The sequence below is a fragment of the Symphalangus syndactylus genome, chromosome X, assembly GCF_028878055.3.
Source record: "Symphalangus syndactylus isolate Jambi chromosome X, NHGRI_mSymSyn1-v2.1_pri, whole genome shotgun sequence".
NCBI classification, from domain to species: Eukaryota; Metazoa; Chordata; class Mammalia; order Primates; family Hylobatidae; genus Symphalangus; species Symphalangus syndactylus.
In genome coordinates, this window is record NC_072447.2 from 86,702,509 (window position 1) to 86,846,687 (window position 144,179).

At 37.2% G+C, this 144,179-nt stretch overlaps 1 pseudogene; it reads right to left on the bottom strand.

Annotated features, from left to right (window-relative positions):
• Nucleotides 1-23,014: 23,014 nt before the first annotated feature.
• LOC129475345 (charged multivesicular body protein 1B2-like) lies at nt 23,015-91,984 on the bottom strand (annotated as a pseudogene).
• Nucleotides 91,985-144,179: the final 52,195 nt, after the last annotated feature.

Genomic DNA, 144,179 nt, shown 5'->3' on the forward strand with positions numbered 1-144,179 from the left:
ATGCGAATTAAGTGCTTATAACAATGTTTGATACATAGGAATGCTGTAAAATTGTTAGCTGTTATTGTTATTAAAGGAACAACAGCACGAAACAGGCCCTTTGACATACATTGTCTCATCTAATCCTCAAAACAACTCCTTAAGATAATAATTACTTTTTGTTTTGCAAACAGGCCAAAGCTCAGGAGAGTTTAACACTCCTCTGAGGGTACACAGTTAGTAGAGTCAGAGCATAATTCTAATCCAGATGAATATGTTGTACCCTAGAAAGCTAAGAAAATACTAATGTTAATGTTCTGAAGAGCTAAGAACATGCATAAATGTAGACATAGGAGGCAACTGTCTATAAAGCGTGATTTGAAAAAGGCCCTGCCACGAAATCCTTCCACTTCCTTCAGTTTCATTCTCTTCCTTCCCTCTCTTTCCAAGGTCTTTAATACTACTGCTATTACTTCATTCTACAGGTTAAGCATTACTCTCTTTAGACTCTTGGAAGGAATAGCATCTCAGCATGAATGAGTTTATCACATTAATACTAATAGGCATTATTTGAAGAAAGGAATCCCCAAATGGGAACCACTTTCCTTAGGGCAGCTCTGGTATAGTGCACTCCATTCAGGAAACCTGATCTAACCTGGGTTCTCCATCTCAATTTGGAAGCAGCAAATTTAGGGTAACTGACATAGGCCTAAAATATCACAGCTTTGCCACTTCCTAGCCATATGACTTTGGGCAAATCACTGATTCTGTTTCCTTATCTATAAAATGAGGTTAACGATATGTCTAGTTTAGAGAGTTGTAATGATTAAATGATTTGATGCACACGAAGGGCTTACTGCAGTTCTTGACCCGACAAGTATTTAAGTAACATTAGCTGTTTTATTCTAACTTCTGTTGGCTTCTGTGCAGGACAAGACCTAGCTTCTCACCTGCTCAAAGGGAGCTTTATCAGTGTGGTAAAAAATAATCATAATCATAAGCATACCATTAACATTTATATGGCTTTAAATTTTTTTTTTTTTTTTTTTTTTGAGACAGAGTTTCGCTCTGTTGCCCAGGCCAGAGTGCAGTGGCGCGATCTCGGCTCACTGCAAGCTCCACCTCCCGGGTTCACACCATTCTCTTGCCTCAGCCTCCTGAGTAGCTGGGACTACAGGCGCCCGCCACCACGCCCGGCCAATTTTTTGTATTTTTAGTAGAGATGGGGTTTCACTGTGTTAGCCAAGATGGTCTTGATCTCCTGAACTCGTGATCCGCCTGCCTTGGCCTCCCAAAGTGCTGGGATTACAGGCGTGAGCCACCATGCCCGACCATGGCTTTAAGTTTTTAATAAGGACTTCGTAAATATTTTTGGTATTCCATAATTGAGGTAAACAAATAGCTTATATTCTCTACTTCGTGTATGATGAAACTGAGGCCCTTTACCAAAGGTTTAATGATTTATCCAAGATCACATCTTCAGTGAGCAAAAGCACAGACTAGGTCTAGGTATTCTGGCTTATGATTTTTCCATTCAACTAAATTAACTCTAAGGGACCTAGAATTGAACTCTCATAATTGTCTAGTTCTTTTGCTCGCAGCCTTTACCTCTTATGTACTTTTTCATCCGCTGCTAATGGCCTTCCCTTTTCTTTCCTCAATACAATCACCTTGTTTTTTCTATTTTAAGAAAAAACATAAGTGACTTAGACTTGCCAGTAACTTTTTTAGGTTCAGCATAATGTACAACCACAAATATGATTTAATTCATTGTTATCCGTTTCTTGATCAATTTCAAGTTCCTGATAAATAGCATGCACACCATGCATACAAAAGTATTTCACCAATGAGGAAATAGAAAGCCTGTCCAGGAAGGAAATGGCCCGTGATTTTCAATTGATAAAACTGAGTAGCAGAGAATGACTAAAAAGTAAAGGTTTTCCATTGTCTGCTAGCTTTTTTTTTCCCCCTGGTTTTCTTTTTCTCTTTCACCTTTTTTTCATTTTCTTTCATTTGTTCTTTTTACTCTCAAAACACCAGATTAGGAAAGAAAGTCAGGGCAAGCCTTGGGTTTCAGTTGTCCTGTTAATAGCATCTGGGCCTTGTTACATGGTTTTCCTTTATGGCATATAGAATCATATTGCAATGTAGTAGGGTCACAGTACTATTTTTTCCTTAATTTTTTATTTTCTTCGAGGTGAGGTCAGGAGTGGTGATAAGTAATTCACATAGGAAAGAGCCAAAGAAAGAAAACTTTCAGATCATCAATTATCAAGAAGGAGGGAAATAGAGAGAATATGATCATTTTCTTTCTCCCACTTTCCCCTACATCAGTGGAATTAAAGCAGGCAGATGTTGTCCTTCACTGGTCTCTGCTAGACAGATTTCATGACTGTACTACTTTGCTATGTCTCACTTTCATCAACTAACATTAATCAAACTTTTGGAAGCATCCTTATCAGTGCTGCATAATGCAGCTCGGTGACTTACTGATTCTTTCAGCTCCTGTTTGCCTCTTGTTTGGCTTTCATGTAGGGGAGCAGAGGTCGGTCACTCTAGGAGATACGAGTAGTCCCTTCAGCTCCCATGTATTGCTGTCACTCCACCCTGCTGCCTGTCCCCACATACCTGCAAGATGTGTTTCTATTAACCAACACTGAGATAGTAATTGATTTGCAGGAGCCCATTCTTCAGTTCCATTTAGGTCACCTAATCTGTTTGCTGCTCACTGTCCAAGGGAATTAATTTAACATATACAAGTGTGACAAACTCTCCAACATTCAATATAGTTACCAACTATCTTGAAGTTTCTGGGGCATTCAGTCTTTGGCTACCCAAGGAGACCCAAGAACGATGAGAGAACTCTTCCAAGTTGTTTTGTTTTCTCCTTCCCTCTCTCTCATTTTTTTAAAAAATAATCTGATGGGAAATTATTTAATGTGTGCATCTGAGAACTATGCGTTATTATGATCAAAGGGAGATAACACAGAGTTCCGATTTAAATCAAAAGCAAACTCTAAAAACAATTTAATGAATGCCACATTATTATGGAATTATGAACTAAACAGTGTGTGTCTTAACAGTGGCTGGCATATTTCATGCTTTGTGTTTGCTGCAAAAAACATTTTGTAAATCTGTAGCTTTTCCTGATTCCCAAGGTTCTCTACAAAGAATCACGGTGATATACATTTGTAATGTGTCCAATTAGGTTTTCAAATAATATTTTATTTGGAAGATATTCCCAAATTAAATATACACTCTGTCTATGTACGCCTGAGATTCTCAATGCTCCCTTACTGGACGTTGTTCAAACAACAATCTGTGCATTTTATATGAGGGTGAATGCAATAATGTTCCTTAAGAGAAAAAAATAAAGATGAAACAAATAAATTGTGATTCATTCAGTTCCCTAAAGCAGACACACCATGTTTTGACAGTCCCTGTTTGGCAACATCTGGCATCTCATGTATAGTAAAGAGTAGCAAGATGCATTGTGAATTAGCTTAATGAGGAAATTATATTTGTTTCATTTGCTTGAGACATTTAGCAAAGCCTTCATCTGCATGATTTCGTCAACAAAATTTGAGAAATATACCAGCAATATTTTCACCCCTATTTTTAGGATTCATTTTCCATAGGTCGCAAATGAAAAGAAATTTCTTAAACTTAGATGTCATCACACCCACTTTTAAACAACAGAGTAAGAGGCAGGAACCATAGGTTTCTGTTCCAGCCCTGTCAGTTTCCAGCTGTAAGGCCTGGGGCAAGAAAATGTGGCTTTTTTTGCTACAGCCAGTGGCTTCAGTCAAATGCAGAAAACTGATACCTTTTTACTTTCAAATTATACGAAAGCTTTCTTTTAAAAAGTAATTATTGCTCTTTCGTTTTTCCTACTGAATCATTTAAGAGTAAATTGCAAAAATCATGACTCTTCACTTCTAAATATTTCAGTGTGTATTTCCAAAGAACAAGCACAGAATTTTACATAATAATGGTACAATAATCAAATTCAGGACATTTAACATTGTCCCTTTGTCCTTGCCCTTCTTGCTACCTGGAATATCCTTCCTTTCCTCCAACACTCATCTTCCAAGGTCCATTTTCTTCACAAAGCCCTCTCAGATTCCTCAATGACACACAGAAGAATAATGAAGTTTTAAAATATTGAAGCAAGACAGAGAGTGCACACCTTTGCTTCTGCCATTTTCTAGCTGCATGATTTTAGGAAAATTACCTAATCTCTCCAAGGCTAGGTTTCTTTATCAATTACATAAAAATAAATATTTACTGACGTAGGCTTACCTGGGGATTAAATGAGATCATGTATATACAATATTTAGCATAGGTACACAATAAATCATACTTCTATATTTTATTACAATTTCTCTTTTCCCTGAAATCATGTAGGAGTGAATACTTTCTACTTTGTATTTCAAGCATTGGTGAAATTATTTATCTCCCTTACTTATCTCCCTTATCTCTGACAATAATCACTTACGTATGAGTCAGAATTTTCTATGTGCAATTGGTAGAAACCCAACTCAAATTGACTTTAGAAATAAAGGGAATTCATTCATAATTGAAAACTCTAGGAAAATCCAGGGTCTCAAAAATGTCAAAAGGAGTTGGTCTCTATTTTTCTTTTGCGTATGTATGACTGGGCATGGGGGTTGCCTTCAGTAACTCTATTCCTATATCTGACTAACTACAAATCCAGTGGAATGAAATGGATTTGTTCCAACAGATCCAGCAAAAATTATGGAGTTAAATCCTAGACAAATTTGCCCATCCCTCAACTAAATATCTATGATTTAGGTGGCAGTGATTCTGGTTGGTCAGATCTGGGTCACATGACAACCCTGCTTATTTCAGAGTGATGTCATCCCTGCCGGACCCACGTAGACAGAGAGTGAAAACGGGATGTTTACCAGAAAAAAATCAATATGTGGTGACTATAAAAAGAAGGAATAGATGTTGGTAAAAAAAATATATATATATTATGGCATTTTGTAAGCCATACCCTACCTTATAAATACGGAAGATATCATAGCCAATATCCTTAGTCTCCTGCAATCAGTCTCATCCTCAGTGGCCTTCAAGACCACATACATGCTGAAGTCAATATCCTGTATAACCATGGAGGGAAATACTGCAAAGCAGCTATCCTGAATATCAGATCACATTCAGTTTCCTCATCTTCCACATCTGGTCAAAATGGAGTAACAGAGACCGGATTCACTCTCCTGCCTGAAACAACTAATAGAGCCAAATAAAATATATGAAATGCAAGTTTTTAAGACACTGGATATCAGGCAAAAAATGACAGTGATCCCTGAAAGACGGAAAATAAATGAGGTGAGCCCTATGATTGTCCAGGTTACTGTCATCAGAGTTTCCAGGCCACAAAATAGGGACATGGAACTCTGGCAGAACATACTCCCTGTGTTGAGGAAAGAAAGCTGAGAGTCCAAGGAGAACAAATTGGTAAAGTCTGCAAAACAAAATACCAGAAAGGAGAGAGCTCCAGAGAAATAAGTTTGGGGAACTGCAGAAGATACCCTTTGAATATTCAGTAGAGTACTCATCAATGTATGCATATAAGGAAATTACTACAGAAAAAAAGACAGATTAAAAAAAATGGTGTTCATAGATGGCTAGAATTAGTTCCTGTTACTACTAGATTGGAAAACTTCACAATTCAGTCAATAAGGTACTTGTTGACTGAGCTTGACTTATTGACTTATTGAGCTTGCCTCAGCTGTAGGGAATAATGAGACTTGAATCTAGACTACAGACTAAAGGCCACTCTGGTTCCCTAACAAATTTTATAACAAATACATAGAATAATAAAAATCTTTCCAAGTAATTTAATTATGGCCCAGAATAAAGCTTAAGAATATTTATATAGAAATTCAAAAATATCCAGCATCCAAAAAGGTAAAATTCACATTTGACATCTAGCCAAAAATTAGCAGTCATGAAAAGAAGAAAATACATGCCCTAAGAAGAAGTCAACCAATCAAAAGTAATTCAGAATTGAAACAAGTGTTAGAATTAGCACACAGGGATGTTAAAACAGTTGCTATAACTGTATTCCATATATTTAGTAAGCTAAGTAGAGACATGAAAGATATAAAAAGGCCCAGGTCAAACTTCTGAAGATGAAATCTACAATGCTTGAGATTTAAAATTCATTGGCTGGGATTAGCAGCAAATTACAAAACTACACATCTCATAACAAAAAGTTAGTGAACTTGAAGACAGAGTAATACAAAAAATTCAAAATGAAACTCATAAAGGAATAAAGAATTTGAAAGAGTGAAAAGAAACATCAGCTACCTCTGGGACAACTTCAAGAGACCTAATATATGTGTGGTTACAGTATTCAAGAGAGGAGAGGCAGACCAATATTTGAAGACATAATGGCTAAAAATTTTCTAGAGCTGATGAAATTTACAAATTCACAGATTCATGCAAGAAGTTCAATGACACCCAAATATAAGAAACATGAAGAAAACTAACTACACTTAAATACACCCTAATCTAATTGCTAAAAAAAAAAAAGTGATACAGAGAAAATCTCAAGCTTGCCAAGAGAAAAAAAAACACACAATACATACAGAGGATCAAAGATGAGAATGACAGCATTTTTCTTCTCAGGAATGATGCAAGCAGAAGACATTGGAGTAACATCTTTAAAGTACAGAAAGAAAAAACAAAAAACAGCAATCAAGCTTGATGTTTGGATGTGTATCCCCACCGAAATCTCATATTGAATCGCAATCCCCAATTTTGGTAGAAGGGCCTGGTGAGAGGTGATTGAATCATTGGGGCAGACATCCTCCTTGCTGTTCTTGTGATAGTGAGTTCTCATGAGATCTGGTTGTTTAAAAGTGTACAGCACCTGCCCCTTCTCTCTCTTCCTCCTGCTCTAGCCATCTAAGATGTGCTGCTTCCCCTTCACTTTTCGCCATGATTATAAGTTTCCTCAGGCCTCCCCAGAATCAGAAGGCTGTACGGCCTGCAGAACCATCAGTCAACTAAACCTCTTTTAAAAATACAAATTACATAGTTTCAGGTGTTTCTTTATAGCAGTGTGAGAATAGATGAATACAGAAAATTGGTGCCTAGGAGTGGGATACTGCTATAAAGATACCTGAAAATGTGGAAGTAAATTTGGAACTGGGTCATGGGAAGAGGTTGGAACAGTCTGGAGGGCTCAGAAAGACAGAAAGATGAGGGAACATTTTGAAATTCCTAGAGACTTATTGAATGGTTTTGACCAAAATGCTGATAGTGATATGGACAGAGATGGGCAGGCTGATGAGGTCTTAGATGGAGATGAGGCACTTATTGGGAACTGAAGTAAAGGTCACTCTTGCCATGCTTTAGCAAAGCGACTGCTATCTTTGTGCCCCTGCTCTAGGGATCTATGTAACTTTAAACTTGAGAGTGATGATTTAGGGTATCTGGCAGAAGAAATTTCTAAACAGTGAAACATTCAAGATATAACCTGGCTGCTTCTAACAGTGTATGCACATATGCATGAGCAAAAAGATGATCTGAAATTGGAACTTCTATTTAAAAGGAAAGCAGAGCATACAATTTTGGAAAATCTGCTGCCTGACCATGTGGCAGAAAAGTAAAATCCATTTTCTTAGGAGGAATTCAAGAAAACTACAGAAATTTTCATAAGAGGAGCCAAATGTTAATAGCCAAGACAATGGGGGAAATGCCTCCAAGGCATTTCAGAGACCTTCCTGGCAGCCCCTCCCATCACATGCCCAGAGGCATAGGAGGGAAGACTGGTTTTATTGGCCGGGCCCAGGGTGCTGCTGTCCTGTGCAACTTTGGGACACTGCTCCCTGTGTCCCAGACACTCCAGCTTTAGCCATGGCTAAAAGGGCCCCAGATATGTCTCAGGCTGCTGCTCCAGAGGGTACAAGCCATAAGCCTTGGCAGCTTCTATGTGGTGCTAAGCCTGTGGGTATGCAGACAGCAAGAGTTGAGTCTTGGAAGCCTCCACCTAGATTCCAGAGGATGTATGCAAACATCTGGATGCCCAGGCAGAAGTCTGCTGTAAGGGCAAGGCCCTCAGGGATAACCTCTACTAGGGTAGTAAGGAGGGAAAATGTGGGGCTGGAGCCCCCATACAGAGTCCCCACTGGGACACTTCCTAGAATAGTAGATCCTTGAATAGTAGATCCACTGATGGCTTGCACTGCGTACCTGGAAAAGCCACAGGCATTCAACACCAGCTGTTGAGTGCAGCCATAGGAGCTAAGCCCTGCAGAGACATAGTGGCAGAGCTGCCCAAGGCCTTGGGAGCGCACCTCTTGTATCAGTGTGGCCTGGATGTAAGACATGGAGTCAAAGATTATTTTGGAGCTTTAAGATTTAATGACCATCCCACTGGGTTATGGACTTGCATGGAGCCTGTAGCCCCTTTGTTTTGGCCGATTTCTCCCCTTTAGATCAGGAGTATTTAGCCAATGCCTGTACCCACACTGTATCTTAGAAGTCACTAACTTGTTTTTGATTTTACAGGCTCATAGGCGGAAGGGACTTGCTTTGTCTCAGATGAGACTTTGGAGTGTGGCCTTTTGAGTTAATGCTGAAATAGATTAAGACTTTGGGGGACTGTTGAGAAGTGATTATTATGTTTTACAATGTGGGAAGGACATGAGATTTGGTAGGGGCAAAAGGTAGAATGATACGGTTTGTATTTGTGCCTCCCCACCCAAATCTCATGTTGAATTGTAATCCCTGGTGTTGGATGAGGGACCTGGTGGTAGGTGACTGGATCATGGGGAAGTTCATGGTTTGGACTTGTATCCCCCTCCCCAATCTCACGTTGAATTGTAATTCCCAATGTTGGATGAGGGGCCTGGTGGGAGGTGACTGGATGATGGGAGAGGACTTCCCCCTTGCTGTTCTTGTGAGAGTGAGTGAGTTATCATGACAGCTGGTTGTTTATAAGTGTGTGACACCTCCCCCTTCTCTCTGTTCCTCCTACTCCAGCCACATAAGACCCGTGCCTGCTTCCCCTTTGCCTTCCACCATGACTGTAAGTTTCGGGAGGCGTCCCCAGAAACAGAAGCCTGTACAGCCTGCAGAACCATGAGCAAATTAAAACTATTTCCTTCATAAATTACCCAATTTCAAGTATGTATTTGTAGTGTGCGAGAATGGACAAATACAAAGCTATAATACTATACTAAATAAAATATTTTTCAAAAATGAAATAAAGACTTCTTAACATATATAAAAGTTGAAAGAATTCATCACCATCAGACTTGAGCTACCAGAAACATCAAAGGAAATGATTTGGACAGAAGGAAAACAATACCAGATGGAAATATGTACCTATATAATGGAATATAGAGCAGTGATAATGGTAAGAACATGAAAATATCTATGTACATATATATATATATATACCTTATTTAAATGTCTTTAAAAGATAACTGTCTTTAGACAAATAATTAAAATGTAATGTGTTATTGAAAACATATGTAGAAGTAAAATATATGACAATAGCAATAAGGCTGGGAGAGGGAAAAATGAAAGTAAACAAAGGCAAAGTTCCTATACTATACATGAACTAATATATATTTTAAGGTAGACTGTAATAAATTATAGCTAATAAGGCAACAAAAGAGTAAAAATGACATCACAAAAATGCTCAATCCAAATGAAGACAGAAAAAAATGAAAAGGTACAATTAAGAGATGGGACAAATGAAATACAAACTAAAAGGTAGATTTAAGCCTAACTATATCATTAGAAACATTAAATGAGAATAGTTTTTTAATGCCCCAATTAGTCATAGTCTTTTAATGCCCCATTTAAAAGGCAGAGGTTGTCATGTTGGATAAAGAAAAACAATACTCGAGGATATACCTACAAGAAATTCACTGCAAATATAAAGACATAAATAAGTTAAAATGTAAAAGGATGGAAATCGGTATACAATGCTACCATTAATCAAGTGAAAACTGGAGTGATTAATAGCATACAATCGATGCTGGGAAAGGAAGTAAAAAACGCTATTTTCACAATGTTTGCTTGTATATATCAATAAACAAATGAACATTTTGAATCCATGCAGAAGCTAATAAAATTTTACAACTGAGTCTCTGAAAACAAATAAAATGAAAAAGCCCTGATGTGTTGTTGTGTGTGTGCTCCCACCATAGCCATTTTCAAGCTATTTGATGTCAACCAGCTCACATTTTCTGAAAATTTAAACATAGACTCTTATGAGCCAGTCCTATTTACCACTGATTCCAGGCTATCAAAATGTGAGCATATAGTCATCATATCCTGCCAGCTGGCTCTCTTTTGAAGCAACTATATTTAGAACTTAGAATACAGTTGCTTCAAAGGAGAGTTGTTTAGAATTTAAACGCTGAAACATTAAAGGGTACACAAATGATCCATGGGCTATGAATGTATATGGTCTAAATAAAATAGGATTTCTAACAGCATTCTCCACCCTTCCTCCTTATTAAATAATTTAGCCACTCTTTTGGCCTCAATAAAACTAGGTACCTGCTGCACAAATCAACAGAAATCAGGACATTAACACTGCGTCATGGAAACTATGTATGCCTGCAGAAGATGAGAGGACAGGCTTTTGGGGATGTTCAAAGTGATTCTATTTGTTAACTTCTTAAAGAAAAGTTAGTGTGAATAAATTTTAAAGTTAGTGTTAATAAATTTTATTAATTTGCAGGTCATATCAATTCGTTTTGGTCTTTTATAACAGACTGGAACTAATTTGTAACAGATGGAGGGCAAATTAAGGGTTCTCATGATTAATCGTAAAGGAAATCTTTACAGATGGTGACTTTTAAATCAGGATTTATTATTTTTAACTTTTTAGTGTATGGGACAGAGAGGGAGAAAGGGGATGCAGGTGGATTTAGTTTTTGCTCTTTAAAAATTATTGGTAGGTAGTTGCTGAGCACTTCCACACATGGAATCTCGTGTACAAAATGGGGTAGTGACAATAAATAAATAGTTGTGGGATTTCAGGCACCATACCTTAAATATCAATGAGATAGTTTCTCATAAGTGAGACTTTTAAGCTACCACACATAACATGGCATGGGAAATCAATTCCTCTGCCCTATCTGGCATAAGGCTGGCCTTAACTTTAAGACTAAACACACCATCCTCCCCTCAGCCCACCTCTAACCATCAAATAATAATTTTTTTAGACTATCATCAAATCTGACCAGAAACAATAACTACCATGTCTTATCTGGAAACTAGATAAGGAAGGGGAGATATATCCTGTTCAATATATGCAAGTTTTCTGTTTAGTGTGTTAGGGAGGCCAGAGCAGTGTGTACTAGTTGAGTGAGGTCCAAAAGTACAGACTGTTAGAAATACGCCACCTTCACTTCTCAGTTCAGAAGGATCCCTAAGTTCCTGACTCACACAGTCTGTGCTTTACACAGCCTGTGAGGGGAAATCTTAATCACATTAATTCCATGGACTCTAAAAAGAAGCAGTCCTGGTGTTTAATGGTGCATGGCAGGTCAGCCTGTGTTTTATAGCTCAGGATATGAAAAGGAGAGCTTGGGAGCTGGGGTGGTGGGGGAGGAAGGTAGACAGGGACAAAATGAAGTACAGAATGTGAAATGGTGGCAAAAGTTTAGGACCTAGCATCAGCAATACTGGAATCTCCCCTGAGATGTGCCACTAATTTCTGGCAACCTGGATAAGTCCCTCTTCCTCCCTGAATTCCACTTGTATCATCTGAACAATGAAGGTGTAGGACTAGTGGTTTCTAAAGGCTTTCTTTTTTTTTTTTGCCCCAAGAGTCAATGACTTTAGGGACTCCTTTAACCTGACTGGCAATGATTCTTTATGTCTGCCTTAAGGGAAACGGTAAGAACTCATAATCATAACCTCTTATAGGTATAAGGCCTAGTTCAGTTTACAAAGTGCTCTTCACATACATATGTTCTTTGATCCATCCTAGCAATAGCCTTCTGAGATAGGTAAAGTGGGTACGTTCATCTCCAGTTGACAGATGAAACTGAGGCTCAGAGACTAACACTTAGTGAACACTTACACTTTATGTGCTAAGCATGTTACACGAATCATCTCCCTTAGTCCACACAATGACCCTCTGAAGACTTTTACGGTAGTAATATATTATTTACATTTTACAGATGAAGACACTGAGGGACAAAGAGGATCCCTGATTTGCCCATGGTCACTTAGGTGGCAAATGCCTACGCTTCAGAGCCTTGCACTTTATACTGTATACTGCTTATTTTGTAACGGATCAAATGGAGTCTTGCCTTTGGGAATAGGGGGTATGGATAGGAGAAACACCCATAATTAGAGAAAGCATAAACCTGCTTTGGGCAGGCATGCCCTTGGCAACACTGTGAATACAGTTTGCCTTTGCTGCCTTCTGACATCTCTGTCCCCATCAGGTGTCCAGTACCAATCAAGATTTATTTCCATGGGCCACATTCTCTAAAGCCCATAGAGGTGGTAAAGCATTTTCTAGAGCAGGGGTTCCCAGTTCTCACTGGCCAGCTGGGAATCTTTAGCCTCATTTTAGAAAATTAAATTCAAATAGTTTAATTCAGCGTCAAGGTTTTTCAGGTGGTTCTAATGTGTAGTCAGGGTACAGAACAAATGTTCTCAGTCTTGGCTGCACATTAAAATCGTCTGGAAAGATTTCAAAAGTTAACAAAGTGCACAATCACCAGAAATGCTGATGTAATTGTTTTGGGGTATAAACTTGATCTGGAGATTTTTGTAAGCTCCCAAGTGATATTAATGTAGATACAAGGTTGAAAATCACATATCTATCCAGAAGGCCTATGATCTACTATATAGGCTTCACCACTCACTAGCTAAATAAACTTGGGTAAGTAACTTAATCTCAGACATAGTTTCTTCATCATAAACATAAAGAAAATAATAATATTCACACTTTGAGGTTATTCTGAGAAGTAAATAATGTTTGTAAAGGGCTAATATCTGGCATGTAGTAAGTGCTAAAAAAAACTAGCTATAATGATAAATTACTATGCAGGATAAAAATATCTGATAAACAAAATCTCACTGAGGCAATGGTTCTCAAACTTTAGCATCCATCAGAATCACCTGAAGGCTTACTAAAACACCGATTGCCTCTCTCTATCTATACTTTATGTCTGGGGTGAAACCAATAATATGCACTTGTAACAAGTTCCCAGATGATACTGATGCTACTAGTTTGAACATTACAGTTCAAACTAGAGAAGCTCCGTAATAAAATATTAGCTTCAGTTTCAGAATCCCCTCCAAACGAGGTTTTTGTTTGTTTCGTTTTTGCTTTTTGAAACAGAGTCTCACTCTGTTGCCCAGGCTGGCGTGCACTGGCGATCTCGGCTCACTGCAACCTCTCTGTCCCGGGTTCAAGTGATTCTCCTGCCTCAGCCTCACAAGTAGCTGGGATTACAGGCATGTGCCACCACACCCAGCTAATTTTTGTATTTTCAGTAGAGACAGTGTTTCACCATGTTGGCCATGCTGGTCTCGAACTCCTAATCTCAAATGATCTGCCCATCTCAGCCTCCTAAAGTGCTGGGATTACAGGTGTGAGCTACTGTGCCTGCCCTCAAATGAGTATTGATACATTCAAAAACCCCAAGGATGTTATTATGGTGGAACTTAAGATACTTTAGTTGACAAATAGTGGGGAGATATTTGGGGACAGGTGATTTCGTTGTAAAAAGCTGACTACTCCACTTAATTTTAAGGTGAGTCCATGTCAGCTTCCCTGGGCTATTTTCCAAAGCAGGAGACAGAACAGAGGCTGCTCTAAATGAGATTTTGTAACAGAGTAGAGGAAGCGTCATGTTTTTTTTTTTTTTTCTTTTCAGCACCATTTAATGAGAGCTGCCCTTTCCCCTCCTTCACTCTCTCCTCGAATTTAAAAAAGATGCCACTGAAGTGGCATGTCTTCACAGAAGGGTTAAATTCATGTTTAAACGTATTTCAAGGCTTATAAAACACATTAAGATTGATGGGAATGTGATTATTTCCTACCAAAAAGTGTCACAGAAATAAGGAGAGGTTCAAATAGACCAAGGCTGACAAATTTCTGCCCCAACCCTGACAGCTACTGAAGTCATCAATTCTGGAAGGGATAAGGCAGGCTGCGAACCCAATAAGGAGGCTGGCAAACGTGTTTGCAGCATACTTTCTACTTTTCTGGAATTAGCCGGGCATGGTGACGGGCACCTGTAACCCCAGCTACTTAGGAGGCTGAGGCAGGATAATCGCTTAAAACTGAAAGGCGGAGGTTGCAGTGAGCCGTGATCTTGCCACGGCACTCCAGCCTGGGCAACAAGAGCAAAACTCTGTCTCAAAAAAAAAAAAAAAAAAAAAATCGCATTGAATGTGTGAGTGGTAGGTACTGCTTAATGGGATATTTTTTTTTCAAGGAATTTGTAGCAAAAGCAGCAGCTCAAAGGAATGAGTCTCAAATAGTGGAAAGCCAGGCAATGCGACTGGTGGCATAGTTGGTAAAATAATTTGGTTGCTAGAGTGGCATTTAGGCAAAGCATGCCAATATTCTCTAGAGCAGTAAAGTGGTGGAGGCTCCTAGAAACTTAGTTCCACAGGTGGAGCAATCGCTCAATATCTTTATATCCTGACACTCATCTATAAAACGAGATTAATAATATCCTGTCCTGACTCCCTCTTTTGAGTTGTGAAATTGAATTTTCACAGCACATGTGAAGGCATGCTGTAAATTAGTAGGTGTTAGAGAAATTCAAGTTTTTGAATAATAGTAATGACAATGATGACGATGATGAAATAAGAGATAAATCCTTAGCCACATGAGAAAAACAGGTTGAAGGTTAGTAAAGTTTCACACACCAGAAAAGATGTACTGAATAAAAAGCACTCTTGGCTGGGCGTGGTGGCTCACGCCTGTAATCACAGCACTTTGGGAGGCTGAGATGGGCAGATCGCCTGAGGTCAGGAGTTGAAGACCAAGTTGGCCAACATGGCAAAACCCCGTCTCTACTAAAAATACAAAAATGAGCCAGGCATGGTGGCACATGCCTGTAATCCCAGCTACTCAGAGGCTGAGGCAGGAGAATCGCTTGAACCCCAGAGGCAGAGATTGAAGTGAGCTGAGATTGCGCCACTGCACTCCAGCCTTGGCGACAGAGCAAGACTGTGTCAAAAAAAAAAAAAAAAAAAAAGGAATGTTGATGTCGTCAAATTAAATATTACCATACCTCATATCTTGGAGCCACAAAAATCCATTGATTTGATGTGGATAGAGCATATTTATCAGGCATGCCCTTCTGTGGGTCTCAATGTCCCCATCTGTTCCATGAGGGGGTAGGAGGCCTGGATATTCACAGATAACACAATTTTCTGGGTATTCGCATGGAGGAAAGAAGCCACCAAGGAAGCTGGCTGCCACTGCTTCCTCCTCTCCTGTTCAGAGGGGATAGCTCAAGAGCCAGAGAAGAAACAGTAACACTTTGTAGGGATCTATACATTGGAGGCTTCTTGGAGGACCCTGAGTAGACCACTGCTGTTCCTTCCTAGTGAGCTGATTTCAGTAGAAGATTTACAAGTACTCGAGACCCTTAAGGACACTAAGACGCTGGTCTACACGAGCATAGCTCCAGGTCCTAAGTAGGAAACGACAGCTCAGTCAATAGCAAATACTCCAAGGACCTGAAATGATCTGAGACCACTTCGCTTTGAATCATTCTACTGTAGAGAAGCAGCTACCTTACAGGCTCTTGATGTATTTGCCCTAGTAAGGGCAACCCTCAGCCCCCACCTCTCAGTAGTAATTTACATGAGCAGAGCCTGCTCATGCAAAGAAGGCTTAAAACAATAAAACTGTGTGTTCAACCCCAAAGACCCTAACAGTCTGCCATCCTCAGAAGAGCAGTGACTCCTAGCTGGTCAGACCCAGCACCTATGGTTATCCAGCATGACTTGCTCCAGGAGAAAAAGCAGAGGGCTGCAAAGAGGAGATTATTATTCCTGCATAAGGTGAGTATCAAGTCATTCCATTGCTGCACTGGGGCTTAAAGATTGGGGTTGTAGTGGTGGGTAACAGACAGTGTTTCTGATATGTTTATCTCCACAAAATAGAGAACCTTAGACAGAGATCACCCTATAAATAGAAGCATTACAATCTCTCACTTAAAAAAAATCTTATAAACCTAGCCATTATGCCTCAAATTCTACTGGTAGTGTTTAAGTATTGCTGTTTTCTGAGTCCTTAAAATGGGAAACAGTACATCTAGTGATTAAGAGCCAAGGCTCCAATAAGGGCTAGGCTATTTACTAACTCTTCATCCTAGTCAAGTTGCTTAATTTTTCTAAAGTTTAGTTTCCTCATGTGTAAAAAAGGGTAAGCAATACCTTCACCAGGATTATGATTAGCAATAACATTTAGTAAGTGCTTAAAACAGTGCTCAGAACATAACAAATGCTGGGAAAAAAAAAAAGGTAGCTGCTATTACTACCTAAAATCCAAACTGTCCTGCAGAATACATCTCTGTTAGTGAGTTTGGCAGACGCCTCTCTTTCAGAGACAATTTGGCAGAGTGTAAACATTATGGGCTTTGGATCCAAACAGACTTGGTTTTAAATCCAGCCTCTTTCACTCTCTAGGTCTGAGATCACTGTATCGTTATGAACCTCAGGTCCAGACTATTACAAAGTGGGAATAATATCTTACCTTATGGGACTGTTGGGAGAATTACGACATAAAGTTTGTGACACACCTGGTACATAGTAAGCACCCAACAAACATTAGTTGTTTTCTCAGGAAAGCAATGGACTCTAACACGACATGAGGGAATGTTGATGAAAGTAGGGCAATGGGTGTTATAAGGAAAAGGTGGGACACTGGAGACAAACTTATGTCCTGTGGCCCTGATCTAGGAGGTGGATAATTTACTGAGTTAATGGAAATGATGTAAGAATCCAGTGCCATAGAAATGTTAGTACACCATAATAAAAATGGGCTCAGGAGGTCAAACAATGTACACGCCAGGACATTCAAGGTTTCTTCCATACTCACTGTACTCTTCTGAGGTGTTCTTAGCTGACCATCCCACATCTGCAGACACATAATGGGCTTTTGACTGGCTATGAGACAGTCTAGCATGAGAACTTTACCCAGTAGGTGGGCTGCTGGGGCCTTCATGGGATAATCCCATTGGATCCTCTCTCATAGAGTTTAAAAGAGAAATTGGTTATGTCAATAATGGGTGCTGACTTGAGAAGAAACAGAGCAAGTTGATGATGGTAATCATTACATCACCACAAAGCTGTAATTCTAGAGACAGAAGCAACAGACATCAGCTTCTGAGGAGAACATTTATTAGAATTATTAATAATCCAGATCTCTTGTCAGACTGCCAAAGCAGTCTGTTTTTGCAGTTAGCAAAATGGTGTACCACCCTCTGTGACACCTGTTTGCACGGTTATCAAAATGGTGTACCACCCTCTGTGCTTCTCCACATATCCTTATAATAAATCATTTTTAGCAGAGGTGGCCTGAGTATATCTAGGTTCCTAAGAACATAGAAGTATTTGGGTGCAAATTTCATCCCTGCCACTTACTAGTTTTCTCATATGTAAAATGGCAACTATAAGGATTGAGTTAGTACGTGCAAAACATTTAGACTAGTGTTTGGCACATAGTAAGTGTTCAAAAATTGTTACCTATTCAAGTAACAGCTTCTGAGTCTGTTTTCTTATCTGTAAAATGGGATTATATTTACCTCCTGAAGTATTTGGGAGGATTAGATGAAGCAACACAGGTAAAATAGTACATAGCTATATATCTGGTACTTCACATATGTTGACTATCATTTTCCTTCCCTTAAAAACAAAATATTTAAATATTTTGAATTATGAAACACTCTTCTAGGCAGAATAGTGAAATAACTTTGAGCTCTGTGCATCGCAGGTGCTGAATACATAGATACTGTGAAAAGTTTCCACTTCAATGAGTGTTGCCACTGTGAACTTCTCTCTCACCCTCTACCCTCATATACCCAGGCTCAGAAGAATTAGGATGGCTCAGGTATGGTTTTATTTGGAGATTTATATCAAAAATCTTTCTGTGGGTCCAGGCCTTCCTGGTGAGTTAAAAGGAAGCAAGATAATGTCTGGTCTCTTACCAGTGGGATGATGTCACTATCCTCACCCTAGCTAAGCAATGCTCATTCTTTATGAGGCTTACAATAAGTGTCACACATAGAAATAAAAGAAAAACTTAGCTTCAGATTCAAAACTACTTATTCTGTAAGTGGGCATTTCCACCTGGAGGGGCCCAAAAAAAGAATATTAAGCTAGTAAATCTCAATAGATTATGACAATTTGAAATTTTTCTTTTCCCCATCTTTACCTAGAAAAGCATCCTCCATCACTGCTCTCTCCTTTTCATTTAACCCCAGATTGGTTCTTAGATTTTATGTCTGATTGAATCTAAACAATAGTCAAAATTCCATAGAGAAAACCCTTGTTAATTATTACTTCAACACCCAAGTCCCTTTAAGTGGCAAAATCACTATGCTATGTTTTTTTCATGTTTTTATCTTTTCCTCACAATTATTTCATGTCATTTTGATAAATTAAAAGCTAAACATAGCAAGTTCCAGCACGATCAAGTTTGAGCAAGATTTCTAAGAAATATGTATATAGAGTTCATTTTATGAACCTTCATTTGGAATATGGAACCTAACTTTAATGACCAAGCAACATATTAAATGAAGATTTTTTTTCTTCCCTTACAAAATTTAAGAACATAAAACAGTCCAGGTAATACATTTTACACGAATAAATGTCCCTTTAACATTCAATTTGGACTTTTCTAACTGAAGTTGGAAGGCTTTCAGCTGTCTGGTAGACAAAATGGATTAGTGGTTAATGTATAAACTAGTTATTAAGTACCACAGGCACTTTAGTCATTTATTTGTAGCAAGGCACTTTCAACAACTTTGTACCTGCTACTACAGTAAGGAAGCAGTATATCTACAAGAATATAGGCAATAACAACAGACAGATTTCATTTTGGAAATTTCAGTTGGACTATTTTACCAATAAATCTTCCTGCTTGAGAGCATTTTCCAGTGTGGAAAATGAAAAGCTTGAGTATGAATACAACTTAGTTAACTTTGTAACAAATTGATTCCATTTGTTAACTTGTGGAAAAACCGCTGTTATTTCTAAGGAAGGAAAGTCTTATTTTTCTGACAGTTCACAAGGAGGAAAAAAGAACCAATCCTCACTTTGAAGCATTCTGCTAAATACCTGTTTGTCTCTGGATGAACTACCTTCAATCAATCATTTTATTAGTAGTTTTCATCGTCTGTCTCAGCAATAAAATTAGCATATGATACACTTCGAATAGCATTATGGATGGGGATTAAGACAAGGTGTGATATAGTGGGATGAGTACTAGATTTGAAATGAGACATAGTTGTGATCAAATCCCAGCTGTTCCCAGCTGTATGAATCCATACCATCTACTTAAATTGTCAGCCTATTTCCTGTTCTCTAAAAATCAACATAACAATCACCCCGCCTTGCACAAAGGATTCTTTTGATGATTAAATAAACTATAATATATCAAAGTCCAGATCAGTTCCTAACATAAATAGGTGCTCAATAAATGTGGTGGATCTGAATCTGTCTGTTGTTCACTCTCCTCTTCTGTAAAATGGGAGGTGGGGTTAAACTAAATGTTCTCTATGTCTTCGGAGAAAAAAAAAATGCAAAGATCCATAACACGATAATACTGCATTTAGAATTATTTTGGGGGTAATGGTAGTGAGTTTTGGGGTAATTGCAGTGTTTCACTAGTTCAGTGCATTCCCTTCATTCTTTTCTATTACCCTTTGGGGTAATGCAATCAATGTACTCTGAAAAGATCTGTAGAAAGGGGATCTAAGGCCCAGAAAAGCGTAAAGTATTATCCAAGTTAGAAGTTAGTATCAGAGCTAGGTCTACACCTTACATGAAATCACTGTAATTCAGAACCAGGGCTTTTTCCTCTACAATCTACACAAAAGCCAATTTAGACTTCATTTTGAAGCTGTTATCTACTAGCTTCATTTAATCTATAGCAAATTAAGCTCAGTTTTTGGTTGTTGTTTTCTTTGCATCCTAGCAATCTTAGGTTCTTACTTTATCCACAGATAGCTAGTACCCTTAAATTTCTGTTCAGATAGTCCAGATGGTCCTTTCCTGTAACTTTCTAAACTAGAAAGCAAACTCATCTCTGATCATAATCACTTGTTCTATCTCCTACTCCTGTTTCCTCTCTGCAGCAACAATTGGTAATAAATTAACCAGGCAAAATAATCCAGGCCATAAAGATTACCTAAAATGGTTCACAGGAAGGTGGAAGATTTCAGGTGTCTAAGCATATGAGTAGGGAAGTAATTTTTGTCAGCCACATTGTCTAAAGGATGAAGGTACAGCAACACTTTTCTGAGCATTTGACCTTATATATTGAAGTAAATGACACAATCAAATACATAAGAAAAAATCAGGAGAAAATAAGATTGATGGGGAACTAAAGCTGAAGGTAAATGAAAGGTGCTATGATGTCTGTTTTTCATGACAGTATAGTCTGACATGTACTACTTTTCAATTATTAAATCAATTATCAAATTAGAAATGTAATTATACTAAAAACTAAGAGTTCACAGGTAGTGGTGCTATTGGCTTAAGAACAAATTCTAAGAAAGGAATTCTTGTTACATTTGTAAGATAATAGATGAATCTAAAAGTAAAACTTGGTGTCTATCAATGTTTTTTAAAAGACAAGTATGATAGGACTATAAACTAAAAGCATGAGCAGTTATCTTTAGATCAAAATCATGTACATTTAAGTAAGTGGTATTGACAATTTAACAATGTTTATTAAAATCAAAAGAACAGAAACTACACAATTTCTAACAATGCAAAATAAGAAAACTCTATATTCCATAGATATTTTAGTCTGCCATAATCCCTTCTATGGCTAAAATAAAAACAAACTTACCCTTTTAAGTAGAAAGGACAAAGTATCAATTATAAACAAAATAGAAGATTCCAGCATGGAAGTCACAATCATTCAGTAATCATATTTAAGTAGTAATCATATTTAAATCAAACATATTTAAATAGGATTAACCCAAATTTATAAAAAGTATAATTTCTCATCTCATTAACCAGTGAATATATTCTTCACTCATACATGTTCTCATACATGGCGGGAAACATCATATATGAATAGTGAACACTTAGCAGAGAAGTCTCTCTGCAATTGCATTTTGAAGGCCTTCATGACTTACAGTGACAAGATTTTCTAAACAGATCTGCTCTTCGATAGAACTTCACAAAATATTGGAATTTGTTCATGGATCAATCTTGCAGTAAATAAGAAAAAAAGATCTAACTTACTTAACCTAGATTAGTAGTACACTTGCTAAAATAAAACTTCATCACTTCTCCACATTTGAGAATGTTATATCAGAAAATTGCATACTCATGCTAATTTGTTAATTTTATCTGGGTAAAATAAAGGTATTCCTGGGGAGATGACAAGTAGTACAACCGGTCATTTTGTTTTTAAACTCAAGGATCCTGGCCTTCCAGAATTTGTTCTTCTTTACAACCTTATAACTTTTGTGTCCCACCCCCATAACCCCATGTTATGCTCCCAAATTCCATTGAGCTGGATGTAATTTACATGTCTTAGCAAAACATTTTAAGGTATTTATTGTGCACTTCATTTTTTCCAGTTATTAAAGAGTTGTTTTAAAAGAATGAACACATTTAACCAGGAATTCTAGTACATGCAACTTGAGTTGGTTCAGTTTTGTTCTCATTGTTATTTTGTCAGTTGGTTTAAAAACACAGGTTAAGAGTCATGGAAATCAATCAACAATCATATGAAAAAATGTGTATGATAAGTAAATTATATTAATACCATGTGGATTAACCTCCTTTTAAAATACAGGCCAGGTGTGGTGGCTCACACTTGTAATCCCAGCAATTTGGGAGGGCGAGGCACAAGGATCACTTGAGGTCAGTAGTTCGAGACCAGCCTGGCCAACATAGTGAGACCCCATCTCTACTAAAAATAAAATACAAATACAGCATGATAAGGGTTGAGTAGAAATAGGAGAATCATTAAAATGTGTTTCACAATTTCATTGGAAGTATGAAAAGTTAAATTTTGGGGGGAGTCTTAACAATGATATTTAGCAAAGAGAAAATTGTAAAACTGAACAAACCTTAATTTCTCTGGTTTAATGTTGCAGATTTTTTCTAGTTAAGTAGGAATATTATCAATGGAACTGTTTTTAATTTAAGGAATTTAAATAGTCATTAAATTACTGGTTGAAAATTCTAAAACTAATTTAAATTTAAAAGCTGATAAATACAGATTAAAGTCAACTGCATTTCTGCTTGGATAACAAAAACATAAAACACAAAACAAAAATAGGTCATACCCATTGTATGACACTAAATGAGGTGATTTTGACTATGTAAACATTAAATAAACATGTTTCCCTGCTTTTATTTTTATGCATCTCATCTCACTGCAGACAGATTTAAAACTACTTTGAATTTTTAAAATCCCAAAACTTTTATTCTGTACTTCATTCTGTATAAAGTACTTTGTAGTACTTTGATGCTGAATTTTTGATCTAACTTTTGAGGAAGATGGTTAATATACAAGAAGCTAATGCTAGCTCTGTCAAAAATACATCCCTCACACTTTTACATATGATATATATAGAACTATATATAAAATCTGTCAAGATGGAAACTCCCTGGAATTTCTTAATGTATTGAAAAGTACAGCAAGGCAGAAGAAAGCATTATATATAGTGTATAGACAAAAAAGCATTCTGACATATATAGTATTTTTAGTGTAAGTGGAGTACAACTTATCTATAAACACAAAGAATGTTTCAGAAGCAAGTGAAGCAAACAGAAGCAGCAGCTCTTTAAATTACATTCAATCATGGAGAAGAGCAAGTCTCTGTGATAGTTTATCCTAGAGAAAGCAAATATTACAAGTCACCAAGGCAGTGAAAAATATATAACACTGTTGAAGGCCGAAAGAATGAGGGTCGTGATCAACTCAGTATACCAATGGAGGCCATATGAGTAAACAGCAAACTGTTTACTCATGAAAGCAGGATATTGAAAAACTGACAAACTGCATCTGCCACCCAGAAGGAATGCTGAGGGCAGTCACGACCCAGGCACAAGTGTTTCTTGTGAATAGGCATATCTGAAGCCTGTCAGCAATAATGTGAACCTGTGATCAATCAAGCAGCTGATCAACAATTACCTCCTCCTCCCTGCTCTTTCTACCCAATAAACACGAAGGGCGGCCAGCACGGTGGCTCACGCCTGTAGTCCCAGCACTTTGGGAGGCCAAGATGGGCGGATCACAAGGTCAGGAAATCGAGACCATCCTGGCTAACATGGTGAAACTCCATCTCTATTAAAAATACAAAAAATTAGCCAGGCGTGGTGGCGGGCACCTGTAGTCTCAGCTACTAGGGAGGCTGAGGCAGGAGAATGGCGTGAACCTGGGAGGCGGAGCTTGCAGTGAGCCAAGATTGTGCCACTGCACTCCAGCCTGGGCAACAAAGCGAGACTCCATCTCAATAAGTAAATAAATAAATAAGAAGGGCTGTAGAAGGTCACGGCTGCCTTTGCTAACTAGAAACAAGGAGCCCCCTGACCCCTTCTTTAAAACAAATCCTTTCATCTTTGTTTTCATTTCTGCATTCATCCCCCTTCGTTCAGTCCCATAGTAACCATCACATAACACTAATATTTTAAATAGTCCACATTTTAAATATGATTTAAAATCCTGACTCAAATATTCACACTAAAACCAACATTAAGAGTTTAATTCTTTTAAACTTTTCAGAAAAAAATGAAGATCTTAATAGAACAGATGCTATGAAGGGGAGCAAATTCAATAGCCAAACAAAATGTGCATGCAAATAGAAAATTCCCATCATTACAGAGCTAAAGGCTGATCACATTTTTCTGATTTATGATATATTACAAAGTACTTTATTACAGTAGAAAAATACTCTTCATAAAAGGTGAATATATATTTACTTATATTTAATTTATATAACATGTTTAAATTGCATACTATATATTTATACATATATATATATATATCCTAAATTACTTATATGCACATCAAACACACAACAGCAAAGATAAAATCCAACCTCTACCAGTTCCATGGAAGCAACGCTTGTGCCAAGAGAATCTATCTGACCCTGTGGTAGTTCCATATTGAGATCAAGGCTACAACTTAAAAATAATTAGCAGTTGGTGGCTGGCAAGCTGGCCGAATAGGAACAGCTCCAGTCTGCAGCTCCCAGCGAGATCAATGCAGAAGGTGGGTGATTTCTGCATTTCCAACTGAGGTACTCAGCTCATCTCAGTGGGACTGGATAGAGCGGGTGCAGCCCATAGAGAGCAAGCTGAAGCAGGGTGGGGCATCACCTCACCTGGGAAGCGCGCAAGGGGTCGGGAAACTCCCTTCCCTAGCCAAGGGAAGCCTTGAGGGACTGTACTGTGAGGGACGCTGCAATCCAGCCCTGGATGCTACGCTTTTCCCGTGGTCTTCGCAACCCGCAGACCTGGAGATTCCCTTGGGTGCCTATGCCAGCAGGGCCCTGGGATTCAAGCACAAAACTGGGTGGCCGTTTGGGCAGACACCGAGCTAGCTGAAGGAGTTTTTTTTTCCATACCTCAGTGGCGCCTGGAATGCTAGCGAGACAGAACCATTTACTCTGCTGGAAAGGGGGCTGAAGCCAGGGAGCCAAGTGGTCTAGCTCAATGGATCCCACCCCCATGGAGCCCAGCAAGCTAAGAGCCACTAGCTTGAAATTCTAACTGCCAGCACAGCAGTCTGAAGTGGACCTGACACACTGGAGCTTGGTGGGGGGAGGGGCGTCCACCACTGCTGAGGCTTGAGTAGGCAGTTTCCCGCTCACAGTGCAAACAAAGCTGCCTCGAAGTTCAAACTGGGCGGAGCCCACCTCAGCTCTGCAAAGCCGCTGTAGCCAGACTGCCTCTCTAGATACCTCCTCTCTGGGCAGGGCATCTCTAAAAGAAAGGCAGCAGCCCCAGTAAGGGGCTTATAGATAAAACTCCCATCTCCCTGGGCAGAGCACCTCAGGGAAGGGGCTGTGGGCACAACTGCAGCGGAGTTGAAAGTTCCTGCCTGCCAGCTCTGAAGAGAGCAGCAAGTATCCCAGCACAGTGGTCGAGCTCTGCTAAGGGAGAGACTGCCACCTCAAGTGGGTCCCTGACCCCCATGCCTCCTGATTGGGAGACACCTCCCAGCAGGGGTCAATAGACACCTCATACAGGAGAACTCCAGCTGATATCTGGTGGGTGCCCCTCTGGATTGAAGCTTCCAGAGGAAGAAACAGGCAGCAATCTTTGCTGTTCTGCAGCCTCTACTCCTGATAACCAGGCAAACAGGGTCTGGAGTGAACTTCCAGCAAACTCCAGCAGACTGGCAGGAGAAGAGCCTGACTGTTAGAAGGAAAATTAACAAACAGAAAGGAACAGCATCAACATCTACAAAAAGAATGTCCACACAGAAGCACCATCTGAAGGTCACCAGCATCAAAGACCAAAAAAAACAAAGGTAGATAAATCCATGAAGAAGAGATAAAACCAGTGCAAAAAGGCTGAAAATTCCAAAAACCAGAATGCCTCTTCTCCTCCAAAGGATCACAACTCTTCGCCAGCAAGGGAAAAAAACAGGACGGAGAATGAGTTTGATGAACTGACAGAAGTAGGCTTCGGAAGGTGTATAATAACAAACTCCTCCGAGCTAAAGGAGCATGTTCTAACCCAATGCAAGGAAGCTAAGAACCTTGAAAAAAGGTTACAGGAATTGCTAACTAGAATAACCAGTTTAGATAAAAACACAAATGTCCTGATGGAGCTGAAAAACACAGCAGAAAAACTTCGTGAAGCATACACAAGTATCAATAGCCGAATCAGTCAAGTAGAAGAAAGGATATCAGAGATTGAAGATCGACTTAATGAAGTAAAGCGTGAAGACAAGATTAGAGAAAAAAGAATGAAATGGAATGAGCAAAGCCTCCAAGAAATATGGGACTATATGAAAAGATGAGACCTACGTTTGATTGGCATACCTAAAAGTGGCATGGAGAAAGTAACCAAGTTGGAAAACACTCTTCAGGATATTATCCAGGAGAAGTTCCCCAACCTAGCAAGACAGGCCAACATTCAAATTCAGGAAATATAGAGAACACCATAAAGATACTCCTCGAGAAGAGAAACCCCAAGACACATAATTGTCAGATTCACCAAGGTTGAAATGAAGGAAAAAATGTTAAGGGCAGCCAGACAGAAAGGTTGGGTTACCCACAAAGGGAAGCCCATCAGACTAACAGCAGATCTCTCTGCAGAAAGCCAGAAGAGAGTGGGGGCCAATATTCAACATTATTAAAGAAAAGAATTTCCAACCCAGAATTTCATATCCAGCAAAATTAAGCTTCATAAACAAAGGAGAAATAAAATCCTTTACAGACAAGCAAGTGCTGAGAGATTTTGTCACTACCAGGCCTGCCTTACAAGAGCTCCTGAAGGAAGCACTAGACATAGAAAAAAAAAAAAAAAACAGTACAGCCACTGCAAAAACACACCAAATTGTAAAGGCCATTGACACTATGAAGAAACAGCATCAACTAACAAGCAAAATAGCCAGCTAGCATCATAATGACAGGATCAAATTCACACATAACAATATTAACCTTAAATGCAAATGGCCTAAATGCCCCAATTAAAAGACACAGACTGGCAAATTGGATAAGGAGTCAAGATTAATCGGTGTGCTGTATTCAGGAGACCATCTCACATACAAAGACATACATAGGCTCAAAATAAAGGGATGGAGGAATATGTACCAAGCAAACGGAAAGCAAAAGGAAAAAAAAAAGCAGGCATTGCAATCCTAGTCTCTGAAAACAGACTTTAACCCAACAAAGATAAAAAAAAAAAAAAAGAATGGCATTATATAATGGTAAAGGGATCAATGCAACAAGAAGAGCTAACTATCCTAAATACATATGCACCCAATATAGGAGCACCCAGATTCATAAAGCAAGTTCTTAGAGACCTATAAAGAGACTTAGACTCCCACACAAGAATAGTGGGAGACTTCAACACCCCACTGTCAATATTAGACAGATCAATGAGATGGAAAATTAAAAAGGATATTCAGGACTTGAACTCAGCTCTGGACCAAGCAGACCTAATAGACATCTACAGAACTCTCCATCACAAATGAACTGAATATACATTCTTCTCAGAACCACATCACACTTACTCTAAACTTGACCACATAATTGGTAGTAAAATATTCCTCAGCAAATGCAAAAGAACAGAAATCATAACAAACCATCTCTCATACCAAAGTGCAATCAAATTAGAACTCAGGATTAAGAAACTCATTCAAAACCGCACAACTACATGGATACTGAACAACCTGCTCCTGAATGACTACTGGGTGAATAATGAAATTAAAGCAGAAATAAATAAGTTATTTAAAACCAATGAGAACAAAGACACAACATACCAGAATCTTAGGGACACAGCTAAAGCAGTGTTCAGAGGGAAACTTATAGCACTAAAGGCCCACAGGAGAAAGCAGGAAAGATCTAAAATCAACACCCTAACATCACAATTAAAAGAACTACAGAAGCAAGAGCAAACAAATTCAAAAGCTAGCAGAAGACAAGAAATAACCAAGATCAGAGCAGAACTGATGGAGATAGAGACATGAAAAACCCTTCAAAAAAATCAATGAAGCCAGGAGCTGGTGTGTTGAAAAGATCAACAAAATAGATACACTGCTAGCCAGAATAATAAAGAAGGAAAGAGAGAAGAATCAAATGACACAATAAAAAATGATAAAGGGGATATCACCATTGATCCCACAGAAATACAAACTACCATCAGAGAATACTATAAACACCTCTATGCAAATAAACTAGAAAATCTAGAAGAAATGGATAAATTCTTGGACACATACACCCTACCAAGACTAAAGTAGGAAGAAGTCGAATCCCTGAATAGACCAATAACAAGTTCTGAAAATGAGGTAGAAAGTAATAGCCTACCAACCAAAGAAAGCCCAGAACCAGACAGATTAACAACCGAATTCTACCAGAGGTACAAAGAGGAGCTGGTACCATTCCTTCTGAAACTATTCCAAACAACAGAAAAACAAGGACTCCTCCCTAACTCATTTTACAAGGCCAGCATCATCCTGATTCCAAAACCTGGCAGAGACACAACAAAAAAAGAAAATTTCAGGCCAATATCCCTGAAGAATGTCAATGCAAAAATCCTCAATAAAATATTGGCAAACTGAATCCAGCAGCACATCAAAAAGCTTATCCACCATGATCAAGTCGGCTTCATCCCTGGGATGCAAGGGTGGTTCAACATATGCAAATCAATAAACGTAATCCATCACATAAACAGAACCAATGACAAAAACCACATCATTAACTCAATAGATGGAGAAAAGGCCTTTGATAAAATTTAACACACCTTCAGGCTAAAAACCCTCAATAAACTAGGTATTGATGGAACATATCTCAAAATAATAAGAGCTATTTATGACAAACACACAGCCAATATCACAATGAATGGGCAAAAGCTGGAAGCATTCCCTTTGGAAACCAGCACAAAACAAGGATGCCTTCTCTTACCACTTCTAATCAACATAGTATTGGAAATTCTGGCCAGGGCAATCAGACAAGAGAAAAAAATAACAGGTATTCAAACAGAAAGAGAGGAAGTCAAATTGTGTCTGTTTGCAGATGACATGATTGTATATTTAGAAAACCCCATCATCTCAGCCCAAAATCTCCTTAAGCTGATAGGCAACTTCAGCAAAGTCTCAGGATACAAAATCAATGTGCGAAAATCACAAGCATTCCTACACACCAATAATAGATAAAGAGAGCCAAATCATGAGTGAACTCCCATTCACAATTGCTATCAAGAGAACAAAATACCTAGGAATCCGACTTACAAGGGATATGAAGGATCTCTTCAAGGTGAACTACAAACCACTGCTCAAGGAAATAAGACAGGAAACAAATGGAAAGACATTCCATGGTCATGGCTAAGAAGAATCAATATCGTGAAAATGGCCATACTGCCCAAAGTAATTTATAGATTCAATGCTATCCCCATCAAGCTACCACTGACTTTCTTCACAGAATTGGAAAAAGCTACTTTAAATTTCATGTGGAACCAAAATGGAGCCCACGTAGCCAAGACAATCCTAAGCAAAAAGAACAAAGCTGGAAGCATCATGCTACCAGACTTCAGACTATACTACAAGGCTACAGTAACCAAAACAGCATGGTACTGGTACCAAAATAGATATATGGACAAATGGAACAGAACAGAGGCCTCAGAAATAACATCACACATCTACAACCATCTGATCTTTGACAAACCTGACAAAAACAAGCAATGGGGAAAGTATTTCCTATTTAATAAATGGTGTTGGGAAAACTGGCTAGCCCTAGGCAGAAAACTGAGACTGGACTCCTTCCATACACTTTATACAAAAATTAACTCAAGATGGATCAAAGACTTACACGTTAGACCTACAACCATAAAAACCCTGGAAGAAAACCTAGGCAATACCATTCAGGACATAGGCATGGGCAAAGACTTCATGACTAAAACACCAAAAGCAATGGCAACAAAAGCCAAAACAGACAAATGGGATCTAATTAAACTAAAGAGCTTCTGCTCAGCAAAAGAAACTATCATCCGAATCAACAGGCAACCTACAGAATGGGAGAAAATTTTTGCAATCTATCCATCACAACAAAGGGCTAATATCCAGAATCTACAAAAAGCTTAAATTAAAAAAAAAAAAACATCAAAAAGTAGGTAAAGGATATGAACAGACACTTCTCAAAAGAAGACATTTATGCAGCCAACAGACATATGACAAAAAGCTCGTCATCACTGGTCATTAGAGAAATACAAATCAAAACCATAATGAGATACCATCTCACACCAGTTAGAATGGCAATCATTAAAAAGTCAGGAAACAACAGATGCTGAAGAGGATGTGGAGAAATAGGAACGCTTTTACACCGTGGTGGGAGTGTAAATTAGTTCAACCATCATGGAAGACAGTGTGGCTATGCCTCAAGGATCTAGAACCAGAAATACCATTTGACCCAGCAATCCCATTACTGGATATATGCCCAAAGGTTTATAAATCATTCTACTATAAAGACACATGCACACGTATGTTTACTGCAGTACTGTTCACAATAGCAAAGACTTGGAACCAACCCAAATGTCCATCAGTGATATACTGGATAAAGAAAATGAGGCATATATACACCATGGAATACTGTGCAGCCATAAAAAAGGATGAGTTCATGTCCTTCGCAGGGACATGGATGAAGCTGGAAACCATCATTCTGAGCAAACTAACACAAGAACAGAAAACCAAACACCACATGTCCTCACTCGTAAGTGGGAGTTGAACAATGAGAACACATGGACACCGAGAGGTGAACATCACACACCAGGGCCTGTCGGGGTAGGAGGCTAGGGGAGGGATAGTGTTAGGAGAAATACCTAATGTAGATAATGGGTTGATGGGTGCAGCAAACCACCATGGCACATGTATACCTGTGTAACAAACCTGCATGTTCTGCACATGTATCCCAGAACATAAAGTATAATAAATAAATTTAAAGAAATAATAATAATTAGCATATGAATGTTAATATAGGCATTTTTCTTCTTTACCTAATATGTATTGTAAATTTGAATATTCCATCTTCCATTTTAACTTAGTTTACATAAAAATAAAACAAGTTCAATTTTATAAATATAAATTGAGCTTAAATATCTTCTGAATGTCAACCTTAAGATAATGAATTTACTAATTTTAAAGTATTTTTGTTGAGTCCTAAAAGTGACCCACGTGGAAGGTAATCTTATGATATAAAAGACAATAATACTGGGAAATGATCTGCTCTTCAGAACAAAAGGCCAAACTAATGGTTATCCAATATATTAGATGTACTGTAGATTACTACGTTTCCTACTGTGAAGGAAAACGAATATGCTAAAAAAGATAAAACAGGCTAGATAACTCTAGCCTCACCTAATATTTGAGTTAACTTCAATTTCAGTTTTTAGCTCCTGGGTTACCCTTAGCAGGAATCATTATTTGCATCCAGCCATATAACTGAGTTTCAGAAAAGTTAAGTACACTTGTCTGAGATCATTCTACTGATAGACACAGGATTTTAATCTAGGTTTGACTGTCTCCAAAGCCTATGATTTTAATCTCCACTGTACCACTCCTCTAGTACATAAATTATCCTTTCTGCGTGTCTCTAAACCACTGGAGTGTATGCCAACTCCAGTATGAAAATAATACGGGGAATATAATATAATGTCATTAACAGTCATTATGAGATTCATTATTATTATTATTATTTTATTTTTTTTTTTTTTGGAGACAGAGTCTCACTCTGTCACCCAGGCTGGAGTGCAGTGGCATGCTTTCAGCTCACTGCAACCACTGCCTCCTGGGTTCAAGCGATTCTCCTCTCTCAGCCTCTGGAATAGCTGGAATTACATGCGTGCACCACCACGCCCGGCTAATTTTTGTATTTTTTAGTAGAGATGGGGTTTTGCCATGTTGGCCAGGCTGGTCTCGAACTCCTGGCCTCAGGTGATCCACCCACCTCAGCCTCCCAAGTGCTGGGATTATAGGCGTGAGCCACCGCGCCCAGCCCATTGTGAAATTCTATAGACAGGTTTTTATTGAAAAAGTAAAGACAAAATTTAGCTGGGGGAAGCACTAACTCAATCAGCAATTAGATAGTTAAACATCTTTAAAGATGGGCATTGGTGTTTCTACATCAGTGGTTATATCTGTTTCTACTGCCAGTCACCACACATTGACATAGTCTCTTGATTTTTTAGTCACTACCCCAAGGAACATCTGGAAATATCTGGAGACATGCTTGGCTGTCACAACTGTAGGGAGGGGTGCCATTCGTATCTAGTGGGTAAAGGCCAGAGATGCTGCTAAACATTCTACAGTGCACATGACAGCCCCCAGGATTACCCATCCCAAAATGTCAATAGTATCGAGGTTGTGAAATCCTGCTCTAAACCTTATCAAAAAGTTGCCTACTGATTTCATTTACCACTGAGAGTCAGTAAGGCCATAATGTGGCAGCATTCATTATAAGACTTTCCTTGCTGCATTTTCAAGCCAAATCGTCTAATTTAGTCTTTAGCAGAAACAGAAACAAGTCCTTAGTCTATTATAAAGACTATGTTTAGAAGATGGAGTCTTCTGACACACAATGCCTTTGTTATAATACTTAACAAAAACCACCTTTCTTGTTCCCCTCCATATGGGCTACTTTAGGATACTAACAAAACAAAATAGCACACAACTTAACCCACAGCCCTGTTCTCGAACATTACAAACCTGATTTTTAATTTATTAATCTCAATTTTAATTCTTTAGTAATATATTAGTGATCTAAAGAGTTGATAAACTTAACTGTTTATTCTAATCAGGTGTTAGCTTAGATAGGATTTATCAACTCTATTTTCCAGATGTCCAAATCTTCTCTTCCCAGGAGAAAAGAACAAAATAAGACTAAGCCTCATTTCAAACTAGTTCTCTACCTTTGAAAATACATTATAAAATATTAGCATCAATTTTTATTTTTTACTACTACATTATCTTCAACTAAACATTACACCAGAGAATAATGATACAACATGATTTCTATAGCAAAGATATCATAGATAAGTCATTCTCCCATGACATGAAGGGCCTGAAATAAACAGCCCTTCATGTATTATATATCCTATTTCCAATAGCGATATCACAAAAGGGTATGAATTATTTACTTAAAAGAAACAACCAAATCATTATGTGTAATATTGCTGTCTTTTGAGCCCCTTGCACAGTTTGCACTATTACTCAGTTTGCAGTACTCAAACTAGACTTATGACTCAATGGCCTAATCATAGCAGAATTATTTTGGAAGGTCCTTTTTTTTAAAAAAAGAAAACTATATATTTCATATATGCAGCAAACAGTAGGTATTGAGCAAATGTTCAAACACTGCTGCTTCCTTTGATCACCTTGTCTATTTCTTTTCACACATTAAATGAGTCTATTTCCAGAGATTTTTAAGAAAATACTAAGATGACTGAAACACAGTCAAATTTTTATGAGCATGGCAAGGAATTGGATGACTGTTTAAAGTCCCTTGAAACACTAAATTCTAGGGTCACAAACCTAACTCTGGCAATTCGTGGTAAAGAGAAATATTTTCATCTATATCACAGAATTTTAGAACCTCTAGATATTAAATCAAGATTTTCAAAAATCACCTGGATAACTTCTTACCTAGCTTCATCTGCCATTTCCTGAAGTAGCATATCCATTTGGTTCTAGAATAAGAAAATGCGGATTTCTATTAAGCATTTGCTTTTTGCATGGTTTTTGGTTTTCTTTCAAAAGAGGGAAACTGGTCTCTAATTTTTTAAAAGAAAGCATTTAAAAAATATTTTGTACCACCAGAGGGAGCTGCATAATTTCAAAATATTTTTTTTTTCTGAATAATACTAAATTCTAAAGCTTAAAACTATAAGGTTATGGAGAAATATTAGCAATGAGGTTCACATATAATTTAAATCTTGGTAATATAGATCTCTCCAAGTTAACCAATTTATAAAAGCTCCATTCTAACCCACTTTGCTTTTATTATGTGTAATAGATTTAAATTTTAGATTACAATAATCAGAATTGTTCTTTCTGCCAGTTGATGTAAATCTGATATCAAGGCTTTTTCAAATGTCAGAGATGAATAAAATATAAGTATTGAGATATTTACTAAAGTACAGGCATTCTCAGGCAATAGAGTCTGATTAATAATTTAAAAAACTCTTCTAGTTTTTAACTAAGTTATTGAAAATATTTTTAATACACAGGTGGGAATTCTAAGATATGGTCCCAGCTCTACCATTAACAATGAGTATGATTTTAAGCAAATCACTAACCTTGCTGTTGGGCCTTAGTTCTTGCTTTCTTTCATTCACTTTAAAAATATTTCCAAAATACCAAAAAACTTCATGAAATAGTAGATTCCTATGTGCATTAACATTTTGGTTTTAATTCATATCTAAAATAGCATTATTCATGTTACGAGAATTTACTTAAATTGTATTATACAATGATTTTATTCCATAACTTCCTTTCCTCATTCAACCTTGTAAGATTATATTGAGATCTAGATATCTAGTTCATTCACTTTAAACTACTGTATGATGTTGCAACACAGAAATAGACTCAGTTTTATTTATCCATTCCATTTTCGGAATTTAGATTTTTCTTAATTTCTCCCTATTATAGAAAATGGTGCAATGAACATTTTCGCACGTGTGTGTGTGTGTGTCTGTGTGTGTGTGTGTAAAGAGAGAGAAAGAGATTGATCTATATATATACCTTTGTCTACACATGTAGGGGCTGCTTTGTGTATAAATTTAGAAGTGAAAGTACTAGGTTACATACAGTAACATACAGTACTAGGTACATACAGTACTAGGTTACATACATTTCATATACTGTGATTTATTCAACAATCTTCAGAAATTTTGAATATCTACTTTATGCCAGATATTTTACATGCTAGGGAGGCATCAATGATGCCCTCATTAAGCTTAAATTCTAGTGTGTACACGAGAAGGGAGGGCAAATAAATTTTTTAAGAAGTATATGGTACATTAGAAAGCGATATATACAGTAGAGAAAAATAAAGCAGGGAAGGTAGACAATAGGAGGCATGGTAGGTACACTGTTGATGCAATTTTAAGTAGGATGGTCAGGAAAAACCTCACTATAAAAATGACTTAAAGACCTAAAGGAGGTAAGATAGTAAACAACGAGTATGTCTAGAGAAGAGTATGTCTAGAGAAAGAACATTTAATGGAGAAGAAACTACAAGTGGAATGGCTTTCAGGCAGAAATATACTTGGTGTGTTTGACAAATAACAACAAATCCAGGTGCCTGAGTAGACTGATGAGCAATAACATGTCAGGACAGATCAAGGTAAGGCAGGCCATGAAGAACTTTATGGACCTTTGGAAACAATCTGGCTTTTACTGAGGAAAATGTTGAACCACTTGAAAGTTTTGAGAGGAATGACATGATCTGACTTGTACTAACAGGATTGCTCTCATTGCTATGCTGAGAACAGACTGTAGATATTACCAAATTGCTTTTCCAAAGTGGATGTGCCAATTTGAATTCTAATTACTACTCTATTAGCAGGGTGTGAGAATTTGGGCAACTAAGTGTGTTCAGCCAGATCTCTCTCCATTTCTGCTGTAAATTTTGGTTTTTATGACTAATGTTATATATACGTATATATATGAATGTCTCCAGCACCTGGCACAATACCTGAAACAGGAGAAGGTGCTCAGTGAATGTCAGGTGAATGAGCTGAGAGGCACTTCAGATATCATCAAATCCAACTCCTGCATTTTACAGTTATGAAAACTGAGGCCCGGGGTAGTCGGTATCTGAGTCAAGGTCCCAAAGTTAATTAGAAGCAGAGTGATGACTAGAAATCAAAGTAACCAAGATAGTGAAACAAAACCTTATAGCAATCACACCCCCTGCAGGAACATCAAATTGAACAACTATTCATGCCAAACAAAAACAACAAACAAACAACAACAACAACAAAAACACCTTCACAAGAGCTAAAGAAACCAGGCGAATGGTCACAGTACCTGGTTTTGGAATAATCACAAGAAAAGATGCAATAAAGAGGGTGGACAGTCTCGCATTGCCTACATTACCCTTTCTGCAACCGTAGGCAGCACAGCGTGGAGAGAGAATCTGCTTGGGGGAGGGAGGGGGAAGTGTGCATGGGACTTTGCCTTGGAATCAGTACCAGCCTGCCACAGTAAAACACAGCACCAAGCAGAACCCTAAGGCCCCTCATTCTAGGCTCGTGCCCAAGGATGGAGCTCCTACATCCGCCACAGGCCAGATGGGAATCTGTGTCCCAGCATGATGAACGCAAGTTGCAGCCTGCTTCACCAACAGCTGACAAAAGTAGCCTTAGGCTCTGAATAAATTTCAGTGGCAGGAAGGCTATCACAACTGAAGTCCTTGACTGAGCCCTGGCGATACACTGGTCTGGGGCTTTTGGTTTGACACACTGTGACATCAGCTGCAGAGGCCACAGACTATCCACTTCACCCCTCCCTCAACCTCAGGCAGTATAGCATGGATAAAGACTCTTTCCACTTGGAGAGAAAAGAAGTGAGTGAGGGACTTTGCCCAGGGAACTCTCCCTGAATTTTCCCAAGTCCATCAGGGCTGGAGGCCTCAAAGCCCTCAAGAGAGTGGCAGCAAACCTAAGCTTAGGGCACCCTCTAGTGCTGAAACTGTTGCAGTGCCCACAAGCTTAGTGAATTCAAAAGTCAGTCATGTTTATTTGAATTCCTGAAAAGCCTTCTGAAGAAGGATGAGGACATACAAGGCCAGACTGCAAAGACTGGAATAAATACATAATTTTTCAATGCCCAGACATTGATGCACATTCACAAGAATCAAGAACATTAAGGGCAATATGACCTCACCAAACAGACTAAAATAACAGTGAACAACCCTGGAGAGATGGAGATGTGTGCACTCTCAGACAGAAAACTCAAAACAGGTGTTTTGAGTAAGCTTAACAAACTTCACAAAAGCAAAGAGAAGTAATTCAGAAATATATCAGAGAAATTTTACAAAGGGATTAAAATAATCAAACAGTAATCCTGGAGCTGAAAAACAGTGAACGAGATTTAAGAAATGCAGTCTTGTCTTATTAGTAATGAGAATTAATCAAGCAAAACAAAGGACCAGTGAGCTTAACAACAGTCTATTTGAAAATAAAGGAAAAAAAGAAAAAGCGATGAAAAATGTTCATGAAATCTATGGGATGGCATCAAAAGGGCAGATGTATGAGTCACTGGCCTTCAAGAGGGAGTAAAGAAAGAGAAAGGGGTAGAAAGCTTATTCAAAGAAAAAATAACAGAAAACATTCTAAACCTAGAGAAAGACATAAATATCCAAATGCAGGTAGGTCAAAGATTACCAAGCAGATTTAATCCAAGTATGACCACCTCAGACAAAAATAATCAACTTCTCAAAGGTCAAGGACAAAGAGAGGATCCTGTAAGCAGTGAGACAAAAGAAGCAAATAGTATACAAAGGCACTGCAGTAGGTTTGCTGGCAGACTTAGCAAAAACCTTATAGGCCATGAGAAAATGGGATGAAATACTTGAAGTAGTGAAGAAAAAAATGCCTGCCAATTGAGACTACTGTCCAGCAAGCCTATCCTTCAAACATCAAGGTGAGAGAGACTTTCCCAGAAATAGAAAAAAAAGACAATCTTCAAATTCATACGGAAATGCAAAAGACCCTGGATAGTTAAAGCAATCATGAGCAAAATGTACCAAGCTGGGGGCATTAATACAACTTAACTTTAAAATACACCACAAAGCTATAGTAACCCAAACAACATGTTACTGGCCTAAAAACAAACACACAGACAAATAGAACAGAATAGAAAAACCAGAAATAAATCCACATGTTTACAGCCAACATGTATTTGACAAAGGCACCAAGAACATACACTGGGGAAAGAACAGTTTCTTCAATAAATGGTGCTGGGAAAACTAGACAACCATACGTAGAAGAATAAAACAGACCCCTGTCTCTTACCATATAGAAAACTCAACTCTAAATGGATTCAAGACATAAATGTAAAACCTTAAATTATGAAACTAATAAAATAAAACAAGGAAAATGCTTCATAAAATTGGATCAGGTAAGAAGTTTTTGAATAAGATACCAAAAGCACACATGTATTCGTATGATGGTTACACTGAAAGCTCAGACATTGCTGTGATGCAGCAGATTCGGGTAACAAAGCTGCATCTGTACCCCCAAATATAGTTTTTTAAGAAGCACCTTTTTGAGGCTGAGGTGGGAGAATTGCTTGAGGCCAGGAGTTCAAGACCAGTCTGGGCAACATAGTGAGACCCCCATCTCTACAAAAAAAAAAATGAAATTGGCTGGGTGTAGTGGCACATTTGTGTAGTCCGAGCTACTTAGGAGGCCAAAGCAGGAGGACTGCTTGAGCCCAGGAGTTCGAAGTTACAGTGAGCTATAATCACACCATGCACTCCAGCCTGGGTGACAGAGCAAGACCCTGTCTCAAAAACCAAACCAAAAAGCACAGGGAGCAAAAGTAAAAATAAATTATATCAAATTAAAAAGCTTCTGCACAGGAAAAAACACATAAATACAGTGGAGAAAGTACCTACAGAATGGGAGAAAGTCGTTGCAAAAGAGCTGAATAGACATTTTTCAAAAGACATACAAATGGCCAACAAGAATGTGAAAAAATGCTCAACATCAGTAATCATCAGGGAAATGTGAGTCAAAACCACAGGGAAATATCACCTCACTCCAGTGAAAATGGCTCTTACCAAAAAGACAAAAAATAACAATTGCTTGTGAGGATATGGAGAAAGGAGAATTCTTGTGCACTGTTTGTAAGGACATTAATTTAGTACAGATATTATGGAAAAGAATATGTAGTTTCCTCAAAAAATTAATAAATAGAACTTCCATATGATCCAGCAATCCCCTTCCTGGGTATATATTCAAATAAAATGAAATTAGTATGTCAAAGAGATATCTGCAATCCCATGTTTATTACAACACTATTCACAATAGCCAAAATATGGAATCAACTTGGTTCATCTAAAGATGAAGAAAATGTGGCATATCTACATAACAGAATACACTACTCAGCCATAACACAAAATAAAATCCTGTCATTTGCTCAACATGGATAAACCTGCAGGGTATAAGGTTAAGTGAAAGGAACCTGGTACAGAAAGACAAATATTTCATGATCTTACTCATCTGTGGAATTCAAAAAAAGTTGATTTCATGGAAGTAGAGAGTAGAATAGTGGTTACCAGGGGCTGGGGATGGAAAAGAGCTGGTAAAAGGAGGGACTAGCAGAAATTTGTCAATGGGTACAGAGTTAGTTTGGCAGAAAGGATAAGTTCTGGTGTTATACAGTAGGGTGGCTATAACTAATAACACCGTAGTGTATATTTTAAGATAGCTAGAAGATTTTGAATGTTATCACCACAAAGTGATAAACATAAAATTATGGATATGACAATGCTGATTTAATCACTATAAAATGTATGCACGCACTGACACTGTACTCCATATATATGTACAATTATGTGTCAGTTACAAATTTTAAAAAAAATAAAAAGCAAAAAAAAATAAATCCAAGTGTCCTGACTTCAAGTTCTTTCAAATGCAGTTGGGTTTTCTAAACTTGACTGATCATAAAAGCACCTCAGGATTCCTAAGGTAACCGAATAAAAATCCAGAAACTCTAAGACAGTGCTTCTCAAACTCTGTGCATACAAATCACATCAGAATCTGGTTAAAATGAAGATTCTGATTCAATATATCTGGGGGTGGGGTTCTGAAATTCTATATTCCTAATGAGCTTCCGGGTTGTAAGAGTGCTTCTGAATCTTGTCCTACACACTTTGGGGAACAAAGCTCTAGGGCAGGGTATAAAAGAATGGTTAAATATATCCTCACTTCAAGATATACACATATATTCTTTCTTCTTAACTCTAAACCCTGAGTATAAGCCTGTTCCTTCGTTATTTACCTTTTTATGAAAAGAGCTGTTTGTGGTAAAATGTTGATGGACAGCTGTCGATTTCTTCTTAATCGACTTTGTAAATCATATTTTTTTCCATATTAGCATCCAAAGTAGTAATAACAAGTTCTCTTTTCATTTGACTAACCACATGTTAGGTGCTGGCATCAGAGAGAAGGGTGATAATGAAATAAATTTTCTATCTGAATATTTAAATTTTACAAAACTTTGTTTCTGACATGTGTCACACACAAACTAATTTCAAATTTTAATTTTCTTCACAGGAGGTCTCTGTCCAGGTTCCAGGTTTAGAAAACATCCTAGTTTTCTGAAAATTAATTCATCTTGTATTTTCTATTTGGTTCACCTCTGACTCATGCATACATAAAACACCTAAAGAGTAGGGAGGCAACATAAGAATATTTGCAATGAGATGAACTAGCTGAGGCATGGGATAATATCTAATACCAACTGGCGTCAGTGAGCCTCTAGTGCAATGGCCTTCATCAGTAAGTACCACTGGCAGTCAGACAGAACCAGGATCAAGACTCTAGACATACAACTCAGTACAATTTCCAGAACTTCAAACCCAGCTAGGGAAGACGCCTCCTCAGGAATCTGGGGGATGAGCAGTAACTTCCTACCATCATTGTGAAGACACACCATGTTTATTTAGCATTCTAGAGATCATTTAGGCTCACAATACCATTATAATTTGAACTGGGATAATTTTAAAAAGTTATTCTAAGTAGAGAAGCTATACTTACTTGTGGTGTTGTTAGGGTTGTAGAGCTACTCATTTTATCTTCCATTTGTTGTGTTTGAATATCCAGTGTTTCAAACTGGTGTTCGAATTTGTTCATCAAGGCAGAAGTCTGTAAAAATAAATATGGTTATTAGAAAAACTTACACTGAAAAGATGCTATCTTAACATAATTCTTTTTTTTTTTTTTTTTTTACCTTTTCAAGGTTCTACTCCTCAATGAAGCACCCACAGACTTAACTATGCCTCACATGGACTCGTTACCTATTTGGAGGATAAAAACAAACAGTATCTTATCATATAAACAGTCTCAAAGTTTTTGTAGTCTCCTAAAATATTACTTACAAATCAACTTATGAAACTTGTCTACCTTTTCTTTAACAGTAAATATACAATGTTATGTATTTATAGTCTAGGCATTGACTATCTTATTTCTTTGACTTTTCACTTCATTAAAAGACAACTAATTCAACCATTGTGGAAGACAGAGTGGTGATTCCTCAAAGACATAGAGACAGAAATAGCATTCGACCCAGCAATCTCATTACTGGGTATATACCCAAAGTAATATAAATCATTCTACTACAAGGACACATGCGCACGTATGTTTATTGCAGTACTATTCACGATAGCAAAGACATGGAATCAACCTAAATGCTCATCAACGATAGACTGGATAAAGAAAATGTGGTATATATATACCATAGAATACTATGTAGCCATTAAAAAGAATGAGAATGAGACCCTGTCCTTGACAGGCACATAGATGGAGCTGGAAGCCATTATACTTAGCAAACTAATGCAGAAACAGAAAACCAAATACCGCATGTTCTCATTTATAAATGGAAGCAAAATGATGAGAACACAAGGACACATAGAGGGGAACAATGTGCACTGGGACCTACTGGAGAGTGAAGGGTGGGAGGAGGGAGAGGATCAGGAAAAATAACTAATGGATACTAGGCTTAATACCTGGGTGATGTAATAATCTGTAAAACAAACCCCCATGACACACATTTACCTATGTAACAAACCTATACATCCTGTACATGTACCCCTGAACTTAAAATACAAGTTTTTTAAAAAGACAACTAAATCTTGGTTCAAAATCCACTGCCAAAATCACTTTCCTCACCAAGTACTTTGAATATGTCGCACCTTTACCAGCACCCTGTAGCACCCTGCAACAAATTTTGAGTTCTGGTAACTCAATACTCTTATTAAACTTAAATCAAGAGTTCTTATTATTTATAGATCTCAAGTCTTACCCTGCCCATTGTTACTGCATTTTGAACTCTGACTGCCACAGCATCAACTCTAGCACTCATTCTTAAGAAATCAATTGCTTGCTTTTTCTGGTGGATTGCATTTTCAGCATGTATTCTTGCAGCTTCCTTATTGCCTTTCTGAATAGCCTGTTTTAAACAGAGCAAAAGTAAACAAAGGCAAAAACAAAGATCAAAAGTAAATATTGGCAAAGACAGACAGCAGAAGTACGCATATTTTAAAAAGAGGAAAATAACCCCAAATTAACCTATAATCTGTAAGAGCTTATAATTAGCTTTTCAGGAAATAATTATGCACTTAATTATTAGGAGAATGTATAGTCCCATAATTTTTAATCTTATGATTAGAAAATATATATTCATTGATAGTTTAAGAAATTAGAACACAGGCCGGGCACAGTGGCTCACGCCTGTAATCCCAGCACTTAGGCAGGCCAAGGCAGGCGGATCATGAGGTCAGGAGTTCGAGACCAGCCTGACCAATATGGTGAAACCCCGTCTCTACTAAAAACATAAAAATTAGCCGGGCGTGGTGGCACGCACCTGTAATCCCAGCTACTCAGAAGGCTGAGACAGGAGAATCGCTTGAACCCGGGAGGCAGAGGTTGCAGTGAACTGAGATCACGCCACTGCACTCCAGCCTGAGCGATAGAGACTCCGTCGAAAAGAAGGGACGGGGAGGGGAGGGAAAGGGAGGGGAGAACATAAAACTGTAAAAAATTGCCCATAATAACATCACTGAGCCATTATCACTGTTAATATTTTAGCATAGGGCATTCCAAGTACATAAATATATTTATTACTATATAAATATATTACGAAAGTACATACATAGAGCATACTGTTTTGGAACTTGTTTTTTCATGTAATATGTTTTTTAAAAAAATGTTTTAAAGTCAAAAATATATAACTACATCATTATTTCTAAAGGCTGAACTATAAGGATGTACCATTAACCAGGGTTTTCATGTGCTACAAACACTACTGATGGTATAGCAAATGATACTACATGTTATATAGATGTAAGTTTCTTTTCTATGCATTTATTTAAATGTTATATGAAAATAATGTAACTAACACAAATCCATGTTTTTTTTCTGGTATAAAAGCTTAGGACAGAGCTAAAGTTAAGTCAATTAAAAAAAAAAGTAAATAAATAGCTCACGTGGTCCTCCAATATGGCAAAACCAAGAAGGTAATTAGATTGTTTGTAACTCAAGGGATAAATGCTTGAGAGGATGGATACCCCATTCTCCTTGATGTGCTTATTTCACATTGCATGCCTGTATCAAAACATCTCATGCGCCTCATAAATACATACACCTACTATGTACCCACAAAAATAAAAATAAAAATTTAAAAGTGACTGAAATTTGACAACGAAGATTGGATCCCTGATTATTATATTTTTTTCAATTCTTCGATAATATAAAGAGCAATGTGATAACCACACTAGTACATGCAACCCTACACACTTTCCAAGAATCTTCATAAGGTAAGTTCCCAGATTCAGAATTACCGGATGCAGAGGTATGCACAATTTTAATTGTCCCACACCAAATTCTGGTAGCGACTTACATCTCTTCCAGCAGTATAAGAGTTTCTGCTTCTCTTGCATAGTCATCAATATGAGGTATTATGAGATATATCTGAGAGGTGAAAAGTGGTAGACAGTTGTATTTCTTTGCTTAAAAGTGAGGTTAAAATTTTTATGCTTACCCATTTGTACTTCTTCTTTCTTGAGCCATTTGTGTCTTTGTCCATCTTTCTCTGGCTTTTTCTTATTGATTTGCAAGAACATTTCATATGAAAATTACTTTTTGTTACATATGGCCTTTTCTAGATTGTTGGATGAACTACTATTTTGTGTATGTCTGATATAAAAATGTCTAATTCTTTTATAGTCAGGTATTTCCTTTATGGTTTTTTACTATGCTCAAAACATCCATCTGTATCTCAAGGTAATTTTGGCATTTTAATCTTTTAATTACTAAATTTAGCATTTATTTTGGTGAAAAGTATAATGCAGTGATCTATAGTTTTCTAATGTCATTTACTGAAGTATTCCCTCTTTTCCTCCTTAAATATATTTAAAATATTTTTGTCTGGTGCCTAATTTTTGTTATTTTAGCTAGTTTTAAAATTCACATTATAAAAGAAATGCATGCACACGGGTACACTATTCAAGTAGAAAGGAGCATATAGTTAATAATCAGGTGTTCCTCCTACCCCAGTTGCCCTGTCTCATATCCTAGAGGTAACTGTCTTAATATACATACATTCATTTATTCAAATATTTATTGAGCATCTAGCAAATGCTGGACAGTATTCTAGGCACGTGGAATTCAGTAGTGAACCCAAAACACAAAAACCCCTGTTGTTATGGAGCTTATATTCTAGTTAAAGAATCTGACTATAAACCAGATAATTAAAATAGACAGTATGTTAAGTAGTGGCAGGTATCAGGAAGTAAGAATAGAGCAGGGAATGAGGATAGGAAGAGTTAGGATTGGGGTTGTTGAAATTTTACAGAAGATAGCCCAGAAAGACTTACTGTGAAGGTGACATCTAAGTAAATACCTGAAAGAAAAATGGTTTTCTCTCTGCTGAAGGAAGATAAGAAGCTAGTTATATGGATATTCAGCACAGCAGGAAGAAAAAGAGCAAAAAAGGGGACCTTATGCAAGCATGTGTCATTTACACAGTAGTACAATGTGTCTGAAGCAGAGTGAATGAAGGGTAGAAGAGGAGATAGAGTCAGATAGATAATAGATCATATATGGCTTTATAGGCCATTTTAAGACTCTGGCTTTACTTGGAGTAGGATGAGACCGAGAAGAGACGAGTGACATGATCTGGCTTCTGTTTTTAAAATGCTCTCTCTGGCGGCTGTGTTAAGATAATACTTAGGGGACAAGAGTCAGGAACAGGGAGACAAATTAGAAGGTCACTGTACTAACTGAGGTAAGATATAATGATAGCTTGGGTCAAGGTAGGTGCATTAGAGATTGGATAAGAAATGATTAGATTTTGAATACATTTTAAAGGTAAAAATGATACGATTTGCTGATAGATCAGATGTAGTGTATGAAAAAACAGAGGGCTTAAAAATGACTGTACTCTATTAATGTTTGGTTTTGATTTTGTCTAACAGAATTACCTTTAACTGATTTTAGAAAAACCATATTGGAAAGGATGCCACATAAGGGCTTCACTTTTAAGTTTTGTTTGCTCCTTGGACATCCAAGTGGAAACATGAAATAAGCAGGTGGATAGAGGAGTCTGGAGTTCAAGGGAAAAGGCTAGGCTAGAGATGTACATTGGGAAGTCCTATTGTGACAAAAGCTAGTGGTAGATCAACTGACCATTAGACCAAAGCAAGAGCTTCAATTTTAGTGAATGGTGGTGGTATAACCATAAATGGATTGAGTACAGCAGAGAATGAAAGAAGAGGAATTAGAAAGAATTAATAAATATGGACAACTCTTTCATACAGTGTTGTTAGAAATACAAAGAGATCCAGTTTCAGCTTTCTACAAATGGCTAGCCAGTTTTCCCAGCACCATTTATTAAATAGGGAATCCTTTCCCCATTTCTTGTTTTTGTCAGGTTTGTCAAAGATCAGATAATTGCAGATATGTGGCATTATTTCTGAGGGCTCTGTTCTGTTCCATTGGTCTATATCTCTGTTTTGGTACCAGTACCATGCTGTTTTGGTTACTGTAGCCTTGTAGTATAGTTTGAAGTCAGGTAGCGTGATGCCCCCAGCTTTGTTCTTTTGGCTTAGGATTGACTTGGCAATGCGGGCTCTTTTTTGGTTCCATATGAACTTTAAAGTAGCTTTTTCCAATTCTGTGAAGAAAGTCGTTCGTACCTTGATGGGGATGGCATTGAATCTATAAATTACCTTGGGCAGTATGGCCATTTTCACAATATTGATTCTTCCTACCCATGAGCATGGAATGCTCTTCCATTTGTTTGTATCCTCTTTTATTTCATTGAGCAGTGGTTTGTAGTTCTCCTTGAAGAGGTCCTTCACATCCCTTGTAAGTTGGATTCCTAGGTATTTTATTCTCTTTGAAGCAATTGTGAATGGGAGTTCATTCATGATTTGGCTCTCTGTTTGTGTGTTATTGGTGTATAAGAATGCTACACCTTATACAAAATTAATTCAACACGGATTAAAGACTTACATGTTAGACTTAAAACCATAAAAACCCTAGAAGAAAACCTAGGCAATACCATTCAGGACATAGGCATGGGCAAGGACTTCATGTCTAAAACACCAAAAGCAATGGCAACAAAAGCCAAAATTGACAAATGGGATCTAATTAAACTAAAGAGCTTCTGTACAGCAAAAGAAACCACCATCAGAGTGAACAGGCAACCTACAGAATGGGAGAAAATTTTTGCAACCTACTCATCTGACAAAGGGCTAATATCCAGAATCTACAATGAACTCTAACAAATTTACAAGAAAAAAAACAAACAACTACATCAAAAAGTGGGCGAAGGACATGAACAGACACTTCTCAAAAGAAGACATTTATGCAGCCAAAAAACACATGAAAAAATGCTCATCATCACTGGCAATCAGAGAAATGCAAATCAAAACCACAGTGAGATACCATCTCACACCAGTTAGAATGGCCATCATTAAAAAGTCAGGAAACAACAGGTGCTGGAGAGGATGTGGAGAAATAGGAACACCTTTACACTGTTGGTGGTATTGTAAACTAGTTCAACCATTGTGGAAGTCGGTGTGGCGATTCCTCAGGGATCTAGAACTAGAAATACCATTTGGCAGAGCCATCCCATTACTGGGTATATACTCAAAGGATTATAAATCATGCTGCTATAAAGACACATGCACATGTATGTTTATTGAGGCACTATTCACAATAGCAAAGACTTGGAACCAACCCAAATGTCCAACAATGATAGACTGGATTAAGAAAATGTGGCACATATACACCATGGAATACTATGCAGCCATAAAAAAAGATGAGCTCATGTCCTTTGTAGGGACATGGATGAAGCTGGAAACCATCATTCTCAGCAAACTATTGCAAGGACAAAAAAACAAACACTGCATGTTCTCACTCATAGGTGGGAACTGAGCAATGAGAACACATGGACACAGGAAGGGGAACATCACACACAGGGGACTGTTATGGGGTGGGGGGAGGGGGGAGGAATAGCATTAGGAGATATACCTAATGTAAACGCCAAGTTAATGGGTGCAGCACACCAACATGGCACATGTATACATATGTAACAAACCTGCACATTGTGCATATGTACCCTACAACTTGAAGTATAGTAAGTAAATAAATAAATAAATAAATAAATAAATAAATAAATAAATAAATAAAAACAAATACAAAGAGAAGGAAGAATAGCAAGGGATTAAAATGGAGTCAGGAGACAGGTTTTTTTTCATTTTTTTTTTTTTTTTTTTTGAGATGAAGTTTCACTCTTGTTGCCCAGGCTGGAGTGCAATGGCACAATCTTGGCTCACTGCAACCTCCACCTCCTGGGTTCAAGCGATTCTCCTGCCTCAGCCTCCTGAGTAGCTGGGATTACAGGCATGTGCCACCACACCCGGCTAATTTTGTATTTTTAGTAGAGACGAGGTTTCTCCATGTTGGTCAGGCTGGTCTTGAACTCCCGATCTCAGGTGACCTGCCCGCCTCGGCCTCCCAAAGTGCTGGGATTACAGGCATGAGCCACCATGCCGGCTGTCAGGAGACAGCTTTTAAAGATTTAAGGATGTCCCCGTGCACACGTACCCTAGCACTTAAAGTATTAAAAAAAAAGATTTAAGGATGTTTGTATGCTGATAGGATTGATTCAGGAGAAAGAGTAAAACTGGTGATGCAGGAGAGAGAACTTCTAGGGCAGTAACATCTGGTAGGAGAGAGGGATGGAACCTAGTACACAAAGTGAGGAGTTGGTCTTTGCTAGGAATATGGACAGTTCATGTATTGTGGGAAGGGAAAGGAGAGTTTCTGGGCAGAGATGCAGGTGAGAGTTTCTGGGCAGAGATGCAGGTAAGTATAGTAGGCAGAGATTTCTCAATGAAATAGAAAGCACAGTCATTAGCTGAAAGTGAGAGTGGGAGAGGAGTTTTTTGAGCTTTTAAAAAGAGAAGAAAAATATAAGATTGCCATTTAAGAGAGTGGAAGAACAAATGGATTACAGAAATATCACCAAGTCACATGGATTCTCTTCTTTTTTAAATTGAACAACTTCAGAAGATGTAAATAACAATCAAAACATACTCTCTGACCCAGCGATTTTACTTCCAGGAACTCATACTAAGGACACAATCAGATTAACACAAAGATTTATAACTCCATCTCTACAAAAAAATACAAAAAAACTTAGTTGGGCATGGTGGTGTGTGCCTGTGGTCCTGCCTATGAGGGAGGCTGGGCTGGGAGGATCACTTGAGCCTGGGAAGTTGAGGATAGAGTGAGCTGTGATCACGCCACTGCACTACAGCCTGGGCTGGAGACCCTGTCTCCAAAAAAAAAAAAAAAAAAAAAAAAAAAGATGCTTATACTGAAAACTACAAAACATTAAGAAAAATTAAAGAATTCTCAATAAATGGAAGGACAGATCAGATCATGCTCGTATATTGGAAAGCTTGACATTATAGATACCAATTCTTCCCAAATTTGTCTATAGGTTCCATGTAACCCCAAACAAAATCTTAACACTACATAGAAGGGAGATTGAAGAAACTGCAATTATGCTTAACAATATGAATGAATCCCACATATATGCTTAGCAAAAGGAAGCCAGACACAAAAGGGTATATGCCATGTAAATCCACTTATGTAAAAGTTCAAAAAAAGACAAAACTAATCTGTGGTGTTTGAAAGTCAGGAGGGAGGTTACTCTCGATGGAGTCGTGCCTGTTAAGGGGGCATAAGGAGCTTTATATTCTGACAAGTTCTGTTTTCTCATCTAAATGCTTATATCATTTGTGAAAATTCATCAAGAAGCTGTACTTGTATAATTTCTGCATGTTACTTCAATTAAATTTCTACTTTTAAAAAATGCAAAAAAAAAGAATGTTCACTTATGGTGGTATTTAAAGTAACAAAAAATAGGTTAGCTATCACTTATATGTCCAATAATAAAAGGAAAATTAAGTAACACATTAATATGATAGAATAATGTTTTATTAATCTAAAAAATAAAGTTTCAAAAAATAGCTAATCACAATATAAATAATAGCAAACGGGGTAGGCAGGTCCCTTCATCCATTCGTATATCTACTAATACTCATTGAATGCCTATTATGTATCAGGCACTGGGGATACAAAACTGAGTAGGACAAGGTCCCTACTGGTAGAAAGAGACCAAAAAATAATGAAAAAAAACAACTATATTAGCAGCAAGTCCTTTACTGAAAATAAAACAGGACAATAGGGTAGGGTAATAGAGTAGATGGGCCACTTTAGGTGGGGGAGTTAGGAAAGGTAGCTTGAGGGAAATAACATTTAGGTTGAAAACTGAATGGCCAGAAGGAAACAGCCCTGCAAAAATCTGAAGGGAAAAAAAATACGTTCAGGCAGAGGAAATGCCTAATGCAAAGTCCTCAAGACAAGGTTAAGGGAGATGTGTTCCAGGAAAAATGTGAAGTCCACTGTGTGCTGGAGTAGTGTGACTGAAGGGAAGAGTAGTAAGATATGAGGTTGGAGTTGCATGCAGGGCCAGATCATTTAGAGCTTTGATGGTAAGGATTTTGGATTTTGTTCTAGGTGCATTGGGAAGACACTGAAGGGCTCTAAGCGGCACAACGACATGATCATGATCTACTGTTAAGTGACCACTCTGGCTACTGAGGAAATAATTGGCCATAGGGGGCAATGGTAGATGTAGAGAGACCAGCTGAGAGCTCAGGGCAGTAGGGCAGACCAAAAATGATGTGATTTGGCTTAGGACATTAGCAATGGAGGTGGCGAGACCTAGTCACATTCAGGATATATTCTGAAAGTAGACTTGCCATGAACTAGATGTGGGCTAAAAGAGTAACTAATGATGACTCCCTGGCTTCTGGCTTAAACAAATGGGTATAGAGTTGCTATCGACTAAAATGGAAAATACTGCAGCAGAACAGTAATGATTACGTTTTAGTGTAAACGGGGGTGGAAGTCAAGCATTCTAGTTTTTGAAAATATTAGCTTTGTGATGCATGTTAGATACCCAAGGAGAGATGACAAAATAATTGCCAGATATGAGAGTCTGTAGTACAAGGAAGAAATAAGGGCTATGAAGGTATCTATCTTCCCACTCTTACCTCTCATTCATACCTCAACATGCTGTAACCTGGATTTTGCCTCCTTCACTCCACTGAAATTGCTCTTCCTAAGGTCATCACCATCATTCTACTGGCTGTATTTTAACCTTCTTACTTGCTAGATTTTGTCCTGCCAATCATTCATTCTCTCCTTGAATCTCCCTTCTCCCCAGGCTTCCAATATACAGCTTTTACTCCTGGTTCTCCTTCCTACTTCTCTGGTTGTTCCTTTTTTTTTTCTTTTCTTAATTTTATTATTATTCTACTTAAAGTTTTAGCGTACATGTGCACAATGTGCAGGTTTGTTACATATGTATACATGTGCATGTTGGTGTGCTGTACCCATTAACTCGTCATTTAGCATTAAGTATATCTCCTCATGCTATCCCTCTCCCTTCCCCCCACCCCACAACAGTCCCCGGAGTGTGATGTTCCCCTTCCTGTGTCCACGTGTTCTCATTGTTCAATTCCAATCTATGAGTGAGAACATGCGGTGTTTGGTTATTTGTCCTTGTGATAGTTTACTGAGAATGATGATTTCCAGTTTCATCCATGTCCCTACAAAGGACATGAACTCATCATTTTTTATGGCTGCATAGTATTCCATGGTGTATATGTGCCACATTTTCTTAGTCCAGTCTATCATTGTTGGACATCTGGGTTGGTTCCAAGTGTTTGTTATTGTGAATAGTGCCGCAATAAACATACGTGTGCATGTGTCTTTATAGCAGCATGATTTCTAGTCCTTTGGGTATATACCCAGTAATGGGATGGCTGGGTCAAATGCTATATCTAGTTCTAGATCCCTGAGGAATCGCCACACTGAATTCCACAATGGTTGAACTAGTTTACAGTCCCACCAACAGTGTAAGTGTTCCTATTTCTCCACATCCTCTCCAGCACCTGTTGTTTCCTGACTTTTTAATGATTGCCATTCTAACAGGTGTGAGATGGTATCTCACTGTGGTTTTGATTTGCATATCTCTGATGGCCAGTGATGACGAGCATTTTTTCATGTGTTTTTTGGCTACATAAATGTTTTCTTTTGAGAAGTGTCTGTTCATGTCCTTCGCCCACTTTTTCATGGGGTTGTTTTTTTCTTGTAAATTTGTTTCAGTTCATTGTAGATTCTGGATATTAGCCCTTTGTCAGATGAGTAAGTTGCGAAAATGTTCTCCCATTTTGTAGGTTGCCTGTTCACTCTGATGGTAGTTTCTTCTGCTGTGCAGAAGCTCTTGAGTTTAATTAGATCCCATTTGTCAATTTTGGTTTTTGTTGCCATTGTTTTGATGTTTTAGACATGAACTCCTTGCCCATGCCTATGTCCTGAATGGTAATGCCTAGGTTTTCTTCTAGGGATTTTATGGTTTTAGGTCTAACATTTAAGTCTTTAATTCATCTTGAATTAATTTTTGTATAAGGTGTAAGGAAGGGATCCAGTTTCAGCTTTCTACATATGGCTAGCCAGTTTTCTCAGCACCATTTATTAAATATGGAATCCTTTCCCCATTTCTTCTTTTTGTCAGGCTTGTCAAAGATCAGATAGTTGTAGATATGCAGCATCATTTCTCAGGGCTCTGTTCTGTTCCATTGGTCTATATCTCTGTTTTGGTACCAGTACCATGCTATTTGGTTACTGTAGCCTTGTAGTATAGTTTGAAGTCAGGTAGCGTGATGCCTCCAGCTTTCTTCTTTTGGCTTAGGATTGACTTGGTGATGCAGGCTCTTTTTTGATTCCATATGAACTTTAAAGTAGTTTTTTCCAATTCTGTGAAGAAAGTCATTGGTAGCTTGATGAGGATGGCATTGAATCTATAAATTACCTTGGGCAGTATGGCCATTTTCATGATATTGATTCTTCCAATCCATGAGCATGTAATGTTCTTCCATCTGTTTGTATCCTCTTTTATATCATTGAGCAGTGGTTTGTAGTTCTCCTTGAAGAGGTCCTTCACATTCCTTGTAAGTTGGATTCCTAGGTATTTGATTCTCTTTGAAGCAATTGTGAATGGGAGTTCACTCATGATTTGGCTCTCTGTTTGTCTATTATTGGTGTATAAGAATGCTTGTGATTTTTGTACATTGATTTTGTATCCTGAGACTGCTGAAGTTGCTAATCAGCTTCAGGAGATTTTGGGCTGAGACAATGGGCTTTTCTAGATATACAATCATGTCATCTGCAAACAGGGACAATTTGACTTCCTCTTTTCCTAATTGAATACCCTTTATTTCCTTCTCCTGCCTGATTGCCCTGGCCAGAACTTCCAACACTATGTTGAATAGGAGTGGTAACAGAGGGCATCCCTGTCTTGTGCCAGTTTTCAAAGGGAATGCTTCCAGATTTTGCCCATTCAGTATGATATTGGCTGTGGGTCTGTCATAAATAGCTCTTATTATTTTGAGATATGTCCCATCAATACCTAATTTATTGAGAGGTTTTAGCATGAAGCGTTGTTAAATTTTGTCAAACGCCTTTTCTGCATCTATTGAGATAATCATATGGTTTTTGTCTTTGGTTCTGTTTATATGCTGGATTACATTTATTGATTTGCATATGTTGAACCAGCCTTGCATCCCAGGGATGAAGCCCACTTGATCGTGGTGGATAAGCTTTTTGATGTGCTGCTGGATTCGGTTTGCCAGTATTTTATTGAGGATTTTTGCATTGATGTTCCTCAAGGATATTGGTCTAAAATTCTCTTTTTTGGTTGTGTCTCTGCCCAGCTTTGGTATCAGGATGATGCTGGCCTCATAAAATGAGTTAGGGAGGATTCCCTCTTTTTCTATTGATTGGAATAGTTTCAGAAGGAATGGTACCAGTTCCTCCTTGTACCTCTGGTAGAATTTGCCTGTGAATCCATCTGGTCCTGGACTCTTTTTGGTTGGTAAGCTATTGATTATTGCCACAATTTCAGAGCCTGTTATTGGTCTACTCAGAGATTCAACTTCTTCCTGGTTTAGTCTTGGGAGGGTGTATGTGTCGAGGAATTTATCCATTTCTTCTAGATTTTCTAGTTTATTTGTGTAGAGGTGTTTGTAGTAATCTCTGATGGTAGTTTGTATTTCTGTGGAATCGGTAGTGATATCCCCTTTATCATTTTTTATTGCATCTATTTGATTCTTCTCTCTTTTCTTCTTTATTAGTCTTGCTAGCAGTCTATCAATTTTGTTGATCTTTTCAAAAAACCAGCTCCTGGATTCATTAATTTTTTGAAGGGTTTTTTGTGTCTCTATTTCCTTCAGTTCTGCTCTGATTTTAGTTATTTCTTGCCTTCTGCTAGCTTTTGAATGTGTTTGCTCTTGCTTTTCTAGTTCTTTTAATTGTGATGTTAGGGTGTCAATTTTGGATCTTTCCTGCTTTCTCTTGTAGGCATTTAGTGCTATAAATTTCCCTCCACACACTGCTTTGAATGTGTCACAGAGATTCTGGTATGTTGTGTCTTTGTTCTCGTTGGTTTCAAAGAACATTTTTATTTCTGCCTTCATTTCATTATGTACCCAGTAGTCATTCAGGGGCAGGTTGTTCAGTTTCCATGTAGTTGAGCGGTTTTGAGTGAGTTTCTTAATCCTGAGTTCTAGTTTGATTGCACTGTGGTTTGAGAGACAGTTTGTTATAACTTCTGTTCTTTTACATTTGCTGAGGAGTGCTTTACTTCCAACTCTGTGGTCAGTTTTGGAATAGGTGTGGTGCTGAAAAAAAATGTATATTCTGTTAATTTGGGGTGGAGAGTTCTGTAGATGTCTATTAGCTCTGCTGAGTTCAATTCCTGGGTATCCTTGTTAACTTTCTGTCTCGTTGATCTGTCTAATGTTGACAGTGGGGTGTTAAAAGTCTCCCATTATTATTGTGTGGGAGTTTAAGTCTCTTTGTAGGTCACTCAGGACTTGCTTTATGAATCTGGGTGCTCCTGTGTTGGGTGGATATTTATTTACGATAGTTAGCTCTTCTTGTTGAATTGATCCCTTTACCATTATCTAATGGCCTTCTTTGTCTCTTTTGATCTTTGTTGGTTTAAAGTCTATTTTATCAGAGACTAGGATTGCAACCCCTGCCTTTTTGTTTTCCATTTGCTTGGTAGATCTTCCTGCATCCTTTTATTTTGAGCCTATGTGTGTCTCTGCACATGAGATGGGTTTCCTGAATACAGCACACTGTTGGATCTTGACTCTTTATCCAATTTGCCAGTCTGTGTCTTTTAATTGGAGCATTTAGTCCATTTACATTTATAGTTAATATTGTTATGTGTGAATTTGATCCTGTCATTATGATGTTAGTTGGTTATTTTGCTCGTTAGTTGATGCAGTTTCTTCCTAGCCTTGATGGTTTTTACAATTTGGCATGATTTTGCAGTGGCTGGTACCGGCTGTTCCTTTCCATGTTTAGTGCTTCCTTCAGGAGCTCTTTTAGGGCAGGCCTGGTGGTGACAAAATCTCTCAGCATTTGCTTGTCTGTAAAGGATTTTATTTCTCCTTCACTTATAAAGCTTAGTTTGGCTGGACATGAAATTCTGGGTTGAAAATTCTTTTCTTTAAGAATGTTGAATATTGGCCCCCACTCTCTTCTAGCTTGTAGAGTTTCTGCTGAGAGATCAGCTGTTAGTCTGACGGGCTTCCCTTTGTGGGTAACCCGACCTTTCTCTCTGGCTGCTCTGAACAGTTTTTCCTTCATTTCAACTTTGGTGAATCTGACAATTATGTGTCTTGGAGTTGCCCTTCTCGAGGAGTATCTTTGTGGCGTTCTCTGTATTTCCTGAATCTGAATATTGGTTGTTCTTTTTTGAACCTTTTTGGTTCCCCTTTTTCCACCTTCCATCCCCAATCCCATTAAATATTGGTGTTTATCATACAGGCTTTTTCAACCTGGTGTGGTCCTCACTCCTTACCCTCATCTCCCTGATTGATCCCAGCCCTGTGGATTTATTTCTGGGCTCTTCATTCTGTTCCATTGATCTATGTGTCTGCTTTTAAAGGTATCACGTTTTTTCATGATCATAAAATTTATAACTCTCAAATTATTTTAAAAAGTTGAACAACAAAAAAAGAAGACACAAAGATTATGAACAAGTAAGTCACAAACAAATAAAAATGTCCAACCATAAAAAGATGCTCAAACTTATTCACAAGAAATACAAACTGAAACCATGAAATACCTTATTTCACCAATCATATTAGCATGAGACTAGTTTTTTGATATCTAATGTTGGCAAGAGTAGAGAAACTGGCATTGTTGAATAGATGGACAACTGTTCACCTTGCTTTTCTCATTAGCAGTATTCCGTTTCAATATACATGCTTATCTCAGTCTTTTCAATGTGTATGTATTACTCTATTATATGACGGTTTCACAATATAATGAGCAAGAGGGTTCTGTCTATTTTTATTTATTTTCTGTTTATGGCAAATGATGCTATAAAGATGAAACTTGGCATGTCCATAAACATATGCAAATATGTCTTCAGGAAAAAGTCCTAGAAATAGAATTACTATATCAAAAAGTATATGCATTTACAATTTGGAGAGATATTGCCAGACTGCCTTCCAAAATTATAGTAATTTTCATTCTCATCAAAGTATTATGTGCCTGTTACCCCATGTCTTTGATAACAAAGCATATTAGCAAACTTTCTGATATTTCTAAGCCTGAAAAATACTATTTTAATTATATTTTACTTAATTTTTATAATTTTTATTTTTAGTGGGTACATGGTAGGTGTATATATTTATGGGGTACATGAGAGGCTTTGATGAAGGCATGCAATATGAAATAAGTACATAATGAAGAAAGGGTTATCCATCCCCTCATTTATCCGCAGAGTTGCAAATAATCCAATTACACTCTTTATTTTAAAACATATGGTTATTACTGACTATAGCCACCCTATTGTGCTATCAAGTAGTAGGTTGTATTCATGATTTCTAACTATTTTTGTACCTATTAAGCATTCCCACATCTACCCCAGCCCCACATTACCATTCCCAGCCTCTGGTAACCATCGTACTACACTCTATGTCCATGAAATCAATTGTTTTTATTTTTAGATCTCACAAATAAGTGAGAACAGGTGATTTTTGTCTTTCTGTGCTTGGCTTATTTCACTTAACACAATGATCTCCAGTTCCATCCATGTTGTTGCAAATGACAGGATCTCATTCTTTTTATGGCTGAATAATAGTTCTCCATTGTGTATATGTAAATTTTCTTTATCCATTCATCCGATGATGAACACTTAAGCTGCTTCCAAATCTTAGCTGTTGTAAACAGTGCTGCAACAAACATAGGAATGCACATCTCTCTTCGATATACTGATTTCCTTTCTTTTTGGTATATACTTAGCAGTGGGACTGCTAGATAATATGGTAGTTCTATTTTTAGTTTTTTGAGGAACTTCCAAACTGTTCTTCGTAGTGGATGTACTAATTTATATTCCCACCTAAAGTATACAAGAGTTCCCATTTCTCCACATCCTCGCATTTGTTCTTGCCTGTCTTTTGGACATAAGCCATTTTAACTGAACTGAGATGATTTCTCTTTGTAGTTTTGACTTACATTTCTCTGGTGATCAATGATGTTTATAGCAGCTTTGTTTGCCATGTGTACTTCTTGTTTTGAGAAAGGTCTATTCAAATCTTTTGGTCATGCTGTGATCGGATTATTAGTTTTTTTTCTATAGAGTTGTTTGAGCTCCTTATATATTCTGGTTAGTAATCCCTTGTCAGATTAGTAATTTGCAAATATTTTCTCTCTTTCTGGAGGTTGTCTCTTTACTTTGTGGATTGTTTCCTTTGCTGTGCAGAAGCTTTTTAACTTGATGTGATCCCATTTGTCCATTTTTGCTTTGGTTGCCTGGACTTGTACAGTACTGTTCAAGGAATTTTTTGCCCAGATAAATGTCCAGATTTACCCAAATGTTTTATTGTTACATAGTTTGAGGTATTAGATTTAAGTCCTTAATCCACTTTGATTTGATTTTTTGTATATGGAAAAAGATAAAGCTCTAGTTTCATTCTTCTGGATATGAATATTCAGTTTTCCCAGCACCATTTAAGGTAGAGACTGTCTTTTCTCCAGTGTACATTCTTGGCACCATTGTGGAAAATAAGTTTGACAAAAATGTGTGGATTTGTTTCTGCTGATCCATTGGTCTGTGTGTCTGTTTTCATACTGGTACCATGCTGTTTTGGTTACTATATCTCTAGTATAATTTGAAGTCAGGTAATGTAATTCTTTCAGTTTTGTTCTTTTTGTTTAACATAGCTTTGGCTATTCTTGATCTTCTGTGGTTCCCCAAACATGTTAAGATTGTTTTTTCTATTTCTGTAAAGAATGTCATTGGTATTTTGATAGGGATTATGCTGAATCTGTATACTGTTTTGGGTAGTATGGACATTTTAACAATATTTATTCTTCCAATCCATGAACATGGAATATTTTCCCATTTTTTTGGTCCTCTTCATTTTTTTTTAATCAAGGTTTTAGTTTTCATCATAGAGATCTTTCACTTCTTTGGTTAATTCCTAGGTATTTAATTTTCTGTGTGGCTATTGTAAATGCAATTACTTTTTAAATTTCTTTTTCACGTTGTTCACTGTTGGCATAGAGAAATGCTACTGATTTTTGTATGTTGATTTTGTATCCTGCAACTCTACTGAGTTTCCTGATCAGTTCTAACAGTTTCCTTGTGGAATCTTTTGGATTTTTCCAAATATAAGATCATATCACCTGCAAACAAGGATAATTTGAATTCTTCCTTTCCAACTTGTATGCCCTTTGTATCTTTCTCTTGTCTGATTGCTCTAACTAGTACTTCCAGTACTATGTCGAATAACAATGGTAAAAATAGGAATCCTTGTCATGTTCCAGATCTTCAAGGAAAGGCTTTCGGTTTTTTCCTCATTAAGTATACTAGTTGTGGGTCTGTCCTATATGGCGTTTACAATGTTGAGGTATGTTCCTTCTATACCCAGTTTTTTGAGGGGTTTTTTTTTTTTTTTATCATGAACGGATGTTGAATTTTATCAAGTGTTTTTTTCAGCATCAATTTAAATGATCATGATTTTTATCCTACATTCTGTTGATATAATGTATCACGTGAGTTTATTTGTATCTGTTGAACCATCTTTGTATCCCAGGAATAAATCCCACTTGGTCATGATGCATGCCCTTTCTAATTTACTGTTGAATTTGGTTTGCTAGTATTTTGTTGAGGATTTTTGCATCAATATTCATGAGTGATGCTGGCCCATAGTTTCTTTTGTGTATGTTTTTTGTTTGTTTGTTTGTTTTTGATGTGTCTTTGTCTGGTTTTAGTACCAAGGTAATACTGGCCTCGAAGAATGAGTCTGAAAGTGTTCCCTCCACCTCTACCTTTCAAAATAATTTGAGTAGGATTGGTATTATTAGTTATTTAAATGTTCGGTATAATTCAACAGTGAAGCCATCATGTCCCAGGCTTTTCTTTACTGGGAGAATTTTTGTTATGATTTCTATCTTGTTATGTGTTATCTGTGTGTTCAGGTTTTGGATTTCTTCCTGGTTCAATTTTGGTAGGCTGTATACATCTAGGAATTTGTCCATTTCTTCTAGATTGTGCAATTTATTGGCATATTGTTGCTCATAGTAGCAACTAATGATCCTCTGCATTTCTGCAGTATCAGTTGTAATATCTCCTTTTTCATTTCTTATTTTATTTAGATATTCTCTATTTTTTTAGTCTGGCTAAACATTGACAATTTTGTTTAACTTTTCATAAAACCAATTTTTCATTGATCTTTTGTCCTTTTTTTCATTTCAATTGCATTTCTTTCTGCTCTGATCTTTATTATTTATTTTCTTCTACTGTTTTTGTTTGGTTTACTCTTGCTTTTCTGGTTCTTTAAGATGCACCGTTAAATTGCTTATGCAAAGTTTTCCCTGTTTTTTGTTGTAGGCACTTAGAGCTATACATTTCCCTCTTAGTACTGCTTTTGTTATATCCCACCAGTTTTGGTATGTTTCCATTATCATTTATTTCAGTAAATATTTCCATTTCCTTCTTAATCTCTTCATTGACCTACTGGTCATCTGGGAACATTTCCCTGTAGTTGTATAACTTCCAAAACTCCTCTTGCTATTAATTTCTAGTTTTATTCCATTGTGGTCAGAGAAGATGCTTCATATTATTTCAGGTTTTTTTTAATGTTTTAAGATTTGTTTTGTGGCCTAACATATGGTCTGTCCTTAAGAATGATCATGTTCTGAGAAAGAGAATGTGTATTCTGCAGCTCTTGTATGAAATGTCCAGTAAATATCTATTAGAATCTTTGGGTCAATAGTGAATATTTAAGTCTAATGTTTCTTTGCTGATTTTCCCCTGGGAAGATCGATCAAATTCTGAAAGTGGGCTGTTAAAGTCTCTAGCTTTTATTGTATTGGGGCCAGTCTATCTCTTTAGCTCTAATAATATTTCCTTTATATATCTGGGTGCTCCAGTGTTGGATGCATATATATTTTAAATTGTTATATCCTCTTGATGAATTGACCCCTTTTTACCATTATATAGTAACATTATTTGTCTCTTCTTATCTCTTCTTATAGTTTTTGTCTTGAGATCTATTTTGTTTTATATAACTATAGCTACTCCTGCTCTTTTCTGGTTTCCATTGGCATTGAATATCTTTTTTCATCCTTTTTTTTTTTTCAGTCTATGTGTGTCTTTATAGGTGAAGTATGTTTCTTGTAGGCAACAGATAAATAAATGGGTCTTATTTTCATCCATACAGCCAAACTATGTCTTTTGATTGGAGGGTTTAGTGTATTTACATTCAATGTTATCACTGATAAGTAAGGACTTACTCCTGCTATTTTGTTACTTGTTTTTTGGTTCTTTTGTAATCTTCTCTTCTTTCATTCCTGCCATACTCTAGTGAAGACGATTTTTCTCTGGTGATGATTTAGTTTTTTGCTTTTTATTTTTTGTGTATCCACTGCATGTTTTTGGTATGAGGTTACCATGAAGCTTGCAAATACTATCTTGTAACTGATTATTTTAACCTGATAACAACTTAACACCATTTGCATAAACAAACAAGTGAAAAGAATACTAATAAAAACTTTGCCTTAACTTCATTCCTCACTTTTTAACTTTTTATTGTTTCTATGTATATCTTATTGTACTATGTCTTGAAAAGTTGTTGTAGTTATTATTTTCAACTGGTTCATCTTTTAGTCTTTCAACTTAGGATAAGAGTAGTTTATACACCACAGTTACAGCGTTATATTATTTTGTGGTTTTCTGTGTACTTACTATTACCAGTTATTTTTGTACCTTCAGGTGATTATTTATTGCTCATTAATATCCTTTACTTTCTGATTGAGGTACTCTCTTTAGCATTTATTGTAGGACAGGTCTGGTAGAAATTCCTCAGCATTTGTTTGTCTGGGAAGGTCTTTATTTCTCCTTCATGTTTGAAGGATATTTTTGCCAGATACACTATTCTAGAATAAAAGTTTTTATCCTTCAGCACTTTAAATATGTCATTCCACTCTCTCTGGGTCTGTAAGGTTTCCAATGAAAGATTTGCTACCAGATGTATTGGAGCTCCACTGTATGTTATTTGTTTCTTTTCTCTTGATGCTGTTAGGATCCTTTCTTTATCCTTGAGCTTTGGGAGTTTGATTATTAAATGCCTTGAGGTAGTCTGCTTTTGGTGAAATCAGCTTGGTGTTCTATAACCTTCTTGGACTTGGATATTGATACCATTCTCTAGGTTTGTGAAGTTCTCTATTAGTATCCCTTTCAATGAACTTTCTACCTCTATCTCTTTCTTGACCTCCTCTTTAAGGCCAATAACTCTGACATTTGCCCTTTTAGGGTATTTTTCTAGATCCTGTAGTCATGCTTCATTTTTTTATTTTTTTTCTTCCTTTAGTCTACTCTGACTGTGTATTTTCAAACAGACTGTCTTCAAGCTCACTAATTCTTTCTTCTACTAGATCCATTCTGCTATTAAAGAACTCTGATACATTTTTCAGTATGCTAATTGTATTTTTAAGCTCCAGAATTTCTGCTTCTTTTTAATTATTTCAATCTCTCTTAAATTTATCTGATAGAATTCTAAATTTATTCTCTGTGTTATCTTGAATTTCTTTGAATTTCCTCAACACAACTATTTTGAATTCTCTGTCTGAAAAGTCACATATCTCTGTTTCTCCAGGATTGGTCCCTGGTACCTTATTTAGTTCATTTGTTGAGGTCATGTTTTCCTGGATGCTGTTGATGCTTGTAGATGTTCTTTGGTGTCTGGGCACTGAAGAATAAGTTATTTATTGTAGTTTTCACTGTATGGCCTCATCTGTAGCCATCCTTCTTGAGAAGGCTTTCTAGGTATTTGAAAAGACTTGAGTGTTGTGAACTAAGCTGTTTCTGCTTTAAGGGGCACCCCAAGTTCCATAACCCTGTGGTGCTTGCAGACTCGTAGAGGTACCATCTTGATGGCCTTAAACAAGATCCAGGAGAGTTCTCTGAATTACCAGATAGAGACTTTTGTTCTCTTCCCTTATATTCTCTCAGACATACAGTTTCTTTCTCTCTCTCTCTGTTCTGAGTCACCTACAGCTGGGGGTAGAGTGACACAAGCAACTCTGTGTCACACTACCAGTATGACTGCATGGGGCCAGACCTGATGCCAGCACAGCCCTGGTTGTCACCCAAGGCCTGCTATAACCACTCCCTGGCTACTGTTTATGTTTGCTCAAGGCCCTGGGGCTCTACAATCAGCAGTTGGAAAAGCCAGCCAGGGCTATATCCTTCCCTTCAGTGCAGCAAGGTCCCCCAGGCCCCATGTGATTCAAAAGTGCTGTCCAGGGGTCAGGAACTTCAGTCAAAAACCTTAGAAGTCTACCTGGTATTCTACTGTAATGTTGCTGAGCTGGCACTCAAACTACAAGACACAGTCCTTCCCAGTCTTCCTTCCCCTTTCCAAAGACAGAAGAGCCTCACCCCATAGTCAGAGCCACAGCTAGCCAGCAGGAGTACTGCCATGTTTGTTTAAGGCTTGAGGTCTCCTAAGTCGGCTTGTGATGAATACTGCCTGGCCTGGGACTCACCCTTCAGGGTAGTGACCTCCTCTATGGCCCAGGGCAGGTTCAGAAATGCTGTCCAAGAGTCAAGTCCTGACACAGGGGACCCCAAGAGCCCACTTGGCGCTCTAACCCCCATGGTAGTGTTGGTACCTGAAGCCAGCAAGTCTCAGAGGCTCAACAAGCCCTCAACGTAGTACCTGAGTATCGCTGCTGGCTATTCAAGGCTCAAGGACTCTTCAGTTGGCAGGTGATGAATGCTGGCAGGACTGGGTCCTTCCCTTCCAGACAGTGAGTTCCCTCCTGATGTAGAGTGTGTCTAGAAATGCTGTCTGGGAGCTAGGACCTGGAACAGGGGTTTCATGACTCTGACCAGTGCCCTATCCTGTGGTGGCTTAGCTGGCATCCAAGATGCAAGACAAAGTCTGTCCTACTCTTCCACTTCCTCTCCTCAAGCAAAAGGGGTTTCTTTTGGAGCCACCAGCTGTACAGCCTGCGATTAAGGGAAAGGTGATGCCAACACTCCCTTGACTGCCCCAGGTGGTGTTTCAGTGTGTCGTGTGTCCCTGCAGTCTACTGTCTCTGGGCCTACTTCCACCATAGGACTCACCTAAGAGTTGCAGTTCTTTGTTGTTGTTGTTGTTGTTTTTCTTTTTTGAGACGGAGTCTCACTCTGTTGCCCAGGCTGGAGTGTAGTGGCACGATCTCAGCTCACTGCAACCTCTGCCCTCCGAGTTCAAGTGATTCTCCTGCCTCAGCCTCCCGAGTAGCTGGGATTACAGGTGCCTGCCACACACCCGGCTAATTTTTTGTATTTTTAGTAGAGACAGGGTTTCACCTTCTTGGCCAGGCTGGTCTTGAACTCCTGACCTCGTGATCCGCCTGCCTCAGCCTCCCAAAGTGATGGGATTACAGGCGTGAGCCACCGCGTCTGGCTGAGTTGCAGTTCTTATGGCCAAGATTGCCTTTCAAGTTTACCTAGAAACCAGGGGCACTTTGACCCTAAGTGGTGAGATTTGCAGGCACTCAAGTTCAGACCCCTGGGATTGGTGATTTCCCTCTGGCTAGGGATGGTTTAAATGTTCCCTGTGTGGGTGGGCATCAGCTAAGTTTGGTCTGGAATTCCTTTCTGCTTTAACAGAACAGCACTGAGTTCAATGCCTTATAACTACTGTCCTCTCCCTCGCCCAGTGCCCAGAGATGATCTCTGCAACCAGGCTGCAGCTGCCAGGGGTGGGGAAGGGGTGGTGTCATAGATTCAGAACTGCTTTTTCTATCTCTTCGGTGTCTCTTTCAGCAATATGAAGTTAAAAACAGGTATTGTGAGTGTTCACCTCATTTTCAGTTCTATGAAGGTAATTTTTTCTGCGTAATGTTAGTTGTTAACTGGTGTCCTTGTTGGAGTTGGTGGGTAGGGACAACCGGTGGAGCTTTCTATTCCACTATCTTGCTTTGCCTCTGTATCTTAATTCATATTTTAAAAGTAATGCATTTAAAGACTGAGTAAGGGTAAGTTCTTTTGTGTTTAAAATACATTTTATTTTATATGCTTTGCCTAATTTTTAATAAATTGTTAGCCATTTTGTTATTAATTGGTTTAAGAGCTCTTTACATATTAAACAGATAAGCTTTAATAGCTCTACAAATATTCATTCCCAGGTATTTTTCTTTTAATTACATTTTTAGATACATAGAATTTTTTTTCAACAGAGTCAAATTTATCAGTCTTTCTTCTTCTGGGTTTTGTGTTTTGCAGCCCTTCCTCCAAGACTGTAAAAAAACTCACCCCTCATTTTCTCTTCTAGTATGTATATGGTTTTATTTTTATGAATTTCTATATTCGATCCACATCAAACATATGTTGTTATATGGATTTACACATTTTGAAATCAAACCCTTTGTGAGTACATTTCAATGAAAAGTGACTTTAAAATGTTTTAATAAAAAATGATTGTTGTAGGCCATGTGTTGGGAAGTTTGGAAAAATTAACAGTTGAAGGAGGATGAGGATTGAAAAACTAGAGGAAAAGGCAAAGTAAACTGCAAAGAAATGTTGCAAGAGTAGTACAGCAATGCACTAGATACATGCTAAGAAACCACTACTCCTTGTCAGTCAACCACAAAATAGAAAATTAATTAGGATTGCATATGGTGGAGTAAATTGCATGTTTTAATACTGCTGCGCTTGTCTGAGATTTGATACATTTCTTAATAATTTCTAAACTCCTCAGTATACAAAAATATTAGACCAGAAACCTTTTAGGGGTTTCTTTCTTTGCAATATTTGGCCCATGTTTTTAGAAAGGGATAATTCTTATACATCAACTTTAAGTTTACTTTTTCTGCAGACTCAGCCTAAAGACTTCCATATCCTTTTCTAGAAGTTTTCCTCTCATAAAGTGTTCTCAACTAAGAGTATAGACAAAATACCCTAAGTGACTCAATTGACTCATTTTAAGGATTAGATATACACTATTATATATCTGAATATCTAAGGTAATAACTAAACTAAAATAGATCTATAAATACACACTTACAGAAAAGAATTAGCATAGCATACCTTATACTACTATCCTTAGGTAGGCCTACTTGACGTTTGACACTTGGCTGGCATCTAGGAACTTGGATTTATGGAAGATTCCCAGAACTGATAAGAGTGGCTCACTGTACCTAAACTGTTTGTACAAACAATGGTGATTTATGCCAAACACCTGATTTCCTTCTGGGGATCTGGAATTTTGGTATGTGCCAGGCAGAATGTGCCCATGACTGACTACTGATAAAAACTGGGAACTCTTAAGTTCAGGGGAACTTCCCTGGTAGACATTTCACGTGTATCATGATAAGTAGCCGGAGGAAATAAGCTTGTTCCATGTGACTTCACTGGGAAAGGAATCTTGCCAGCTTGGACCTGGATCCTCCAGACTTCACCCTATATACACTTTCCCTTTGTTGATCCTGCTTTACATCCTTTTACTCTAATAAATCATAGACATAAGTACAACTATACACTGAGTTCTGTGAATCCTCCTAGCAAATACACAAATCACAGTAAACATTAATGCAATGTTTAGATATAAAACTTTAGAACCTGTAAAAATTTAAAAATTAGTAAAAAATGTTTGATACTATTCTTAGATACAGGCTTTATACTTCATAGTAAGCGGTTTTAGCTATAAATCAAAGGATAGTCTTTAGATGTACGTAACATAGCATAGTTGCAACTTAGCCTTGTGGGCCATAATTGCACATACCAATAGTATGTGCAATTAAACACAGTAATAAAAAATCCATGATTAACTATGTAGGATAATAAGGAATTTATTTAAATTGATTCTTGGCTTAGAATGCTAAAGATATTAATCTTTCTTCACATGAAATAAACTGTATATAATTAATCATTGTTCCATGATTAATTGTGCTCATTTCATGAGTTAAAAAAGTAAATATATTAAAAGTGACTTACCTTTTAATCTTGGCCTTTTCAGCCTTTTCTTCTTTATCACATTTCTTGGCATTCCTATTAAGTTCTTTTGCAGCAAACTTCAAGTAAAATAATGGCTCTGAAAAGAGCCATTAAGGTTAAGGCTATTCAAAAAGTTATTTCCCCAACATAACTACCTGCAAACAAGATGTTAAAATTATAAAACATATAAGATTAATATTAACCAACTAGTCACAATGCTTTTGAGGAACTGGAACAATTTCTTTATTCTACACTTGTTTTCTGTTAAAAATATCAAATTAATAGAAACCATTGATTATAAGGGGAGAAATTACTGTGGAGAAACCTGGTAGATACCACTCAACCAAGGTTAACATCACCAGTGATAAAACATTTCAGTATAATTTACCTTCTGAAATGATAAACTGAGAAGGGTATAGCATCATTTCTATGGCATGGTTGCCAAAAACATAACTTTAATCTACTCAAGAGAAAACATGGGACAATCCTGAACTAAGAGACATTTGATATAACAGACTAGCGTACTTTTCAAGTGTCAAATTCATGAAAAGCAAGGAAAGACTGAATAAGCAGTCACAGACTGGAGAAGACTAAGGAGATATGGTGACTAAATGCAGTGTAGGATCCTGGAACAGAAAGAGGATGTTAATGGAAATACTGGTAAATCCAAATAAGATCTGTGGTTTAGTTATTTATCTTGTAGTGATGTTGATTTCCTTACGTTGATAATTATACTATGGTTCTGTAAGACATTAACATGAGCAAAAGCTTGGTAGAAGGTATACAAGGACTTGCTGTACTATTTTTACAACTTTTCTTTAAATCTAAAATTATTTTAAAACTTTTTAATTAAAAAAGAAATCATTAAAAAACGAGGAATAAAAGCACTCCCATAAATAAAACCACACTGAATACCATAAATCTTTCATTTTTATGTCACAAACAAAAATAAATATGATGTATATGCACATATATATGACAAAGTGCTGTGAATTATTTAAAAACCAACCGGATTATGTAATGACTAAATCACTAAGGTATTGGTTTAAAGGGCTGGCTTTTGGATTGATTGTATCATTATTAGAAAACAAGAATGGCTTGCTTAATTTACCAAAACTAAATAATAAATTAAGCTATCTTCTTTATCTCTCAGTTGCTTCATGGCTCTAATTCAATGCCTAAAAACTCTATGTATTTTATGACCTCTGAAAAAAGGTAAATGACCTCTGAAAAAAGGTAAAATATACTTTTTAAAACCTTGTTTCTGTGTTTCTTTAGGACATTTACAAAAACGATGGAAGGTTCCTTTTTATCTATTTTTTTTTGAAAAGTACACACACAATACGATTTAAAGGGCTGACTTTTGGATTGATAATATCGCTATTAGAAAACAAAAATGGTTTCTTTAATTTACCAAAACTAAAGCTATCTTGTTCATTTCTCACTGGTTTCATGGCTTTAATTCAATGTCTTATTTATGGATAATGACAGGAATAAATTTGCTGCCTTGAGTAGTTTCCAGGCTATAAATTCTAGATATACCTAGAATTGTAAATAAGTGCAAATGTATAAATTTCTGGGTAATTTTAATATAAAATATACCTTAAATTTGTAAGATTTAACAATTTCAGCTTGGTGTCTAAGTTATGTGTCCTTATATATACACACACATATATGTATATGTACACACACACACAGACACACACACACACATGGTTTGCCAAGGTTTCTCAACTTGGGGCCAGATAATTCTTTGTGAGGCTGTCCTATAAATTCTAGGAAATTTGGCAGCATCCCTGGCCTTTATCCAGTAGATGTCAGAAGCACCCGCTCCTCTCAGTTGTAACAACCAATAACATCTCCAGACATTGCCAAAACTCACTTGGGGTGAGGGAGGGAAAATCCAACTCTGTTGAAAATCAAAATCACTAATATAGATGAAAAATATATTATTTTTCCTTTCTTTGTCTTCATTTTCTAAATTATTTCCCCAATATAATTGCTGTCACTGTAGAAAAAGTCACTAAAGTTAAAAGCTGAATTATGATACTGACAGAGCAGGAGCACCATCATCTCGGACAAACACTGCCACTTTAAGTTCCAGCTCCCTTTCTAGCCTCATGCATTTCAAGGAAATCACTTCTAACTACAAGCAGCCAGAAAGAGTAGACAGTAAAACACAGATAAGAGAGCTCAGGAACAGAGGGAGGTGGGGGGAAAGTCTCTTGGTAACTGCCAAACTTCACCCTCATACAATGGGCCCCAGTAAAACAGTGGGCCTTAATAAGCACATTTGTTTCCCTTCAGGTACACTAAGATAGGGAAGCTAAAAGCAGACTCAGTGGGGTATGCCTGCAGTTGCAGAAAGATGTGTAAGAACAGACACAAAACTCTCTCTCCCAGATAAGCACAACAAAGAGACAAGAAGGAGTCCAAGCCTCTGACAAACTCTCCCACCCTAAATCTTTAAAAAACTCTTAATCTATAAGAGTTTAAGTTTAAAATAACTCGGCCAGAAGCCCCTCTCAGGTTTGTTTTCTCTAAAATAAACCTGTCCTTGACTGTCAAGCCACCTTTCATGTTTCTTTCCTCTTTCTTTAAAATTCTTACGTTTGGTGCCGAAACCCGGGATGGGCGTTGGGGGCAGAGACTCTCTTGCAACCCAAGAAGCAGTGGGTAATGGCAGCTCATCCTGAGTTAACTCCTGGATCCTGAGGGTCTCTGGCCGCCCACCCCGCCTTTACTCTTACTTCACTTTTCAAGCGATTTGTGTAAGGAGGACAACTAACCTGAAGGGAACTGCAAGGCTCGGGCCGGGACTACTCCCCAGTGGGCTCTCAAAACCCTCAGGTCTCAGGAATCCACCTCCGACCTCACACAATGGGTATTTCACTCCCTAACCCTTGCTCCCTCTTTCTCCCTCTTCTTTCTCTCTCTCTCTCTCTCTTCCGCATGTGGCTCCAGTCTGGGAGGCCCTTTGCCGATTCCAACCAGAACCTCCAACATCAGACACTAATTCAGCCGACTGGTAAGATCTGCCTTCTCCTAGCTTTCTCTTGGTACTGGAGAAAGTCTGGCCTGCCATCCAGATCCTCGGAGGACTAACGGGACTAAGCTAGAGGAAATCTTGGGGATGCCCACTTCCTTCTCAGCTTAACCATCCTCTTTCGGAAACAGAATTCTGAGTCTCTGTCTTTTGTCTGGGGATACCTAGAACAAAACAGACACCCTTGGTTTCCTCTTACCAGTCCACATAGGTGCCAAACAATCCACATTCCTACGCCCTCCCCACGGGGCTGTTGTCTTCTCAACCTCACCAAACTTGGCTTACAGGGGACCCTAAATCCAAAACATTTAATTTTAACTGCAACATGGCTTGGCCCCAATAGAGACTAGATAATAACAGCTGATGGCTCAAAAACAGCACCTTTAACTTTCAAATTCTCAGGCACCTTAACAACTTTATCATCAGAAACAGCAAATGACAAAAGGTTTCCCGTATTTAGGCTTTCTTTTACCTTAAACCCTGCCCCTCCTCTTCTCCACCCCTTCAAAAACTACTCCAACCAGTCAAACCTCCTCTGCCATTCTCCCTCTATGGTAAGTGTCTATGGTTAAAGCTATTGCTCGGGTTCACGTCCCCTTCTCCATGTCTGATTTGTGGCAGATTGAATAGCTTCTGGGATCTTTCTCTAAAAATCCCTCTCATTATTGCAGGGAATTCCTGCACATAACCCAATCCTTTAGTATAAGTTGGCATAACATTTTTATAATTCCAACATCTGCCCTCACCCTTAATAAAAAAGAGCACTCAGCTTAATTAAAATGGATATCCAAGCTATAAGTGTATTAAAAAGGCCTTTATGTTTTGCTCTTCGTAAATCTTGTTTTCCTGAAAAAGTTTTTTTTCCCAGTTGAAATTATTTTTCTCCACTCTGTCTTGCCAGTCTTGGTGCATGCATAAAAGACCCTAGAATAACTTCTGGTGGCCTGGGACTCCTTGGGAAGACAGAAAAGGTACCACAAATTCCATTTTGGGAAAAATCTCTGTTTTCCTTATGGAACCCCTGGAATTAGAGGTGAATCTCAAAATCTGTCTTTGTCTTCCAGCTATGCTTGTTTATTAGGCCCTGAAAATTGTTTTCCTAGCCCTGTTCTTAAAGGGCCACACCCGGAGGCCAATAATCCAATTAGGAAATTAGCAAATGTAAATCTTCTAACTACTTGATCATCTTCTGGTTGCCTGTGTGGCTATATATGTGTTATGTGTACAATGTCTATTAAAAAGAGCTCTAATTAATTGATTGGGCTAAGAAAAATAAGTGGCTAAATCAAATATTTTTAAGCAAAAAGTAAAAGCTGTGGTATCTTTCAGTTCATGTAACTTTAATATTTAAAAATAAAAACAGTCTTAGGAATTATTGGTAAAATATCAATGTCCTTAAGGTGTAAAAATGTGGTCTACATTATGCAGGTCAAATATTAGGTTTGCTAAATGTTTTAAGGTTGTAAACTGCTTCTTTAGCCTTTACAAACTGTCAACTTGCCTGCTTCACAATTGGTAAGGCCAGAAACCTATGGAAGATGGAAGTAACCATGCCCCTAACTATGCTGGAAGAAGTCAAACTTCATCTGCATCTAGCACATAATTTAAAAAAAAAACAGGTTTTACATTAAAGTTGAAAATTGCTAAAAGTTACCATTATAAGATGTAATTAAAACTACTGAACATGGATTTGCACGCGAGGTATATAAAAACAGTAAAAAGTGTTTTTAGTTAAAAATTATAGGAAGGCATAAAAATGTACATTTTGCTTAAGAATAAAAACTTGTCTTAAAATTAAATAAAATGGATGGTTTAGTAGATTGTAAAAACATTGTTAAAATTAATCCTGCAAAGAAATCTCTGTGTGTAAACATATTAACTAAACTCAAAGGAGTATTATATGGTTTTTTTCTGTAAATTAAACACTAAAAGCACCACAAGGTTTTCTTAAAATGCTAATCTACTCTTTAGCAAAACTTGTCAAGGGTTATAATGGGTATGTAAAAATCTCACTTCATGGACAAACTGGTTAAAATTAAATAAAATTGTCTAGAAGGTTTCATTAAAATTAGGGTTAACGTTAATAGCAAACTAATGCAAGGGTAAAATTTAACTTTCTCTCTTAAACAGAATTTTCATGTAATACAAAAGGCTAATAAATGGTTTTTGCTTTTCCAAATTTTTAACTCATCATTTTGGTAAAACAAAACCAAACAAACAAACAGAAAATTCATGGTAATCTAAAATAATATTTTAATATCAATCATTTTAAATTTTAAACACATTTAACAGGCTTCTCAGCTTCTCAAAATCAAACTTTAGTCTCAAAATTGTCTTTCCTAACCCCTGCAGCATCTGGAAAAAAGGTAAACAGGATTATTTAACATGTTTAGGTACATAAAATTGCCAAAATAATGTCTAATAGGTTATATTTCAGGGAATAATATTAACATATGTTCCAAAACTGTATGGAATGTCTAAGGTTCTATTGTCTAAATATGTGCTATTAATCACAATTAAAGTTGTTATGTTGGGTTATTGTAAACCACAAAAATGACCAAATTTCTTTGTCAGTTGTGTTTCTAACTGTATCCAACTCGGACATTTTGTTATCTATAGACAATTGTTATTTTGTTTTAATTCTCTTCAAAGATGGTTTTTAATGAAGTGGTGGAAGAAGTGCTCTCAAATGTGGGCTTCTCACGACAAAAAAAATACAGAACTCATGAAAAGCTAAAATGATTATAAATCTCAAGCAAAACAAAAGTTAATAAAATGGACTAAACTAGTAAAAAACAAAAACAAGTTTTTACCTTTTGCTTAGAACACTGCTAATCTTTATTTTATTTTTCAGAGTCAAGAAAACTTGTCTTAAGCTAGCTACAGCCTTTTACAACTAAGTAAAGTATACTCCTGTAAACAGCATTTAAAGTGTGTTTGTTTCTCTCTGCTAGTTCCTCTAGAATTTGAAAACTAGTTACAAGTACTCTTAAACTACAACAATATAGTTGTTTGCACCAGTGCAATAAAAATCTATTTTCTTTTGTGGCTGGGCGCAGTGGCTCACACCTGTAATCCCAGCACTTTGGGAGGCCAAGGCTGGCAGATCACGAGGTCAGGAGATCGAGACCATCCTAGCCAACACAGTGAAACCCTGTCTCTACCAAAATACAAAAAATTAGCCAAGCGTGGTGGTGCACGGCTGTAGTCCCAGCTGCTCGGGAGGCTGAGGCAGGGGAGTCACTTGAGTTCGGGAGGCCAAGGTTGCCCTGAGCCAAGATCTCACCACTGCACTCCAGCCTGGCAACAGAGCAAGACTCTGTCTGGAAAAAAAAAAAAAAAGGCGGGAGTGGGAATCTATTTTCTTTTGTAACAGAACACAGTTGGAAAAACTGGTTATTTTACCAAGGCTTTGACTGGAATGGTGTGCTCTCCTTTAAGGAATTAAACGTGACTTATGGAGCCAATAAAACCCTTGGAAATCTGGCCCCATGCTTTGTGTACACAGTCCCCGTACAAAGTTTCTGACCTGTGGTAAGTAAAGAATATCAATTTCTGACAGGCCAGGAACCCCAAGTTATCTTAAAACCTCAAGAGGAGAGGAATTCACCCAACTCATAGGTATTTAATGGTAAAAATCCATCGCTGGGTTTGGCTTTTTAAAGTCTTATCTCAAATACCTTCTATATAACAAACTTCCATCAAAGACTATTTAAAAGGCCTATGTAGCAAGTAATTATTATTGCTGCACTGTATACAAATAATTAAGCCAAGTATAATAAAGATTTGTATTTTAATTAAAATGTGAAACTGAAGACAGAAAATTGTGTTTCAAAAACTATAGCACACCTGTTGTTAAATTCTAGTCTTGCCCAATGTTTTTGTTTTTATTATTTTCTACAGTTTAAATTATATCCGTTACAGAAATCAACTCCTGGATACATCACACTCAAGTCAAAGCCTGAAAAGCTGAGAAAGCAACCCCTAACAGCCCAGAAAAATACCCTAAATATCAATGTAAAAAAAATAAGAAATCTTCTGCTGAAAATCATAAAAGATAAGTAACTTAAGTAAAAATTACTCATCTTACTCAATCACAACCCTGCCTCACCAAATACTTTTGTCATTTCTACCTCTCCTTTTAATCCAAATATTGAAACCTCTTTAATGGAAATTTAGTATGCCACCCTTGTGGGAACTGCTTTACTCACTCTACTATTTGCAGTAGAACTATCTACTGTGGCACTATCAGAGTGGAATATCGGACAGAGAATCTCAACTACCATAGCATTTTGGTTAATTATTATCCTCATAGAAGGAGTAACAGTTACTAACAAAAAATAACACATGGGTCTTTCCAAACACATGCCTCTGCCTCTCATTGGGAAATAAATGTTGCTTCTAACTCAACCAATCGTGCCTAATAAGAAACACTGCTGAGGCTGGGCGCAGTGGCTCATGCTTGTAATCCCAGCACTTTGGGAGGCCGAGGCGAGCGGATCACGAGGTCAAGAGGTCGAGACCACGGTAAAACCCCATCTCTACTAAAAATATAAAAAATTAGCCGGGCGTGGTGGCGGGTGCCTGTAATCCCAGCTACTCGGAGAGGCTGAGGTAGGAGAATGGCATGAACCCAGGAGGCGGAGCTTGCAGTGAGCTGAGATCACGCCACTGCACTCCAGCACTCCAGCCTGGGTGACAGAGCAAGACTCCATCTCAAAAAAAAAAAAAAAGAAACACTGCTGAAAAGCCTACAACTAATGTTTTAACCCTGCCTAATTAACCTTTTTCATTTTTTTTTTTAACTGACAGAATCATGGCCATTTCGCAGACAACTACCTCAAAACATCTACACACAGTGTTGCTCCTGCAGTCAATCCAAGACCAAGAAACTCTCCGCACCCCCATCAGCAGGAAGTAACCAGAAAGAACACATCGCTCCTCATCCTTTTATAACTATAGGGCCTGGAATGACAGAGCAGGAGCACCATCATCTCAGACAAACACCTCCACTTTCAGTTCCAGCTCTCATTCTAGCCTCATGCATTTCAAGGAAATCACTTCTCTTCTAACTACAAGCAGCCAGAAAGAGCAGACAGTAAAACACAGATAAGACAGCTAAGGCACAGAGGGAGGTGGGGGGAAAGCCTCTTGGATAACTGCCAAGCTTCACCCCCTTTCGAAAGAAACTTTCATGTTTCCTCTTTCTTTAATTCTTACAATACCAATTATTTTTGATGAGTTAATATAGTTAACATATTATTTTATGCTTTTTAAAGAATGGTTTCAGCTATGATTAAACCCGAAATTTACTGTAAACTTCAAATACTGAGGACTGACTACTGAATACCTCTTATAACTCACTCTTACTTAATAATTAGAATTACAGTATAAAATACTGGCCAAAAAATAGATCTTTCACAACTGTGCATTCTGTTCCATAATGCTTTTTCCCCCAAAAGGCTTGAGCTACTTCTAGAAATATGCAGGCCTTAAGATTTAGAAAAACACTTCGAAATACTGAATAAACTAGAACAGAAGTCCAAAAGAAGGAAAATCCGCCGGGAAAGAACAAAACAGGAAGAAGGAACTATTAGTAAGCAAGCACTGAAGCTCCTGAAACTCCCACAGTGTTGGAACTGAACTTTTTGAATAATGACAGAACCCTTGAAGGTTACAACATTAGCACAAGGGTAGGTAGAAAAATATCTTATCAGCCAGCAAGGGATTATAAGATGATATGATTAACTTTCTACGGGCCTTAGGTGGAAGCTGCGGGTGAAACAAAGGCTCCCCTACAAATTTATAGCCACAGCCATGTCATCATGTGGAGTTGGGTTTCAAATGTGTAATCCTGGAAGGGTCTGGGAAACCCCATCTTGAAATATGAAAGTACTTCCAAGTTGGAGGAACATCCTCAACCCAGGAATTTTAGGATTCCCTTAGGCTTCAATGAATAGATGTATAAAACCAAAAATTAAATAAAGTTGAGGAGAAAAATAGCAGACTGTAATACAGATTGCATACAAAAAGATTGTAATACAAACTGTAATGCAAAATATGTAAAGGTTATATTCAAGGAGATGATGCATGAGACTCTTCACATAACTGATGAAAGTAACCTTTAATATTTTAATCCAGGAAGCATAAAAAATGCCAAGCAGAATAAAAATAAATCTACACTAGATATATTACAGTAAGCCTCTGACTACCGAAGATTATAACAACTTTAAAAGAGCCATAGTGAAAGTTCAGATAATTTACAAAATATCTAAAATTAGACTCCAAAGAATTTTCAAACAAAACACTAATTTCTAAAGGAAGTACAATTGATTCATTTTTGTCCAAGGTAGTCATGTTCTAATTAAGTTGCTGAGAATACCAAATTAGCAAATACTGAACCATTACTTCTAGGGGAAATACAGGATTAGGGTCCTATGATCCAGTGGTTACATTTTCATCAACTGATCAATATATAACCTTATTCCAAGATGGCCGAATAGTAACAGCTCCAGTCTGCAGCTCCCAGAGTGATTGATGCAGAAGACAGGTGATTTCTGCATTTCCAACTGAGGTACCTGGTTCATCCCACTGGGACTGGTTGGACAGTGGGTGCAGCCCACTGAGGGCAAGCCAAAGCAGGGCGGGGCATAGCCTCACCCAGGAAGTGCAAGGGGTTGGGGGATTTCCCTCTCCTAGCCAAGGGAAGCCACGACAGACTGTACCGGGAAAATTGGGACACTCCCACCTTAATACTGCACTTTTCCAATGGTCTTAGCAAACGGCACACCAGGAGATTATATGCCATGCCTGGCTCAGGGAATCCCATACCCACGGACCCTGCTCACTGCTAATCCAGCAGTCCGAGATTGAACTGTGAGGCAGCAGCCTGGCTGGGGGAGGGGTGTCCAAGATTACTGAGGCTTGAGTAGGGAAACAAAGTGGCCGGGAAGCTCAAACTGGGTGGAGCCCACCACAGCTCAATGAGGCCTGCCTGCCTCTGTAGACTCCACCTATGAGGGCAGGGCATAGCTGAACAAAAGGCGGTAGAAACTTCTGCAGACTCAAGCGTCCCTGTCTGACAGCTCTGAAGAGAGCAGTGTTCTCCCAGTATGGTGTATGAGCTCTGAGAACGGAAAGACTGGCTCCTCAAGTGGGTCCCTGACCCCTGTGTAGCCTAACCGGGAAACACCTCTCAGACACATCCCAGTAGGGGCCGACTGACACCTTATACAGCTGGGTGTCCCTCTGAGACGAAGCTTCCAGAGGAAGGATCAGGCAGCAATATTTGCTGTTCTACAATATTTGCTGTTCTGCATCCTCTGCTAGTGATACCCAGGCAAACAGGGTCTGGAGTGGACCTCCAGAAAACTCCAACAGACCTGCATCTGAGAGTCCTGACTGTTAGAAGGAAAACTAACAAACAGAAAGGAATAGCATCAACATCAACAAAAAGGGCATCCACACCAGAACCCCATCTGTAGGTCACTATCATCAAAGACCAAAGGTAGATAAAACCACGAAGATGGGGAGAAACCAGAGCAGAAAAGCTGAAAATTCTAAAAACCAGAGCGCCTCTTCTCCTCCAAAGGATCGCAGCTCCTCGCCAGTGACGGAACAAAGCTGGATGGAGAATGACTTTGATGAGTTGACAGAAGTAGGCTTCAGAAGGTCGGTAATACCAAACTTCTCCAAGCTAAAGGAGGATGTTCAAACCCATCGCAAGGAAGCTAAAAACCTTGAAAAAAGATTAGACGAATGGCTAACTAGAATAAACAGTATAGAGAAGACCTTAAATGACCTGATGGAGCTGAAAACCATGGCATGAAAACTACGTGACACATGCACAAGCTTCAATAGCCAATTCGATCAAGTGGAAGAAAGGATATCAGTGATTGAAGATAAAATTAATGAAATAAAGCAAGAAGACAAGGTTAGAGAAAAAAGAGTAATTTTTACTCTTTTGAACAAAGCCTCCAAGAAATATGGGGCTATGTGAAAAGACCAAATCTACATTTGTTTGGTGTACCTGGAAGTGATGGGGAGAATGGAACCAAGCTGGAAAACACTCATCAGGATACTACCCAGGAGAACTTCCCCAATCTAGCAAGGTAGGCCAACATTCAAATTAAGGAAATACAGAGAAGACCACAAAGATACTCCTCGAGAAGAGTAACTCCAAGACACATAATTGCAAGATTCTGCAAGGTTGAAATGAAGGGAAAAATGCTAAGGGCAGCCAGAGAGAAAGGTCAGGTTACCCACAAAGGGAAGCCCATCAGACTAACAGCGGACCTCTCGGCAGAAACTCTACAAGCCAGAAGAGAGTGGGGGCCAATATTCAACATTCTTACAGAAAAGAATTTTCAACCTAGAATTTCATATCCTGCCAAACTAAGCCTCATAAGTGAAGGAGAAATAAAATCCTTTACAGACAAGCAAATGCTGACAGATTTTGTCACCACCAGGCCAGCCTTACAAGAGCTCCTAATGCTATCCCTCCCCACTCCCCCCACCCCACAACAGGGAGTTAATGGGTGCAGCACACCAACATAGCACATGTATACATATGTAACAAACCTGCATGTTGTGCACATGTACCTTAGAACTTAAAGTATTAAAAAAAGAGCTCCTGAAGAAAACACTAAATATAGAAAATAACAACCGGTACCAGCCACTGCAAAAACATGCCAAATTGTAAAGTCCATCAATGCTAGGAAGAAACTGCATCAACTAACAGGCAAAATAACCAGCTAACAATCATAACGACAGGATCAAATTCACACATAACAATATGAACCTTAAATGTAAATGGGCTAAATGCCCCAATTAAAAGACACAGACTGGCAAATTGGATAAAGAGTCAAGACCCATCAGTATGCTGTATTCAGGAGACCCATCTCACGTGCAGAGACACATATAGGCTCAAAATAATGGGATAGACGAAGATATACCAAGAAAATGGAAAGCAAAAAAAAAAACCAGGGGTTGCAATCCTAGTCCCTGATAAAACAAACTTTAAACCAACAAAGATCAAAAGAGACAAAGAAAGCCATTACATAATGGTAAAGGGATCAATTCAACAAGAAGAGCTAACTATCCTAAATATATATGCACCCAATACAGTAGTACTCAGATTCCTAGAGCAAGTCCTTGGAGACCTACAAAGGGACTTAGACTCCCACACAATAATAATGGGAGATTTTAACACCCCACTGTCAATATTAGACAGATCAACAAGACAGAAGGTTAACAAGGATATCCAGGACTTGAACTCAGCTCTGGACCAAGTGGACCTAATAGACATCTACAGAACTCTCCACCACAAATCAACAGAATATACATTCTTCTCAGCACCATATCATACTTATTCCAAAATTGACCATATAGTTGGAGAGAAAAGCACTCCTCAGCAAATGTAAAAGAACAGAAATCACAACAAACTGTCTCTCACATCACAGTGTAATCAAATTAGGATAAAGAAACTCACTCAAAAACCCACAACTACATGGAAACTAACAACCTGCTCCTGAATGACTACTGAGTAAATAATGAAATGAAGGCAGAAAAAAAGATGTTCTTTGAAACCAATGAGAACAAAGACACAATGTACCAGAGTCTCTGGGACACATTTTAAGCAGTGTGTAGAGGGAGATTAATAGCACTAAATGTCCAAAAGAGAAAGCAGGAAAGATCTAAAATCAACACCCTAACATTGCAATTAAAACAACTAGAGACCCAAGAGCAAACAAATTCAAAAGCTGGCAGAAGACAAAAAATAACTAAGATCAGAGCAGAACTGAAAGAGATAGAGAAACAAAAAGCCCTTCAAAAAATCAATGAAGCCAGGAGCTGGTGTGTTGAAAAGATCAACAAAATTGATGGACCACTAGCAAGACCAATAAAGAAAAAAGAGAGAAGAATCAAATAGATGCAATAAAAAATGATAAAGAGGATATCACCACTGATCCCACAGAAATAGAAACTACCATCAGAGAATACTATAAACACCTCCATGCAGATAAACTAGAAAATCTAGAAGAAATTGATAAATTCCTGGACACATACACCCTACCAAGATTAAACCAGGAAGACATTGAATCCCCGAAAACACCAATAACAGGCTTTGAAATTGAGGCAATAATTAATAGCCTACCAACCAAAAACAGTCCAGGACCAGATGGATTCACAGCTGCATTCTACCAGAGGTACAAAGAGGAGCTGGTACCATTCCTTCTGAAACTATTCCAATCAAGACAAAGAGGGAATCCTCCCTAACTCATTTTATGAGGCCAGCATCATCCTGACACCAAAGCCTGGCAGAGACAAAACAAAAAAAGAGAATTTTAGACAAATATCCCTGATGAACATCAATGCAAAAATCCTCAATAAAATACTGGTAAACCGAATCCAGCAGCACATCAAAAAGCTTATTCACCACGATCAAGTGGGCTTCATCCCTGGGATGGAAGGCTTGTTCAACATAGGCAAATCAATAAACGTAATCCACCAAATAAACAGAACCAAAGAGAAAAACCACATGATTATCTCAATAGATGCAGAAAAGGCCTTCGACAAAATTCAACAGCCCTTCATGCTAAAAACTCTCAATAAACTAGGTATTGATGGAACGTATCTCAAAATAATAACAGCTATTTATGACAAACACATAGCCAATATCATGCTGAATGGGCAAAAACTGGACACATTCCCTTTGAAAACTGGCACAAGACAGGGATGCCCTCTCTCACCACTCCTATTCAACATAATGTTGGAAGTTATGGCCCGGGCAATCAGGCAAGAGAAAGAAATAAGGGGTATTAAATTAGGAAAAGAAGAAGTCAAATTGTCCCTGTTTGCAGATGACATGATTGTATATTTTGAAAACCCCATCGTCTCAGCCCAAAATCTTCTTAAGCTGATAAGCAACTTCAGCATAGTCTCAGGATACAAAATGAATGTGCAAAAATCACAAGCATTCCTACACACCAATAACAGAGAGCCAAATCATAAGTGAACTCCCATTCACAATTGCTACAAAGAGAATAAAATACCTAGGAATCCAACTTACAAGGGATGTGAAGGACCTCTTCAAGGAGAACTACAAACCACTGCTCAACTAAATAAAAGAGAGCACAAACAAATGGAAGAATATTCCATGCTCATGGATAGGAAGAATCAATATCGTGAAAATGGCCATACTACCCAAAGTAATTTACAGATTCAGGGGTATCTCCATCCAGCTACCAATGACTTTCTTCACAATGGACAAAACTACTTTAAAGTTAATATGGAACCAAAAAAGAGCCTGCATTGCCAAGTCAATCCTAAGTAAGAAAAACAAAGCTGGTGGCATCACACTACCTGACTTCAAACTATACTACAAGGCTACAGTAACCAAAACAGCATGGTACTGGTACCAAAACAGAGATATAGACCAATGGAACAGAACAGAGGTCTCAGAAATAACACCACACATCTACAACCATCTGATCTTTGACAAACCTGACAAAAACAAGAAATGGGGAAACGATTCCCTATTTAATAAATGGTGCTGGGAAAACTGGTTAGCCATATGTAGAAAGCTGAAACTGGATCCCTTCCTTACACCTTATACAAATTAATTCAAGATGGATTAAAGACTTAAATGTTAGATCTAAAACTATAAAAACCCTAGAAGAAAACTGAGGAAATACCATTCAGGACATAAGCATGGGCAAGGACCTTATGACTAAAACACCAAAAGCAATGCCAACAAAAGCCAAAATTGACAAATGGGATCTAATTAAACTAAAGAGCTTCTGCACAGCAAAAGAAACTACCATCAGAGTGAACAGGCAACCTACAGAATGGGAGAAAATTTTTGCAATCTACTCATCTGACAAAAGGCTAATATCCAGAATCTACAAAGAACTTAAACAAATTTAAAAGAAAAAATCAAACAACCCCATCAAAAATTGGGCAAAAGATATGAACAGACACTTTTCAAAAGAAGACATTTATGCAGCCAACAGACACATGAAAAAATGCTCATCATCACTGGTCATCAGAGAAATGAAAATCAAAACCACAATGAGATACCATCTCACACCAGTTAGAATGGCCATCATTAAAAAGTCAGGAAACAACAGGTGCTGGAGAGGATGTGGAGAAATAGGAATGCTTTTACACTGTTGGTGGGACTGTAAACTAGTTCAACCATTGTGGAAGTCAGTGTGGCAATTTCCTCAAGAATTTAGAGCTAGAAATACCATTTGACCCAGCAATCCCGTTACTGGGTATATACTCAAAGGGTTATAAATCATGCTGCTATAAAGACACATGCACACATATATTTATTGCAGCACTATTCACAATAGCGAAGACTTGGAACGAACCCAAATGTCCATCAATGATAGACTAGATTAAGAAAATGTGGCACATATACACCATGGAATACTATGCAGCCATAAAAAATGATGAGTTCATGTCCTTTTTAGGGACTTGAATGAAGCTGGAAATCATCATTCTTAGCAAACTATCGCAAGGACAGAAAACCAAACACCACATGTTCTCCCTCATAGGTAGGAACTGAACAATGAGAACACTTGGACACAGGGAGGGGAACATCACACACTGGGGCCTGTTTTAGGGTGAGGGGATGGGGGAGGGATAGCATTAGGAGAAATATCTAATGTAAATGACGAATTAATGGGTGCAGCAAACAAACATGGCACATGTATTCGTATGTAACAAACCTGCATGTATACATGTACCCTAGAACTTAAAGTATAATATATATAAATATATATTAATATACATATAAATATATATTAATATGTATATTAATATATATATTAATATGTATATTAATATATATATTAATATGTATGTTAATATATATATTAATATGTATGTTAATATATATTAATATGTATGTTAATATATATTAATATGTATGTTAATATATTAATATGTATGTTAATATATTAATATGTATATTAATATATAAATATATAAAAATATATAAAAATATATAAATATATAATTTATATTTTAATAATTTTATATATAATTATAAATATATAATTTATATATATTTATATATTTTTATATATTAATATATTAATATACATATTAATATTGATATACATATTAATATATTAATATATATTAATATACATATTAATATATATTTATATGTATATTAATATATATTTTTATATATTATACTTTAAGTTCTAGTTATATATATATATTAACATGCATATTAATATATATATTAACATGCATATTAATATATATATTAACATACCTATTAATATATATATTAATATACCTATTAATATATATTTATATATTAATATACCTATTAATATATATTTATATATTAATATACCTATTAATATATATTTATATATTAATATACCTATTAATATATATTTATATATTAATATACCTATTAATATATATTTATATATTAATATACCTATTAATATATATTTATATATTAATATACCTATTAATATATATTTATATATTAATATACCTATTAATATATATTTATATATTAATATACCTATTAATATATATTTATATATTAATATGTATGTTAATATATATATTAATATGTATGTTAATATATATATTAATATGTATGTTAATATATATTAATATGTATGTTAATATATATTAATATGTATGTTAATATATATATTAATATGTATGTTAATATATATATTAATATGTATGTTAATATATATATTAATATTAAATAAATATTTATAAATATTATAAATATATATATTTATATTAAATAAATATTTATAAATATTATAAATATATATTTATATATATATAAATATAAATATATATTTATAAATATATATAAATATAAATATGTATTTATAAATATATATATAAATATAAATATATATAAATATATATAAATATAAATATATATTTATATATAAATATATATATATAAATATATACATATCACCTTATATGGGTTTCTGTTATAACACATCTAATTTAATATATATTGTTGATTCATTAACATTGACTTCACAGGCAACAGCACTATGATTCATGCTTGAAAGAAGCTTCTCTAATGCATGGATTTTCCCCATAAGACACATCACAACCTTATTGCCCTTAGAAACACTAGGAAGCGCTTCAGCAGTATGCTTGAGGAACACTTTAAACAATAAAATTACCAACAAAAAGCACAAAAATACAAAAATATGTGGCACTAAGTAGGAAGCAAAAAAAGACACTTGTTTACAGTATGCAAACTGAAGAGCATTAATTGCCTTGTCCTGCTTCAGCTGGGAACACGCACATTGGGCAAAATCAATTTTTACTGCTCTGTTTATGTCCTGGAATAACCATGAAATTGCCCCAACTATTGATTTTTCAGGTTACCAATTTTAGAAGGCAGGAAAATTTGCAAATAGAGCATCTTAGGACAATGAATATCTACTGTATTTCATAAGAAACAAAATTATGTTTCACATAATGAAAAGCTTAGTGAGCATAGAGATTAGTAACCACATGGGTAAATCCAGAGAAATACTGATTATACAAGATAATCGTACTGTTTAATTTTGGAAATAAGAAGGCAGAACTAGCATACACAATGAAAATACAATACAGACAATGGAGTGACTGAAGTTCAATATTTTAAAATCTTTGTATTATTCGGAAAGAAAACATTTCTGATTAAACTGACATTAAATAAACTACCCATGTTAAAATGTCAAGGGTACTGCTGAAGAAGCAGTGTGTAATTTCCAAAACAATAAAGGAAAAAATGGAGTGAATCACTTAATAAATCCAAAAAGCAGCAAAAGAGAAGTGAATCACAAAGAAAACAGGCCACACAGAAATTACACAATAAAAGGACAGAAATATCCCCAAAATGTCAGGATGGACTAAGAAAATATTAGAACAAATTACAACGATGTGCTTTAAACGGGACTTTAAGACATGAAGGCATAGAAAGGCTAGAGGTAAAAAGACAGAAAAAGTTATGCCCAGACAAATACTGTCCTAAAATAAGCAGCTACATCTTTATTAGTATCAATCAAAACAGACTACGTAAAGCAGTATTATAATTTTTAAGAGGGGTCACTATAAAATGATAAAAAGTACATTCATGAATTGATGAAATAATTATAGATTTCCATGTACTCTTCTAGCATAGCTTCAAAGTGTCTTTGTGTATGCATATTTTAAACCGACAGAAGTTAACAAGTCTTTGGAGATACTAATAAAACTCTTTCAGTTATCTAACAAAACTACATAAGGAGATAGAAGTATGAAAGACCCTATTAAGAAGCAGACTTTAATAATTACACAGAGAATTATGGCTAGTTATGCCCCAATAATTTGAGAATACACATCTTCCTCAAGTATATGAAAACTCATCATGTATTGGGCCATAAAGCAAATCTGAAATAAGAGATACCAGACAAATCTACTATCTAACCATTATTCAATAATTTACTAATTGATATGTGAATTCTCTTCATGTTACAAAAAGAATGGATAAATTTTAGTATATTTCTACAATGAAAAACCATATAGAAGTGAAAATGAATATCATGAATGAATCCCAAATATCATTTTGTTTAAAAAAGAAAATAGCAATATAATTCCACACATAAAATTTGGAAATATCTAATATATAGCTTTATCTTAGGAATGTACATGTGGTAAAACATAAACACATGGAAATCATAAACATCAACGTTTAGATAATGGTACCTTTGGTGGGAGAAGGAAGGTGAGTTGGTAATATTTTATTTCTTAAGCCTAGTGGTAGGTAACTGTGTTTGTTTTATTTCTTGTGGTTTTTAGGGAGATAAAGATTAAAATTACATAATTTTTAAAAATTATTCAGATAAAAGGTTAGATTAAGAGCTTATGGTCCTTGTTCCATGAGATTGTATCTTCATTTTAAAAAGGAGGGTTGTTTGAAAATTAAAAGAAAAAAAAATCTCGTATTAAATATAAACAGATGTTCCTCAACTTACAATGAGGTTATGTTTGGATAAACCCACTGTAAGTTAAAAATATCCTAAGTTGAAAATCCATTTAGCACCTAACCTACTGAACATTGTAGCTTAGCTTAGCCTAGCCTTCAAATGTGCTCAGAATACTTACATTAGCCTGTAGTTGGGCAAAGATCATCTAACACAAAGCCAATTATGTAATAAAGTGCTGAATATCTCATGTTATTTCTTGAATACTGTAATTTAGTGAATGCTTGTTTAAATATACTGTACAGTATTCAATAAATTACACATTATATAAAGAATGATTGAAATAATGGTTGTATGGGTGCTCAAAATATGGTGTCTACTAAATTGCGTATCACCTTCACACTACGGTAAAGTCAAAAAATTGAAAGTAAATCTCTGCTAGAATATGGACAACACTGTCAAGAATGTCTAACAATATTATTACTGAACATGTTTGTGCTTGATATAAATTTAATATAAAGTAGCAGCTTTTCAGGGCTCTGTTTTCACATATTCTTTTCCTAAACTTTAAGTATACTGTTAGAAATACAAATTTGAAGTTTATACAATGTCAGTAGCTACTTACTCTGAAATTCCTGTTATTTTGCATATAACATTATATACTTTTATGTACTTTACTATAACTCTGTTTACATGTCTAATTCTTCAACTAGACTATGGGTATCCTGGTAATAAGGATGAGACCTAATCATCATTGTATCATCAGCCTAGTATAATGCTTAACAGAAGTGAAGTATTTGATATCTTTAAGTAAAGGAATAGTAGAAGTGTTCTTGCAGTGTTATATGAGTTGTGGAGAAAAAAGCACCACTGATGCCGGGGAAGAAGATTCAGTTATACATTTAAATTTACAAACAAATTTATACCAAAAGAATGCTGTTTATTTGTGCTACATATTAGGATTCCACATACAATTTCATTCAGAATAAAAGGGCTCTGCTGCTGAGAGTTAGAAAACTAATGTCATAGATGTTCTGCAACATTTTTACTTCATGAACTGATATAATTAAAAGTACAAATATATCAGCACCAAAAATGTAGGAAGGAGAGTCTCACAAGAAAGGGTAGCTCTTAAAACTGAGTACATTTAGCTTTGCAAAATAGATTACCCTTTTTAATTTTTCCCATTTTGACTTGATCAAGAAACCTCATCACAGACCAAAATATTGCACAGTGTTTCAAATCTGGTTCATAACTCAATTCAGTAGCTGAATTGATGCTATTATTTTCCACATCAGCAGTCTATTTTCTCCACTTCAACATAGAGAATCCTCACTTATTGTAGTATACATAGAGGATAGTTATTTGAACAGTAGACACTTGAATTTAAGGAAATCTCATATCCTGGTTTTAGAAACTACCCAATAGTTACAAGCAGGATTTAGACTAGGGATGTTTTCATTTCTGGCTTACCACAGAAGATTCATCATCAGAGAAATGCTGGTGTCATAAGCTAACTGGGCTACATATACACATATGAATGTGTTTGGCAGTGGTGCTTTGGGCATCCTTTGTTGCAAAATGAATTCCTCTATCTCAAAAGTAATTTTCCCCATGACTCAACGGATTATTATTCCTATTGCTGCCACTGCTGCCGGCGTTAATGCTTTAATACCTTACTTAACCAATATTCTCAAGTATTATGGTGTTTCACATAAAGACATTTTAAGGTGTGGTTCAGGTTCAATTTTAAATGCCTAAACTTCTTTTTTAAAAAACTGGGACTACCTTAAAAATGATTTATGCATCCTTTAAGTAATATACAAAATGGTACACATTTTCCTAATCACTCAGAATCCATCTGATAGTTGTTAATAACTGTTATTTGATGTAATTGATAGTTTTCTGTTTCCTCCTTTGATGTCAGGCTGTCAATTGTCACTTCTACTGTTTGTATACCTATGTCTTGTAGCCCTCTCTTTCTCTCTCTCTTTCTCTCTCTCTCTCTCTGTTGTTAATATGAAGGTCTAAGAAATAATTAAAGATGGTAGATTTTGGAAAAAAAAAAGTCAGTAAGTTCTGATTTATAATGACAGGTGGGCCAGAGAGCTCACATAGCTAGAGACAGAACTAGGGCAGTAACCCAGTCCTCTCGTTCACAGTCACTGTATTTTCAATACCTGATCTAGGTAGTAGGATTCTTAACTGGAGGTATCTCACTTCCTTGGGTTAGATTCATCCAGCCCCTGTGAGGTTTAGCACATACCGTTATGCTTGCTTTTCAGTTAATATAAACCATAACCCTGACTCTGAGAAACTGATTTCAACGGTCTCCACTAATGGCATCAGGTTTCTTTCCTCATCCCAAAATCCATGCAAAAGCAAAAAACCACCTCGCTTGGACCTTGAGATTGATAAATAAGGAAATCAATAAGTAGCTGAACATTTAGATTTCAAATTTTCAAAAAGTATTAATTCCCTTCCAATTTTACAAAATCAAAATTTAAAATATTACATCATACAAATGTACCTTTTAAATGGGAATATCTATGAAACAGATTTGTCTTCAAGAGAATCTAGGCTAGCCTTTCCCATAAAGTGATTGTGTAGATTCATATCTTTTTCAAACTCCTTTTAAAGCAAAACCCTAAGTAGACTATCAACATATAGAAAAAGTAGCTCTGCATAACCCATAGGACTCCATCAAACATAACTTAATTGTGCTGTAAGTTCTAGAGGCACTGCAGAAAATGAAGAGACTTCAGAGCCCAGCCTAGGTTGTTTACTCCATGCTTACAAGCCCTGTGGCTTTCATAGCTTTAATTTCCTCTTCTATAAAATGGAGATAATATCATTTGTCTCCCAGTGCTGCTTTGGGAATCATAGATAACGTATACAAAATCCTCAGCACAAAATTTGCCATATAGTAGTCCAATAAATGAGAGCTATTGTAATTACCTCCTTGTGACTTTGCTAAGTCACCTACATTAATTGGGTAATAATAAAAAGTCTGAATGTCTCTTTAAAACACTAATATAATTTCTTTTATTTGTAGTTACACTGTTGACAGAGAAAGTGCGGAAATCAGCTATGTCTTAGATCACTGCTTTGAAATCCAAATAAGAATCATTAGGGTTCAACATATTTACTGTACATATAGAAGGAAGCTTTGCTTTTAGAATTGAATGCAATTATTTTCCTGAATAAAAATTGTTATACTCAGTTTACCATAGAAATTCACAGTAGAAATATGTCCCCTCTGCCTCTCTGAAATGGATGGAAAAACATCAAGTGAAAATAAGTCATCCAAACACAGCATGGCAGAAGCTATTTTATTCCAAGTGTCAAAAGCAGGATTATGCAATCTCCTGGGTACACAGAAGTTGGATATAAAGCAGGTAAGAGAAAGGAAATAAAAATGTTCCACTAGCAGCTGCCCTAGAATAAGGCAGCAGTACCAATACTATAGATTGTTTATTCATGCATTTGACAACAAGTGGCATTTTGCATCCAACTTTCCTCCTTTTCAGCTCACAGCATCTTAAGCATTCTTTGTATATTTAGGGGAAGTAGAGTTTGGGATCAGAGAATCACAGGAGGATTATCAGAATTGAAAGGAACTTTACAGATAATTTGTCAACCTCCTCATTTCGCTGATGTGAAAACTGAAGTCCAGAGATGAATAACTGAGAAAAAATTGCTGAATACAAGAACAAGGAGGAATTCGAGTCCAGCTCAACTCTTATTTCCCTCTTTGCATTTTAACTTTCATAGGGAATTGCTCAGAATTGGCCCTCAAATGGAGTCAAATGATGAACCATAAATAATCGTTATATTTAACACTTACTATAAAACATTTTACTGACTAGTCAGGCCATAAATTATAGGGCTACTGTCAAGTAAATTTTAAAAGCAAATTTGAAATATTAATATCTTAGTCAAAATACCATTTTTCAGCACTATCAAAGCCTCAGAGACTAAGAGTAATTAGTTCTGCTTTAGGATTTAGAGAGATTCAGAAGATTCAAAATGGGTAACATATTTTTAAAGTAGCTGGCAATCTTTGCCTATAACACAGTCTCAGCTGTCTGGGTGACTACGGAAGGAGACAATACCAATCTAGAACATCCATCTCTCTACTTTCAGAATATGTACAGTACTTATTACCTACTTTGTTGGTTCTTAACCTTTTTCACGTTAGAATCTCTTAGAGAAAGATGACAGCTGTAGACAGTCTTCCCAAGAAAATGCATATGCTACCATACAAACTTTTGCACACAATTTCAAAGAGTTTAGCAAGTCCACAGTGGGATCAAGAATTGCTGTTCTACAATGAGAACATAGGGGAACAGGGAGAGGAACATCACACACCGGGGCCTGTCAGGGGGTGGGGGGCAAGAGGAGGGATAGCATTAGGAGAAATACCTAATGTAGATGAGGGGTTGATGGGTGCAGCAAACCACCATGGCACATGTATACCTATATAACAAACCTGCATGTTCTGCACATCTATCCCAGAATTTAAAGGATAATTTAAAAAAAAAAATGCTGTTCTAGCATTCATCTCAGTTAATATGTGCTTCCTTGTATTGTTATTTATTCCCACCCATGTGTGTCCTGGCTTCACCAGATCAAAAGCTGCTCAAAGTTGGGGATGGATCTTATAACCCTCTATGTATCCATAGCCTAGGTGCATTGTTTAGCCCATGGTAGAGATTCAAATATACGCTAATAATTAAATCTTAATAGAAGTTAACTTATTTTGTGCCCACTATGGGCCCAGTGCTGTTTAAGGAAATGAGGATTCAAAGATTATAAATATAAAAGCCATCCTTCAGCAACTCACAGTCTAATGCAAGAGATAAATAAGTAAACATATGATTACAATGGGAGGCTTGGGGAGGCTACAGGTGGTAAAACACGGGGAAAAGAGGACAGGATCGAAACTGGTGGGAACTGATACTCTCAAATTTCTAGTTTTGGAGGGGATGGTAGGTTAGAAGATTAGGAAGATGGAAAATCTCCTGTAAATGAAGCACGCTTGAGCTAAGTCCAACAACAACAAAATGAGTTATGGGTTACCCACAAGAGAGGTAAAACTGTAGAGAAGCAAAAAGAGAGAAAGCAAGCGAGAGAGAGAGCGACCGCGTCCGTGTCAGAGAGAGAAAGCTTGGACCAGAAAAGTATCCCTTATTTTTTTACTGTTGTTTCATCCCTATAGTTAATCTAACCCTAGTCCCTAAACACCTTGTGTAAATATTGCTCCAAAGACAGAAGTCAAAATGATAATGCTAATCGAATTGTGTCGGCACAGTCTTCTTATATACTATAACAAAGGGATTTTTGCATTTATAAGGGTGACAAGTGGTACTCAAGATAGAGCTCAACTTATTTATGGAAGAGGGCTCTGAGTCCATATGTCATTCTCCTGTTCTATACTCCAAGAAAAAGGTCTGGACTGAACATATTCCACATAAATGAACCAAGAGACTTAATCACAGTCAGATGGTATGAGTCAAGTTAAAGCTCCTTTTTTTTTTTTTTTTTTTGTAGACTGAAGGGAAGTTAATCGTTCACTTTTGTTGGGTATTAAACTATTGATAACAGTACCATTAACTTCGTTTACAGTCAGGCATTCCTTTCAGTTAAAGAAAATTGGTCAGTATAATAGTTACCTTTTTATCAGAAATTACATAAGGTAGATTTAGACCAAAAATAACTTGATTAGAGTAGGAAACAAAAACTCGTTTAGAGCTATTACCTCAAATACTTCTAAAGGTCCTGGGAAAAGGGATACGATTTGTAATTTATTTCCTCATACTTAAAAGCATGTTCAAAACTTTACAATTTAATAAGCACTTCCATTTCATCTTCACAACAGCTTTATGAAGTTGGCAGGTCAGTTATACGTTACAGACGAGTAAGCTTTGCAGGAGGCTATATGACCTGTCCTAACTCACAGGCTTAAGATAAACTGGGATTAGAAATTGATTTGACTCATATTCCAGTGCTCTTCCCTTTATTATGCTGATACAACTACACTTCCTTTATTATCCTTTAAACTGTAGTGATAAGTAGGCCTTTTAGTCATCTACTATGTTGATGAAATGACCTATCGGTGCCCATCAAGGGTTCATATTTTATTCTCGGCCAGTCCAGCACATGATATAATGTTAACAATATTCTCAGTATGGCTTACATAATTCTTTCACCAAATGTCTTTCTATATTGTAGGCTTACCAGCGAATGAAGCCAAAAGAGCTTTAACATAAGCTATCAAACAACTACTATTACTCACATTTTATTATTTTGCCAAGTTTCATTCAGTGGCAGTATACCAAGCTATTCTATTTTCCATAATACCAACTCCTTGAAGAAGAGGAATTACAACATTTCCGTTGTGAAAAACAATTTCATCCTTCAATTCAGGGCTTTAGACAGCTTGGTTCTAAACTCCGACCTCATTTCTTAAGTGGGAACACAGGTGCAATTGATGAATTTTATAGCTTTAGGGAACTATATGAGTTTCCTCATGTGTTAAATCCTATTATTAAGCAAGCAATCATATTAGTTTGGAGGCTTGGTGTTAAGCACTTTACCTCCTTACCGGTCACCTCTACCCAGGAAAAGAAGTGAAGTTCAACAAAAGCTATCTGTCCTAGTACTGCACTCAAAACCTACACCTACACCCTAAACCTCTGGCAAACTCCTGTTGCCTTGCCTCTGTTCTCGCACAGTTTCCCAACAATTTCAAAGCGGACGAATTCACTAAAGGACAGGTGACAGAAGCTCTCAGAGTGGGAGGGCTCGCGTTCTAAATCTCAAACCAGTACGGCGACTCCCCTGACCATTCCCTAAAGCAGTCCCACCTCCCCTGATTCTAGGATGGCAGCGAGTCCCAGGAAAAAAAAAAAAAAAAAAAAAAACAGAAAAACTAAAACCAAGCTGCTGGAGCCCACCAATCGGTGCCAGCGCTCTCATCCCTCCACAGCTAGACCAAAAAGGTCACTACCTGGCACCTCCCAGGGTCCCAACCTCTGCCCTCCACCCCTTTCCCTATGCCCTAAGAGCAGCTTTTCAAACAGGAAAGGATACTCCCCATATTCGACATGGTCCCACGACTTTTCTCGGGAGGCGAATGCCCGGGGCAGCAGCACGGGTGGGACGGGAGGGCGTCCGGAGTCCTGCGCTAGTCCTGAATAGCCCGCACGCGCAGCTACTAGGTTTGCAATCCCATTTCCTGTTTCTGCTCCTGGGCCGAGGGGGCGGGGCCGGGTGCCTCCAAGGGGCGGGGCTGGTGCAACTCCAAAATGGCTGCCGCAGGGAGCGGCGGTTAGGACGAGTTCCGGTCGCTTGGGGGCGTTGGGGGGCTCGAGGGCAAGAGGTTACGCGCCCCAGCTCCCACCTTGGGTCCTTCGCCTGCACCCAGTCTAACCTGGCACCTAAAGGTTTCGTCACCCAGCCAACCTTCTAGTTCTTTCTTTTGTCCTGCTCCAAAGTCTTCTTAACCTTCCGCTCCACCTCTTTCCTCAGATTTCACTCTATCCTTGGCCCCTCACCATTGTCTCAGAGTTTAAGCCTTAACGGATGAAGGAAAAAGGTATAGGGCTTTTAACGTATTTTTCAAAAAATTATAATCGTATAAAATAAGGGCCTAAGGGATAGCGCGGCTGGTAAATTTGAGTTGTGAAGTTCACTTACGGCGTTAAAAAGCTTCATGATCCTTGAAGTTGTAGGCTAGACTTAATAGGTAAAGTTTATGTGAAATATGTATTCGCACTAACTTTTTTTTCCAATAGATATATAAGATACGAAAATTACTATGAAGTCTATAATGTGCAAGGAGGTTAAGTGAAATACTAGATAGTAGTTGGCGTTTTATATGTGACATGAAAATGTTCCAAAGTTATTAGACACTGTGGATTTATGGAAAGGAAGGACATCCTGGGAATTGTCGATTCATTTCAATTCAAAACCCTTGGAAATTCCAAGGAAGAACTGAGATTTTGCTTTGGGGAAAACAATTAGTATATTCTCTTACTAAGAAATTTAACAAGTTTGACGAATTTTTTTCCCATCTTTAATGTTTCAATATATAGGGGAAATAAGCATCTAATTGGATAAGCTTCTTCTTATCTTTGTTTCTTTTTGAAACAAACGTGGATCTAAAAACTACTGTTCTACTCTTTGGTGTTAATGTAATTGGTGGTAGGCTTCAGACTGTTACCCTAATTACAAACCTTCGATGCTGGAAAAACAAACGTTTTAAAATACAAGGTTCTAGGAAAGTACAACCTGGAAACCACTTCGGTAGGTAAAACTGTATAAAGATTGCTTTATTTTTGATGTCCCTATATATTTGAGAATTAAGACTTACTTTACAGAAACAGATAAAACTTATCAGATTTCATCATTGTTTGATCAGTTTCTATACTAGATAAACAGTTGTATTTCACTGTTGGAGAATTTCTTTTGGTATAAAGATAAAAAACATTAAAAAAAAGGTTTTCCCTGGACTCTTAGTATTTTTTTAACACAGCTATTTCAAAAAAATCCATATATAGACCAGAACAATCCACTAAAGCTAAAGCATTTTCAAGTTTCATATAAAGATTAAGTTCCTAGACTTACATGTAGCTAAGCTATAAGAATAAACCTTTTTTAAAAAGTGTTTTGAAAATGTTTTGTGGAATTTCTTAAGGAAAAGGTTTTTAGGATAGGATCAGTTTTTTAGTAAAATTAAAATCTGAAGATATTTGTTGTTAGGGTATTTGTTGTTGATGTCCGCCTTAAGTAAAAAACGAATTGTAGCCTGTGCTGACCACTTAGAAAATTAAGAAGTGGTTTTTGTTTTTGTGAGTTCCAAACTAAATTTGACTCCAAAAATTTCCCTCTTGTTTTTCTTAGATATCTGATTTCTTAAAGCGAGGTTTATATTTGTCTTAAAACTTAGGCACAGGAATAGCATTATTTATTTAAAGTACATGTGTATTCATTTATAACTGGTGTTGTTAAAAGCAACAAACAAATCTGTTAAAGTAAAACTTTTTATCATAGAGAAAATATAAAAAGGAAAGAAAATATAACATTTTAGTTGTATATTAAATATTGAATACCTATAAAATATTTATAAAATGTGTGTACAAAATAAAAGCAATATAACAAATACATACTTGTGAACTATCACCCAATTTAAGCAAAAGGATATTATACCCTTTAAATTCCCTTGTGTACTCCTTTCTAATCACATTTATTTTCTTCATTTTTAGAGGCAGCTGCTGTCTTGAATTTATGTATAATTTTTCTGGGGTTTTTTTGTTTTTTTTTTTGAGACGGGATCTCGCTCTTTCGCCCAGCCCGGAGTGCAGTGGCGCCATCTCGGCTCACTGCAAGCTCCGCCTCCCGGGTTCCCGCCATTCTCCTGCCTCAGCCCCCCGAGTAGCTGGGACTACAGGTGCCCGCCACTGCGCCCGGCTAATTTTTTGTATTTTTAATAGAGACGGGGTTTAACCATGTTAACCAGGATGGTCTCGATCTCCTGACCTCGTGATCCGCCCGCCTCGGCCTCCCAAAGTGCTGGGATTATAGGTGTGAGCCACCGCGCCCGACCAATTTTTCTGTTTTATAGTTGTACTGTAGTATTTGCATCTCTAACCAACATATCCTTTAGTGCTGCCTATTTATTAATTTTGTGTACATGAAATGATACTGCTTTTCTTCTTCTGTGATTTCTGTAACTCATAATGTTCCTCAACCAGGTTATTGTGCATAGCTATGGCTGGCTTACTCATTTTCACTGTTCTACAGTTTTCCACCATACGAATATATTGTAATTTATCTGTTCTGGTGATGGACATTTGGGTCGTTTCCAGTAAATATGTTAGTATGAAATCTGGATTTGCTTATTTTATCATAGTAATGATTAAGGTTAACGTTTAAAAATCCAAATGTTATCTTTAAAAATATAACTTTCCTTTTTTTTTTTGGAGTTGGAGTCTCGCTCTGTCGCCCAGGCTGGAGTGCAGTGCGATCTTGGCTCGGTGCAACTTCTGCTTCCTGGGTTCAAGAGATTCTCCTGCCTCAGCCTCCCCAGTAACTGGGACTACAGGCGCACGCCGCCACACCTGGCTAATTTTTTGTATTTTAGTGGAGACGGAGTTTCACCGTGTTGCCCAGGCTAGTCTCAAACTCCTGAGCTCAGGCAATCCACCTGCCTCGGCCTCCCAAAGTGCTAGGATTACAGGCGTGATAATTTTCCTCTTTCACTGTAGGTACAATTATTCATTCTTTATTATATTTATTCAGATTTTTTGTTTTGGATTATGTCACATCTTGGCTTTGTTTCTTCCTGTCTACCAGATTTAGCAATACCTTCTACCCTGTTTCACCTAAATAGGCTGCTACCTTTTTCTCCTTTCACCGTTAGAACAGGGCTACAATAGTAGAGACAATAGATGTAGGATCTTCCAAATTGTTATTTGGGGACCTAATTAACTCTACTTATGAAAGCTTAGCTAACGTAACATCAGTCACATATTGATAAATCAGATATGGCGGATACTTAGAAGGTGTGAAATTTGACTGGGATAATTGAGATGTAAAGAACCAATACAGTATCTTAACTCAGCAGCTATTGAACATGTTAAAATTTGACATGAGCAAAACTAATGTGGAAAATTGTAATTCCTCAGTAAATTGAATAACTTTTTTATGATTAATTATGATCGCTTCTCGGCCTTTTGGCTAAGATCAAGTGTGATTAATTATGCTAAGTTCTCTAAATGTTTTGAACCCAGTGTGTTACAGAGAACAAACTTTGTTTAAGTTAAAAACATTTATGAAACAATTCCAGTTAAGATTCTAAGCCGCTTAATTTTTAATATTATGATTGTTTTGTCTTAACACATTTTTTGTTATCTTCTAACAAATGATTTTAAGATGATCAGAAAATTAAATGGTACTTGACAAACTCCCATTGAAGTAAAAAGAGTTCACTAGAAATGAAGAGAGCATAGTGTCATATTTCTCAAACTTTGATGTCCTTGTTAAAAATGCAGATGACTGGGCCTCACTTCTGCAGATTCTGATAGAGTAAATTTGCAGTGAGATCCAGGAGTCTGTGTTTTGCTTCTGTTTGCATAATGGAAATAAGTTTTATAGAATTATACAAATCATTTATTGCATAAAATAGCTTAACTGGGCTGAAACTTAATAGTTTACAGAATGTCTCATATACATCATTTCATTTGATACCTAAAGTAATCAGAGGTAATCTGGCCAGGCATTATCCTTTATTTTTAACCAATTAGAAAAACAACAAAAAATCCCAAAACAAACACAGCAACAACAACAAAAACAGAAGCTCAGAGAGATTATTTGGTTTGCCTAGGTATTCAACCTAGGTCTTCTTGATTCCCAATGCAGTACTTTTGAATGTGTGTAGCAGACAGGCAAAGCAGAATCACAAATAAGACCACTTCTGTTGCTTGCTTTCTATAGCTCAGGTGCCCATTTAGTATAAGAGTAAAATGAGGACTTATTCTAGCTGACTGGCAATCTTTCTAGTTTGTATATGAAGAAATAGACTCAGTTTCCTAAAAATTTGAGAGAGGTCGAAACTGAGGGTCTTTCCTACTTATAATAGAAAAACTGTTTTTTCCCCCTGGGCAGGCAGTGTACACTTTGCTGGTTTCATAGTTCTGGTGTTTTAGGTTTAATTTGAACATTAGCCTAGCCTAGAACTCTTCAAGTGACAAGTAAAAAGATTAGAGCTACAGAAGAGGTAAAGCAGTATTAACAGAAGCAAATAGATGATATTGTAGGGAACAGAAGCTTAAAGACAAGAGAAGTGGGTTTTAGTGGTGGTCACAGGTGACCTGAAAAAGTATCCAATTCATAATTTGGAAGTGACAGATAAACATAAGGAGACAAGATGAGAAGCTGAATGTAGGATTTAAATGAATAGAATAAAATGAAAAAAAAGTCTTGGAAAATTAGAAAAAATAAATCTACATGTTTACTATTTCTCAAAGTGCTAATATTTGATCTTTATTTTAATAATAAATGTCACGTTTGGTGATTATATAGTTATCAGAAATATATATATATATATGTAGAGAGAGAGAGTTATCAAAAAGATTGTTTCTCTAAAACTCTTTGATTTTAACAGAATATCCAAGACTTACAATTTCTCTTTGACAGGAAACCTTTTCAAAACTTGAATAATAAAAACGAAGTTTTATTATTACTTGAGTTGATTGATTATTAAAAGATGATATGGTAGGAAATAATAAAACATGTGCTATTATTACAGATACTTTAGGGATAATTCCAAATTAGGTTTGAGAATTGTAGGATTCAAAAATTCTTCAATGTAAGCATAGTGCTCAGAAAACTCATTTTTAATAAACATTTTCCTTATCTCTATGATTTTACTATCCAAGAGCTGTTTGAAAAAAAAAGCTCTTAAGGGAAGAAAAAGTAAAAATAAGAGACTTATCAGAAAGGCAGGTGAGGGCAAGGTTAAAAACAAAGCAAAACAAAAAGCTCTCTTAAAGGACTATACTACTCTGCACTCCCGTATCCCATTTTACTGACCATAGAACCTACACATTTAATTCTAGATATGGCTTTTATTTACTGTTACTTTCTTACTTCTCTTCATTCTAGATTGATTCTCAAGTCTCTAATCCAAAATCTGTGAAATTCATGATTCTTATTACTTTACCTGGTAATTGATCAGAACAGAGTGTAGCATGCTTTGTAAATTTCTCAATTTCTCTATGTTTTATTACCCACATTCTATGATTTTTGAATATTTTTTCTAAAATTTGCAATAATATGTACCAAAATTCTCACCTCTAGATCATAGTTTCTCAAGCAGAACTGTAGACATTTCGGTCTGGACAATGTTTTGAGGAGACTGTCCTGTGCAGTGTAATACTTAGCAGCATCTCTGACCTCTACTCCCCAAATGCCAATAGCACCTTCTTTCCCAAGTTTTGACAGCCAAAAATGTCTCCAGACATTGCCAAATATCCTTTGAAGGACAGAATCACCCCCAGATAACCATTTATCTAGCTATAGAATTATCTAATGCTGCCTTTACATTAAACCAACAGACAAATGATGACAATAGCAACAGAAACATTCAGCCCACTCTTTTTCAGGATTAGCCACAGCAAGAGCAAAACAACAACATCATTCCTAGCTTTTGAACCAGTTTTCTAAAGTTGGTAAGATATGAATCCAATACTTTGAAGTCATTGTAAAAATTTTCACTTTGGAGGCAGTGGAAAGAACAGGGCATTTGGAATCATTCATTTGTGACTATGCACATTTGCAAAAATTCTCTGAAGTATTTACCAGAAGTGGGATTACTGAGACACAGGGTAGAAATAGCTATTTTACTGTAAATAAAAGAAATACTATTTTATATGTTAAAAGATTTTATATATTGCAAATGATGATTCATAAAGGAGTTAAATTAGCATGCATCATACGGAAAAGCTGGCTTTTATTTGGGATTTGTGCCTTAAAAGTCAGACATGACTGCTTATTTCAAAAACAGTTCAGTGAAATACTGATTGCCTACTGTGTGCTCAGCATTGCTCATCTGACATATCAGAAACAGAATACTGAGCTGGATAGACTATGGGTCTGATCCAAAATGGCTTTTATTATGTTCTCGTTCACTCAAAAGGAAATATTATTTACAGGACAAGATCAGTGTATAAGGCAAAAGTCCATAAAGCATATCAGGTTAAATTCCTATCTGATTTGCATAGCTAGCTCTGATCTAGGTTGGTAATATGCTTTTATCCTCTCTGAACCTCAGAATTGTAAAAACCATTGTTTGTCAGTTGTAGCTGAGGTATACTGAAAATAATTCTTTTCTTAAAATGTGTATTGGGTAAGGCATGTGAAGATATATAGAGAAAAAATACGGATCATTTAACCTACCATGTAACTAGAATAAAAAAGACATTCAATTAAAAGATAAATTCAAAATAAGAATTTATTTTAAAAAAAAAGGAACTATAAGAACTATAAGCCAATCTCATGGGTACCCTTGGCCTTAGATGACAGCAACTTACTCAAATGATACTTACCAGACTTTTCATAGAACTTTACATTAAGATGTTCACTTTCACTACAACATGTCTCAAGTTCCATATTTGGCCCAAAAACCGTACAATTTTGTTTCATAAATGATTGTGTGTCTAAGCTGCTTGAAAACAAAACAGTGAGAGTCTATGGTAACTGAACTCAACTGACCCATTTCTAAGTCAGGTCCTAAACGGAGGCTTAATGAGAATGAGGCAATGATCCAGACTATACAGAAATTAATAACTTTCTATTTCTTTTTTATGCAGATTAATTATTTGTGAAAAGAAATTATCTAACACTTCTCATCTATCTAACTGGAGTTTCACTAGCTGGAGGTAAGATAAAAAGGTTAGAGAGAAATAAATTTTTAAATTGGAGGAATAATAAGGGATTATTTAACTTGTTAAAGACCATACATCAGATTAGTGTGAATTAACCCTTTCATTTTTTTATTTTAGCTTTTAGACAACCCATAATTCAAGATGTATTTATGAACAAGGTAGAAAAGAGTATCTTGAAAATTCTCTTTGACAATTACGTTAATAAATAATGTATGATTTCAATAAGCAGTTGTTCAAATTTGGAGAGAGAGAAAATATTATGTACATGTATTTGGCAAGCATATTCTCTATTATATGATTTCTGCTTTTGTCTGTCCTTTGTTTAAACCACTAGCATTTTTTTCTGTTAGTTTCTCCTTTCTTATTAGTCTATCTTTTTTTTTTTTTACAAATTACCATATTCATCCTCATTACAACTCTGGATACTTTTAAGTCAACTTTATAAAGGAAACTCTAGTTCAACCTATTTTCTATACTTTACACCCAGAATAGGATCTACAGGAATTCACAGACTGCAGTACAATTAAGATGAAGATTTAGTTAATAGTCTCATATTATACAAATGCAGCTCATACCAGGCACAGGAGTGCATTAATGCTCAGATATTACATGTTTCTTGATATTTTATAGAAGCCTATTAACTTCTGACAAGCTGCCATCTAGAAATTTGGTATTGAACATTCAGAGTGGTGCAGTCACTGTGGCATCCCCTAGTAAACAACTTTGGTTAAAACATAAATTGTTATTATATTTTAATATGTATGCCTTATTTCTTTAATTAGTTTATAACTTTCTTTAGAACCAGGTCATTTTCTTTCTTTCTTTTTTTTTTTTTTTTTTTTTGTCTGAGATAGAGTTTCACTCTTGTCTGCCTGGCTGGAGTGCAATGGCACAATCTCGGCTCACCGCAACCTCTGCCTCCTGGGTTTAACCTCCTGCCTCAGCGTCCCGAGTAGCTGGGATTACAGGCATGCACCATCACGCCCAGCTGATTTTTTTGTATTTTTAGTAGAGACGGGGTTTCTCCATGTTGGAGACGCTGGTCTTGAACTCCCGACCTCAGGTGATCTGCCCACCTCAGCCTCCCAAAGTGCTAGGATTACAGGCATGAGCCACCGCACCCGGCCCATTTTATTTCTTATATGAGTTTGGACACCTGGAACCAACAGAACTCCTTGCAAATAGTTTAAACTTTGTATACTTTTAATGGTTTTTTTTTTTAATTAGTCCCCTTTTATTTTAGGTTCAGGGGGTACATGTGCAGATTTGTTACATGGGCAAATAGCAAGTTGCTGGGGTTTGGTATACAAATTGTTTTGTTACCTGGTGGAGTGAACATAGTACCCAATAGGTACTTTTTTGAATCTCAGTCTCCTTCCACCCTCCACCCTCAAGTAGGCCCTGGTGTTTGTTTTTCCCCTCTGAATCAATGGGTACTCAAGGTTTAGTTCCCACTTATGAGTGAGAACATGTGGTATTTGGTTGTCTTTTCCTGAATTAATTCCCTTAGGATAATGGCCTCAAGATGCATCTATGTTGCTGCAAAGGACATGATTTTGTTCTTTCTTATGGCTGTGTAACATTCCATGGTGTATATGTACCACATTTTCTTTATCTAGTCTGCCGTTGATGGGTACCTGAGTTGATTCCATCTCTTTGCTATTGTGAATAGTGTTGTAGTTAACATATGAGTGCATGTGTCATTTTGGTAGAACAATTTATATTTATTTGGGTGTATACCCAGTGATGAGATTGCTGGGTCAAATGGTAGTTCTGTGTTAAAGTTTTTTGAGACATCTCTAAACTGCTTTCCACAGTGGCTGAACTAATTTTCATTCCCACCAGCAGTATATAAGCATTCCCTTTTCTCTGCAAACTCACCAACATCTGTTTTTTTTTTATTTTTTTAATAATAGCCATACTGACTGGCATGAGATGGTATATCTTATGGTTTTGATTTGCATTTCTCTGATGATTAATGAAGATGAGCATTTTTTCTTATGCTTATTGACCATATATGTGTCTTCTTTTTTTCCTGATAATACTTTAGTTGAATTGTCACAAGGTTATTGAACTTCAATAACTTTGATATTCATGGATCATAGCAGAACTGGTAGTGCTTAGTAATGTTCCATGAGTAGCACTCTTCTAGGTTAAGCACACATTTCAAAAAGAAGTTTTAATAAACAATTTCTTAAATAATATTAAGAATGGAAATGTTATATTCTCAATTAAATGTTATTACCTGTTTGCTTAAGAGACCTCTTCCCAAGCAAAAGATTAATTTAGATACTTTGAAGCCTGTGAACACTAATTTTAACCCAAGTTAGTTTCCAGTGGTTTCGTTCATGGCACAAACTCACTCAATGTCAGTAGCTCTTATATTTGTTCTTATACTTAGAAGATCTAGGTCTCTACCTATAAGCATAGAAAGAATAAAGAACACTCACTTTTAAAAACAGAATTACTCTCAATAAAATAATGTTTATTTATAATGAGTGCTAGTACTCAGAAGTAGTGACAGTTTAAGAAACTAGCTGCTTCTTCAAAGAATGGTCAGAAAAGTTGGAACATTTTTTATTCTTGTTACCTCCCGTTACACCTTTATATAGTTCTTTGTCATATGTCTAGTTTTTCTTGCTATATCCTATATCCCTATATCCCTATATATCCTATATCCCTGTATCATCAGAGATTCCTTCCAGTTTCGCTTGAGAGTCCCTTTGTAAAATGCCAGACCATTTCCCCTTTGTCCTCACCTCTTCATCTTGACTTCCTTAGAACTTAATTCCTAAGGGGATCTTGAAAGATCCACCAAACGTTCCAGTAGGTCTTCTAATTGGCAAATTCCTTTTGGAGTGGAGACTATTTGACCTAAGACATCTTTCTTCATCACCTGGGGTCACAATCCAGGTGCATATTGGAGATGAGGAGTACAACATAATGATGACGAGTCTACCTAGCATATCATCACTGTGATAAAGTGGGAAAGGTGCTCCCAGGGATTTCCCTATTAACATCCCTGCCTTACTTGTCCCACTTTAATTTTCCAAACATATGAGTGATTGTTGATAGAAGGATTCCTTTTTTCCTCCATATTCTCTGGAGCAGTAGAAACTAGGATATCCATTTATCATTTTGTCTTCAAGCCCTCTGTGTAGCAAATCTTGGCTCTCTCTTTAGCCAACTTAGCTTCTCCTCTTTTCTTTCTATTGCCAGAGTTGCCTGGTCAGAGTTACAATGGTAATCTGCAAGGTTTCCATAAGGGTCCCTTTTGTCCTTGCTCTAATTCTCTTGTCACTCTGGCTTTCACCATGACCAAACTCTGAAGACCATTTTGTCCTAATCCAGTGTCTTCCTTGCCTTTTTGTGTCCTCCCTCCCCAGTTATTGAGAAGTAACTCCTACATTTTTCATTCCTATTCTTGTCTATTTAATAACCCTGTGTATAGATCTGTTATAGTCATACTGTTCATTTGACTGACCCTGGCAATCACTGAACAGTTATAACCCTTCAAGTATTGTCATTTAAATGGAATCAAACAGCATGTAATGTTATGTGACTGGCTTCTTTAACTGAGCATAATGCCTTTGGGATTCATCTATAAGTGGTTCACTGTATAAAAAATGTTTTCTTTTTTATTACTGAGTAGTATCCCATTATATGAATGTACCAAGTTTGTTTGTCCATACACCTGCTGAAAGATATTTCGGTTATTCCCAAATATCTTTGGGATATTTACAAATATAACTGCTGTGTATATTGATACACCAACAGCCAAGTGTGGGATTGCTGGGGCATGTGATAAGTGTGCTTAACTTTATAAGAAACTTCAAAACTGTCTTCTGGAGTTGTAGTACCATCTTGCATTCTTACCAGCACTATACAAGAGTTCTAGTTGCCACATACCTTCACTGGCACTGAGTATTGTCATTATCTTTTATTTTAGCTATTCTTATAGGTATGTACTTGTATCTCATCACGTTTTTCATTTGCAGTTATCTAAAGGCTCATGATAGTACACAGCTTTAATGTGCTTGTCATATTTATATCATGTTTAGTCAAGTGTCTGTTGATTATTTTGTTTACTTTTTTGTTTTTTACTTTAAGTTCTGGGATACATGTGCTGAATGTACAGATTTGTTACATAGGTATACATGTGCCATGGTGGTTTGCTGCACCTATCAACTCATCATCTCGGTTTTCAGCCCTGCATGCATTAGGTATTTGTCCTAATGCTCTCCCTCCCCTTTCCCCCAGCCCTTGACAGGCCCTGGTGTGTGATGTTTCCCTCCCTGTGTCTATGTGTTCTCATTGTTCAGCTCCCACTTATGAGTGAGAACATGAGGTGTTTGGTTTTCTCTTCCTGTGTTAGTTTGCGAGGATGATGGTTTCCAGCTTCATCCATGGCCTTGCAAAGGAAATGAACTCATTCTTTTTTATGGCTGCATAGTATTCCATAGTGTATATGGGCCACATTTTCTTTATCCAGTATATCATTGATGGGCATTTGGGTTGGTTCCAAGTCTTTGCTATTGTAAATATTGCTGCAATAAACATATCTGTGCATATTTCTTTATAGTAGAATGATTTATAATCCTGTAGATATATACCCAGTAATGGTATTGCTGGGTCATATGGTATTCCTGGTTCTAGATCCTTGAGGAATTGCCACACTGTCTTCCACAATGGTTGAACTAATTTACACTCCCACCAACAGTGTAAAAGCATTCCTATTTCCCCGCATCCTTACCAGCATCTGTTGTTTCCAGACTTTTTAATGATAGCCATTCTAACTGGTGTGAGATGTTATCTCATTGTGGTTTTGATTTGCATTTCTCTAATAACCAGTAATGATGAGCTTTTTTTCATATGTTTGTTAGCCACATAAATGTCTTCTTTTGAGAAGTGTCTGTTCATATCCTTTGCCCACTTTTTGATGGGGTTGTTTGTTTTTTTTCTTGTAAATTTGTTTAAGTTCCTTGTAGACTCTAGTTATTAGGCCTTTATCAGATGGATAGATTGCAAAAACTTTCTCCCGTTTTGTAGGTTGCCTGTTCACGCTTATGATATTTTCTTTTGCTGAGCAGAAGCTCTTTAGTTTAATTAGATCCCATTTGTCAATTTTGGCTTTTGTTGCAATTGCTTTAGGTGTTTTAGTCATGAAGTCTTTGCCCATGCCTACGTCCTGAATGGTATCTCCTAGATTTTCTTCTATGGTTTTTACAGTTTCAGGTTTTACATTTAAGTCTTTAATACATCTTGAGTTAATATTTGTGTAATGTGTAAGGAAGGGGTCTGGTTTCTGTTTTCTGCATGTGGCTAGCCAGTTTTCCCAGCACCATTTATTAAATAGGGAATCCTTTCCCCATTGCTTGTTTTTCTCAGATTTGTTGAAGATAACATGGTTGTAGATGTGTGGTGTTATTTCTGAGGCCTCTGTTCTATTCCATTGGTCTATATATCTGTTTCGGCACCAGTATCATGCTGTTTTGGTTACTGTAGCCTTGTATAGTTTGAAGTCAGGTAGCGTGATGCCTGTAGCGTTGCTCTTTTTGCTTAAGATGGTCTTGGCTCTTTTTTGATTCCATATGAAATTTAAAGTAGTTTTTTCTAATTCTGTGAAGAAAGTCAATGGTAGCTTGATGGGGATACCCTTGAATCTATAAATTACTTTGGGCAGTATGGCCATTTTCACGATATTGATTCTTCCTATCCATGAGCATGGAATGTTTTTCCATTTGTTTGTGTCCTCTCTTACTTCCTTGAGCAGTGGTTTATAGTTCTCCTTGAAGAGGTCCTTCACATCCCTTGTAAGTTGGATTCCTAGGTATTTTATTCTCTTGGTAGCAATTGTGAATGGGAGTTCACTCATGATTTGGCTCTCTGTTTGTCTATTATTGGTGTATAGGAATGCTAGTGATTTTTGCACATTGATTTTGTATCCTGAGACTTTGCTGCAGTTGTTTATCAGCTTAAGGAGATTTTGGGCTGAGACGGTGGGGTTTTCTAAATATAAAATCATGTCATCTGCAAACCAAGAGAATTTGACTTCCCCTCTTCCTATTTGAATGCCTTTATTTCTCTCTCTTGCGTGATTGCTCTGGCCAGAACTTCCAATATTATGTTGAATGGGAGTGGTGAGAGAGGGCATCCCTGTCTTGTGCCGGTTTTCAAAGGGAATGCTTCCAGCTCTTGCCCATTCAGTATGATATTGGCTATGGGTTCGTTAGAAATAGCTCTAATTATTTTGAGATATGTTCCATCAACACCAAGTTTACTGAGAGTTTTTAACATGAAGAGGTTTTGAATTTTATTGAAGTCCTTTTCTGCATCGATTGAGATAATCATGTGGTTTTTGTCATTGGTTCTGTTTATGCGTTGGATTACTTTTATTGATTTATGTGTGTTGAATCAGCCTTGAATCCCAGGGATGAAGCCATCTTGACTGTGGTGGATAAGCTTTTTGATGTGTGGCTGGATTCAGTTTGCCAATATTTTATTGAGGATTTTCACATCTATGTTCATCAACGATACTGTCTTGAAATTTTTTTGTTGTTGTGTCTCTACCAGATTTTGGAATCAGGATGATGCTGTCCTCGTAAAATGAGTTAGCAGGGAGTCCCTCTTTTTCTATTGTTTGAAATAGTTTCAGAAGGAATGGTACCAGCTCCTCTTTGTACCTATGGTAGAATTTGGCTGTTATTCTGTCTGGTCCTGGGCTTTTTTTGTTGGTAGGCTATTAATTACTGCCTCAATTACAGAACTTGTTATTGGTCTATTCAGGGATTCGACTTTTTCCTGGTTTAGTCTGGGGATGGTGTATGTGTTCAAGAATTTATCCATTGCTTCTAGATTTTCTGGTTTATTTGCATAGAGGTGTGTATAGTATTATCTGATGGTAGTTTGTATTACTGTGGGGTCAGTGGTGTTTCCCCTTTATAATTTTTTATTGTGTCTGTTTGATTCTTCTCTCTTTTCTTCTTTATTAGTCTGGCTAGTGGTCTATTTTGTTAATCTTTTTTAAAAAAAACAAGCTCCTGGAATCATTGATTTTTTTGAAGGGTTTCTCGTGTCTCTATCTCCTTCAGTTCTGCTCTGATCTTAGCTATTTCTTGTCTTCTAGCTTTTAAATTTGTTTGCTCTTGCTTCTCTAATTCTTTTAATTGTGATGTTAGGGTGTCGATATTAGATCTTTCCTGCTTTCTGATGTGGGCATTTAGTACTTTAAATTTCCTTCTAAACACTGCTTTACCTGTGTCCCAGAGATTCAGGTACATTGTCTCTTTGTTCTCGTTGGTTTCAAATAACTTCATTATTTTTGCCTTAACTTCATTATTTACCCTGTAGTCATTCAGGAGTAGGTTGTTCAGTTTCCATGGAGTTGTGCAGTTTTGAGTGAGTTTCTTAATCCTGAGTTCTAATTTGATTGCACTGTGGTCTGGGAGGCTGTTATGATTTTCGTTCTTTTGCATTTACTGAGGAGTGTTTTACTTCCAATTATGTGGATGATTTTAGAATAAGTGCTATGTGGTTCTGAGAAGAATGTATATTCTGTTGATTGGGGTGGAGAGTTCTGTAGATGTCTACTAGGTCTGCTTGGTCCAGAGCTGAGTTCAAGTCCTGAATATCCTTGTTAATTTTCTGTCTTGTTGATCTGTCTAATATTGACAGGGGGGCGTTAAAGTCTCCCACTATTATTGTGTGGGAGTCTAAGTCTCTTTGTAGTTCTCTAAGAACTTGTTTTATGAATCCAGTTGCTCCTGTATTGGGTGCACATTTATTTAGGTTAGTTAGCTTTTCTTGTTGCATTGATCCCTTTACCATTACATAATGCCCTTCTTTGTCTTTTTTTTATCTTTGTTGGTTTAAAGTCTGTTTTATCACAGGCTAGTATTGCCACCCCTGCTTTTTTTTGCTTTCCATTTGCTTGATAAATATTCCCCCATCCCCTTATTTTGAACCTATCTATGTCTTTGCATGTGAGATGGGTCTCCTGAATGTAGCACACCGATGGGTCTTGTCTCTTTATCCAATTTGGAAGTTTGTGTCTTTTAATTGGGGCATTTAGTCAATTTACATTTAAGGTTAATATTGTTATTTGTGAATTTGATCCTGTCATCATGATGCTAGCTGATTATTTTGCACATTAGTTGATGCAGTTTCTTCATAGTGTCATTGGTCTTTATATTTTGGCTTGTTTTTGCAGTTGCTGGTACTGGTTTTTCCTTTCCGTATTTAGTGCTTCCTTCAGGAGCTCTTGTATGTCAAGTCTGGTGGTGACAAAATCCCTCAGCATTTGCTGTCTGCAAAGGATTTTATTTCTCCTTCACATATGAAACTTAGTTTGGCTGGATATTAAATTCTGGGTTGAAAATTCTTTAAGAATGTTGAATATTGGCCTCCATTCTCTTCTAGTTTGTAGGGTTTCTGCAGAGAGATCTGCTGTTAGTCTGATGGGCTTACCTTTGTAGATAACCTAATCTTTCTTTCTGGCTACCCTTAACATTTTTTCCTTCGTTTCAACCTTGGAGAATCTGACGATTATGTGTCTTGGGGTTGCTCTTCTCAAGGAGTATCTTAGTGGTGGTCTCTGTATTTCCTGAATTTGAATGTTGACCTGTCTTGCTAGGTTGGGGGAGTTCTCCTGGTTAATATCCTGAAGTGTGTTTTTCAACTTGGTTCCATTCTCCCCATCAGTTTCAGGTAACCCAATCAATCGTAGGTTTGGTCTTTTTACATAGTCCCATATTTCTTGGAGGCTTTGTTCATTCCGTTTCAATGTTTTTTTTTTTTCTCAAATCTTGTCTTCACTCCTCATTTCAGTAAGTTGATCTTCAGTCTCTGATATTCTTTCTTCTGCTTGATTGATTCGGCTGTTGATACTTGTGTATGCTTCACGAAGTTCTTGTGCTGTGTTTTTCAGCTCCATCAGGTCATTTATGTTCTCTAAACTGGTTATTCTAGTTAGCAGTTCCTGTCACCTTCGTCAAGGTTCTTAGCTTCCTTGCATTCAGTTAGAACATGCTCCTTTAGCTCAAAGGGGTTTGTTATTAGCCAACTTCTGAAGCCTACTTCTGTCAACTCATCAAACTCATTCTCTGTCCAGTTTTGTGCCCTTGCTGGAGAGGAGTTACGATCATTTGGAGGAGAGAAGGCATTCTGGTTTTTGGAATTTTCAGTCTTTTTGTGCTGGTTTTTCCTCATGTTCATGGATTTATCTACCTTTGATCTTTGAGGTTGATGACCTTGGATGAGGTTTCTGTGTGGGAGTTCTTTTTGTTGATGTTGATGTTATTGCTTTCTGTTTGTTAGTTTTTCTTCTGACAGGCTCCTCTTCTGCAGCTCTGCTGCAGTTTGCTGGAGGTCCACTCTAGACCCTATTTGCTTGGGTATCACTAGTGGAGGCTGCAGAACAGCAAAGACTGTGGCCTTTTCCTTTCTCTGGAAGCTTCGTCCCAGAGGGGCACCAGCCTGATACCAGCCAGAGCTCTCCTGTATGAGGTATCTATCAACCCTTGTTGGGAGGTATTCTCCCAGTCAGGAGGCACGGGGGTCAGGGACCCACTTGAAGAGGCAGTCTGCCCCTTAGCAGAGCTGGAGTGCTATGATGGTAGAATCCTCCTTGTCAGGATCTGCTGCTCTCTTCAGAGCTGGCAGGCAGGAATGTTTAAGTCCGCTGAAGTTACTCCCACAGCCCCCGCTTCCTCCAGGTTCTCTGTCCTAGTGAGATGGGAGTTATATCTATAAGCCACTGACAGGCTGTGGCCTTTCTTTCAGAGATGCCCTGCCCAGTGAAGAGGAATCTAGAGAGGCAATGTGGCCATAGCCGCTTTGCCACGCTTTGTTGAGTTCCTCCCAGTGCTAACTTCCAGGCCTTTTTAGCGTTGTCAGGGGAAACCACCTACTCAAGCCTCAGTAATGGTGGATGCCCCTCCCCCCACCAAGCTCCCTTGTTCCAGGTGGACTTCAGACTGCTGTGCTGACAGCAAGAATTTCAAGCCAGTGGTTCTTAGCTTGCTGGGCTCTTTAGGAGTGGGACCTGTTGAACGAGACCGCTTGGCTCCCTGGCTTCAGCCCCCTTTCCAGGGGAATGAGTGGTTCTGTCCCTCTGGGGTTCCAGGTGCTGCTGGAGTATGAAGAAAAAAAAAATAACTCCTGCAGGTAGCTTGGTGTCTGCCTGAACAGCTGCCCAGTTTTGTCCTTGAAACCCAGGGCTCTGATGGTAGAGGCACATGAAGGAATCTCCTGGTCTGTGGACTGGAAAAACTGTGGGAAAAGCGTAGTATCTGGGCCGGATAGCACAGTCTCTCATGGCTTCCCTTGGCTGGGGGAGGGAGGCCCCCAACTCATTGCACTTCCTGGGTGAGTGAACACCCCACCCTGCTTCTGCTTACTACCCTCCGTGGGCTGCACCCACTGCCTAACCAGTCCCAATGAGATGAACAGGCTACCTCAGTTGGAAATGCAGAAATCACCTGCCTTCTGCGTTGGTCTCCCTGGAAGCTGCAGACTGGAGCTGTTCCTATTCGGCCATCTTACCAGCAGCCCTTGTTTACTTTTTAATTGGTTTGTCTTATTCTTAAGTTTTGAGATTTCTTTGCATATTCTGGCTACAAGTTCTTTGTAGGATATGTGACTTGCAAATATCTCCCAATTTATGGCTTGTTCTTTCATTATCTTATTTTTTAACTTTTATTTTACTTTCAGGGATACATATGCAGGTTTGTTCAATAGATAAATAGTGTTTCATGGGAGTTTGGCTTACATATTATTTTGTCACCCAGGCAATAAGCATAGTACCCTATAGGTAGTTTTTTTTTTTAATTTTCGCCCTCTTCCTATCCTCCACCTTCATCTAGGCCCTGGTGTCTATTGTGCCCTTCTTTGTGTCTATGTGTACTCAATGTTTAGCTCCCACTTATAAGTGAGAGCATGTGGTGTTTGCTTTTATTTTCCTGTGTTAGCTTACTTAGGATACTTACCTCCAGCTCCATCCATGTTGCTGCAAAGGAGATGATCTCATTCTTTTTATGGCTGCATAGTATTCCATGGTGTGTGTGTACCCCATTTTTTAATCCAGTCTACCATTGATGGTCATTGAGTTTGATTCCATGTCTTTGCTATTGTGAATAGTGCTAAAATGAACATATGCATGCATGTGTCTTTATGGTAGAGCAATGTATATTCCTTTGGGTATACATCCAACATTGGAATTGCTGGGTTGAATGGTAGATCTGCTTTAAATTCTTAGAGACATTGCCAAACTGCTTTTCACAGTGGCTGAACTAATTTACATTCCCACCTGGAGTGTACAAGCATTCCCTTGTTTCCACAGCTTTGGCAGAATGTGTTATTATTATATTTTTTTTTACTTTTGAACAATTACCATTCTGTCTGGTATGAAATGGTATCTCATTGTGGCTTTAATTTGCATTTTCCTTATGATTAGTGATGTTGAGCATTTTTTCATATGCTTGTTGGCCACATGTATGTCTTCTTTACAAAAGTGTCTGTGACCTGTCAGTTTTTCCTACCTGCCTTCAAGAATTTTTCTTTTGTATTGACTTTGGAGAATCTAATGACTATGTGTCTTGTGGACAGTCGTCTTGTATGGTATCTCGCAGGGGTTCTCTAAATTTGCATGTTGATCTCTCTAGCGAGGTTGAAGAAATTTTTGTGGACAATATCCTCAGATATGTTTTCCAAGTTGTTTGCTCTCTCTCCATGTCTTTCAGGATGGCCAGTGAATCATAGGTTTGGTCTCTTTACCGCATATTTCTTGGGGATTTTGTTCAATTTCCTACTTTTTAAAATTTTTATCTACCTGCATTGATTCACAGGAGGGGTCTTCAAGCTGTGAAATTCTTTCCTCAACTCAATCTATTCTGTTATTAACTGTTTCCAATGCTTTCTGAAATTCCTATAGTGATTTTTTTCTTTTCCAGAAGTTCAGTTTGGTTCTTTCTTAAAATGACAATGTTATCTTTCAATTCTTGGACTGTTTTACTGTATTTTGTGGATTGGGTTTCAACCTTCTGTATGTCATTGAGCTTCCTTGCTATCCAGATTCTGAATTCTATGCCTGTCATTTCATCCATTTCAGTCTGGTTAAGAGCCACTGCTGGGGAGCTACTGCATTCGCTTGGAGGAAGGAAAACACTCTGGCTTTTAGAGTGGACAGAGTTCTTATGCTGTTTTTTGTTTTTGTTTTAGTTTGTTGTTTTTAATCATCTGTGTGGGCTGACGTTCTTTTAATGTTTGAAGTTGCTGTCTTTTCGATGGGGCGTTTTACTTTTATTCCTTGATGCCCTTGAGGGTTTGATTGTGACATGAGTTGCATTTAGTCAATTAGCTTTGTTTCTGGATGCTTTCAGGGGGCCAGTGCTCAGCTCAGCACACCTGGGCTATTTGTTCTAACCCCGAGGGCTTTGACCAGAACCACAGCTTTGTTCTCTGGCCCCTTGAAGTTAAGTACCTGCTACACTAGAGTGGCAGAGGTGTTTTCAGTCAGCTGGCAACAACACTCCAAAAGGGGCTGCTGGCAAATTCCACTGGCAGGGCAGTAGCTAGTCATGGGTGAGTGAACTCTAGTGGGGTTCCGCCTGGAAAAGCACTTTGATGGGTAGCTGGGCTTTGTTGGCAAAAGAGCTGTAATGGTGACTGCTGACACGCACTTTGACTGGGCAGCTGAGGCTGTTTTGCAAGTGGGTGTGGCCAGGCAGAGACTCTGGGAGAGGCCAGCAGACCACAGGGGTGCTGAGATTAGACTGGCCCTGTCCCATGGCCAAGATAGCCCTGCTCTGTCCAGGTCCAGCAGCTAACAAGGGATAAAGCCACCTAAAGGAATGTGGCAAGCCTTGGGAGATGGGTGCCTGTGGTCATGCTCCACTGCAGCTGTTCCTGGGCCAAACCTTCTGGGCTCTGCACAGGCTGGGATTATGTCTCTGCCAACTCCGCAGGCAATTTTCTCTGCCAGCTCAAATGTCTGTGGGGGTTGTTGGGTCTCCTGCAGCTTGGATCCTGGAGGTTTGTGACCATAGTGAGCCATTCTATTCCCTTTTCACTTACCTCTTTTCTAGAGCTGCTGAGGGCCAGGAATGATTCCTGTTGCTCCACAATCCTGTGTAGGGTTCCCAGCTTCCTCCCTTTTCAGCCTGGGGTCTGCAACCTCTTTCTGTCTACTTTCAGTGCATTCTTTCCAAAGATCTGTTAGGAGTGGGCCAGTCTACTTGATGCTGTGGTCTCTCTTGGTAGGAGAAGCTCTTCCCAGCTGATCTAGTTGACCATCTTGGCTCTTGTTTATTTACCGACTTCTAGGGTATCCCGGCATCCTGTCTGTGGAACTCCCAGTACCTGCAGTTAATGGGGCCACAGAAGCCAAGGCAGAGCACCTGGTGAGTGCCAAAGCCAAGAGGATGCAGCCATGGAGATGAGGCCCCATCTAGGAAGGCAGTCCCACTTTAAATATTTTGAGGTTTTATTATTACTGTTTATATTAGAGCTATTCCTTTTATTCAGAGATAGAGCTGTCTTCATATTCAGTTACATGTCTGTAATTCGGAGAAATATGCAAATGTTTGAGGGGTAAGAAATTTGGAAAAGATAAATGGCTTACAAGAGAAACTCTTGGTTTATTTACAACAGACAAAAATGTCTGTTAAAATCATATTTCTCCTTAAGTGAATATATCTAAATTTGACAATAGCCTATTCAATATAAATAAGAGAGTCTTTTGGCTACTTTTGATATTAGTAACAGCGTGAATCAGCTTCAAACAAAATGACGAGTGTAAAATAGTCTCTTATGAGCCATAGATGTCTTTGGGCAAATAATGAGAAAAACTGATCAATTTTGGTGCTAGTAAAATTGTTCCTGATTTTATGAATGTGATATCTTTATGAATGGTGTAATTACAAGTTAGTTGACAGATCTTATAATTTTACAGTTATTAAATATATATTAGTTAGAACACCCTTCTTGTTAGATTACTTTTTAAGAGAAATGTATTATCATAACGCAAAAGATTCTTATTGTGAATATCTTGAAAAGAACTTATAATACCAATATAGTTAAGTATTAAAGGAAGCAAGTTCTGTTTTGTTAATATTTTTAATTGTATATTAAGAATTTTAGTATAGAAATGTAGAAGGAGGTTTTTTTTATTATTATACTTTAAGTTTTAGGGTACATGTGCACAACGTGCAGGTTTGTTACATATGTATACATGCGCCACGTTGGTGTGCTGCACCCATTAACTCTTCATTTAACATTAGGTATCTCTCCTAATGCTATCCCTCCCCCATCCCGCCACCCCACAACAGTCCCTGGAGTGTGATGTTCCCCTTCCTGTGTCCATGTGTTCTCACTGTTCAATTCCCACCTGTGAGTGAGAACATGCAGTGTTTGGTTTTTTGTCCTTGCAATAGTTTACTGAGAATGATGGTTTCCAGTTTCATCCATGTCCCTACAAAGGACATGAACTCATCATTTTTTATGGCTGCATAGTATTCCATGGTGTATATGTGCCACATTTTCTAAATCCAGTCTATCGTTGTTGGACATTTGGGTTGGTTCCAAGTCTTTCCTATTGTGAATAGTGCTGCAATAAACATACATGTGCATGTGTCTTTATAGTAGCATGATTTATAGTCCTTTGGGTATATACCCAGTAATGGGATGACTGGGTCAAATGGTATTTCTAGTTCTAGATCCCTGAGGAATCGCCACACTGACTTCCACAATGGTTGAACTAGTTTCCAGTCCCACCAACAGTGTAAAAGTGTTCCTATTTCTCCACATCCTCTCCAGCACCTGTTGTTTCCTGACTTTTTAATGATGGCCGTTCTAACTGGTGTGAGATGGTATCTCATTGTGGTTTTGATTTGCATTTCTCTGATGGTCAGTGATGATGAGCATTTTTTCATGTGTTTTTTGGCTGCATAAATGTCTTCTTTTGAGAAGTGTCTGTTCATATCCTTCACCCACTTTTTGGTGGGGTTATTTGTTTTTTTCTTGTAAATCTGTTTGAGTTCATTGTAGATTCTGGATATTAGCCCTTTGTCAGATGAGTAGGTTGCAAAAATGTTCTCCCATTCTGTAGGTTGCCTGTTCACTCTGATGGTAGTTTCTTTTGCTGTGCAGAAGCTCTTTAGTTTAATTAGATCCCATTTGTCAATTTTGGCTTTTGTTGCCATTGCTTTTGGTGTTTTAGACATGAAGTCCTTGCCCATGCCTATGTCCTGAATGGTATTGCCTAGGTTTTCTTCTAGGGTTTTTATGGTTTTAGGTCTAACATGTAAGTCTTTAATCCATCTTGAATTAATTTTTGTATAAGGTGTAAGGAAGGGATCCAGTTTCAGCTTTCTACATATGGCTAGCCAGTTTTCCCAGCACCATTTATTAAATAGGGAATCCTTTTCCCATTCCTTGTTTTTGTCAGGTTTGTCAAAGATCAGATAGTTGTAGATATGCAGCACTATTTCTGATGGCTCTGTTCTGTTCCATTGATCTATGTCTCTGTTTTGGTACTAGTACCATGCTGTTTTGGTTACTGTAGCCTTATAGTATAGTTTGAAGTCAGGTAGCGTGATGCCTCCAGCTTTGTTCTTTTGGCTTAGGATTGACTTAGCGATGCAGGCTCTTTTTTGGTTCCATATGAACTTTAAAGTAGTTTTTTCCAATTCTGTGAAGAAAGTCATTGGTAGCTTGATGGGGATGACATTGAATCTATAAATTACCTTGGGCAGTATGGCCATTTTCATGATATTGATTCTTCCAACCCATGAGCATGGAATGTTCTTCCATTTGTTTGTGTCCTCTTTTATTTCATTGAGCAGTGGTTTGTAGTTCTCCTTGAAGAGGTCCTTCACGTCCCTTGTAAGTTGGATTCCCAGGTATTTTATTCTCTTTGAAGCAATTGTGATTGGGAGTTCACTCATGATTTGGCTCTCTGTTTGTCTGTTATTGGTGTACAAGAATGCTTCTGATTTTTATACATTGATTTTGTATCCTGAGACTTTGCTGAAGTTGCTTATCAGCTTCAGGAGATTTTGGGCTGAGACAATGTGGTTTTCTAGATATACAATCATGTCATCTGCAAACAGGGACAATTTGACTTCCTCTTTTCCTAATTGAATACCCTTTATTTCCTTCTCCTGCCTGATTGCCCTGGCCAGAACTTCCAACACTATGTTGAATAGGAGTGGTGAAAGAGGGCATCCCTGTCTTGTGCCAGTTTTCAGAGGGAATGCTTCCAGTTTTTGCCCATTCAGTATGATATTGGCTGTGGGTTCGTCCTAGATAGCTCTTATTATTTTGAGATACGTCCCATAAATACCTAATTTATTGAGAGTTTTTAGCATGAAGGGTTGTTGAATTTTGTCAAAGGCCTTTTTTGCATCTATTGAGATAATCATGTGGTTTTTGTCTTTGGTTCTGTTTATATGCTGGATTACATTTATTGATTTGCATATGTTGAACCAGCCTTGCATCCCAGGGATGAAGCCCACTTGATCATGGTGGATAAGCTTTTTGATGTGCTGGTGGATTCGGTTTGCCAGTATTTTATTGAGGATTTTTGCATCAATGTTCATCAAGGATATTGGTCTGAAATTCTCTTTTTTGGTTATGTCTCTGCCAGGCTTTGGTATCAGGATGATCCCGGCCTCATAAAATGTGTTACAGAGGATTCTCTCTTTTTCTATTGACTGGAATAATTTCAGAAGGAATGGTACTAGTTCCTCCTTGTACCTCTGGTAGAATTCGGCTGTGAATCCATCAGGTCCTGGACTCTTTTTGGTTGGTGAGCTATTGATTATTGCCACAATTTCAGAGCCTGTTATTGGTCTATTCAGAGATTCAACTTCTTCCTGGTTTAGTCTTGGGAGGGTGTATGTGTCGAGGAATTTATCCATTTCTTCTAGATTTTCTAGTTTATTTGCATAGAGGTGTTTGTAGTATTCTCTGATGGTAGATTGTATTTCTGTGGGATCGGTGGTGATATCCCCTTTTTCATTTTTTATTGTGTCTATTTGATTCTTCTCTCTTTTCTTCTTTATTAGTCTTGCTAGCGGTCTATCAATTTTGTTGATCTTTTCAAAAAGCCAGCTCCTGGATTCATTAATTTTTTGAAGGGTTTTTTGTGTCTCTATTTCCTTCAGTTCTGCTCTGATTTTAGTTATTTCTAGCCTTCTGCTAGCTTTTGAATGTGTTTGCTCTTGCTTTTCTAGTTCTTTTAATTGTGATGTTAGGGTGTCCATTTTGGATCTTTCCTGCTTTCTCTTGTGGGCATTTAGTGCTATAAATTTCCCTCTACACACTGCTTTGAACGTGTCCCAGGATTCTGGTATGTTGTGTCTTTGTTCTCGTTGGTTTCAAAGAACGTCTTTATTTCTGCCTTCATTTCGTTATGTACCCAGTAGTCATTCAGAAGCAGGTTGTTCAGTTTCCATGTAGTTGAGCGGTTTTGAGTGAGTTTCTTAATCTTGAGTTGTAGTTTGATTGCACTGTGGTCTGAGAGACAGTTTGTTATAATTTCTGTTCTTTACCATTTGCTGAGGAGAGCTTTTCTTCCAACTATGTGGTCAATTTTGGAACTCTTAAAGATCTAGTTTAACACTTCCATTTTGCAGAGAGGCAAACTGAGGTTCATAGTGGTCAGGGGACTTGCCAAGTGCCATATACAATATTTAAGTCAATGTTAGAGTCAAGATCTCCTTCCTTCCAATCTAGTCTTTTTGTTTTTACTGTATTTCCTATGTGATTTAAAGTTTGTTGTTTTAAAGATACTAACCCAAATATACTTCATCACCGTCCTCTCATACACCTCAGTATTCATGATTCTTATGTTATCCTGTTTTGATATTCCCAAAGGAGTTAACACAGTATGGCCAGCAATGTTTCAGCATGAATTAGTTTATCAGTAGTTAAAAGTTTCAAAATCTAGAGGAGATGGGCACAGGTAAGTTTTGATACAGAAAGGGAAAAGGAAAGGTCTAGAAAATGTTATGACCAGAGGTTCAAGGAGACTTAACCCCATATTTCCCCTAGGAGCAATGGTTCAGTATTTGCTAATTCAGTGTTTATTGTGACTGTATAAAACATAATTACTGCAAATAATGAGAATCAACTGTACATGTATTCTTACTGTGTTTTTAGTGCTTCCTAGTCTGATAGGAAGTGTCTTTTTTTGATATGTTTTTATTTCTTTCAGTCCAATTAATGGTGTATAGCTGCCCTCAAACTTTAGTACATATGTGGAATTATCTCTCTTTATTTTATATTTTATTTATCATTTTGAAATTTTTTGATGATAACTTTAGTATATCTTTATTTTGTAATTAAATACAAATTATCTCAAAAGACCTCAGTTTATAATGTTATAAGTAGCCTGAGTTGCATCAGATGCTTTTAATATTGCAGTGCCACCTAATATAGACACAGTTCTTGGACATGTGTCTACAGCATTGATAAAATTTACTCAGCACTATTTTTAAAATGTCATTATTTATTCATTTAAATTTCAACTTTTATTTTAGATTCAGGTGCTGCATGTGCAGGTTGGTTACATTGGTATATTGCATGATGCTGAGGTTTGGGGTATGTGATGCTGAGGTAGTGAGCATAGTACCCAATAGGAAGTTTTTTATCCCTTTCTGCTCTTTCTCCATTCCCTCTTTTTTGGAGTTCTCAGTGTCTGTTGTTCCCATCTTTGTATCCATATGTACCAGGTGTTTAGCTCCCACTTAAATGTGAGAATATGTGCTATTTGGTTTTCTGTTCCTGCACTAATTCACTTAGGATAATGGCCTCCAGCTGCATCCATGTTGCTGCAAAAAACATGATTTTATCTTTTTTTTTTTTTTTTTTTTGAGACGGAGTCTTGCTCTGTCGCCCAGGCTGGAGTGCAGTGGTGCCATCTCAGCTCACTCCAAGCTCCGCTTCCTGGGTTCACACGATTCTCCTGCCTCAGCCTCCCGAGTAGCTGGGACTACAGGCACGTGCCACCACACCTGGCTAATTTTTTGTATGTTTAATAGAGACGGGGTTTCACCACATTCACCAGGGTGGCCTCAATCTCCTGACCTCGTGATCTGCCTGCCTCGGCCTCCCAAAGTGCTGGGATTACAGGCATGAGCCACCGTGCCCGGCTGATTTTCATTTTTTATGACTATGGTATTTCATCTCAGCCCAATTTTTAAAGTAAATAGTTTAGTTCTCTTCTACTCCCTATGTAGTAGCTGGCTGCCAGCATTTTGGAGTTTTGCCCTTTGCTTTTTTATTTTCCTTGCTATGTCTCCTTTGTGTCCATTTTTTTCTGCCTAATTAATTCCCTGTCAACTGATCCAATTTTTCCTAAAATCCTTACCCTAAAGACTTAGCATAATAATACAGCTCACTGTGGTCCCAGAGCCTCTTCCCTCTAATGGGACTCTATTCCATTTAATCCAGAAGTTGCCACTGCCCTTTTTAAAGATTGTGAAATAAAACCAGAAATCAGCCAAATGCCTTAGACAATTCTTAGATGTAATTAATCAGTGTCAATATCTTCATCTATTATTTTCATTGTCAGAAAAAAGGTGTTTCTAGGTTAAGGTAAATATAAAAGGATAATCAAGACTGAATAAAAATCTCAAACCTGTTTAAGATAAATTAACATGTGGAAAACATTGTATATTGCTATACAAAAAAATCTAGTAATGCAGTAAGATTTTTATTTTTTCTAAGCTGTTATTAGTTTAATAAAAGCCATGTAATTATAATGAGGAATTTGGAGGGGTGTTAAAAAGTACTTAAAATGTCTTTAAGATTCTCATTCAACATTTATTTTAACCAGCTATTACACTGCTTTTCTGTGTCATTGGCAAGCTTAGAATAGGGTCTTTGTTAACTGAATATTTTAAAATACCATGACATTTTGATATATAATTATTGAATTGATAATAAACCAATTACTGCATTTCCTAATTTATAGCATTAACTTAGAACACATTGAATATAAAAACCAAAGTTTCCTGTTAAATTAACTTTCTTAATGCAAGATGTGGCATAGAAATCATTTTATGAGTATATCCAGGTTAGAGGATATTTTGACCAATGTTAAAATTTTACTGTTAGTCCCGTAAACTTTACAAAGTTAACATTTTATTCTAAACCCCACTATCAACAGTGACTTTAAAAGTGCATACTTTTATGGTTTTTATACAAAACTATTTAATAGCTTTATTTAATATTTTATTTCATTAACTATATAATCCAGTGTTCATTAATTGCAATGTGCCATAAAGTTCGAAACACTGTTCTTTATAAAACCATTTCCTGTCTTAGTTTACATAACATACTGTTCTTGTTTTACTCCTGACTGCCCATGCCTTCTCAGTCTGCTTTGCTGCCTTCTCCTCTATCTGTTCTCTAAAGTTGTAGTTCATAAAGCATTTGTCCTGGTTCCTCTTCTGTCTCTATGTTTTCTTCCTAGATTGGTTCTTCCATTTCCATAATATTTTTGACAAATAAAAATTGTATTTATTTAAGATATGTGGTGTGATGTTTTGATACATGTAGACATTGTGAAATGTATAACCACAATCAAGCTAATTAACATATCCATTACCTCACATAATTACCTTTGTGCATGTGTGGTGAGAACACTTGAGATCTACTGTCTTAGCAAATTTCAAGTAAACAATACAGTATTATTAACTATAGTCACCATCCTGTACATTATTAGGTCTCTAGAACTTATTCATCTTATAGCTGAAAGCTTGTGCCATTTGACCATTTTCATAACTTTTAGCAACATCTATATACAAATTACTCCCAAATTTAGATCTCCAAAACCCTGAACTCTAGCCTCAAAAACCCCACTGCTTACTTTACAAGCTGATGTCTCTCAGGCATCTCAAATTTAACATGCCTATAAATGAACTAATGATTACCCCTAATTCAGGACAGGTGCATAAACACCCATACACACACACTTTTTGTTACTCTCTTTACTCCACATGCAGTAAATGACACTGGTATTTGCCCACTTTGTCAAACCAGAAGGCAGAGATTAATTCTTTACTCCTCTTTCTCACATTTCACATTTGATCCATTATTAGTTCCTATGGACTCTACCTCAAAAACATTTCTGGATCTGTTAATTTAGCTCTATTTAAAATGAAATGGTACTGAAAACTACTCATTGGGTTTCTCAATATGTACTCTATATATAAACTTAAGAGTTTTAGTACAGTTAGGATAGGGAAGGTAAGATTGCATAGGGTTAAAAGTGAGTGAATAGGCTCTTTGAAGAGGATGGTGAGAGATCAGGGGTCACTTTTCTTTGTTTTTATTAATATTTTGTTTGAATATGTAACTTTGAAGTCTTGACTTAAAATGTATATTTATATCTATATATAATATATAGATATATATTACTATATATTAGTTAGAAGTTTCCTCTTTATTTGTATTTCTCACTGGCTGATCTACCCTACCCACAATTAGGTAACTTTTTACTTTTATTACTTTAAAAACATTATTCTAGAGTTTCTGTTTGCAAATATAAATATATAGTGATATTTTTTCTCCAAGATAGGTTTTTTCTTTTTTTTTTAATATGAGAAATCCTGCATAAAAAATCCATAGCAAGGTCCTCCCTCATTTGTTGATGCCACTTTTCTTTATCAGGATGGAAAGCATAAAGTAAGTCCTTGGTGACTTCCTTCAGCCTAGCTTCACCTATGTAGAACAGAAATCTCTCAAAGTTTCTTTCTGGTATGGAGATACCACTCCAGAGTCTCTAGTAATGACAAGGGTTGTTTTTTCTTCTTTACATATTCCATTGGCCATTTTCGTGGGAAATTGTGAGTTATGGAACTTAGATGCTGGTATTCAAATTTTGGTGTTACCAAGACATTGTAGATTATTCTTTATACTTAAAATTTTGTGAGATCAGGAAAAAATTTCAGGAATTATATTTCCAAGTTTTCAAAGTACTTTTTTTTATTTTTAATGATATAGTTAGTAGTGTTCCTAATGTTAAGAAGCTTATTGTTTATGGACAGTCGCCTGATACAGAGTAAGTATTCTGCTTATTTTCTATGTAAGAAACATCAGAATCATCCACTGCACATGTTTTCATGGCTTGGTGTTTACTTTTTAAATGTGTGAAACGTAAAATTTCTGAAATTTTTATATATTTAGAGCCATCTAAAACTAAAGCTCCCAGAAATATAGGAGTCCATAAAGAGTAGTTTTAGGCCAAGCTCAGTGGCTTATGCCTGTAATCCCAGCACTTTAGGAGGCCAAGGCGGGTAGATCACTTGAGGTCAGGAGTTTGAGACCAGCCTGGCCGACATGGAGAAACCCTGTCTCTACTAAAAATACAAAAATTATCCAGGCGCGGTGGCAGGCGCCTGCAATCCCAGCTACTCAGGAGGCTGAGGCAGGAGAATCACTTGAACCCGGGAGGGAGAGGTTGCCGTGAGCCGAGATTGTGCCACTACACTTCAGCCTGGGGGATAGAGTAAGACTCTGCCTCAAAAAAAAATGACTTAAAAGAGATTAAATGAGATAATATACTAAAGTATTTAGCAAAATACAAGACAGACAATGTTCAATAAAAGGTAGGAGTCATTATTTTATTAAAAGCAGCAGTAATAGAATAATTGTAATAGTGATAGTAGTTGTTCTTGTCACCATATTTTATTGTGTCATAGCAAATGTGAACTCTCTCCCAGGAAACTTTTAACTAACTGATTAATTCAAAGGTCTCACTTGTACTGTTCATTAGTATTTCATGGTATGTTAAGAAAAGTTGACAGTATTGACAGTATCATTATTTATAATATTAAATAGATTTCTCTAGTGGTGACTTAGAGAGAAGACAGGGATAGTGTGTGTGTGTGTGTGTGTGTGTGTTCCATATGGACTTATTCCACAAATGTATTATGAAGCCTTAATTATACAAATTATTTAATGAAGTAAGCATTCTTATTGAGAAAATAGTAAAATCTCTTATTTACTTAGTACTTTGGGTTTAATGTAGATCTTAATATCATTTACTCTATAAACTACCTTTAGAATTTTGCCTTTTTATTGCCATGTACTTAAAGTAGTAATACTTTCCCAAACAAGTAAAAACAAGTTTTTGCCTATTGCTTATCATTTTACTTATTAAAGAACTTTTGCAATTTTCCCTTTTCTCACAGAAGGCACAAGTGTTAAATGTTTTTGAAGTAGCATAACAAATAAACAGTTTTTAAAAGAAAAAGTCATGTATTGTATTCTGTTTGATTTTTAGAAAAGGGATAAGAGAATGAATGCTTTATTAAATACTCACTACACATTTTCCCACTTAATCATCAAATAGCCATATGAAGTATATTATTGTTTTCCACATTTAATAGATGAGAAAACTAAAGTAACAAAGATTAAATAATCTATTCATGATAACATAGTTTATGAATTACAGATATTCAGATTAAAGAGCAGTTATGTTAGGACTCCAAGAGTATCATATTTTCTACTACACAATTCTGCTTTTAACCTTTATTGAAGAATCTATAATGTTCAAGGTACCATGTTGGGTACACTTACATAATATATTATCTCATCTTAATTTTCATAACTACCATGTGAGATAGAAAATATATGCATTTTATACATGAAAGATGTAGGACTTTCAGAATGTAAGTAATTTACCAATGATTTTATAGATATGAAATGGCAGAGCTGGAATTTGATTCTGTATCAGTCTAGTAATTCCAGAGCCTAAAATCTATCACACTTTTAAACCCAGAGAGTTAATGGGAAAAGACCTCAATCCAATAACACTTCATGTCTTACTAATCATAATGTGACATGATCCCCTTTACTATGAGTTTTAAAATTTGTCTTAACATTAACAGTTCAATTATGATTAGAATTCTAATTTTGAGCAATCATCAGAGAAACACAAATGAAAACTACAGTGAGATAATCATCTCATCCCAGTTAGAATGGCCTTTATCCAAAAGACAGTAATAACAAATGCTTGATGGTGGTGTAGAGAAAAGGGAACATTCGTGCACTGTGGTGGGGATGTAAATTAGTAAAACCACTATGAAAATGGTTTGGAGGTTCTTCAAGAAACTAAAAATAGAGCTACCGTACAATCCAGCAATCTCACTGCTTGGTATATGCCAATAAGAACGGAAATCAGTATACAGAAGGGATATCTATACTCCAATGTTTGTTGTAGCACTGTTCACAATAGCCAAAATTTGGAAGCAACCTAAGTGTCCACGAACAGACAAATGGATACAGAATATGTGATGCATATACACAATATAGTACTATTCAGACATAAAAAAAGAGTGAGATCCTGTCATTGAAACAACATGGATGTAACTGGAGGTCATTGCATTAAGTAAAATAAGCCAGATACAGAAAGATAAACTTCACATGTTCTCACTCATTTGTGGGAACTAAAACATGAAACAGTTGAACTCATGGAGATAAAGAGCAGCAAGTGTTTATCAGAGACAAGGAAGGGTAGAGGGAGGTGGAGAGGGGGAAGTAGGGATGGTTAATAGGTAAAAAAGTAGTTAGAAAAAATGAGTAAACTCTAATATTTGCTAGCACAACGGGGTGATTACAGTCAACAATGATTGTACATTTAAAAATAACTAAAAGAGTATAATTGGATTCTTTGTAACACAAAGGATAAATGTTTAAGAGGATAGATATCCCATTTATCATGTGATTATTATGTGTTGCATTCCTGTACCAAAATATCTCATGTATTCTATAAATATATACACTTACTATGTACCCATAAAATAAAAATAATTTTAAAATTACCCGGAAGAAATAATTCTGAAACTAGTTGAAGAAAAGCTTATCTGCAGGATCCATTCTCTGTACATATTCCCTGGTTTGAGTCAGCAAACTCTGGAATTATATTTCCTAGAACAGTGAGGGCCTCCTTGACTTTCACTCAGCCTGGAGTTCCATTTTTCTCAAACCCCAGTAATTCCTATTCATTTAAGACTTGGCTCAGATGTCAATCATAGGAACCTTTTATTGGCCACTCCGCACTGCCTTCTTGTATATTATTCTTTTTACTGGCAGGTTGTATTTATACTTTTTGGGTTATTGTTTCCAACTCTATTGAACTTTTTGAAGGCAGAGACTCTATTCATCTTTTATCTTATTGGTCTGTCATAGTGCCCGGTACCTAGTAGTTATTTGAGAATTATTTATTGCAGTCAATTGATTTAAATTTTATGTATATCTTTGCCAAAGCTGTACACATTTGAGCAGTGATTATCTTCCACCAACTGATCTGAGTCATTGCAAGAGGTTGATATGTTTTTATTGGCAACAAGAATTGACTGTAGCTTAAATAAAATGCCTTATACAAATGTACATATTTTTAAAACAGAATTAGAGCTGTTACTGAATTAGTGTTATTGTTATATAGTTATTCAGTCAGTGACACTGAAGATGACAACTGTCAGGTGGGGTTGTGTGAATCTTTTTGGTGTTTAAAATAGCTCCTCATACTCAGAAAGCTTGGGGACCATGGAAATCAGGAACTTGCTGCTTATATCAACCTGTTTTTCTTTAAAACACCAGTTACTATCACTTGTGAATGGCAAAAGTTCAATATTATGTCTATGTTATTTCAATAAGTATTTCTTCAGCTCTTATTTTTTTGCCAGATCTTTCCCTAGATACTGTCAAGAAAACCCAGAGATATAAAATATTTCTGGACTTGCCCTTGTGTATACACATTGTGGTTATTTTTGCTGCAGTTATCCAATGATATCAGGTACAAGTGACTTGAGGGCTTGGGTTATTCAATTAGTGTCTATTTTCTTTGTATGGTATTTCACTTGTGTTAGACACATTTTAATCAAGAAACTTGAAAGGAAGTTTTTCATGGACATGAACATTATTTATTCTATATCATGACTTAAAGGAAAGAGATGTTTCATAGCACATGCAAATGTTCTCAAATAGGAATTCAAAATAAAAATCTAAATGTAAGGAGAATCATATTTAGATTGTACTTAGATTTTTATCTTTGTCCTGAAGAAACGTTCCATTCTGAATGTGTAAAATAAAGGGAATTTTGAAAAATACAACAGCAAAAGATCAAGACAGAAAAAATGCCAGATCCCTAACATTTGAAATGAGTTAGCTAGCATTTAGAAGGAAACTTTATATGTCAATTGGTAAGTTCCAAAGAAAACAGGTCAAAATACTGTTTATCCCCAACAGCTAATATTATTGTTACCTAGAGTACAGTTGACCCTTTAACAACATGGTTTGAATTGCACTTGTTCACTTCTGTATTTTTTAAAAAATAAATGTAGTTAATCCTCCATACCTACAGGTTCCCCATCTATAGCTAAATACAGATGGAAAATACAGTATTAGTGAGATGTGAAACCATAGATACATAGGTCCCGTTTGTCTTATATGCAGGTTTGGCAGGGCTGCCTGTAGGACATGAGTATTATGGATTTTGATATCTGTAGGTTTTCAGGGGGCAGTGTCCTTGAATCAATCCCCAACAGATACCAAGGGATGACTGTAGTTTCTTCATAAGCATTTATTTATTTTTATTTTTATTTTTATTTTTTAGAGAGACACTCTTGCTGTCTCTCAGACTGGAGTGCAAAGACAAGATCAGACCATAGCTCACTATACCCTCAAACTCCTGGGCTCAAGGGATCCTTCCACCTCAGCCTCCTGAGTAGCTGGGGTGACAAGCATGTGCCACCACCCAACTATTTATTTTAATTTTTTAAAATTTGTTTTTGGTAGAGATAGAGTCTTACTGTGTAACCCATGCTGGTCTCGAACTCCTGGCCTCAAGTATTCTTCCTGTCTTGGCCTCTAAAGTGATGGGATTACTGGTGTGAGCCACTGTGCCTGGCCCATAAACCTTTATTAATTATAGGAGGCAAATAAACAGCCAAATTGTTTGCATTCAACTCTGATGTGATATGCTACAATTAAACCTTGAGTGGATCATAAAATTATTATTTACTTTTTTGACTTAAAGTACTTTTCTGATTATAAAATACATGTTAATTGTTGAAAATACAGAAAAAGTTTTTAAAAATCACCACGAGATACACAATTTATATTTTTCCCAATAGTTTTCTACTTGTGTATATGTATAGCATATGTTTCACAATTTGGATCATATTATATGCAATTTTGCATACAGTTTTAACATCTTGAATGTTTTTCAATACTATTAAGTAATATTTTAAAATGACTTTAAATGGCTGCTTAATAGTCTGTTAGCTAAAATGTATCTGACTTTTACTAGAGGCTTAAGTTTCAGTAAATACTTTGTGCATAAATCTTTGTTTATATTTATTTTTTAATTCCTACTTTAAGCAAATGTGCTATCTCATTGGTTTTTTTTAGTATATTTACAGAATTAATAGACATTGGCAATAAAAGATAAATAAGATATGTTGTTACTTCTAGGACTTGAGGGTCTAATGAAGGAGACAAACTTGTAAACAAATGATATGACAATACAATATGAGGTTTTAACAATATGAAAAAATATGTATATGTCAATGTGTTAAGGAAACCAGAGGAGGAGACAACTATAACTCTATATGAAACTATATAATTCTTTGATTTCACTTGCTCATGTAAAATTTCACAAAACTTAGTTATTCAGCAGTGATAAGGAGAATAATTTCTTGAGTATTTGGGAATAGCATGAGAACCATTCCAAATGGAAGTGTATAATGATTCCATTTTGTTGAACTGCTTCTTACCTCCTAAGAGAGACTTTCTCAAAGTGTGATCCCTAGACTGGCAGTGTCAGCATTACCCGGGAACTTGGAAGTACTATTTTGAGAGAAATCTTTTTTTTTCTGAGCAGAAGGTCTTAACAGTGGGCTTAAAATATCCTCTAAACCATGCTATAGACATACAGGCTATCATCCAAGCTTTGTTTTTCTATTTATAGGGCATAGAAAGAGTACATTTACCATAATTAGTAAGGGTTCTAGGATTTTCAGGATGGTAAAAGAACATTGGCCTCAACTTAAAGTCACCAGCTGCATTATCCCCTAACAATGGGGAGTCAGCCTGTCCTTTGAAGCTTTGAAGCTAGGCACTGACTTCTCTTCTACAGCTATGCCACTCATAGATTAGATCTTCTTCCAATAGAAGGCTTTTTCATCTACACTGAAAATATTTTGTTTAGTGTAGCCACCTTCATCAGTTGTCTTAGATCTTCCTGCAGCTTCTCCTTCAGGACTTGCTTCACTTTGCATGTTTATGTTTTGGAGATAGCTTCTTTCCTTAAACCTCATGAACCAACCTCTGCTAGCTTCAAACATTTCTTCTGTAGCATCCTCGCTGCTCTCAGCCTTCGTTGAATTGAAAAGAGTTGGGGCCTTGATTTGGATTAGGCTTTCATCCAAGGGAATGTTGTGGCTCCTTTGAACTTCTGTCTAGACCACTAAAACTTTCTCCATATCATCAATAAGGCTCTTACGCTTTCTGATCATTGCATTCCCGTTTCTTATCATTGGTGTGTTCACTGGAGTATCACTTTTAATGTCCTTTAATAGCTTTTTATTTGCATTCACAAATTGGCTATTTGGGGCAAGAGGCTTAGTTTACAGGAGTTAGATCATCACAATCCCAAAAGACTAAATCCTGAATGCCATGATACCAAATGTTGATCAAAATCCTGAAAGAGCAAATTCCCTGAAGTTTAAGTTACTAAAGTCTTCAATTTCTAACATCTAAAATTCCCAAAATCCCAATCAGAAGATACTTGCATTATGTTAGGCAGAACTGTAACCTTTTAGTTGTCTTTATGTGTAAATTAAGTATGGTTTAAGGAGATGGTTTAAGCGTGTCAAGTTGACAAGGGGTGGACTTGTAGACTTGACTGGATTCAGGAATACCTAGAAACCTGGTAAAGCAATTTGCTATACTATGTATTTCATCTTCACATTATTTTCAATACTGTAGGTATAAATTGGGTAGAGACTTTAGAAAATTTTAATTCATTTTGTGTATTTATTTTTGCAAATTTAACTTCACAAAAGTGCGTTATCATGATACTGGCTGTGTGTAAGCATTGTATATATATGTAAAAACATTGAAACTTCTTCAATAAATGAAGAGAAGTCTCTATTGTATATCTGTATTTGTGAAAGATAAAATTTCTAGAGATCTCGTCTGGTGGGACGATTGCATATGTAGCGTTGAACCATCATGGATTTTGATTGATCTTATAAAAAAGATTAGGTTGAGCCAGGTGTAGTGGCTCATTCCTGTAATCCCAGCACTTTGGGAGCCTGAGGCGTGCAGATCACTTGAGGTCAGGAGTTCGAGAACAGCCTGACCAACATGGTGAAACCACGTCTCTACTAAAAATACAAAAACTAGCCGAGCATGGTGGCACGCACCTGTAATCCCAGCTACTCAGGAGGCTGAGGCAGGAGAATCGCTTGAACCCGGGAGGTGGAGGTTGCAGTGAGCCGAGATCTCACTACTGCACTCCAGCCTGGGCAACAGAGCGAGACTCCATCTCAGAAAAAAAAGGATTAGGGTGCTTGTTACTGTATTTCATATTACCAAAGTTACAAAGCTAGGTGCACACAATAATCAACCATAGTGATATGTATTTATACATTTCCCTTTTTGCCTATATGTTAATGAATACAATTTGTCTGCTCTTAACTGTTATACCTACATGACTGTCACTAGTATTGCAAAAATATGTATGTTACTATTGCCTATGTCATTGTGTAAAGTGGCCTCTGAAGTATCCTCTCATGTGTATATGTTTCTCAAATAAGTTCCCCTTTTAAAATGTAAATATATATTTTTAAAAATAATTTTTAAAATTTTTTTTTCAGAATTACATTTCCAGGATTTTGATCATTCAGGATTGTGATGTTCTGGACTTTATAGTTTAGGGATTTTGATTTCTCAGAATTTCAATATTTAGGATCTTGGCATTCAGGATCGTGTCTTTTTGGATTATGATCTGCTTCCAATTTTCAACCTGTTGTAGCTTTTGAAATGCCTTATTCACTAAGCTTAATTGTTTTTAACTTGTGATTTAAGGTGAGAGACATGTGACTCTTCCTTTTGGTTGACCATTTAGAGGCCATTGTAGGGTTATTAATTAGCCTAATTTCCATTGTTCTTTTAGTCATGAGGCTGGACTTAGATTTGAATTTGGAGTGAACTCTGGAGAATCTTCTTATAATAGATAAGGAAAATGAGGGACAGGAAGGTTAAATAATTTGACCAAAGCTATGTATCTATTCCTCTTGGTTAATCCTTCTCTCCTGATCTCCTATATATATTTAGTCACATCACCAAGTGCAATTGATTCTAAAGCTATAATGCTTGGCATCTCCCCATTTTTCTGTTTTCTCTTTGCTGTTATCATGCTCCTGGGCTTTTGTCTGTTACCCATCTAATATATTTCATGTACTTTTTTTAGATTAGTCTTCACAAAAGCATTTTTTAAACTTTTAAGTTCAGGGGTACATGTGCAGGTTTGTTATGTAGGTAAACTCATATGTCATTGGGTTTGTTTTATAGATTACTTTGTCACCCAGGTATTAAGCCTAGTACTGGTTAGTTATTTTCCTGTTGCTCTCCCTCCTTCCACCTCTACCCTCCACCCTCTGAAAGGCCTCATTGTGTGTTGTTTCCCCTATGTGTCCATTTGTTCTCCTCATTTAGCTCCCACTTATAAGTGAGAACATGTAGTATTTGGTTTTCTGTTCCCGCATTAGTTTGCTAAGGTTAATGACCTCCAATTCCAACCATGTCCCTGCAAAGGACATGATCTTGTGCTTTTTTTGGCTGCGTAGTATTCCATGGTGTATATACACCACATTTTCTTTATCCAGTCTACCATTGATGGGCAGGCATTTAGGTTGATTCCATGTATTTTCTATTGTGAATAGTGCTGCAATGAACACATGTGTGCATGATAGAAGATTTATATTCCTTTGGATATATACCCAGTAATGGGATTGCCGTTGCTGGCTCAAGTGGTAGTTGTGTTCTTAGGTTTTTGAGGAATCGCCACACTGTTTTCAACAATTGTTGAACTAATTTACTCTCCCACCAGCAGTATATAAGTATTCCTTTTTCTCCACAACTCTGCCAGCACCTGTTTAGTGATTTTTTTTGACTTTTTAGCCATTCTGACTGTTGTGAGATGGTATTTCATTGTGGTTTTGATTTACATTTCTCTCATGATCAGTAAAGGTGTTGATAGTTTCTTTTGCCATGCAGAAGTTTAATTAGATCTCATTTGTCAATTTTTGCTTTCGTTGCAGTTAAAAGCATAATTTTTAATGGTTCACTTTCATACTTAGAAACTTTAGGTCTCCCTGTGACCTACAAGATGAAACCTAACATATAGATATAGAGGTTGAGTATTCCTTATCCAAAATACTTAGGACCAGAAGGGTTTCAGATTTCAGATTTTTTTGGACTTCGGAATATTTGCATTTTACTGATTAAGCATCCTAAATCTGAAAATAAGAAATGCTCTATTTAACATTTTTGGGGGGTGTCATGTCAGCTCTCAGAAAGTTTTGGATTCTGGAGCATTTCAGATTTCAGATTTTTGGATTTTGGATGATCAACCTGTATTTTCAACTTGGTCTCCTACAATTATTCTATTGTCTATATAAACCTATCTGATTTTTTCATTTCCTCCCACATGCGTGCTTTGTGTATTGCATTTCTGTTCTTTCATTGCCAGTGTCTTGCATTCTGTTTCCACTTCTAGTTTAATTTTGTTTCTTTTCTGGAATATTCACTTCATCTCTGTTATCCATTTATCAGAATTCTATCTTTCAAAATAAAACTTAAGTTTCATACTTAGAAACCTTTTCTGATCATACTCATTCTCTCTGTTCTCTTAGCTGTTATACTCATTTTCTGTGCAGTTAATTGTGTATTTAATTGTATGCACTGCTTGTGTTGCTAGTTGACCTTTCAGGTGTATATATCTTATTTTCCTAGCTTACTTGTAAATTCTTAGTAGACAAGGACAGTGCCTTATTTTTTTGTGGCCCCTAAAGTGTCTTATTGTAATAGGTGCTCAATAAGCATGTGGTTTGCAATATTGCAGACATGATAACTTTATAAGTTTTGTTGCACTGAAAAAGTCCTCATTGTTTACAGGTTTCTAATTGTATTTTCTACAATTTATCCATGTATATTTTCTGTCAGTTTAATTCAGGTGACCTTTTCATCCATTTGCTTTTTTTCTCTTTATCTTCTGCCTCTATTTTGTACTCATTTCTGGACAAGAAACTTTTCCGTGGAAAACACTGTTTCTATGATGTTAATACAACTCATGTTAATTTTTAGTGAAAGCTTATGTGATAATTATTTCATAGTATTTCTTAACAAAAAGCAGAAACCTTTAATGACAAATAATGTGAAAACTCAAGTATCTAGCCTACAGAGTTCTGATAAACATAGCCCTCTTTGTAGAGTACTGTTGGTATTTTTATTCTCTTAAGGTTTTAGCTTTGTATTTATTGATGATTATGTTGAAATGGAATACCTGATTGTAATAAGTAAGGCAATAAGTACTATTTGCCATATGCTGTTTCATTTTTATTTGATTGAAATATATTTTTATGTATCTAGATAGTAAATTGAATAACAACAGTTTTCTGAAATGTTCACACTGTTGGGCTAGATAAGAAGGTTCAGTGTTTTTTTTTTTTCTTTGAGGAGTATATGATAGCTCTCTAAGACAGTTTGGTATATTTCACTACTTGTAGTAATTAATGTTTATGGCCCAGTTGCTTATTCCATTTGATTTTAATTTTCCTCTGTTTAAAGAACAAGAAGTAAATACTGAATTTTAAATCTTTTTTTGTTAATCTTCATTTATAAAATCAATAAACTGCTGAAAAGTTTCTGTACTTTACAGTATTGCTGTTTTCTATCATAATTAGGTAATAGTATATACATCAAAAATATATCTGCTAGATGGCTATAGTCAGATAATTATGTCTTTTATTTAAATACTGATGGCTGAAATTCATCTTTTTCTTTAGCATGTTACTTTCCTTTATGTATTGTAGTAAATGTTCACATTCTCTCCTAATTTCTAGGCCATCTTTGGTCAAACATTCATTTTAAATTTAACAGAATGTGCAATAAGCATATGTGTTTTGAAAAACTAGTTTTAAATTAGTTAATATTATCATGTTATTGGGTCTCTATTGTTCATGTGCTGATTATTTTGTACATAAAATCCCTGCTGGATTTTAGCTTTCCCCATGTAGGTTTTTCTTGCTGAGTAGCCAATGTATGTATACTCAAGGAATAAAATTTAATCTTCTTATATTCTCTAATCAGAAAGTCCCATAGAAAAGTGAATTTTCTGTCAGAGATCTGTAATATATTTTAAGGTCAAACATAGCACTTTGGGGTATTATCCACTGTTTTGAATTATTTATATATTTTCACTTCCATTTTAGCACTCATAATAAATATTTAACAGTTTACTTCCTAGATCATGATACATAGTTAATTACAATAGGAAATTCAAGGCATGTTAAGAATATAGTGAGCACCTGAGTCAGGGAGAAGACACTATCAGTAGGGATAATGACTATGATAGGGGCTGCTGCGGTCACTTTCATTATTTCCCCAATTTTTATTTTTTTCATGTTTAGTCTTTATTGCCAACAGACACTCCAAGTGAAAGTCATCCTTGCAGATAATAATCTTAAAGGGTAGGATTATTACAACTTCCTATCAAATAATTGGCAATGATTTTAATTCATATACTTACCCAAACTTAATTTTTATATTAATTGATTATAATGTTGCTAGATTAGTGTTAATCATTAATCATTATGCAAAATAGTACTTTTTAAAAATTATTCTTTAAGTTCTCGGGTACATGTGCACAATGTGCAGGTTTGTTACATATGTATACATGTGCCATGTTGGTGTGCTGCACCCATTAACTTGTCATTTACATTAGGTATTTCTCCTAATACTATCCCTCCCCCATCCCCCCACCCCACAACAGGCCCCAGTGTGTGATGTTCCCCTTCCTGTGCCCGTGTGTTCTCATTGTTCAGTTCCCACCTATGAGTGAGAACATGGGGTGTTTGGTTTTCTGTCCTTGCAATAGCTCCCTCAGAATGATGGTTTCTAGCTTCATCCATATCCCTACAAAGGACATGAACTCATCATTTTTTATGGCCGCATAGTGTTCCATGGTGTATATGTGCCACATTTTCTTAATCCAGTCTATCATTCATGGACATTTGGGTTGGTTCCAAGTCTTTGCTATTGTGAATAGTGCTGCAATAAACATACGTGTGCATGTGTCTTTATAGTAGCATGATTTATAATCCTTTGGGTATATACCCAGTAATGGGACGGCTGGGTCAAATGATATTTCTAATTCTAGATCCTTGAGGAATCGCCACACTGTCTTCCACAATGGTTGAACTAGTTTACACTCCCACCAACAGTGTAAAAGCCTTCCTGTTTCTCCACATCCTCAGCAGCACCTGCGGTTTCCTGACTTTTTAATGACTGCCATTCTAACTGGTGTGAGATGGTATGTCATTGTGGTTTTGATTTACATGTCTCTGATGACCAGTGATGATGAGCATTTTTTCATGTGTCTGTTGGCTGCATAAATGTCATCTTTTGAGGAGTGTCTGTTCATATCCTTTGCCCACTTTTTGATGGGGTTGTTTGATTTTGTCTTGTAAATTTGTTTAAGTTCTTTGTAGATTATGGATGTTAGCCCTTTGTCAGATGGGTAGATTGCAAAAATGTTCTTCCATTCTGTAGGTTGCCTCTTCACTCTGATGGCAGTTTCTTTTGCTGTGCAGAAGCTCTTGAGTTTAATTAGATCCCATTTGTCAATTTTGGCTTTTGTTGCCATTGCTTTTGGTGTTTTAGACATGAAGTCCTTGCCCATGCCTATGTCCTGAATGGTATTGCCTAGGTTTTCTTCTAGGGTTTTTATGGTTTTAGGTCTAACATTTAAGTCTTTAATCCATCTTGAATTAATTTTTGTATAAGGGGTAAGGAAGGGATATAGTTTCAGCTTTCTACATATAGCTAGCCAATTTTCCATTTTTTTTAAATAGGACATCCTTTCCCCATTTCTTATTTTTATCAGGACCATTATTAAATAGGGCATCCTTTCCCCATTTCTTATTTTTGTCAGGTTTGTCAAAGATCAGATGGTTGTAGATGTGTGGTGTTATTTCTGAGGCCTCTGTTCTGTTCCATTAGTCTATATCTCTGTTTTGGTACCAGTACCATGCTGTTTTGGTTACTGTAGCCTTGTAGTATAGCTTGAAGTCAGGTAGCATGATGCCTCCAGCTTTGTTCTTTTGGCTTAGGATTGTCTTGGCAATGCAGTCTGTTTTTTGGTTCCATATGAAGTTTAAAGTAATTTTTTCCTATCTGCAGAGACAATTTAACTTCCTCATTTCCTAATTGAATACCCTTTATTTCTTTCTCTTGCCTGATTGCCTGGCCAGAACTTCCAACACTATGTTGAATAGGAGTGGTGAGAGAGGGCATCCCAGGCTTATGTCAGTTTTCAAAGGGAATGCTTCCAGTTTTTGCCCATTCATTATGATATTGGCTGTGGGTTTCTCATGAATAGCTCTTATTATTTTGAGATACGTTCCATCAATACTTAGTTTATTAAGAGTTTTTAACATGAAGGGCTGTTGAATTTTGTCAAAGGCCTTTTCTGCATCTATTGAGACAATCATGTGGTTTTTGTCTTTGGTTCTGTTTACATGATGGATTATGTTTATTGATTTGCATATGTTGAACCAGCATTGCATCCCAGGGATTAAGCCAACTTGATCTTGGTGGATAAGCTTTTTGATGTGCTGCTGGATTCAGTTTGCCAGTATTTTATTTAGGATTTTTATATCGCTGTTCATCAGGGATATTGGTCTGAAATTCTCTTTTTTTTTGTTGTGTCTCTGCCAGGCTTTGGTATCAGGATGATGCTGGCCTCATAAAATGAGTTAGGGAGGATTCCCTCTTTTTCTACTGATTAGAATAGTATCAGAAGAAATGGTACCAGCTCCTCTTTGTACCTCTGGTAGAATTTGTCTGTGTATCCATCTGGTCCTGGACTTTTTTTGGTTGGTAGGCTATTAATTATTGCCGCAATTTCAGAGCCTGTTATTGGTCTATTCAGGGATTCAACATCTTCCTGGTTTAGTCTTGGGAGGGGTATGTGTCGGAGAATTTATCCATTTCTTCTAGATTTTCTAGTTTATTTGCATAGAGGTGTTTACGTTATTCTCTGATGGTAGTTTGTATTTCTGTGGGATCCGTGGTGATATCCCCTTTATCATTTTTATGGCATCTATTTGATTCTTCTCTCTTTTCTTCTTTATTATTCTTGCTAGTGGCCTATGTATTTTGTTGATCTTTTCAAAAAACTGGCTCCTGGATTCATTGATTTTTTTGAAGGGTTTTTTGTATCTCTATTTCCTTCAGTTCTGCTCTGATCTTAGTTATTTCTTGTCTTCTGCGTGCTTTTGAATTTGTTTGCTCTTGCTTCTCTAGTTCTTTTAATTGTGATGTTAGGGTGTCGATTTTAGATCTTTCCTGCTTTCTCTTGTGGGCATTTAGTGCTGTAAATTTCCCTCTACACACTGCTTTAAATGTGTCCCAGAGATTCTGGTACGTTGTGTCTTTGTTCTCATTGGTTTCAAAGAACATCTTTATTTCTGCCTTCATTTCGTTATGTACCCAGTAGTCATTCAGGAGCAGGTTGTTCGGTTTTCATATAGCTGTGTGGTTTTGAGTGAGTTTCTTAATCCTGAGTTCTAATTTGATTGCACTGTGGTGTGAGAGACAGTTTGTTTTTATTTCTGTTCTTTTACATTTGCTGAGGAGTGCTTTACTTCCAACTATGTGGTCAGTTTTGGAATAAGTGTGATATGGTGCTGAGAATAATGTATATTCTGTTGATTTTGGGTAGAGAGCTCTGTAGATGTCTATTAGGTCTGCTTGGTGCAGAGGTGAGTTCAAATCCTGGGTATCCTTGTTAACCTTCTGTCTCATTGATCTGTCTAATATTGACAGTGCAGTGTTAAACTCTCCCATTATTATTGTGTGGGAGTGTAAGTCTCTTTGTAGGTCTCTAAGAACTTGCTTTATGAATCTGGGTGCTCCTGTATTGGGCACATATATATTTAGGATAGTTAGCTCTTCTTGTTGAATAGATCCCTTTACCATTATGTAATGGCCTTCTTTGTCTCTTTTGATCTTTGTTGGTTTAAAGTCTGTTTTATCAGAGACTAGAATTGCAACCCCTGCTTTTTTTTTTTTTTTTTTTTGCTTTCCGTTTGCTTGGTAGATCTTCCTCCATCCCTTTATTTTGAGCCTATGTGTGTCTTTGCATGTGAAATGGGTTTCCTGAATACAGCACACTGATGGATCTTGAATCTTTATCCAATTTTTCAGTCTGTATCTTTTAATTGGGACATTTAGCCCATTTACAGTTAAGGTTAATATTGTTATGTGTGAATTGGATCCTGTCATCATGATGTTATCTGCTTATTTTGCCCGTTAGTTGATGCAGTTTCTTCCTACCATCAATGGTCTTTACAATTTGGCATGTTTATGGAGTGGTTGATACCATTTGTTCCTTTCCACGTTTAGTGCTTCCTTCAGGAGCTCTTGTAAGGCAGGCCTGGTGGTGACAAAATCTCTCAGCCTTTGCTTGTCTGTAAAGGATTTTATTTCTCCTTCACTTATGAAGCTTAGTTTGGCTGGATAAGGAATTCTGGGTTGAAACTTCTTTTCTTTAAGAATGTTGAATATTGGCCCCCACTCTCTTCTGGCTTGTAGAGTTTCTGCTGAGAGATCTGCTGTTAGTCTGATAGGCTTCCCTTTGTGGGGAACCTGACCTTTCTCTCTGGCTGCCCTTAACATTTTTTCCATCATTTCAACCTTGGTAAATCTGACAATTGTGTCTTGGGGTTGCTCTTCTCGAGGAGTATCTTTGTGGTGTTCTCTGTATTTCCTGAAATCGAATGTTGGCCTGCCTTTCTAGGTTGGGGAAGTTCTCCTGGATAACATCCTGATGAGTGTTTTCCAGCTTGATTCCATTCCCCCCGTCACTTTCAGGTATGCCAATCAAACGTAGATTTGGTCTTTTCACATAGTTGCATATTTCTTGGAGGCTTTGTTCATTTCTTTTTACTCTTTTTTCTCTAAACTTCTCTTTTTGCTTCATTTCATTCATTTGATCTTCAATCACTGATACCCTTTCTTCCACTTGATTGAATCAGCTACTGAAGCTTGTACATGCATCATGTAGTTCTCATGTCATGGTTTTCAGCTCCATCAGGTCATTTAAGGTCTTCTCTACACTGTTTATTCGAGTTAGCCATTCATCTAACCTTTTTTCAAGGTTTTTAGCTTCCTTGCAATGGGTTCGAACATCCTCCTTTAGCTCGGAGAAGTTTGTTATTACCAGCCTTCTGAAACCTATTTCCGTCAACTTGTCAAAGTCATTTCCTGTCCAGCTTTATTCCGTTGCTGGTGAGGAGCTGCGATCCTTTGGAAGATTAGAGGCGCTCTGGTTTTTAGAATTTTCAGCTTTTCTGCTCTGGTTTCTCCCCATCTTTGTGGTTTTATCTACCTTTGATCTTCGATGATGGTGACCTACACATGGGATTTTGGTGTGGATGTCCTTTTTGTTGATGTTGATGCTATTCCTTTCTGTTTGTTAGTTTTCCTTCTAACAGTCAGGTCCCTCAGCTGCAGGTCTGTTGGAGTTTTCTGGAGGTCGACTCCAGAACCTTTTGCCTGGGTATCACCAACAGAGGCTGCAAAATTGCAAATATTTCAGAACAGCAAATATTGCTGCCTGATCCTTCCTCTGGAAGCTTTGTCGCAGAGGAGCACCCATCTGTATGAGGTGTCAGTCGGCCCCTACTGGGAGGTGTCTCCAAGTTAGGCTACACAGGGGTCAGGGACCCACTTGAGGAGGCAGTCCGTTCTCAGAGCTCAAACACTGTGCTGGGAGAACACTGCTCTCTTCAGAGCTGTCAGACAGGTACGTTTAAGTCTGCAGAAGTTTCTGCTACGTTTTGTTTAGGTATGCCCTGCCCCCAGAGGTGGGATCTGCAGAGGCAGGCAGGCCTCCTTGAGCTGCGGTGGGCTCCACCCAGTTCGAGCTTCTGGCCGCTTTGTTTACATACTCAAACTTCAGCAATGGTGGACGCCCCTCTGCCTGCCAGGCTGCTGCCTCGCAGTTCGATCTGGGACTGCTGCACTAGCAGTGAGCAAGGCTCCGTGGGCGTGGGACACACTGAGCCAGGCTCGGGATATAATCTCCTGCTGTGCCATTTGCTAAGACCATTGGAAAAGTGCAGTATTAAGGCGGGAGTGTTGCAGTTTTCCTGGTACAGTCTTTCACGGCTTCCCTTGGCCAGGAAAGGGAAATCCCCCGACCCCTTGGCTTCCTGGGTAAGGGGATGCCCCACCCTGCTTCGGCTCACCTTCCATGGGCCATATCCGCTGTCCAACCAGTCCCAATGTGGTGAACCATGTACCTCAGTTGGAAATGCAGAAATCACCCATATTCTGCATCGATCATGCTGGGAGCTACAGACTGAAGCTGTTCCTATTCGGCCATCTTGGAACAGATCCAAAATAGTACTTTTAAATTTGCTTTAAAACTACTCAAATTTTGAAAAGTGGACCCTTCTATTAATTTATAATTTTAAAAGCTGCTGTATATGACATTCCACGATTTTAGAGATATTTCTCATACCCTTTTCCAACTGCAGCAAACTCTGTGATGCTCCATGCAGACTCACTTTATGAGGTGAGCATATCTATCTTTCAGCCACTATATATGTTGGCCTCTAACAACTCACAAATTACTCAGTCTCCAGAGAGCTGCTGTTGGCTGATGAGTGCCTTCTTTCTTCTAGAAAAGAAGAAACAGTTTATAGCCACCAGGTCACAGAATAACTAGTGTATCTTCATATATAAAAAAGTACTGATTTTTTAAAAATCAAAATCATTTTTCTTCCAAATAAACTGTTTGTCATTGCCATCATTGCCATTAATAAACAGCAAAACTTGGGCTGGGCGCAGTGGCTCACGCCTGTAATCCCAGCACTTTGTGAGGCCGAGGCAGGCAGATCACAAGGTCAGGAGATCAAGACCATCCTGGCTAATACGGTGACACCCTGTCTCTACTAAAAACACAAAAAATTAGCCGGGCATGGTGGCAGGCACCTGTAGTCCCAGCTACTCGGGAGGCTGAGGCAGGAGAATGGCATGAATCCAAGAGGTGGAGCTTGTGGTGAGCTGAGATCGTGCCACAGCACTCTAGCCTGGGCAACAGAGCAAGACTCCATCTCAAAAAAAAAAGAAGTTGAATCTCTGAATAGACCAATAAAAGGCTCTGAAATTGAGAAAATAATTAATAGTTTACCAACCAAAAAAAGTCCAGGACCAGATGGATTCACAGCACAATTCTACCAGAGGTAAAAGGAGGAGCTGGTATGATTCCTTCTGAAACTATTCCAATCAATAGAAAAAGAGGGAATCCTCCCTAACTCATTTTATGAGGCCAGCATCATCCTGATACCAAAGCCTGGCAGAGACAAAACAAAAAAAGAGAATTTTAGACCAATATCCCTGATGAACATCGATGCAAAAATCCTCAATAAAATACTGGCAAACCGAATCCAGCAGCACATCAAAAAGCTTATACACCATGATCAAGTGGGCTTCATCCCTGGGATGCAAGGCTGGTTCAACATATGCAAATCAATAAACATAATCCAGCATACAAACAGAACTAAAGACAAAAACCACATGATTATCTCAATAGTTGCAGAAAAGGCCTTCGACAAAATTTAACAACCCTTCATGCTAAAAAATCTCAATAAATTAGGTATTGATGGGACATATCTCAAAATAATAAGAGCTATTTATGACAGACCCACAGCCAATATCATACTGAATGGGCAAAAACTGGAAGCATTCCCTTTGAAAACTGGCACAAGACAGGGATGCCCTCTTTCACCACTCCTATTCAACATAGTGTTGGAAGTTCTGGCCCGGGCAATCAGGCAGGAGAAGGAAATAAAGGGTATTAAATTAGAAAAAGAGGAAGTCAAATTGTCCCTGTTTGCAGATGACATGATTGTATATCTAGAAAACCTCATTGTCTCAGCCCAAAATCTCCTCAAGCTGATAAGCAACTTCAGCAAAGTCTCAGGATACAAAATCAGTGTGCAAAAATCACAAGCATTCTTATACACCAATAACAGACAAACAGCCAAATCATGAGTGAACTCCCATTCACAATTGCTTCAAAGAGAATAAAATACCTAGGAATCCAACTTACAAGGGATGTGAAGGACCTCTTCAAGGAGAACTACAAACCACTGCTCAATGAAATAAAAAAGGATACAAACAAATGGAAGAACATTCCATGCTCATGGATAGGAAGAATCAATATCGTGAAAATGGCCATACTGCCCAAGGTAATTGATAGATTCAATGTTATCCCCATCAAGCTACCAATTACTTTCTTCACAGAATTGGAAAAAACTACTTTAAAGTTCATATGGAACCAAAAAAGAGCCTACATTGCCAAGACAGTCCTAAGCCAAAAGAACAAAGCTGGAGGCATCACACTACCTGACTTCAAACTATACTACGGGGCTACAGTAACCAAAACAGCATGATACTGGTATCAAAACAGAGATATAGACCGATGGAAAAGAACAGAGCCCACAGAAATAATACCACACATCTACAACTATCTGATCCTTGACAAACCTGAGAAAAACAAGAAATGGGGAAATTATTCCCCATTTAATAAATAGTGCTGGGAAAACTGGCTAGCCATATGTAGAAAGCTGAAACTGGATCCCTTCCTTACACCTTATACAAAAATTAATTCAAGATGGATTAAAGACTTACATGTTAGACCTAAAACCATAAAAACCCTAGAAGAAAACTTAGGCAATACCATTCAGGACATAGGCATGGGCAAGTACTTATGTCTAAAACACCAAAAGCAATGGCAACAAAAGCCAGAATTGACAAATGGAATCTAATTAAACTAAAGAACTTCTGCACAGCAAAAGAAACTACCATCAGAGTGAACAGGCAACCTACAGAATGGGAGAAAATTTTTGCAATCTACTCATCTGACAAAGGGCTAATATCCACAATCTACAAAGAACTCAAACAAATTTACAAGAAAAAAACAAACAACCCCATCAACAAGTGGGTAAAGGATATGAACAGACATTTATGCAGCCAAAAGACACATGAAAAAAATGCTCATCATCACTGGCCATCAGAGAAATGCAAATCAAAACCACAATGAGATACCATCTCACACCAGTTAGAATGGCCATCATTAAAAAGTCAGGAAACAACAGGTGCTGGAGAGGATGTGGAGAAATAGGAACACTTTTACACTGTTGGTGGGACTGTAAACTAGTTCAACCATTGTGGAAGTCAGTGTGGCGATTCCTCAGGGATCTAGAACTAGAAATACCATTTGACCCAGCCATCCCATTACTGGGTATATATCCAAAGGATTATAAATCATGCTGCTATAAAGACACATGCACAGGTATGTTTATTGCGGCACTATTCACAATGGCAAAGACTTGGAACCAACCCAAATGTCCATCAATGATAGACTGGATTAAGAAAATGTGGCACATATACACCATGGAATACTATGCAGCCATAAAAAAAGGATGAGTTCATGTCCTTTGTAGGGACATGGATGAAGCTGGAAACCATCATTCTCAGCAGACTGTCACAAGGACAAAAATCCAAACACCACATGTTCTCACTCATAGGTGGGAATTGAACAATGAGAACACTTGGACACAGGAAGGGGAACATCACACACCGGGGCCTGTTGTGGGGTGGGAGGAGTGGGGAGGGATAGCATTAGGAGATATACTTAATGTAAATGACGAGTTAATGGGTGCAGCACACCAACATGGCACATGTATACATATGTAACAAACCTGCACATTGTGCACATGTACCCTAGAACTTAAAGTATAATAAGAAAATAAAAAATAAAAATAAAAAAATAAAAAATCTAAAAAAATAAACAGCAAAACTGCATAAATATCACTTCGAATTTTAGTTGTAGGATCGTTATTAATAAAGATAACTCAGTATACAAGGCAGAATTTTTCTTCCTACCTATCCTTGCCCAGTGTGGATTCAGAAATTAAATCATTTTAATTTTGTGAACTGCTTAATAAGTCAATTTAGACAAGATTAGGTGTTTGGTTTATATGAAAACAAAATCAACAGGGCACTACATGAAAAACTGCATATTGAAACAAACTAGAGTTTTAACTGTTCAATTCTTATGTGAGAAGACAATGGGGAAAAATCCAAAGTGCTAAAATGCTAAGAAAAATTAAAATGTTCAATCTACAATTCTGGACCAACCAGCCCCAGTCATTTATAGTCCTCTAGCGATCCAGTAAGCATTTATCAACTAAAAGAAAAGTAAAAAGGTAAACAACTCTTATCAAAATGGATAATTTCATAAGTATGGAAAGCTACTCTGTCTTGATCCATGGTGAATAAAACTGGTTGGTAAATAACTAAGCGTAGTTTACATCATGTGGCAGCTTTGAGTATCGAAGTTCCCAGATGAAGAATGCAGACAGTTCCAATGTCAAAGATTGCAGCCAAGGGTCTTCTTGGGGGCCACATCTCCCTCCATGGGATTGGTTCCTGATGCCTTATATACTTTTTGTAGTGAGGTCAGATTTTACTGGTTGATCTTGATGCTTGTAGATATCCACCAATTTCTGGGCATTGCAGAGTTAGGTATTTATTGTAGTCTTCACCGTGTGGGCTCATTTGTATCTATCCTCCATAGGAAGGTTTTCCAGATATTCGAAGGAACTTGGGTGTTGTGATCTAAGTTTTTAGTTACTGAAGCCTTATCTGTGTTAGAGAACACCCCAAGCCCAGTAACAACTGTGGTTCTTGAAAACTTGTGTATGTACCAGCTTGCTGGTCTTGGATATGATCTCAAAGTATTATCTGGATTACCAGCCAGAGACTTTTGTTCTCTTCCTTTACTTTCCCCCAAACAAAGTCTCTCCTTGTGCTGAGCTGTCTGCAGCTGGGGGCGGAGTGACACAAACACCCCTGTAGTCACCACCACTGAGACTGCCCTGGGTCAGACCTGAAGCCAGCATAGCACTGGTCTCACCCAAGGCCGAGTATAACCACATCTGGCCACCACCTATGTTTTCTCAAGGGCTTAGGTCTCTACAGTAAGCAAGTGGCGAAGCTGGCGAGGCTTCTGTCCTTCTCTTTAGGGCAGCAAGTTCCCATATTCCCCAGGCAGGTCCAGAGAACCAGGGTCTGGAGTTGAAAACCACAGAAATATATTCTATTCTGTATTCTATTATGGCTCATCTGGCACCCAAACCACAAGATAAAGTCCTTCCCACTGTTCTCTCCTCTTTCTACAGACAGAGCAGTCTCCCCTGCTGGCCACCACTTCCCCAGGCCCACAGGGAATACTTCCAGGATAACACTGATGTTCATTCAAGGGCCAAGGGCTCTTCATTCAGTTTTTGGTGAATGCTTCCAGGCCTGGGACTCAACCTTCAGGGCAGTGAGCTACCCTCTGGCCCAGGGAAGGTCCATAAATGCTGTCCAAGAGCCAAGGCCTAGAATCAGGGACCCAAAGAGCCTGCTTGGTGCTCTCCTACCAAGCTGTGGCCAAGCTCACACCTAAGCTGCAAAACAAAGTCCCCTTTGCTTTTCCCTCTTCTTTTCTCAAGCAGAGGGAGTCTTTCTGGGTAGACACCACAGCTGGGAATATGCTGGGTCACAACTAAAATCGATTATGTCTC